Raw genomic sequence first — 144,179 nt, forward strand, 5'->3', positions numbered from 1 at the left:
ATCTTTTTTAAAAAATCATTTGAGCTTTTCTTAGTGTGTATTAATAAAATGTATTACTGGTCAAACAAGTATCCATCATTATTCAACTTCAATTCAACATATTTTATAATCAATTCTTTATTATCATCAGCTTTGGATTGGTTATTATATAATAATGACAAAATAAAATTGATTGATACCGTTGATTGATAAACATAGGATAATAATCTTGTGTGATTTTATTTATAATCAGAGTAAAAAATGAACTTTAAATATTTTGAAATAATTACATCGAACTTAATTGTAGTTGCGTTAAAAAGTTATATTATATATATAATATTATAGGATTATATTGTTTTTTCCGTCCTTAAAGTTTGAGTCAAAATCGTGAGTCAAAACAAGTCACCTGTAACGTTAAATTTTTCATAAGCCATTTCTTGAGACAAAGTTTTAGTTAATCTATATATATGACGATAGGAACAACATTTCTTGATAATCTAAAAAGCTAGAGATTAATCAACTCAGTTAATTTTCCTTTCCTTTTCCTTGTTCCTACGTATTTTCCATGTATATTTTTGTGTATGTACTCGAAAAAACATGCACACTAATCAATTTGATATGATTAAAAACAAGACCTCAAGCAACATTCTATAATGTTTTGTAACTCGTTTCTTGTTACATTAACACGGGTTATTCTCGTCTGCAATTGTTGTATCTTCTCTTGAATATGATTGACTTTATCATTATTTGATATATTTCTTTAAATGATTGATAAAATATATTGTATTTATATAGTCCTTCCGGTATAATTAGTTTTCATTGTATTGCAGAATAATATATTTGACGATATTACATAATTATTTGAGAATGTTATTTATACATAATATTGCAGTAGATAAATTGTTACCTTGTATGGTATAATTTCAAACATTTTTATACCCTCGATACTGGAAGATTTTTAAAGTATTTACCTTATGACATTAAAATTATTAATATTTTAAAATATAATTATACTTTATATCCAATATGTTTTTATAAGAATTAAAAAAATTTTTTTTTAAAGTTTTATTTTCTTACTTTTATTTTTATTGATTAATTATTTATTTAATTATGAGAAGAAACAAAAACCTTAAACAACTATTTATAATATTCTAAAATTTTGTTAAGAGTAAAGTGGTTGGTTTTTTACTTATAAAAAATTAAATATTATTAATATAAATATTAAATATTATTAAATTAAAGAATTATTCTTTTGAATAGAAGATATGTTGCTTAATTTAAATATAAAAATATTATTTCATTTTGTAAATAAATGGCATATATTTAGGTCTAAACTTGTTTTTATGCTTTACTATAGTATCATAATAAAATCTCGCGATAGGTAGAGTAGTGCCGACTCCAAGATATTTCGATAAAAAAGAATAGTCTATATACCCACGTCACGCGCCGATATCGATCATTTAGATTAGGATTTATCGTCCTAAATTTGATAAATTAGGATTTATCCTCCTAAAAACCACGCACCTTTTCAGCGCGCGCAGACTGCTTCCTCGCGTTTCTCATTTTCCTCTTTATCTTTCCATTATTAATTTTTTGTCCCCTTACTTTTACAACTATGTGTCTATCCATACATCCATCCACCCATCTATTCTATTTGTATATATATCTATCTTCTTTTCAACTGTCCTCTATTGACTCGCCAATTCGTAATGTATATACGTGTAAAGACATCTGTGATATCTCACAGTTATGTAATTAAGAAAGTCAATGGAGAGGAAACTAAAAGATAAATGCTGAATTTCGTAGACTTGACGGCTACCACGGCTCAAACCCAAAAACGATTCTGGCTTTTGGAAAACAGCAATATCTATCCAACGTTTTGAACACTTTCTCTTAGGTTCAACTTACTCGCCCGTCCAAAACTATTGTGAAGTGTTATACTTTTGAATAATCTGGTTCTCGATAAACTAAACCACATATGCAAAAGTTACTTTCAATATTTTTGTAGACTGTAATAAAAACAGAGAAACTCTGAATATGTCAAGTAGCCTCGACCTGTTCTGTGTTGAACCTTCCACCATTCCGGGTGCTCCGTGTGGATGAATTGTTTTACCATCCCGAATGCTCTGTGTAGATGATTAGTTTCACCATTTCTGATGCTTTGTGTGTATGAATTAACTGTGGGTGTCGTCTGGCACTTTCTTGATTTGTAGGAGATAGTGTCAACTCCTTTATCTTGCAGCACAGGAGAATAGATGCGAGAATAGATTCCTTCCTCTGTGGCCTTACCTTGACAGGGTATGGTGAATATCTTGCTGGTTGACTGGTACGACTGATTAGCCTACTGGCTGAGTAATTATAAGCGTCGTCTCGTGGTATCCTCGTTTTAAATATCCACGCGGCAGCTTACTTAGCAGGCAACAATGCATGGGTGTTACTATGCGGAAAACATTGCAGAACGTTCAAGTCTAACGCTTTTAACTGAAAGCAAAGCTTTTAAAGGTAGAAGAATTCCAACCGACATTAATATGCGGAGGCCAGATAAACATTGTAGGACGCTCGAAGGCAAAGCTTTGGAATATTCGAGAATTCTCGGAGTCAACTGTTTGCAATATTCGAGAGCTAGAAAGTTTATACATTTCCGAGAACCAAAGTTGAAAGAAAATGCTCCAATTCCGACCATAGAATAAATAATTAAATTATAATATTGGCTGTTTTATATTATTTTGTTTATATTTGTTATCATTTTTAATTTAATAACAGTCTCTTATTATTACTTTATTTTAAACTGCAATTTCACTCATTTTTATCGCTTGTAGATCATTGGAAAGCGAAGGCTGACCATTAGAATCGAAAGCTCTTTGATCAGAAATCTGTAGATCAAGAAATTAGAAAAAACTATGAAAAGTCATTCTGAGTTATAACAGATAAAAATAAGCAGTTATCTGTATAAATTAACATTTTCGAAATCCAAATTTCGCATCAAAAACTATTACAAATATTTGTTGATTGTTCCGTCATATATAGCATTTTGTCAAGTGTAAATTAATTTTATTATTTTAATACATACAAATACTTTTTGAATAAAAAATTATTTTAAACTAATTAATTTTTTATAATAGTAGAGTAATTTTCAAAGTATTCACTTACAACAAATTTTTAACACAATGTAATAAGTCTTGTATAAAAACAGCAAATGATATATGAATGCATCAATAATTATGTAATTTTTATATTGTTTTTAACTGCAATATAATTAATATCAAAAAATACTTCTGCCATAGAAAATTTGTTCAATAAAATATTTTATTTAAAACAATTATTGATAACTGAAAGCAAAATTAATTCCTTCACCATAGATTTATTAAAAATATTAATTAATACATCTAATTACAATTTCATGACATAATATATAATTATTTAAAATATCAACTATAAATAATTGAAATTAAATATCTTTCATTTACTATAATTTTACTATATTTATACTATATACTATATACTATTATTTACTACAGTTATTTCAATAATAATTATGAATAAACCATCTGAATAATAGTCCGTTTATATTTACAACATTTTTAATGAATGTATTGTATGGAAAGATCATTTCTATATAATTTAGTAAATATTTATTGCATAATAGTTGTATGAATTTTGATTAAAATATTAAAATAGGTCGAATAAAAAATCACGGTTATATTCAGTATTTTTGAGGACATTCATTTTTATGAAATTTATGGTAAAACTTTACTCTCTGCTGAACTGATATTCTTCTACTTACCTCACTAAATTCATCACTGAATGTCGATGCAATAGAATGATCATGTACTGATAAAAATAGTCGATAAGTTTTTTATAATTTAATTTTGAGATCTAGCTGTATTTAAATTCCATAATAATAATTGCCTGTTCGATCAGAGGTCGAAGTGAAGCTCGAAAAGCAATCATTCAATTTAGTTTAATACATACATTTAGAGGAAGTGTTATAATGTGTTGATAATTATTTAAACTTCTATGAAGTCACAATGAGATAGTAGAAAACTAATGGTGCACCAAACAATTTGTTCGATGCACTATAATGTTTATACCGTAATTACTATAATAAATGCAATATAATAAAGCAGATATTTTATTACCACATAATTCTATGAAATTCTTTTACATATCCGCTGGTGTAACGAAACCCAGCATGTATTTTTTCGCCGGTAATTCTCATGAGGAATTATGATGGGTGCCCAATTCGTTTGTCAATAACATCCTTACCATTCCTTCTTCGTATTAACAGGCCGTATTGTTCTTATATTTTGTATATATTATGAATTTAAATTGAAATATTGTTTGGATAATAGTTAAACAAAAATATTCTGGTTAATTTTCGGTAAGAATTTATTTTCTTTATATTAAATAAAAAAATTTTCATATAATCATATAACAAATAGTTGTGATAACTCTTAAGTGCTTTAATTAATATTGAAAAATTAATGATATTTTTTCATTGTAGAAATATTTATATATATGATTAGTGTCTTAAAGTCGTATGTCAAGATTTCTTATTCATCTGCAAATATTTATCATTCAGACACAATTAATAATCACTTGAGCTTTCATTGGAATTCATAAATTTATATTTTTAAAACGGAATGATTTCTCATGGTCTAAAGATAAGATTTGTACCGTTATGATTAAAGCGAATATATAGCCTTTTATAAAAATGAAATTATAAGAGGATATACAATACAATAATTATTTATCATAAACATTATAATGTAATATTTATATATTACTAGTTGTATAATATAATACTTTTTTAATTAAAATTATATCAGTATAAAAACTAAATGTTATTGTTTGAAACTTTTATAAATATAGAAGATAAACCAAAATAGAATGTAAAACAGTGTATACATAAATTAATTTTTATTTTTTGATAGGAAAACAATAATATTATAGAAAAAAAAATAAACGCATCAAATATTTTAATACTTTATCCAGTGTTATATATTCTTGTACGAAAGAAGAAAAATATCACACAGTAATTCTTCCTTCTAGATAATTTATATTAGCTTGAAAAAGCAATTACTAATACAGAAATTCTATTAGACTAATATAAAACTTGTAGAATTTTATCTAAAGATTTGTATTTTTTATTTGATTTATCTTTAATCAATCGAAAATATAATAATACCGCGCGTTAATTAATGTAGGAAATATAGAACGTGGCATATCGCATGCTCTGAATATTTAAATATATTGATAAAAAATTAGTCTATGAAAAATTTTGACTTCAGGGATTATCTTTAACTATATAGTTTCTATCATTGTATTGATTATTATAATGCAATTTAATGAATGCATCAAAATAAAAAAAGGGAATAACATCATATATTTAAAAAAAGGAGGGCAAACAACAAAAGTTCCATGAGAGGATTCAGCGCATAATACATTGGCAGCTCATGTATTGTTTCAAACGATTATTTGTTCCCATGTGTTATATTTATTGTTAAGAAAATGGAAAGGGAGAGATGTATCGGAAATTTTCTATGAATAAGCAAAGAGCGCGCGTAACTAAAAAAGAAATCACTGCAGAGAAGAAATCTGCCTATTCGTTGCCTGCCTCCTGACAGTTTTCGTATTTATAATTTTGAATGCTAAACTCCTCCCTATCTATTTTTTTATCCAAATACTTTTTTCTACATGATCATGGACACTAGTGCCTTACAGCATGGCTACAAAATTAAAGCCTGAAATTCATTAGCAGAAATCAGCATTCTTGATGTTACTGCTGTAGTAGTTTTCAGTAAATTTCTCATCAAACTCGATCAATGGATAGACAAATAAATAGATAAGTAAATAAATAACTAGGTAGCAATAACTAACTAACTAAATAACTAGAGAGAGAGAGAGAGAGAGAGAGTGAGTGAGATGAACAGAAAGTTGATAAGGCAAAGCTGGGTCTGCATCAAGCATTCAGTAAATACTCAATAATGTACAACAAGAACATTGTTTTTTAATTCATTTACTCTATCTACTCGTTAAAGATGCCATAATCTATCCTTATAATACGGACTTTACTACATAAAGAGTTTCCGAATGAAAAAAAAAACAAAGAGTAAAATAAGTTATTAATTAATTAATTGCTTTTAAATCTGCGAAAAAGTTGCTAACAATGAAATTAATTGATTAAATATCGCGTTTATTATACGTGTTTAATAAAATAATTTTCTGTATATATTATTAATGCGATATATTAATTCTGAGCATAATTAGTGATAATGATCAATATTTTTAAATTCCTAATTACGTACATATTTGTATTTCAAGTAATGTATGCTGATCCGATACAAGTATAAAATAAATTAAAAAGATGATTTATGATTACTACTTAAATATTTTAATTATAAGAACTAATCACAAGTATGCGTTATTTATGAATAGCTGAAGAAGGCTGTTATTTGTATAATTATTAATTAGTAGGTTATTTTGTCAAATAAGATACCTTTTCCAATGATCTGCAGTTTGTTAATGATGGAAATGCAAGGAAGCTGTGATAAGGTGCAATATTTAAAGAGAGAAATGAAAGTTACGATTTCCATTTATTATTTTTTGTCTATAGTGTTGTGTACCATATCATACAATTGGTAATGCTGATAATAGTTTCGCTCTTTTTATAATAAATAACTAATATACTTGTTCCATCAAATGGCTTCAGTGAACTTTATTTTCTTACATACATGATAAACAGATATATTCCACCTTACGTTAAATATTATCTGCTTAAAGGAAGAAAGATTAAATTGAAGGTATTTTACATTTTGAATTCATAATTTAATTGCAATAGTCGTGAACACTATTTGCGCAAATTATTTTCGAGAGATTTGGAATGAACAGTATCTTTGTCATTATAGCAATTACTTTTTGCAAAATACTGGGATAGTGTAGGTAACTAATAATTAATGAATATTTCTATTAAATGAATAAAATAATATACAAAATGCTTGTAATTAAGCAGATATTGTAAGATGATTGATTATACTGCTGAATTTACGGATTTATTCAATAACTCAGAAATACTGTTTATAATTATTAATACACTATCAATAAAAATTCTTTAAAATAAAAAAATCTTTAAAGATCATTTTCCAATAATTTAATATTAAAAAAAGCCCTTGTTGGCAGTATTCTTCAGTAAATTGTTAAAAAAAGGCGTTTAAAAGAGAAAAGACCTTCCACGGTTCTTACACTGATGCCGATACTACGAATTACAATACTTCTTTCCTTATCTCTTTCAAGTTTTTTATAGAACTCTGGATAATCTTTCTTTGAGACGTATATGATGAGAAAGATAGAGAAAGAATATAAAATAGAAAATTCACAGCACGTTGAAAACAAATGAATCCTAATAAAAGGTAGGCATTATGAATCGTAAATTTTAACATATGTTAAAGGAGCTAGAATTACAGATACTTCGTTGTATAATTTGTTTTCTATATTAATTTTTATTTTTTGCTAAGAAATGGATCTTATTTCATTAATGTAACTTATTGCTTAGTATCGTTACTAAAGTTCCTACATGTAAAATAAAGTTAATTAAAAACTTTGTATAGTAGTTTTGAAACATTTACATCCATCAATAGCATTATCTTATAAATTTTAATGAAAGTTAATTTCTTTGTGCTCAGACATTAGAGAATTATTAATTTAATTTTTTTATTTATTGTCGCACTTTACCGAAAATCTTGGCAGAGCTTTTCGATTAAATATTGAATCAACTACCTTTCATGGACATTTATAATAATTCTATTCTATACCTTGAGTGAGTTTCTTGTTATCAGTTAAAATATCAATCAAATACTGTATTTTTAACAGGATACAGATTGAATACACCTTTATAAACTTTGAGATAATTTTATTCCCAGATGGGTGTTCAGGAATATTTTTAGTATATTTTTACTCTACTTGTATCATAATTATACATGACTTAATAATATCTTATAAATTTTGCAAATAAATTAAATAATTTTTTTGTGTACAATTCATATTTAAAAATAAACAGACACTGCATTTCTATACTTTTTTTATGACATACAGCATTTAAAGAATTGTAGATATTTATTTATAATTGTAAATAAAGTCTCTGATAAAGCTTAAAATCATTGCAGATAAAACCTCTCTTGAATTTATATTTTGTGATGTGGGAAAATTATCATCTTTCGAACATAATTATTAAGTTTGCAATAATAATGTATTTAATCCATCTCTTTTTAATAAAATTAAAAACTAGTATAGCTTTGTCTCATTATTCCATCTTGTTTTCTAATGCATTTTCAAGCATGCTATTTTTCTTTTTATAATATGACTCTTAATTTTTTTAGTTCATTACCAAACTTCGATATATAAGTATCAATATTATTTCATAATTTTTATGAATTAACAAATAACAAATAAATGCTACATAATGAAAACACATAAAATGACACAGTGATATGAATACATGTATATAATAAAATAAAATATTATCTATATATATTATCTATATATTTATTATTTACCTAATATTAAGATTTATTAATATTTACCTCACTGTAATATAGTCGTTGACATAAAAAGTTCCATGATGTAAAAAATTTCGATGATTTTTTCAAACAAATTGCAATAAACCTTTGTTTTATATACTTTCATTTGGGACGCATCGAGTAATTTATCTAAAGTTCTTTAATTATTCTATATTCAAGTCTTTTTTCAAACGATGTTTCAATTTTATATAATACCTAACTATCTAAAAAAAATTGTAAAATCGTTATTTTTAAATTGATATATGTATCTGTACCAATATTCTAATGGAAAGCTATGATGTTGCTCATATTTTTAATATTAGGTATATTCGGTAGAAGTTTCTATTTTGTAATGTATGACTTATATGCACAAGTAATCAACCATAATTTTTGAAAAATCTCAAAATTTAGAGTGCAGCGGGGAAAATCACGAATTGCGTCTACGGTTGGTTTAATTTTTTAATTCTCGTCAATCTTATCGTTTTGTATGCCTTCGCATCTTAATAAATCTTGTATAATAGCACCGGTATTATAAGTGTATTCAGTTTTTCAGCTAATAATCACATAATCAATTATTGATTATTATTCAGAGTATTGTCGTGCAGTATTTTGTTTTTCCAATCAATAAAAGTACAAAATAAAAGTATGAGATTTAATGATTATAAGTATAATTTTACTTTTTCAAAGAATAATAGTTCATTCTTAAGACATTGTTTTATTATTAAAGTTTAAATTTTTTAACAATAAAAATTTTTTTTTCCGATTAAGAGCAGCAAATTAATTTTGTTCGTAGTTATCATAATCATTCTATAAACAGTACTGATCCTTCTCATACTTTATTCTATACCCTATTCTACATTTTAAAAAGTCATATTAATGATATGTAACAGAGCCATTAAACAAATTTGTTACTTAATAGTATTATATTAATTTATTTAAAAGTAGTAAAATTAATTCGATTTCCAGCTCATGATTGGTCATAATTCCTGGTCCGAAAACATAATTTATTGGTCAGAGCCTCATTTCGGTATCTAATCGCCGGACGGGGGCATTTTTATTTTTGTATTATCTTAAATGCCAGTTCATCATTTCATCAAGTAGTGGAATCAAATGCATATACAAGAACCATATTTTATTCTAATTTATGAGAAAAAAGGTTAATAATATAAACAATTCAAAGCAACTGAAACGTGTCTCCTGCAATTTTCATTTAAAATAATTTAAATAAAATTTGCAGTTTAATATATTTTTTTAAATTTAATTATTACTTAATAAAATGTACATCAAATTAATTACATGAAAGGTGTAAAAATTGCTGTTTGTCCCATTGAATCGATTTGAATTATTCTTATGTAAAATTTTTAAGTATACTAATAGTAAATATATAATTAACGAATGATCTATAGTTGAACATCTTATTCGTTGCATATCATTCAACATCTTATTAATTTATAATATTTGATAATAAATAAGTCTTCGTACATCTAGAGTATTTGAACGCTGTTATTTTTTTTAATTTACACATATGTATATTAAACTTCATTCCAGTTGAAGAAGCTATAAATTGGAAATTAATACTTCCGCTTCCATGTCAATATTGATAAAGATAATTGCAACAATATCTAAATAGTAAATGCAACATAAAATGATCAACACTGTAATGTGTAAGCTGTGCTATAGACTAAATAAGCTTAAGCCGAATGATTTTATTGCTTCAATATTTTTACAGTATTTTACATTTTTCAAATTATGTTTTTGTTAGGCTGTGAAAATTCTCTGCGGGCACTCTTCAATTTATGAAGCAAAAATGTATTGCCAGTCAACATAATTGAAATTCGCATGTGGATTGCAATACACCAGTGAATCTGAAAAGTGCATGTCGAGTAGATCGTATAATATAATAATTTAGATCAAAAACAACCTTTTTATCTCCGTTTATAGTAATTTCTGATGGCTACAAGCTGGAGATTAAGCGCATTGGCAGTAGTCAAGACAAATTTTAATGTGATCTGTTTATCCTTCTTTCTGCATATTTATTACTATCTGTCTAATATGTCTGCATGTATCATTCCCATATACAAATATGCACTATTTCTATCCTCAGACCGCTATGACTTCCTTTCGGGAACGTTATCGCGTACTATCTTTGTTACCTGGATCTTACTTTTTTCGACTAATATGCCACGTGGTCACAAGATTCATCAACCCACCTTATCCTTCCATCAAAACTGATTACAAAGCACCATACTTATGAATCCCAGAAATGATAACAAGAAAAATATTGCGACTTAAGTGTCTTATATATGTAGTATCTGTTATTAAAAAATCACTATCTGGTATCACATCAAATTGTAAAAAAAATATTTTCATATAATAGACAACTTGGTGTTGAATAAGAAGTACATTTTTATTTAAATAAATTATAATTGAATTATGCGTTTAATACATTTTTATGATGAGATAATATTGGAAATAGTTTATCAAAGAGAGTATCACAATTTTATATAAAACTGCTTCAGCGTCGAAGCAAATAATGGCCTTAAATATATAAACAGAAAATCAAACGATCGTGAAAAATATACAATAAAGTCGCTGCGATTCGCAAAATCTCAGCAACAATATATACAAATACAAATGTTTCCTTTAGCGTAATTGTTAATTTAAAATAGCGAAAAAACATCTTACAATACTTTCCTTCTTGAAGATATGTTTGCACTCACCATGGTTGCACCTTATTTGAAAGGAATATTCAATTGCCTACTAGACGTGCATATATAAATATATATTTTGTGTGTGTGTGTGTGCTTGTGTGTGTATCCGCATTTCCTAGTTTCCTTATTTTTTCTTAAAATAATGCCGTGTAATCTAATTTGCTTCGTTATTACTTCAAGATATTAATAACCTTTCTTGTTGTCTTATCTCTAGTCTTTTAATTTCAGTTTTTTCATTGATCTATCGTTTCTTCAATAATACATTTTTTTTGTTTACATGATTCGACTTTTTAGTCTTTACATTTGTTGTTGTTGTCTCTATAAGCAGAGCATCTTCACTAATAAAATACGCTAATTTTATTTTATTTTGAATTTTGCTTAATCAAGGTTATTCCAATTATTAAAAACAAAATTATTTTTAATATTTATTTATGGTAAGATTATTATTTTAATACAAATTTATAGTTCAATTATCTTAATGTACGATAAATTTTACTCATATAAACCGTATTTCTGATTCGACGTATGACTAAGAATTGCACTATGTAAATAACTATGTTTCTACATCTATAAATACATAAAATAAAACAACTTAAAACATACTTAATGCTGGTTTCTGTAGCTCATATCTTTAATGAAAAATTTCTTTTTTATATGCACTTAAAGTACAATAATTTCCAATTATTTTATTCCAATTACCATAGATATAAATAAATAAAATGAATAAATCTGTTTCTCATCCGATAAAGCATTCTATTTCTCACCTTCTAGAAGCCCATCTAAAATATCGTCAGAATTTATCGGGAATAGATGTATGAATAATAAGGTGACCTATCTTTTTTGCACTGCCGCCATTTTATCCACGTATTAACTATTTGTAAACGTACTCGACGATGGCGCGTAAAATGAATTTAAAAACATCGCAATTCGTCTTATTACCATCAATTTGAGTGTACTTATCTTTAAAGTCGACTTGAACTTAATAATAACGCGTTTAATTTTAAATAATAATTTTACCGTTGTTGCTTCGTAGTATAAACGTTATGCACATGCAATTTATTAAACGCTCGTATACAATGCGTACAAACTCTTACACAAGTACTCGCTATATAATTAATTTCGTATATTAAGATAATTAATCACAAGTACAATAGTATTAAAGAAATTTTATTCGATAATTATAAAGACACATTCTTTATTGTATTACTAGCTTTATTATCTAATATTACATCTATTAATTTAACTAAGATTCGAGAAAAAGACGTAGTCAAGAAAGAAAAGAAGATATCGAACTATCAAAAATTTGTTTTTATGTAAAAGGTGAATTTAGAAAGTACTGTTTTCATTTATGTCATATTTCATCATGATAAGTAGTTTTCCAATTTATTTAAAGTTGCTTGGCACTTATTCCCAAACTTTTATTTTAAGCATTATCTTTCACTTTAGCAGCGGTTTTTTGCCAGACATTTAACTGTTACTCAAATAATAGATTTCTCCAGAAGAATGAAAATGAGATTTCTAAAAATACATGTAAAATTAAATATAATTTTTAGTGAGTTATGTATTATAATAGAATTTTTTGCAGAGCATACTTTTATTAACAAAAGATGTAAAAATTATAAAATATTCATTATATTTTAATATAAATTAAATATAATAATAAGATTCTAACTAATACATTTGCGGTAAAATGTACAGCACGGTAGGAACAAACAAATTATCATTATACCGGCTATAAAACGTCTCGTATAAGTTTCTTTCTCTGTCTTCTGATTTTTTCTCATTTTATTCCCGATATTTTTTCAGTGGCTTGCTTCCGTCCCTTTTTTCTGACTTTCTTTCATTTTTTCATTTATTCTCTTACCGCATTGTACGAGTTTACACTCATGAAAATTATGTGTATATTCAAAAACACATTATATATTCATACACATGTGTGCGTAGGCACGCCCTTCATTATCTATCAAAATTCGATATTCATTAAGCAAATAATTTGTGTGAATTTAAAATATGTGTATTATATAATGGAATTAAAATAGGAGTGCCGAGTATATTTGCAGTATATAAATAATATGTAAATATAATTATTCTATGTTGCAGGTAAGTTACAAAACAATTATTAACCTTAATCTTCATGGAGTATATGAGTCTAAATATATCAAATTAGTCACCTAAATTAATTTGCAGATTACGTAAGATGTATAATGGAATAATATTTTAATCACTAGAGTTTCGTCTATTAATCGTGATTGCGTATGTATTATGCAAATTATGTAACGAGGGCCAAAAAGCTGAGAAAGACAGAAGTATGAACAAAAGAGAAAAAGAAAGTGGAAGAAAGTAACGAAAAATAGACTGGCACACAATAAAAAGCATTCAGTTATTCTGCTCATATGTATATACAAACGCGTTCGGTTCCACACGAGGGCAATGCTAATGATCATAGTCTTCACTATTATGTCCATTGTCTATGGACACCCAAACCCAAGCACATGCTATAATTTTTCTTAGAGTAAGCTTTTACTATACATAAGCGTAATTGCACTTGCAACATGTTCTGTACCGTTTTTATTCTGCTTCCTATTCTACTCCTTCGTACATATGAACTGTAACAACATCTTTATTATGCACAAATTTTTATGTACTTTGTTTGATTACTATTTTTATATGGCCCAAGGATTAGAAACTCAACTATCTGTACATTTTTTAGTGTTTCTTTAGCTCCTCAAGTTGTAATTTCGAGATGCATATGTTTTTATGGCTTGTTCGGTAAAGCATAGCAGGTATTTAAGGAGGAAGAATATGAATAAAAATGACCAATTTTACAATTTTTTTTTTAATGAGCTCTATGCATTCATTTTTCAATGAGTAATTAATGTACAAAGTTTGGAATTGAAGTTGAAAAAACAAATAATTTAAAATACAAACATAAATATTTATTTTATTGAAATCCGGAACAATGTAAAAAATATTTCAAATATTTAATTCGAATCTCCTTTATGCAGTAATGAATTAAGCATTTAGTTTTTTTTAAGTAACTATATGCATATGTAATATTTGCTTCACGTTACTTGTACTATGTTAACAGATAACATTTCGTCGCTAATATCACATATAAATGTTAAACAATTAAGATTAAATCTTTTTTATGGTTTTAGATTATTTTAAACTAAATTCAAAAATAAATATTATTCTAACAACAGTCCGAATCAATTTTTATAAAAATAATTCAATGCCTACCAAACTTAAGTCAAATAGCAGGTTTCAGCTATAACTTGTTTTACAATACAGCCACAAAAAAATTGTTATGAACCATTATAATTAGCAATTTTCTTCAAGTGATAATCAAAATCAATTTTGTATGTATTATTAACACCAATTTTATAAATAATAGGCTATATTATTAGGTTTTTGGAATTAATTGTGTACTTAGAAAGTCTTACTTTTTCTCGAAATTATATTGGATCAAATCAAAATCAAATTCTAAAATTAATAGCGTACAAAAATGATTGGTTCCTATTTCTTCGTGTCTTAACATTATAGTGTCGTTCTACTTACATATGAAAATTACCTACAGTTTTGCTAATTTTTAATATATTAAGTGTAATTTTATAATAAATGTAAATTAATATAAATATTAAGTATAAATAATATAAATAATTCTTTTGTAGTCATAATATAAATTATTTAATATTAATTATTAAATGATTACATCTTTAAAAGATTGAATCTTGCAACTAATTTTATGTAGTTTTAAATATTTTAAATGCTGTAATGTATGTGTATGTACATATATATGAAGAAGTAACGAACAATTATTATAAATTTTTAAAAAATCAGTTACATTATTTTTCTGGGCTTTAAGGTTTTATTTATTTTATATGTTTGTATAATTAATATCAATTATCCCTTAAAAATCGATTGAAAATTTTTCTTCATTATTTAATAATTTTCATTAAAAAAATTGTATATAATTGTATTCAATTAAATCATTTTCTCAGCATTACACATTTGTTTCACAGATAGAAAAAGATGATGCAAAAGAAGATAAAAGATAAAATCTATAAAATGAAGATAAAATAAATAATGGATAGTGCATGGGGAGTTCATTTCACAAGTTTTTTACAACAAACATTTTTCTTCAAATTGTCGTCAGTTTCCAGGTAGAATTAAAGGCAAAAGTTTTTATGGCATTCGCTACTTTATTCTGTTGTATTCTGTGCCTAAAAGACGAACATCTTTGTTCTACATTATCATTCTTTTTCCAAAGAATCAAATAAGCAATAAACGAAGGAAATAAATATATACAATTTCACAGGATAGTTATTTACTTCTTACTCAATTTACAGTTTTTGTTTTTTTAATTTTGAGAATAACTTACCAAAGACAAAAGGTTTCTTTATTAAAAGTAATTTATAATAGAAATAAAATATTAATGGTTTCTATTTTTCTAAGTTAAATGGAAAGAATTGCAATTTGTTTTTTTTTTTAATAAATATTGTCCATTATTAAATTAAATTCATTAAATTTGATAAATACAAAGTTGTATATTTTAAAATACATTTTATAAATATTTAAAGAAATATATTCATAAAGTTATGAACAATCAATTTTAAGATACTTAAAAATAAATTATAAATCCTATTCTATTAAAAGTAAAATCAAATTTAGTTTTAATCAATAAACTTTACTCTTATTCAAATAAATAAGATTTACATTGTAGATACTGTTTCAAAATATAATTGTAAATCTATTAAAATAAAAAATAATCATAAACAAATTCATAAACTTAGACAATGTTGATTGATATAGTAATAATTATGAACAACTGGGAATGTAGTGATAAATCATCAATGTCATCGATTTTAATTACTAATACGTAAACAAATTATTAGCCCAATTCCAATGAATTCCATTCAATACAAGTAGTTATTATTTAGTTAGTTATTTTTACATTTACATTGAATAAAAGTATATCTAATATATTTTTCATTCTTTTTTAACTTTATAAAAGAATTTATATATCATAAATTCTGCATCATACTCTTACAGAGTACAATATTATATATATTTATATATTTATTTATTTATTATAAATATATTAAAAAATTTAATTTTTATTAATATTATTGGAGCATTTGTAAATGTTACATAATCTTCATCAAATAAAATTTGTACTGTATTTTAATGATTGCAATTTGTTCTGTAGTTTAATGCTATGAATGTAGAACATTTTCGAATAAAAGTTTCTTATTAATTTAGTTTTTGTATACATATTTTACTAAAATACTGACTTCATATCAAAATAATTCTCTATTCTTATTAATATCAGTATAAATATTACCGATATTGTGGGTTGATTATCGATTATATGGTTTAATTACTTACATTAAATTAAAATATAATCGGTAAGTGATACAAATTCAACGAAAGAATAATAAAGGTCAAAAGAATGGATGATTAAAAAAAAATACGAATTCCATTAAGTGCAAAATGGTTGATATAATAAACATTAATAAATATAAAATATTCATTGTATATTGAATTTTAATGAATATTTTATACCTCGTTATTCAGTAAATCGCTATTTCTGTAAGTATTATATAGTAAATGATGTGTTTTATGTATAAGTGACAGTATTAATGCCGTTTTTATCATTTTCTTTTAAAAAATTAAAGGAATTTCATTTTCAAAAAGTAAAATTTGTGCTTTTGATAAGTATATATTAAATGTATATTCGTTTTTGCACAAAGTGATTTAATTAGAATATTTGTAATAAGAAATTATAAATTATATTAAATAAATTTTAATTGTAAAATATATATAAATTTCTGTCTATTATTTTTCTCTGACTATATATAATAGCATTGGTTAATAAAATTACTTTAATCATTATTTAACATGTAAAAAGGATAAATTCATTTGATATTTTATGCTAAATGGTTACAAAATATTTAATAAGTTTTAAAGAAAATTTAACAATCATAATGAAAAATATATTGAATTTTTTACGATATCGTGTTCAAAACAGTTTTTCATTTTATTACATTTGATAATCGACAGTATGAAATGGCTAAGTAGGATTAAAAATGTGAATGTGACATCATATAACTCTAAAGTTCATCAACTAGCATTTTTCCATGCATTTTTTAATTATACTTCGCAGTGTGATAGCGCTTGGCAAATTTTTCGAATTTATCGCTTTCGTTGGAGGGCTTCCTAAGGGACGTACATGATAGTACAACAACGGGCCGAAGCGTCGTCGAGTACACGTTACGAACCCTTCCTCGTGGAACGTGAGGGAATATCGAGCGTACTCTTCCCTTCCCTCTTGTGAGGTACGAATAGAGAATGTCGCATACGACGGAGGCTTTGCTGTATTTCATCTGCCATTCGTTTATTATATTTGATGTATCTCCACCACCAAGTTCAATAGACTAGAGGCTTTCTTTTCTTTATTGATCGTTATGATGCAGGAAACTCGTCGCCGCAGCAACCGTCAAATTACTCTCACTTTCGAGATTATTTATACGTATGGTTGTCATGTTATTTAAAAAAATAGATATGAAATGTTATATTTATATCCGATGCTGTGTTTTTACGCATGTCTCTGATACGTCGATCGAGAAGTCTTTTTTCTTATTTATTCGAAAAAAGTGTCACTCTCATTTCATACTTTTTATAAAATTTATGTTATTAAAACTTAATATTTATCAACTGTCTCTACTAACAAAAATTTTACATATACTTATATAAAAATTCTTTATAAGATTTAATAAATAACGATATTATTGATACTTTATTATAAAGTATAATAGAGCATTAGTGAAATACTGAATTATGTTCGATTTTTAGTGTCTTTAATACATCTAGTGAATTAACGGTTTCAACGAGAGAGCAAGTACAATGCAGTAAAGTGAAATTATAAATTAACAGTAAATCAGATACGACAAACATATTGCCGAACAATTAAATCTAGATTGTCAATGGCAGCGGTAAAACATTATTTGAGAATTTGAGATCACATATGCACGTAAGTCTTTGTATGATATATAAGGGACAGTGCTCATCGACCATATTTCGTTTTGAAAATTGACAAACAGTCCCATATAGCGCCATTTCGCGATCTAACCTCACGTCGGCAATGTCGTAACCCGACGGCATTTTTCATTAGAATATTTAAATATTTTGGGCACTCGATATTATTATCCAATATTACTTACATACCTATCGATTGACTTTCGCTGCTTATTTACTGTTCCAAGAACCAAATTTAAGAGGTAGAGACGATATCGCGTATAATTGCAATCAAGGGCAGAAGGAAGTATAGCCTCCTACCCATTATGCATACTCTTGCGTTTGATTGTGGATTGCTTGAGCGAAACGACAAATGCATTGAACGATACGTCGAAGAATCAAAGCTTATTAATATTACTAATATTACTAATATTACTACTAATATAACTAGTATTACTAATATATCTCGAACTCTGCTTTCAGGCTTTGTCTATATATGTCCTGGGGATGGAGAAGATTGAGATATAATTTTTTTTTTTAATTATTTATTGTAATTTCAATTCATTGCTTTTATATTCAATTTCTATGAATTAACTTTTTCATTATATATTGCATTAGAATGCAATGAAAATAAATTCCCGTATACTTGCTCATGCGGTTTCAACTAGTTACATTCTTTTCTAAAAAAAAATATGAATGTTATATTATTTATTTTTGTAAATTATATTTCTTCAACTCTCACAAGTAGATTTTCAACAAAGTATAATCGTGGATCAAAATAAAAAACTTTTCAAAATGATTAGAATAAATTGTAGACTAAAATAACTGCAGTAGTTTAGGCTATTGAGCCTTTAAAGTAAAGAATCTGCTTGGTGGCATAAAACCATCGCTACACCTTCAAAGTTATAAAATTTTCAAGCTAATATCCGTAGCGTTTTCTGCATCCTGATAAGAATAAAAGATTCTTATCCAATGACTTGAATGCAAAGGAGGAATACTTAGTTACTTCACTTTCTTTATGTGCGACCTATTTGTTCCCATGATAAGCAAATTACTATCCTTAATACTTTTTTCTCTTTCCATTACTCATTTTTATCGCTCTGAAACCTATTTCTATCTCGTTTATTTTCATCGATCGCTGAATTCCCTCAATATATTTTTGTTTAATACTTGGAATTTTGAAAACAAATTGTAGTCGTGATTGATATTCCTATCGTCTTTAATTATTCATCATGTAATAGACAACATTAACGAAGTACATATATTTAAGAAAACAGCACGTCACTCTCTTAATCAATCTAGATATATATTCGTTTATTAAATCGCACGAAATAATAATAAATTCATGTCTAATGATTATCAAGTGATGAATTACAAAAATGAACTAAATATATCACAATTTGTCCTTATTTTATTCATAAATAAGCAAATTATTATATTTTTGAATTAAGAAAGAAACTATTTATATAACTAAGAGTTATTTTTGTGATTAAAACGAAATTTTTTCACAAGTATTTACTTTTAATGTCATTTATGAATAATATACTTCCATAGAAGATTATAGAAAAATTTGTTAATGAAGTTTTGTGCAAGCAGTTGAATTCTCATTAGCGATTATTCGTAATGTACAAGTTACCTCAACGCCGATTTATTTTGTTATAAAATAATGAGTTAGAATAGAATATTTAAATTATAAGTATGGTAAAAGAGATACTTTATAAATGTGTACAAGGCGTATAGATTTATTAATATTATCGAATATCGTAATTATTCAAAAATAATGACAGAAACCCACCGTGTAAAATATGCACTTGTACATGTCACACACAAATACATTTCATTGAAATTTGTTTATGATGAACGTAATGGTAGAAGGTATTCGTTGAGTCATTAGCAAGCCAGATCAGTGATACTCGATAATCGACTGAACCATCATGTTAGTAGAAACAGAAGATTCAACTGTTTTTAATCTATATAACTTCAATGTTCGAAATACCTAACTGTCATAATATCTCTTATAATAAGTATTTATTTATTCATCCGCTTGTTAATATTTTATTAATGTACAAAACTGAATATTTACACTGTTCCAAGGAAATATTTTTTTTATGAAAATTAAACATTCTCTTATAAAAAATAACAATTTCATTCTTTAATTTAATATTACATCAATTTTTGCTTTTGCGAATGCCAGTATTTTATTCAAAATCTTTTAATCTTCAAAGATACTAATACTTTTTATTTATATTTGAACCATATAAAAAATGATACTGTGTAGACATATTATACGTTATTCAATAATTTCTGTTAAATGTAGTAGCATGCTTTAAACAAATATTATCAGTACTTATATAATTTATAAATACTGTATATAAGTACATATAATTTATGTTGTATATAATTAATGAAAGTTATTTATAACTTTATTTGAAGAACATTCATTTGAATTTATTTAATACCATAAAAAATAAATGGAATAAATACTTGACATAAACTTCCTAAATCTAAAAAAATTAGTTAGTATTTGTAGGAAGTAAAATTCATAATACTCATCCATTCAATTTAGACAGATAACTCTACAGAATATGATTAAAATTTAATTTAAGAAAATAAGAATTTTCTATTAATGTAAAATTTGGTTAACGATCTCGATAATAATTTATTTTAATTTATAAAGTAACTAACGTGCTTATTATAAATATATATAATTTTTACAGTTGCTGGCCAATTCTTTCAAAGATTTTGATATTAGAATCTCAACTTATTATCATAATATAATGTCAACTAGTTTGCATTACTTAGCCTTTCTTTTCCCTGATACTTTTTTTATCGGAAACTTTGCGTTTAACAAGATTTTTTTTAAGATCTGTTATTCGAACTCGAAAGCCTGTTGAGGTATGAGAATCATATTTTTTTTTACTAAGATTTCGTATTTATAAAATTAATATTTAAATAAAGTATATTAAACTTTCAAATGTATATTGTACATGGTAATTAGCCTAACTGGCATAATAGACTAGTAACGAAGTTAATGCTTTATTTTTTATCACATTTTAGGATTTTTGCTATTTATTTTTGCATTACTATATGTTTTTTAATTTTATAAAAAACTTGTTTGATTGATGTACCCATCACTTTTACAGTTCTGTTTTACATTATATTATTGATATCTTATAAAATAAGTACCTTATAAAATAAAATAAAATAATTTTTTTCTGTACAAACGATCACAAATACAAATGCCCAATTCTAATTAATATAATTCAAATAATCTCTGTAAATTATTATTTATATGTAACTTTTCCTAAGAATTTTAATACCTTACTTATTTATTTATTAATTTCACCATAAACACTGCACAATTACTCATGGCAAACCTATTTATGGTATTACATAAAAATGTACTTTTTTAGTTTTGCTAGATACTCCTCTTCATTATTTTCACTATTATTCTTTAATTCAATCGTACTCATTTTATTCTGTCTATACTCCATATTACTTACCAAATAATGATTATGAAATATAGTATCAGAAAATTGCATTTGTATTAGCAATGGCGCTTACTGTACCAACCTTTTTAAATGTAGTCGTTATAATATTATATTATATCGAGTATAACATTAAAAAAACAGTATCATTAATCTTCTTGATTAATTTTTATAGCATTAGTTTTTATAATATTATTACTATATACTTGGCTTTCAATATTTAACTATTATTTAAGATTAATTTCATAATTTTCTTTGTTTAAAATTGTCTATTCAAATATAAAGCAAATTAATGTAATTATTAAAAGATAAGTTGTGACACAAATCCAGTATAGATTTGTTGCAATTTATCTACGAGTGACTCACTAAGCATATCACAAAAAGCTAAGTGTTTGTTATTTGTCACATTATGCATGGAATTGCTCAATTATTGTATGCAAATAGTACGTAATGTAGAAAACGCAAATGATGAAAAGATGTAAAGAGAGATAGAGAGAGATTGCACGTTTATGTTTGTAAAAGGGACGTAGTAAGAGAAAATGTAAGAAAGACTGAAGAGAGGGGCAACGTCCTTGTGATGCGCGTTTGAGTTGCTGGGTTCATCAATGAAGTGGCCCCTCCCCGATTATCCTACTCAGAGAGCGGATGTTAAAAGACGTACGTTTCTACTCCGCCTCTGCTTCTACGCTTTTGCTTTCATATCATTATGTAATCGAGCCGCCAAAGAAGTATTTATAAGGATTTTATACCAAAGTACACGTTTCAGTCTTCTCTCCACTTTTGGTTATCACACTACTCTAAAATTTGGGTGGTTATCGATCAACGTGTAGTGATCCTCCTCTTTTCGATCAGCAAGGTGTAGTATATTATATGTAGTACGTTACATGTACCAAGCTCTCGACTTGAATTCATGCAAATTACACCTTCCTGATTGGATTTTAAGTATGAGCTCGCATTTCGAGTAATCTTCTAATTGTCTTTTAATGCTTCTGCTATTTTATTAATTTTGGGATAAGGACGTTACAGCGATCAAATTTCTTTTTAAGTCAAATTTTAATTATTCTGTCAATATGCAAATAAAGAAATAATTCTTGTTAATGTTACTAACTAATGTTAATCAATTTTTTTGCATAAGATCATCATTGCATTTAGTACAATTGATTGATAAAATTAAATATAAACAGAAATTGTTCAATTGCAGAACATTCAATCATACATATAAAGTTAGTAGTTAACATGAGTAAAAATGTGATTTACTAACTACATGTTCTAGGTGACTTTTTTACTTCAGATTTTAAATATGTATAAATACATGTATATTTAAAATATTTTTATAATCACAATTGTTATAAGATTAATTATTTAATCAATAACTAATCAATAACTAATAACTAAATCAATAACTAATTCAAATTAGATACAGACATGATAAAATTTGCCTAACGATAGTGAGACAAACAATATTTTTATATTGTATTATAAATTGTATATATACAAAAAGTTTCATAGTTAATAAAAGTATGAGGATGATCTAGTAAATCTTCATATTTTATGTATTAATATTTATATATATATATATATTTCTTATAATGTTTTATAAATGATTTGTTTATACGTACATTTTGCGTATGTAATAATCTTGCTCAATTATTATTTAACTTCCGAAGTTAGCGAACCTAATCGTAGATCTTTTAAATATTAATTAACGGTTTAAGAATAATAACGTTGAAAGTATCAAAAAAGTATACAAAATATAAATAATTATTTAAATTACCTATGATTTTTCGCAATACGATTTACATGTTGTGGGTGAATATCTTTAATTTGCAATATATATCAAAGACATAACTTCAATTTCATATTTTGAAATTGAATAAACATATGCCCATGATATAAATTTGAGAATAAATATTATTGTAAGCCGTTTAATAATATTCCAAATTATTGGAACTTTACTTCCTAACGGTATATATCAGAAAATTTTTTTTTGGAAATATCACTTGCTTGTCCATACGAGGACTCATCTTTTTCAGTGTAAGCACCAAAGAAGGAGTAGCTATCTACCTGTGTGTGACAAAATAGCACTCAATCATGACTCTATCGTCGAACCTACATGTATGGACGAAACCATACAGACTGCCTACATCATACAGACTGCCTATATCATAGAAACTGCCTACATCATACAGACTGCTGACCTCTAGAAAAAACACAAGAGGCCATTGCAACGCGTTGATTATGGGACACGCGAACGTAGTCTGATGCCCACGCGTACGCAACTCATAGGGGAACCCGTCCACCCACTTTCGGCCTCGGCGAGCGCTTCTGTCCCCAACTCCGTTCCTCTCGACCGCAGGGCCCAACTCCTTTGCCATTTAAAACGCAATGTGCGCATCAGTAAAGAACTCCTCTCCTCTACCTTTTCACTGATTTTCGTTTTCTTCTCGCACCTTGTATCGAAAGAACAAGAGCCTTAAAGAGAGGACAGACGACTTTGTTCAGTCGCCATCCAGTGTCCTTTCGACAACGTGCGTGTCTCCAATCAACGGCCAATACGACCAACTTCCACCGAGTGTCCAATTTTACTTATTTTCTCTTACTTATCCATGTGCAGTGTGTGTCATGTATTTCAATAAAAGTGTTGTTCCGGAAATGTTCTCTCGTTGGGCGACTGTAAAAACGTATCTCTCTTTCTCGAGCTTCTCTATGAAGCGCCAGCATAGTAATCGAATTCGATTCCAACGATCGCCCACCTACAATGTCTCGTACTACTCGTACTCATATGTGAATAAATAATGTCCTATCTAAGCATCATTTGAATTAACAAACGTTCCCTAAAATATAAAGGAACAGATAATATTAAACATGTTATCATGTCGTAGTCATTGTATCTGCCTCGAAAATAAATAGTGACTCGCGAACGAGGAAGTTACAAAAGGGAAACGATTTAATCGCACCATGGCGAGGAAAAAGGAAATGAAACTAATACCGTGTTAGGAATTATAAACTGTCTAATCAACCTTCGTTTTGTCGAAAACACATACGATGAGCGCGCGTGCACCTCTCGAGACGTGTTTTAATCCAGTTATTCTCGAAAGCATCGATGTGCATGTGTGCGTTCGCGTCAGTATTTCACAGCCAGTGTTGCCACACGCGCTATGAGAAATGTCGTGATGTCGGTTAAGTGATTGCGCATGTTCACATCGCTTTAATAGCGGAACTTAGTTGATGGAGAAGGAAACTAGGAGAAGGAAAACTGCAAGCAGAATTGTCTGTTGAGATATAGTCATATGGAATAAGAAGTGAATGCTGTTGACCGGGCGGTCGAGTTTCCTTGTTCAGGTATTTCGACTTCAATCGAATACCAAAGTACAAACTCCTCGCTTTTCTTTAGTTTCCTTAGCTCCAGTTAATATCCATTTGCTATTTTTGATATTCAAGATGGAGGATCATTGATCATTGGCTTTTTCGCGTATAAACTTACGATACAAACAAAAATTGCAGAGAAATGTAAGTGAGAGAGAAGAGGAATAATGAAAAATTATTTTACATAATTGAGCATATTTTTAATACAATAAGTACTTTTCAGATATTTAATTGCCTACTACGATTTTTTATTGCCTTCATTTATTCTTAGTTCATGCAATCATTCAGCATCATATCTATAGTGTTTGTTATCACCTAATTAGTTAGTTTAAGATTATGAAAATCTGTAAAAAAAATTCTCATTTATCCATCTCATATATCTATAATAGACTATACCGTTAATTTTATTATTGAAGTGTTTTCATAACCGAAATAATCATTACTTCCTAATGTTACAGCGATTTTAAGCTTACATGCCGTTGCATACAGGAAAAATACGATTACTTATACTTATTAAGTATTTAGCATATCCTTATAAGTAGTATTCGTTAATGGCTAATATTAAATTGTTATTTCTTGTTTTTACTTATTATATACTACTACTACTACTACTAGTACTACTACTACTACTACTACTACTACTACTGCTACTACTACTTTTACTCAAAATTAATTTTGAGTCTTAAGAATTAAATCAGGAACAATAGAGAAATAATTTATATTTTTAAAGAACTCACGGATATAATGAATATAAAGCGCAACTTAAAAATGAGACTGATTGATCTTAATACCATAATAGCGGATAATCTTTGAAGGATCAGAAAATTGAAGAATGGGGTAGTTGCCAAAAAGTTACGTACTTAATGAAAAATACGGGGACAAATTAATAAATTATTTATTATTCTTTAATTTATTATTAATTTAAATGTAAAAAAATGCACGGTAATTATTAGAAGATATTTATTTTTTAATATAAAATTTATGTATTAGTATATTAATTCTTGATAAATATAAACATATGTATATAAAAAATTTATTTTATATTTAAATAAAAGAAGCTTTATTAGTTTATTTAAGAATATGAAAAAAGTTAAGTATTATATATAAATATTAAATATGATACTAAATTATTATATTTAACTGAAATTTATTTATTAGATAGTATAATTTATTTTTAATTTAATATTCGATAGAAAGAGTTACATAAGTAATGAAAAGTTTGAAATTTAATTAGACGAAGTAAACTTGCGGTAGTTACCATGTATGGAAATGTGGAACGTAAGAGATTGCATATACTGCTTTTAATTGAATAAAAAATTCGTGCATTAAGACTGGGTTAGTTTTTCTTTTCCTTTTTTTCTTTATTTTTTAAATAGAAATTTTAAAACTTATGTAAATTTAATACTCTTAAGTGAATTAGTTTAAAGCTCAAATTAGATTATTATTTATTTACTTAGATTCAACAATTATCATTACAATATAAAAAATAATTTACAAATTAATTTGGTTATTTATATAAATATAATTAATATATAATTGATTATTATGGGAAGTTACATGAGAATAATAATATATGCTAATAAATTAAAACACTTGTGATAATACATAAAATTACTTTTTATTAGCTATAAATGAGCAGTATTAAAATAATATGAAAATATATATTACTGATGTATCAATTAAAATCAGATTTCTGAGTTATAAATCCTAAGTTTCCTAGAGTATCTTTATCTAGTTCTTTATCAGTACCTATCCTAACTTGTATTACAGTATTTTTTTATTTATATAATTTTTAACTAACTGTTGATAATCTATTTTAAAATTTTCTGCACCACTATTAGTAAATTACATTCATTTGCATGAATTACCAAATAAAAATTTAAGTATGGTTAAGTAAATGTTGATTAAAATGTGTACGTAAAGCTTTGTTACCAATAACAAATTTTAATTTGTCATGCAACTTTTTTGTGTAAATTATTGCGATGCAAGATTATCGGCGATTAAATATATATCTCGCGTGTGTAATGATGCAGCGAAAGATGTAAAATTTCTCCGAAGTGCAGAATACTTTGCCCAATGCTGCTAAATATTTGCAGCTGCTTGTAAGCTAGAACCCGATCGGGAATAACGTCGGAACTATGGCGATCACGTGTACATGGCCACCACCCCTACCGCCGGGCAAACGTTTCCTCCAACGACCATCACGGAAGCTCACCGGAGCCTCGACCTATCGGAGCTTTCGAGATCCAGGCCTCGAAGCTTGGATACCGGCGGAACAGCGCCTTGGTGCAGCATGTCACTACGATGATGAGCTGTACGACATCGACGACTTCGGACTTAACAATATTGTGGCCATCGATCCACTTATGCGGTCAGCCATCCATCTATTCAAGAACGCAAACAGCGAATGCGGACGGGCTTTCTACCTCTCGCCGAATCATTTTTTTTTTTTTAGAGAAAATTACATTTTCACAACCTCGTCCTAATTTCGTAGACGTTAGCAGTCGTTGAAAAAAGATTCGACACTACGAGTGTCAAAGCGAGAATTCGGAACTCGAGTTTGAAAAAAAAGAAAAGGCCAATCAGGAAATTTTCCATGATAGTGCGAGCCTTTACCAAAATTGTAACATAGAAATGAACCGTGCCTACGAGGTAGAAAACTCTTTCGTATATTACAATCCTTTTAAAGAGTGCTCATTTATTATGATGATCTCATCTTAAGTACTCATTCGCTAATTACGTAACTATAGTAAAAAAAAAATTGTTTAAATTGTATTATCTCATAATCATACAATAGAAAGTTATTCAAAGTTTGTTCGATTTCTCTTTCATCTTTGCGTTCACAACTAAAAGCAACATTATTTTAAAAAGCAATTTACCTAACACCGCTGGGGTGAAACCTCTCATAGTGAATTGTCACTCACATTTGACGGAATATTAACGTTTAACTATTTGGCAGAACGATTTCGTCGGATGACAATAACTAGCGTATTTCTAAAATGCACTTTGATATGCACGCGTCTAACTAAACGCACTCATCTAATAAAGGACCGGTAGCAGAGTAGCAATGAGCGAACGTAGCAGCATGTACTATTCTGCTAGCACTTTATTGAGCCCCCCGCGGATGACTCCTGATGCTGTCAGCGGACCAAAAGTCAGCCTATTTCGCAGCAAATCAGAGGGAAACCTGGTTGGGAAGAAGCAGCGCCAACAGCACCAGAAACTCGGCAATCTCATCGTCATGCCTCTCGATCGCTGCATCCGAGCAATTTACGGAAGCTGGCGTAATCTCAAGCAGCGTAAGTTCTCTCTCTCTCTCTCTCTCTCTCTCTCTCTCTCCTTATATATACCTATATATCTATCTATCTATTTGGATTGAATTGCAAAACTTTGGGTATACACCTTTCCATTTCACAATATGTGACGTAACACATTGGTAATAATACCAAGAATGAAGTTGCATTAATAAATCCTTACTATTTTAACGGGTCCTCGCCATGATTTTCCTAAGGTAAGAGATTCTGCGCTTGGCCTACTTATCAGCCACTGCGCACATCATTGTACAATTCGATTGTTTCGGCAAGGATTGTATGTTGATCTTCAAGTACAGCAATATGAGTACTTTAATAAAAAATTAATAATAACATGACACTCTTATCAGGTGAATACGCTTTTAATCTTGAAGTAATAGTCATTGTTTCAACATTGACCGCTTAATATTAAAAGAATGTTAAAAATAATTTTATATTATTTATTTTCCATAATTAATACCAACTAATTAATCTATATTATGTCATTAATAATGCAGGTGTAAATTATGTATATTCTAAACAAATTATTTAATTTTTGTTAAATTATTAAAATTGCAATATTATTTTGGAGCTGATACAAAATATTTATTACATAGTTTGTAATAGTTATATAAATTCCACCATCACAGTCAAATAGCTCCATCTCCTTATATTTCCGTTACCATTACAGATAAATAATAATCAAGAACTTGATGAAAAGAAAATGAAAATTATTTGCATATAAATTTCTGAAAAAATCAATTTGTCAAATTGAAGTTCACAAGTTTGTCACTATAAATTGCTTTTAAAACTTAAATATGTGACTCGCATATGTTTCTAATTAAAAAATAATTAAAGAAATATGGATTCTGCAATGAAGCCGTATTAACTAAGTCGGATAAGCATTACCGAACGAATAATTACTACATCGTTGATTAAAACATCAACAGTTGCATTTTTAGTCGCACATGTGTAAAATAATTTTTATTATGCACTTCGCCGTTTTTTTTTTATAAAAGGAGATACGTCTTCGTTACGATATTGTATTATACCTAATGATAGACTAGCCTCGATTCACTCATGAAAACCTCTTTTTCTTACTCAGAGGGAGAATGGCGTTTTACTGTTAAATCCTTTGCATATTAATTCGCTGCATTATACTAACTACTTGACAGCAAAATTCCAATTGTAGATTGCCCAAATTCATCGTGTTTAGCACAAGATTCTTTCCTTCCGTTGTTCATACCCCGCCGGTTACGTTTTTTCAGTTTTTTTTATCCAATACTGATCAAAATTAACCGGGACCTTCTCATTCAATCAGTCAACCGTGAGTCAATCGAGGTCGAACATGAGTAATGATATGAGTACTCGCGAGTACCTTTACTGTATGTGGACGACGTCTGCTAAGCGCTGGAGCTAGCACTCGAAATTGGATGCAACTTAACAAAACAAGGTAAAAAATCTCAACGTGAAAAGAAAACTGATCGAAGAGACTCCCTGAAAATAGCCTGAAAATACCAAATTTAGTTTTATTTTTTTCTAAATTTAGCTTTATTTTCTTTTATTAGTATTATTATAGTCTATTATTATTCTTTTCTCACAGTACCGACAATTATTACACACTGCATTTTGAATCTATTCGTCTCTCCCTTACAAACTTGCATATATCCTTATCCCACTTAGACTTCCTATTTTAGTTATTTTTAACCGCACTATGTTATGTATGGAAAAGAAAGTTAATAAAATTCTTTTTTTTATATCAGAGATTATCAAGTTCCCTATAACAGTACCATTAGAAAGCGAAGCGTTTCGCGGTTGCTCGTAAGTGCTCTGAAACGGACGTATTGCACTTTTATACTTGAAAAAAATTAACAATATTGTGTTACAAATGCAATAAGAACGCATTCATCAACAAAGTTGTAATTATTTTGCATACAAGATTAATCATTCGTTTTTCAATATAAATACACTTCTCAATATTTGATAAAATTCTTGATATAATTATTTAATGTATATGCTACATCATAAAGCATTAGATACCTTAATGATGATGCTCTTCCAAATAAATTGATAGAAATTTTTTTATAAAAGAAATGCTGTTAATTTATTCTTAGCATAGTAACCGAAAGAAGACTTAAGTCTATAATATCGATTTATCTTTTATATCCGATCTTCGTAACCTACATTATACAACTCGTCTGACTCACGAACAGTGTCAATCATTTTTACATTCATACTGTAATACATATATAATGTGTGATTCATAAAGAATTCATTACCATTTTTTTAATAGCAAATGCGTATTAAATTTTTATATTTTGAATAACCATAATTGCAAATGTATTATTATATAAACACTTATAACAGTGTGTAAAGTAAAACACAGGAATTTTAATTTAGGTATCTGAAATTGACAGAGTTCTTTTCCCTCAATTTTTAGTAGTTACTCGATACATTATCAAAAGAAATTGTAAAATCATAAGATCATTAAATAAAAAAAATCTATCACTTAATGATTAATATGAAAATATTTGAATACTTTTTTTGATGATAGTATAATCGATCAAAATTCATATATATTATAGAGATATTTGTTTGTTTCAAAAGCATTAACAAGTAAAATATACAAATCAATTATTTAATTAAATATATGAATATTATATTGATTATTATGAAACAAATGCCACATTTATTATGTATTCTATGAATTATTATTTATTACGTAAAATTATTTACAACTGTAAGCAGCTTTAAAAATTTAATGAATATGGACTAAAATTTAATTACTATTTCTATTTTTGTTTTAGGTAAGTTTACAAATTTCAATACTTTTTACGCAAACATAGAAACTAGGTAAGTGCTGCTCAATTATACATTTATTCATTTAATTTTTTTCATTTCATATACATTAATATTAACGATAAAATAAATAGTACATAAATGTATATATGTTATAAAAAAAATAGTAAGCAAATTACTTAAATTTTTCTTAGACCAATAAAAATTAATAGTCTGTTATACTTTTAAGGTAAAATGAAAAAAGAAATTTCAGTTATTATATGTCTATTTCAATTTTCTTTTAGCAATTATATTAAATTAAAAATAAACATGTAGATTTTTAATATTATAATACTACACTTTTAATAATAGATAAAATGAGAATGCATTAAAACAATATTTTAATAGAATTTAATAGAATCATTATGCCTTTTTGTGAAATAAATTTTCAAAATAAAATTTTTATTAAAATTCTATTTCTGTTTTCATAATAAAATATATTCAAAAATTGACTTGAAAAATGTTCAGAATTCATAGTTAAATATTATATAATAAATACTAAACTACCACATGTACTACGAAAATCTGAGGATTTCTTCTTCATATTCGCTTTATTATACAAAAAATGTAAATAAAATTGATATAACAATTGGGAACTTACATATCCATAGATAAAAAAAATAACCAAATCAATTAAATAAAAAAAATCTTTATTTGTTCTATTAAGTATGTAACTTTATATAGAGAGAAACTGTATAATATGGAATATTATATTATAATAGCACATACAAATATAATAAATAACACATATAAATAATAAAACATACAACACATCTATAATAAAGAAAAAATAATATACAGCACGTTATTCATATGAAAGCTTTAATAGTAGGGAATAGATTAATTTACTCCAATCTTATTATCTTTTCATCAATTATTATAATTTTAAAAAACCAAAATTTTGTCCCCATGCGTAGTTGTATTTAATTAGTTGAAATATATTAAATAGTGAACTTGAACTAAATGATAAAAATATGTTTTTATCATTGTCTAAATGTAAAAAAAGCGTGTGGAAGTCGTGAAAACACGTATACGCAATATAAATTTAATTTAATAATATTTAAAATTTTCATAAAATAATTTAAATATTTTTTGGTACACGGTCGCTGGATAAAAATCATATTCTTAGGGAATGCGAGCGGCTGTTCTAGCCAGAGAAGGGCTGACGTGTCATTACGATCATATACAAAAGGGAACAAAGCAATGGAAATAAAGAAAGAACGGACCAACAAGGTAGAGATAAAGAGACTGATGCGAGAAAGATTCTGGCAGAAAGAGAGAGAGAGAGAGAGAGCGAAAGAGGGGGGGGGAGAACGGAGAAATAGGTAAAAAAGGCATAAAGTGCTCGTACCGGTTTCATGCTCTGTACATAGGAGGGGATTGGAGAGTATATACATGTTCGTACGTGTATCCGTGTATCCAAACATGAGGTAGAACGACGACAAGATGTCCGTAAAGGACGGTGGAATGACCGATCGATCGGGAGAGGAGATGAACGAACGAACCAAGTTGCACTTTCCTACCTAGACTTGCCTGGCCGTCCTCTTTCTCGAGTACATCGTATCGGTCTCTTTCCTTCCTCCCTCTCTCTTTTTTTTCTATCTCAACGACCTGCTCTCTACCCTAAGCGTTGCTTCGAATAAGGCGTTTTTCTTTGCAAAATGAGAGAGCGCACGAAGAAAGATAGAGTGGAACCATAACGGTGTCCTGACGATCGACGCGCTATCATCGTAGATCTCGACTGATTCAATATGAATACTACCTGGATTATGTATCCGGGTGGTGTAGCTGTGACGAGAACGCTGAAGCGATCGACGTTTATGAAACGAGTATTTTAAGAAAGGAGTGGCTAGATTAAATTGGGTGTGAGTTCCTTCGATTTATTGATTTTACGGAAACTCCTGAGGCTCGTATCACAACCCTCTCTTTACTATCGAAAGATTTACTCCATTTGAGAATACCAACCTCGAAGACTGCTATTTGCTTTGCTAGGATGTTTGATAAAAAAGAAAAACGGAAAGATTCATATGAGAGTAATAAGAATTTTAACCAGGGAATCGTTCAAATATTCTTAAAGTTCGACAGAACTTTGTCTATATACATTTTGTACATTATTTTATTATTACATTTGCATTTGGATAGTATCAATATACACAAACAAATTAAAATGCCTGTCGGCTAATGCTGAATGCTTACATTTTATTAAAAATTCAATCGCTCGCTAAAATCATCATGTACTTGCGCTCATACAGCTATTAACTAAAATCTAAAAATAACTAAAATCTATTTAAACAAACAATGAAAGACAGTCCGTTCTTTGAAACATCGCCAAACAATATTCTGCAGTTCCAATTAATCAAGTCAATGAAAGCTATACCCGAGCTTTCATAAGTTCGTGACTGTAATAATAGGCGTTATTTTGCATTTGTGAGATTTCGTTTTGTTAGGTTCATAAACCAATCCTAAAGTGCTGCTCTTTTGCAGTATCCTCGCCTTAAGTTTGTAAAGCTTCTGGTCAACCTCTACCGTTTTATATTGCAGTCGATTATTGTTGATCAAAATACAATGCTCGGATTCTCAATACTCAATTTAATGAATAATTTTTTACTGTTTAATGGTTTTTGCAATTAATTTCTATTAATTCTTTATTAAATACAACTACTCAAATGGTTTTTTTATTATTTCGTTATCTATAAAAAAATTATAGTAATGTGAAAAATTATATTGAATGAAAATATTTATTTTCTTACAAAACATGAAAAAAACGTTCGTATCTGCTTATATTATTGTATTGTAACACAGCATTCAAATGTCCATGTTTAGTCTATATTACCAACATATTTTTTATTCTCATTTCATTGTGATATATTCCCTTTTTATACGAATTTCCCATTTTCCTATTTTAATCATAAAATTGCAATATATATTCAACACAGTTGTTCAGGATTGGAGCAATCGTAAGAAATCTAATTTTCCTAAAATTTGTAATCGTTATAGATCGCAAGATCGTAAACATTGACTGTAATGTTTATCCAGTTTCCGCATAGCAACGTTGTTTGAATTCTACATAATTTGTAGAGCCTTGTTTTCCTACAATTCTCGAACGTTCTCAGAGCTTGGACTCTGACGTCATGCAAAACTTTCGGCATAGCAACACATATGCATTGTTGCCAGCTAAGTAATCTTCCGTGCGCATATTTAAAGAATGCACGCGACAAGCTCCCTCTCTTAGTGAAATTCTCTCAGTGAAGACGCCATGGCACGGATGGCCTTAGCAGGTCTTAGATGGTCTGCCTTAGCAGGACCGCCATAGAATAGTTGATATATCTCAACAGAACCATCACGGAACGACTAAGCCTTCAGTTTCATGCGCGTATTCAACAGGTTTGTTGGCTCACTTCAGTTAATTTTGCAATATATACGCACAAAAGTCTGCCAGACTCTGCAACAATAAGCTAGTAAGCAAACGGTGAAGCCACAATCATTTATAATCATTTTAGTGCGCCATAGTTAAGCAGTCAAGAGTGCTGATTGCATTACAAGAGTGAATTAAATATGAAGCGCACTACCAAAGCACTCATCACATAATGAGGTAAGACAATGAATTTCTCCGAATTTAATCAAAAGAGAAACCAAACATTGAAAGCACGTACACGCGTCGAAGGCGCGCAGTTAGTTGAGTGAATCAAGAAGAGTCGTGCTAACTACTGTCCTGCCTCTCGGATCTCCAGACGGGACGCTGTTCCTTCGCCATGTGCCTCCTGCAAAACTAGTCTTCCCTTTCATACTCCGGGCGAGGCTCTGTACGCTCGCCATACGCCTCCTGCAATAAGAACCTGTGCATTTCATACTCTGGACAAGGCATTACGTTTTCTGTATGCAATTCTGCAAGTGCCTACTGCAAAGGATCCGCCGAGTGCCCGCTTACTTCCACGCAATTACCAATAAGGAACGGTACGGTCTCAACAAATCTCACTACCAACGGTGAATCGCATTTAAATTTTTATAACACAAACCGAAATAAATGTCAGGAAAAACAATTGTGTTGATTACTGAATTGAAGCATTACTCTCTCACTCATTCAGACTTTGCCACCAGTAAAATGTTGGGTATGGTTTAATGCAATCACCTTCGTCTCTCGACCTCCGGGTGACTGGAATTCCGAACAAGAGTACTCTTCAATATCATCCTACAAATTTCTTTTATTAAAAAAATATATTTAATTTAAAGAAGTCAACGGTATCAATAAAAGTACTTATTACTATTTGAAAGCATAATTGTTTAATTATTTACAAGTTTCTTAATTAAAAAAAATATAGTATCGCTTAGTATTGTAATTAGACGAATCCCGTCGAGACCGAATTCAGTAAAGAAGCTCGTTGCAGATACTTCTAATGATGTGTATGACCTGTTCAACAATAAAGTAGCCCTTGAGGAGTTAATAAATACGATGAGCGTGTATCGCAGCTACTGAGAATCGCCATATAAAAATTACCAAAGTTGTCAACTATCCGCTCAACAGTCTTGGATACAATAATAACATAACCCTGAGGGTAAGAATAAGGATTCTATACCAGGTCTCGTAGATCTAGCGATGCATCAGCAAAAACAGGCCGAATATAACGTTACCAGCTACCTATTCCAGCATAAAATGGGTTCGCAGATCCGGGCAGCTGAAGTCACGTCCTCGTTCGTCAAGAATTCCTGTACTTCGAGACCTATTAGCTTATGCAAAAATTGTCTTTTAGAAGTAAAAGTCTATTTAAGACCAAAAATATGCATTTTGTCGTTTATTTATGATCACGACTAACATGAGTCACGAGAAAGAACAGAATACTCGTAGCTTGTAATTGTGGGGGCAGACGGACTTAAAGAAAAATTAAGCGGTACTCACTTAAACATTGTATAGCCGAGCTCTTTTTTCTAGCCTCTTCCGCTTTATAAAATTAAACTAATTATATTATATCTCATCTGATTCCCAAATGTTACGTTTAATTTCATCCTTTCCTTATTTTGGATTTATTTGCTGATCTAAATTATACGATAATTTTAGATACAATAGAAATTGATTCATGAAAATACTATTAGAAAAAATATAATGTACGATATAACATTTTTCATAATACGTATATACATAGAAAAAACAGAATTTCAAAAACGAAATAATACATCCATGAAAAATGATTTAAAAATAATTGATTTATACAACTAGTATAATTGCAGTATATATAACATGGAACTCACAATTGAAGGTTATATGTTTAATGTTTTAAGAATGAATTCAAAAGTACATCACTTTATATTTTATATGCATATCAGAATGGTACATAAATTGATAATTAGAATCGATAACTTTAAGGGAAAAAATGTATGAATTTCCCGTGAATTTATACATTCAAGTAAATTTTATAAAAATGAAATAATTAAAATATAAAAGATTTCTTATTTTAAAAATGTATAACCACACTTTTAAATACTTACAAGGAAATTTCAACGCTGTTCCTTAATAGAAAAATTATTAATTTTAATATATTTTATTTATTAATAAGCATTATTGTATTAATTATAAATTAATTTTTTTATATGATTTTTAGAAAAATATGGATTTTCTTAAATTTTATATCAATTATTTTATTTATTTATTATATTATACTTATTTTAATTTATTCTATTGTACCGTGTTTTTAATTAAAAAAAAGTAACTAGATTAAAATTCAATCTATATATAATAATTTTCATAGCTCATTCAAGATCTATTTACAACAAAAATAATAAGACTAATAGTGTTATTATTATCGTAAAACCATACTTATTTAACTTTCAAATAAATTACATTGTGTAAGAAATAAGGAAAAATCCAATAAAGAAAGAAAAAAGTATATTACTCAATGCAGATATTTTTTACATTATAAATTCATTTCTAGCTTCATATTTTATTATGTATAATAACTCTTTCTATAGTATTTTTGTGGAATTTGCAATTTTGCAATAAGAATATCTAAAACCGACCACTAAAACAGAATTTCTTTTGACAAAAAGTAACGAAGAAAAGGAATGTGCAGAATAAAAAGATAGAATGGTGAAAATACTTGGATAAAGGGATCATCAAGTCAAGAATAAATTCATCTGATGGCACCTTTAACACATCGTGTCACCCCGAATAAACGTATTTTTTTTCTTCATCCATTCGGCTTTTGGCATTTACAGATGTTCCTGTGCACATTTCTTGCAATGAGCACAAACATTGATTCTCTAATAAACTAAGCCCTTCTCTTTTATTTCGAGACCGACTAGGCGGTCCTATTCCTCTAAGAATTAATCGCCAAACTGAAAATATCTGGAACTTGAGTATAAACTGGCAGATGCTCCGATGCATGACATGTAGGTTAGTCACAAAATTGCTTCCACTTTTCAAACAAATTCAAAACTTCATGAAAAACGAAAATTCATTGCTCTTTATCTTCGATTTTACGATTCATTCGCAATTGCATTTTCTGAATTAAAGTGTGTTTTACAAATTCCATTAATATTATTGCATAATACTGACCATTAACTATTTCATTAAAAAGCATTTGAATCGGTTTAACGATCATTTTAAATAAGTGTAATAATCTCGTCTATAAATGATAAAAAGTCGTACAGAGAATAACAATAATACTAAATTGTAGAACATATAAATTGAAAGCAATAAGAATAACTAATTAACTGTATAATCATGTAAGTATGATGTAATTCAGTTATTATTGTCATACATTATTATTGTAAAGAGCAAAATCTATGAAATACTCGCTAATGTCTCTGTATTTATAACCCACTTAACGTTGATATCAGTTAATAAAAAATGCTATCACAAAACGTATTTGAAAATTTATTGGGCTTACTCTTATCTTCGCATGCACTGCGTGTGTGATTAAAAAATACTCTTTAAAATCTTAAAAATTGATAATAAAAAAAAGAGTACGGCTTATAAGCGATTATACGTAAATCGTACATATAAATTTTTCACATGTATCCTCTTTCGGATTATTATTGGTCACTTTGTTCTCCAGTCATCTGATTTCTTTCTACTTCGGACTAATTGAATGAAGTTGTGAACAATAATTTTATTCCCCTACCCCTCTCTTTTCTCTTCTCCCTTTAACACTTGCTTTCGACTCTGTTTAATTGAACTGTCAATGAAACATCACAAACTTACTACTCCCCCTCCCCGTCATTTATTCTCTACACATTTTTATAAGTGATTATTATTACAAAAGCCAGTGCTTGTCATGAGGTGATGGAACAAACATTTATATTGCGTCAATGTGGGTCGCCATGGCGCCAACGCAATCTACAAATACTTAATGCTAGGGTACGTATATAACGAATATTAAGAAGGATCGAGAGACTCCCCATCCCCATCAACTTTAAATGTTCTATACTCCTCTCTGGACTTGGTGTCATCCATATGTATCGTTCCTAGATTATTTTACTTAACTTTTAAATCATTGCAAATCATTGCATTAAATAGTAAAGCTGATGGCGACTTTTGGAACGTGCGTTATGAGTTCCCTGTTCAAACGAAACAGTATTTTACAATACGATTAAACTCACTGACGTTAGTCAGATTTAACGTGTGTTACGTTTCATATACCTTTATATATGGATGGAATGTTTGTATTTTAAAATGAATGGTTAATTATAAGTCTAATTTTTAATTTTGTAACTATATTTTAAGATTAAAAATTTTTGTAATTTAACTGTAAGATTCTCGTTTTATTTGAATTATAAGAGACTATAATAAAGTGTTAGTATATTAAACAACTACTAATGTACAATTTTTAAAATAAATTATTTCATCATTTCTATTTTAATTTTATTTTTGACTTAAAAACTTACATTTTCACAGTCATGTATTAATATATATTATAAAATATAATACTGATATAATACTTTTATCAAAATTAACTACAAATCAGCTTATCGGATATGGTACAAATGTCAATGTGTATAGAGAAATAATTTTCGAAAGTTAACCCTTTTTGAGAAGATAGCTTATCTAATAGTATAAATATATAATTGATAGTGTCTAACTGTTTAAATTGTATAATTAACGAAATGTAAGTTAAGATAAACAAATTTTCGTTTAAAATTTTAAAAATATTATTCAACTTTACTGCATTCAATCTTGTAACTTAAATATAAATCTATGTTCGTTATGACATCAACATAAATATTCTTTAGGCAATAAGAATTCTTTAAGCAAACGTCGGCAATCGTATTTCAAATATTCACTTGAGAAACTACCAATAATTGTAATCAATATATATAATTTATTAATGAAAATATTTATACAATAAATGTGAAACTAAAATCAATAAATAACTTAATTATTACATTTTAATTACCTATATGGGTTTCTATGATATTGTCATATTTCAAAAGAGTGGTATCATCAGTGTGATCAGTTCATTATTATATGACATAAAATTAAATATTAAGAATACTATTAATTCTAATGTCATTTAAAAGATATAAAAATACACTTTATATAGCAAACAAATAATATAATAATAAGCATTATTCGATATTGAATTATTTTTCACTATAAATCTGAATAAAATCAACTGTAAGATATTAAACCGCAAGTTCAATATATCGTAAATTAATGATATTTTGTAGAAATACTTTAATATTTAATCTCATTAATCTGGTAGTTGTGATTTAACAAATACTTCAATATTAATTAAAACAATTTGCCAATAAGACATTGTATTAGCCAAAATAAATATTCTCATATAAATGGATAATAGAAATTAATGATACAAGATTATATAAATAACATTCATATAAATAACAAAATCTTAAGAATTTAAATGAATAATAATTTTAGTAAAATACATATAAAATGGGTAATAAATCAGTACCTAATTTTATTTTAATTAAAAATATCACCTAATACAGATTTTGTGGATCTGATAAGTTGTTACATTTGATATTATAATAATAACATTGTAATTGGAAGTGCAAACGTCTTTATGTATAAAATTACATTATTTCATTCTCTTATTGTAACAAAATGAATTTACTATAAAAAGTGTTGATTTTAAAATTATAAAATACTAATTTATACAAAACTTAGAAAACGATTAAAAATCGATGGTAGTAACGCATACATGATTTTTAGTTCTAAGAAAAAAATCAATACTAAAAAAACAAATATCTTAAAATCAAATACATTTAATCATAAGAAAATACAAAAACTACCTTAAGGAATTCAAAAATTATTAATAATACTAAAGTGAATAAGTTAAATTACTTTGAATTTCTATGAAGTAATAATATAAAAAACTAATTATTATTATTTATTCTTTTATTTTAAGAACAAAATATTTTATATTAAAACTTTTAGATTTATTATTTGTAGAAAAAAAATTCGATAAATAAATTTGCAGCATAGTTATTTATTTTGATTATTTAATTAAAAAATTTACATTTAAATTATATATATTTTAAATTATAGTTTTACGTTATAACAATTCTATAAATATTTAAAAATAGACCAGCGGTAATACACATATTTTATCAGTAAATACAGTGAGTCTTGAATATTAAAAAATTTCAAATTTTACTATGCCTAACAATATTTTACTAATACATTTTAATATTAAACCTTATTGTTTTATGTACTTATATATCATAACATTATAATAGTAATAATAATATGTATTATACCTTTAATATTTATTTTATTTAACTTTGATTATTGATCATATGTATATAATTTTAATATAAACTTTATATAATTAAAAATATAATGATAAAAAGAATTTTTGTAATTCAAATGGAATGGTTCATTATTTAATATAAATAATTCAAGAATACAAACATATATACAAACAAGAATAAATACACAATTAATATTAGATTATTAAATAAATCAGTTTTAACATTAGTCCTTAAAAAAAAAGTTCTCTAATAATCACAGTTCAATAAAGTATATTAATTTTTGCAAATTTATTCAAATTCATTTAACTCTAAACTTATATTACTAACACTGTAATGAATTAAATAAAACTAACGTTTAATCATCTTTAATTCTGTATTTAAATATTAGAACATAATGAATTTTTACAATAATTTTAGTAAATTCAGGACATTATAATTTATCCTAGTGCTATCAACATATTTTTTTAATTATCAATATTAATGTTTTAACCAAAATGATTTATGTGTTGAATATAAGATTAATGACTCTGGTAACATTTTATATCTTTCATGGAGCTTCCAATAGTTGCAGCGATACGTACCAATGTACACACAAGAGTTGTCCCATTAGTAAAATTATAAATCACGTTAAAAATTTCAACAGTATAATATGTAAAAATGAATCACAAAAGATTACGTGAATGTTCGGAATAAATGTTTCCCATATGAAGCAATTACTTATCTTCCAGATAAATTATTAGATCACAAACGATAACAATATTAAGGAAAGTCTCACGCTTCAATATTTTAGGATTCATTCAAAATTCATTTATTAACATTGATAAGATAAATTAATAAACAATTTAATAAACTAAGCTGCACTATTTTTTTAATGCCTCAAGTTCAATGTTGCTATTTCTACATATGAGCATTAATGCAACTTTAATAAATAAATAGAAATATTATAGAATAAAAAAATATGTGTGTCAGCGAAAGTGAAAATGATTAAAAGTAATGTTATAAAATCCGCTGTTTAAGTAATGAAACAAAAGGGTGTAGCTCAAAAAGAGTGACTTAAAAAACATATTTTTAGCGCCTCCCATTTTTAAAGCAGTTAATAGAAATTTGATAAATTTGGCCATCTATTTCAAAATCTCTTGCGTCAATACGAATTATAAAAATATGAGAATTACCATACTAACGGCGCTGTAGGTTACGGAAGAGGATCCAGGTTGATGCTTCCAATGGAAAGTACGAGCATTTAAGGATGGGCGACCGTAAAAATCCAAAGAATATCAACGGCAATATTCCATTTCCTTATAGAATCTTTGTTAACCTGTGCAATCATCACTCCGTATGTACTCTTCTTAACTGCACATGTACCTTGTTGGAATTGTACGATAACATTATTTAGCTGTCGTTCTATAAAATAACAACACATTATTTGATATTATTTGTGTCTTTATTATACCACTAATTTATAACATTTATCGTAACTGTTAGCAAGGTCCTTAAGTATAGTAATAATTAAGTTTTTGTGTCATTTTGCATGGCAGCAACGAATTCAACTATTTGATTGATCAATAAAAAATTATTAAAAATTTTGCTCTCCTATAACAAGTGACGATATTTTTATTACAAATTTTATATATCAATGTTAATAAATCGTGTATTTTAAATATATACATGAACTGAAGATGAAGAAAAGGATAAGGAACCTGATAATCTAACAATGCTAATGAAGTTCTTAAACTATGTAAAAAAGACAAAGAATATAAAGAGCCTGAAATAAATAAGAGTTTTATCAGATTACAAAACAAATGAAAAAAAAATTTTTTAAAGTTCTTACAAATTAAGCTATCCTCGCTTATAGTGCAATTCAGTCTTGATACAAAATGGAATTATATTTTTTTCATTTTTCTGTAAGAAAAATAATCCTTGGCGGATTATAAAGCTAGAACATGACTAACGATATTCATTCCTAGAATGAGTAGCGTGACGTATGCACGTACTCATTATTAATAAACCATAATCTGTAAGTTGCTAGCGCGCGCTTTCATTGATCCCTTAATTTCACTCTCTCTCTATCTCTCTCTCTCTCTCTCTCTCTCTCTATATATATATATATATATATATATATATATATTAGATTTGATCGATATTAACGCCTACATTCATATTCCAAATTATAATCTTAATACTATTCTGCATTTTAAAATGTATCACAAGTAACGAAAGGTAAATGCTAGAAAGGGAGAAAGATGAATATATATATATATATATATATATATATATATATATATAAGTATATATATTACTTGTGATACATTTTAAAATACAGAATAGTATTAAGATTATAATTTGGAATGTGAATGTAGGCGTTAATATCGACCAAATCTAATAAACATAAGATACTTTTATTTAAAAATTTTACGCAATTAGTTTGTATCTAAGATGTTTAATCTATTTTAAAAATATAAATATTTAAATGAAGAAAATATATTCATCAGACATTATTGTGTTTTAAGAATGAAAATAAAATAGTCAATAAAATATTACAAATAAAAAATTAAGAATTAACATTTTTTCTGAAAGTTGATAAGCATGTCATATATTGAAACTAATATGATTGTAAAGTCAGTTTCTGATTATCATGACCGTAGCTTTCGAGCAATGTAATAAGAATACACTTACCATATGTATCTGCTATTCTTATATTTTCAATTATTTATCAATGATGTAATACAATTTAATGTGGAAAATACTTTATCTCTTATTTACTAACGAAGCTACAGCGAGCAATGACAATAAATAGACGAGTAAATAATACGATGTGGTCATCAATGTATTCGAAACTCATATGACTTCACCTAAGATGATAATGTTTGTTCGCCAGTTAATCAAATCATTTTTTATTTTGTTCCTTTAAAACAGATTTGAAATATTACCAGCATACTTTAATTCTATGGATTTTTGTTCATTTGTTATTATTGGTATTAATTTAATTAATAATCAACGAGCGTAAATTTATTTGATGCTCATGTTTTTCGAGCTATTATTTTTAGATCCACAATAATCAATAGTATACTATCTTCCATTTATATCTGCAATATTAAAAAATAATATTTATTGAAACTTATAAAAGGAATTTTTGAGAAATATGACCTGCGATGCCCTAATTTTAGCTTAGAGGGCGAGTATGTGATTGCAGCTTACAATAAACAGATAAAAATAATAAACTTGGCTTGATTTTCAAAAGAATATAAATATTTATTATTAACTTCAAATATTAAATAAATTAAGTATTAATTCTTTTATGAATTACAAAGTATCATTTTTTGTGTCTCGACGAATAACACTTTGCAATACAACAGCAAGTCTGTAATTAAAAGCAAATAAGTATCTTTAACTCTCGATTCTCATTTGTCATTTGTTAAAAAGTGGTTTCACGATTCCTCCTTCTTTACTAGAATGTTTTCGTTATTATAATCGTGAGTGTATTGTAAAATTGAATTATCTAAGATGCGCCTGTACAATATGCAATGTTCAATAGCAATTCTCATCTGATCCATATAGGCATTTTAATCTGAAAGTTTGTCTAAAAGACTTGTAATCTATCAATAATTTATGTGACTTTCGAAGATTCCTGTACGCCCCTTACAGCACTGTTTTTCATTAACATCGAAAGTCAAGAGAAAGCGCTAATAATTACTTTTAATTGTCCCTTGGCTTGTCATCGTTTCCATTACCTACAGTTGATATTTATGCACACCTATCAAACAAATTTTTTTCCTGACCGAGAGATAATTTATGTCTAGGCTTTGTAAATTCTCCATAGCTTCAAGCCTCATAAGCGATTTCATAGCATCCAATATAAGCAGCGTAGCCTCAGGGGTACTGCATATAAACACTTCAATATAATTTGACCTTGTCCCCGTCACATTTAAACTCGAAATTTTTATTCTACACGGCTTATTCATACGCGCTTTATGTCCAATTATTGTTTAAATTATTTCCAACATAGCTATCACTTTTGAAAGTTACCCTTTACAATATTTTATATACATAATACCTACTTAAAAGTATTTTATGATTTTCATATATAATTGAATAATACTATAAACTTATGAAAATCTGTTAATAATTAAAAAGCTTTGAAGGAACATTCTATAAATTTTTTATATAATATTTATACATTATGTTCATTATTGAAATTGAATTATTACCAGATAATTTCATATTGGGGCAAACATTGAAATTGAGATTTCATAGATGAGAAAATAACATACATATTCATTTATAATAACAAATCAATCGTACTTCATTATCATTAAATTAATTTAATTCGTTTCGATATAATTATATTATTCACATGCATCTTATCTATAAATTTATTATACGATCTAAATTATATATTTTATGCTTACCTAAAGGTAACATTAAATACATACAATTAGTGTATTATTATTTGTAAATTTATAATAAGAACATGAATATATATTTATCTATATAAAATTTGGTACATCGTATTGGTGATTTCATATCATAACATATTTTATAATTTTTTTATTTTTAACCCTTTAGATGATAGTTTATATTTTCTAAAGTATGCCATCATATGCTTCTAATAAAGAAAAAACTAAAATTAATGTTTGGTTTATTTTCCAACATTAATTCAATATAATTCTTTTGAGACATAATGATTTACACAATACTTCAGTAAAGTATACGAGTTTTAGAGATATCAATATATGATAAATAATAAAATATAATAAATAATGAAAAAATTTCACACCATGAAAAAAGAATAATCCGCCGTTATATGTAAAAATTATGATAAAATTGATAGCCTTTACCCTCAACATAAAAAGTAGCTGTTTTATTTTATCTCTCTATATTTTCTTGATTAATACAATATTTACATTAAAATCATTAACTCTTTCCTTTTTGACATTTTAATTTTCTTATACTGATTGCTTTAAGAAATTATCTCCTCACTAAAATAATTACAACCTTCACCATAAACCAACATTGTTATACATTTTTTTTAAGTCTTTTTTTATAAGTCTTTTTATATTTTTTTATTTATATTTTTTAATTTAATTTTTTTTAATTATTTTATTTTTATTTTATATATATATATATATATATATATATAACAATAAAATAAAAATAATACAAAAAATATATATAAAAAATTAATTTAATTAAATATATTTAAATTTTATAAGTCTTCCTATTTATAACAAAAACTTCATCCACAAAATTTTTAAATAATAACTGAAGATCCGCTTTCGTATGTCACATACTGTTCGGGAATCGGAGCAATTTTCACGAATTTTAAATTGGGAAAAGTACAAGCTCCCGGGCGCTCATATGTGTAAACACGATTCACCGAATTACGACAATATTTCCGCATAGCAACGACGATGAAACTTCTAGAACCTGTCAAGGCTGTATCCTTCGATACTTCTAGAATATTCCAGAGCTTCGTTATCTGACGTCACTAAGATTTTCGGCATAGCAACAAGCATCAGTTTATCAAATAGTCGACTATAACTACATTGTATCAAGTCCTTCCGCACTTGAAGGTTTATCATTATTGTTCATGCGTGTGACAAGCTCTCTAATACTCCCTACTCCCCTTTGGGTATGGTCGATTTACATGACAACTACCACAGAGACTTAGTATTCTCTCCTGATAAGCACTACCCATTTTTCCTATGCTCACCTCATGAGCATGGTCGACTGCTCATGCTGATTTTTACAACATCAGCATAGACCCAATATTCAACATCCTTACCAATATCCATAACATCAACGACATCGCCACCATCACGAAGAAGCAACCTCACCACAGCAATAGAATTATTCCCTCTCTCTCACCTTAAGCAATCATAAAACTGCAATACTGTAATTATTAATAAACCAGAATAAACGATGTCTTAATTCAAGAATATACATTGTACATATTTTCAACCCTTTCACTTGTATTTTTTTTCCTACTAATCTCTATGGTAAGAGGCTAATTCATTGAACTATTGAATTAGCAGTCCGAGCCACAAAACAAGCATCAATTTTCAAAGACATACCTTTTCGACTTAATGTTCATCTACAGAAATTTGACTGTTATTGTCTGATCAACTATCGAGTGATTGACCTTATTTGCCTAGCGGCTTATTAAAAGCGAAATTCAACCACCTGGAAAAAAATAATATATTGAACGCTTTTCTAGAGCATTTACAAAATACACAGAAGAGATTAGATATGTGATAAATTGTTGATAGTATTTTGCTCTCAGACTTATATGTATTTATTTTAAGGGATTAGAACGAAAACGAATTCCCTCTTATTTTTGCATATTTAGGAATGGCATGAGTCTACATTTAGAATTGCCCACTAGCCCTCGAAAGTTCAGCGATCGCTATTACATATCTGCTTGCGTATCCTGTCAATTACTATTAATGATACAAATGTAATTCAGCTTTGAAGAAATTACAAGATTTCTTAGAATTGGAATGCGATAGTTGTAATTTACTTTCGTTGTAGTATCTATATTTATGTAGCTTCTATTTACAATTTATAAAAGCAATTGTAGTAGAATATTGGAGCGAATATTCAAGCTATTAAATTTGTAATTATTTAAATATATCAATATATCTAAATCAAACTATTTATAATCTAAAATCTATTAAATCTTTTAACTATATAAAACGGCTTCGCTTGCTAAGTATTATTTTTTTTATTTCTGAATTAAAAGTTTACAAATAATACACTGTCTTGGAATCGTACAAATTTCGAATATTAAGAATATGTCATTTTATTTTTTCCTTTTTTTATTTTGAATTATTCGTATTTTATTTAAAAATATTGTCAAACTAAATAGTTTCAGTATAAATACATGTATTTAAATGTGATAAATAAAAAACAATGCTATCATAAATTATAAAAAATTAAACCTATTGTTGTTAGGTTACCTTAACCTAGTGTTGAGTTAGGATTGCAAATATATACTAATAAAACATGATGAATTACATAATCAACTTTGTTTGTTGTACATTGATAGTAACAATCTTATTATAGATTCTTCAAAATTGTTGATAAATGAAGAATTTTTTAATATTGGTAAAATGATTAATAGAAAAGTTAGATTTAAATTAGTCTTACATAAATGTTTATATGAAAAAAGATATATATAATTATCATGAATTTGAAGCAGTGTGAAATTAACAAATATTATTTTGTTGCAAACAAAAATTAAGTATCATAGTATTTATTACATAATTGATCGATTAGAAATATAGGCAATGTACAAGAACAATTTATATTACTTTAATAATTGTTAACTTATGAAATTATTAAGTGAAAACGAGAAATTTTAAAACAAAGAAATATTCGTCTAAAAAGTTATTGAGACAAGAAATCATCGGTTAAATTTCTAATTATAAACAGAATAACCGTTTCGATTAAAAATTGAGAAATTTTTTATTGTATATATTATCTATTACTTAGCATTAGAATTGAATTGATTCTTATATGACATAAGACTAAGAGCTGTGTAAGAGCTGTGATGATAAATCTCATGGAAAGATAGTTTTGTATTTCTTCTTGATACGAACAAGAGTTTTTTTTATACTTTATTGTCTCGTATATCTTTATTATTTTCTTTTAACGGAATTTCAGGAAATTAACAATTTAATTTTTTTTACCTGAATAAACATATAGGGATCTATGTATAAAAACGATAGAACTTTGAAGTTTCAAGTTTTATTAATAATTCTATTTCTTATTAAACTGAACTAAAATTAATTATATCTAAAAATATATAGTATATATTTTATATAGTATATATTATATATATATATATATATATATATATATATATATATATATACATATAATCAGTTTCAGAATGTCATACATTGATATTATATTGATAAATTATATCCGTATTATTAAAGTTTTTTGTTGCAGAAATTAACTATAATTGATTAATCGCAATTTATAATTCATATTATGATTTTATAATTATTGTTAACATGTTCGATAATGCGTTAATAAGTTGTTTTGATATATTTATATGCTTTTCACAAAGAAATTAAAATAATATATAATTTTGAAATTAACGAATATTCAATAACTCTTAGTAGTTTTAATAGTTATAAATAGGTAAATAAAGTTTATTTATAAAAGAAATTATTTTTATAGTAACTGACAAAAAATAGTGATTTATTTATCTGTAGATACTTTTATTATAAAATAGTTATTTTTCTTATAAATTCCTTAGATTTTTCCTTAAAGCTGGTATTTAAGAAAAATAATTTATTTAAATCACAATGACAGACATATTTAAATCAAATATTAAAATAAAATATCACTTACGTAATGTACGTTACGTAATGTATGTTACGTAAGGTAGGCTATAGTAATGTAAGAGCGAATGCGAGGCCTTTATAGGACGACAGAAATTATTTTTCGAAGCCATCCAAAGAAAATTGGTCCGCTTTTAAATTTAGTAGAACCTGATTTCCCCTGCTCTTCTCATTTAAATATTCGGGCATATGCGCGAATATATTTTTTAAAACCTCTCTTCATACTCTATCGCACTCGTATTTATTTTTCTTCGGTCCCCTCATCCTTTTCATCTTGCTTATCTTTCTTGAAAAATATTTTGTGTGAACTTTCGTCAGACGTCTATCTTTTTTCTGCATCTACAGTTATTCTATTTGAATTCAAAAACTTATTATTTTTTTTGTATACCTCTTTACTTTTCTCATTCCTTTTTAGTTTTCCTTTTAGTTGTAGCCTTTATGTCCTCGATTTTTTTCACACATGCGTTCGAAAAATATCGCTACTAGTTACCATCATTACCTTGCCACACAACTGACTGCCCCATGAGCATTCTATCATTTTCAGGAGAATAGAAGATATAAAATCATAAATAATTTATTTTATGATTTTGTATATGCTCAATTTATCGCTATTCGATATCAGAGAAAAAATATGTGCATATTATTACTCTAACATTATAGATCCAGAAAAATTTAAGTTAGACTATAATGTTATTCGTGAGCACTTGCAGGGCATAATATTCTTATAAGAAACGAATAATATGTTAAGTTAATTTTATAATTATATGAAATGGACAGATTAAATGGATGTTTTATTAAGAAAGCATATATTAACATTGTTAAAGTATTCCTCGTGATATCGCCTTATTACAAATTTGAATTAGAACATTAGAGTACTGAAACATATTATGATGATGATTTTTATATTAAAATCGTAGATATATGTATACACGTAAGAAGTGAAGTAAGCTCATATTATGGACAAGTATATTAGATTTCGTACGTTAATAAATTAATCGAATTGGCATATTATAATTTTTTTAATGTGTCGTTGACCATCAACCTTTTCTAGGCGAGTCGTTATATCGATTATGCATACATTTTAAAAAAAGTTTTAAAAATTTTCAAAGATTAAACACTATTACCACCACATTGATATGATTTATCATTACACAAAGTGATAAATAAACATTAGTGAGTCTACATTTAGAAGCGTCCAAATGAGCCCTTAAACTTTTTTATAATGAAAGAGTTATGAGAGGACGAATATTGGACTATACCAAAATATATTTTATAAATTATGCGGTTACTTTTTTATATCGTGTTTTAAAAGATACACCGATCTAGAACGAGATGAAAATTTCATTTGACCCAGGTTGTAATGACGAGTAGGCGGTATTTAAGTTTAAGCATCTCGCTGAATTTGTATACGTTAGTTAATAAAAAGTTAATAATTATAAAAAGTATGTGCGGGCTAATAAATGGATCTGTGGACATGAAAAAAAAAATATATAAAAAAGAAATAACAATTGAAAATGTGCGGTTTTTACTGATTTCTAGTCGGCGGCATGAGTCGACCGTCGAAAGCAGTAACCCAGGTGAAGAAGGTGGCGCCACCCTCGGTCCCCAATGACTTCCGGCATTCGGGAGCGTCCTTCGGGTCAGCCGGTTACGCCAGCAGCGAGGATGACTGGTCGCATTGTCGAACAACGGAGGAGCAGGTGGAAGTCTGAACATGACCGGAGGGGGTAATCCTGGTGGACCCAACGGTGATGACGGCTCCTATGGAATGCCTGCGGGTAAAAGCCCCGGTCCCATTTTCACGCATCCAGGCTTCTCCTTCCCGCCAATGGTCGGCAAGTACGCCCATGCCGAGGATCAAGGTATGTAGTCACGATTGTAAGCACGACCCCCTTTTCATCTCCTCATCCTCCGATTTCATCTGGCCCCCACCCCTTTGATTAGCACAATAGCTTCTCGAATAGATGGTTAAAGATAGCAAGCGCTGAGACAAAGTGCAAACCCTTGCAAGAATTCCCAGTTCCCAGAATATTGCTCGAATGATCACTGCACGTTTGCATGAGAAAAGTCTGCTAAGTCAACTTCCTCTAGCGTAAGCAAATCTTGTTATATTTATTTTATTTTTACTCATTTGATGCTCGCTGCGTCTATTCAACTTATTCGTAAATATTTTAAATTAAAAAATTAGATCTATTTGTTAAATCTTTTAATGTTACGTGGCTTTCATTACAAATTACTAACACGAGTAGTGGTATATACAATCCTGATATGAGGTTATTTTTCAACCAACCAATGCACATTTTATCTTCTATCGTTTTGAAGCTATTTATATTCTATTTTAGAATCTTATTATCTGAAACTTATGTTATAAAAACTATTGTATTAAAAATAATGTCAAATCTGCACGTGCGCCCATATATATATATATATATATATTTTTTTTTTTTCAATCAAATCAAATATACAGGTATCGTGTAAGGGAAGCATAATTTACAAAATTCGATATTACAGGAATTTACTTTAAAGGTGTTTGATTAATCTAAACCTGTGTATTTAAATAGAATATAAAATTATTAAGAGCGAAATTATGCATTAGATAAGAAGTTTAAAGAATAATTAAATGCATTTTTGTACAATGCAGGATGGAAGACTTTCTCGTGAATTAAGAACAATGAAATTTAAGCCATTTTTCAGTACTGATAAATGACAGAAAAATATGAAAAATATAGGAGATAAATGGTCTAATTAAAAACGTTGCCATTTCATTGATTATTAATTATTTGGCTTACTAACATCGAAGATACAAGTTAAAATTCATATTACATTATTGTCCTGTATAATTCATACCATGATTTACCAACATCCTTTTGGCTTACTTTTGAAATCACAATTAAGTTTGCAAACTATTTAAGGGCATAATTTAAGGAACTTACTTTAAGAAATCACATTTCTCAAAGTTTCGGTAGCATTAGATCTAATACAAAATAAATAAAATATGTACTTAAATCTGGAAGTTCATCGTATAAATCAATATTTTCAATAAGCATACTAAATTCATTTCGTCGTACTAAACAACTTTCATCCAATACCTTAATTAGATTAGTAAAGTAGTTCTATATAATGATGTTTCAAGTTCTGCAAAATTGCAAAAATGCATTGTTGACGTAAAAATATTATAATACGATCTAAATATAACCGAAGGCACAAGTCTGTAAAAGATTATCATGAAATTAAATCTAAGTTAGGAGTATCTCTTGTGTCGTGAAACAAAATAAAAAGAGCTCGCTTGTCCAGGAATCGACATGACTCAGAGTCCAGGCAGGGATAGTCCCGGCAGTTCAGGCTCCGGCTCAGGTTCACGACACTCAACGGCTTCGTTGGACTCAGGACGCGCTTCGGGCTATCACTTGGGGCCACGCAGCGCAGGAGCCCTTACTTCCTCGCCGAGATGTTCGATCAGCTCGTTGGGCAGCCATCCAGACAGACCGAGCGACCTCGACGGTGTTCACGCCTGGTTGACCGAACTCCAATTCGACGAGTACTTTCCATTATTCGCCTCTGCCGGTTACGACCTCGCTACCATCACCCGCATGACCCCAGAAGATCTCACAGCTATTGGTAAGCTACAAGGATCTCACATTTTATTACACACTACACTCCTCAACCATGTGTTTAAATGTAATTTCATACTCTGTATAGTTTTACCCGTTTTCCGTGGCTCTTCAATAATTTTCACTTTTTTCTATTTACTTTATTATCTCTATTTTCATCACAAATAATTTACGTCGTTTATAGGTTTATAACGTGCTCTTAAAAATTCTTCGTTACTGTTGCTAATTCCAACTTTCTTAAGATTAGTCAGCTGTAATATATGATCGTTATATGCTTACCAAACACTTGACGATTAAGTCTGCACTAATCAATCAAATTGATCATCATACCTTATTGACTAACCAATTAGCAATTAAATTAAAAATATCATTAAGCCTCAAGCTAACGAGTTAAATAATTATCTTTGAACCTCATTTATTTATATAATTATTTACTAATAAATATACTACTACTATTATAGACTTTTTAAATGCATTAGTTTACATCTGTAAATTTGCTGACAAAAGTAGTAAATTCTTTGTATAATTGATAAATACGTATAAAATTTATAATGTTTTTTGTCAATCAAGTTTTTGAATGATATAATAAATATAAAATAAAAAAATCTATTATTTTACTAAGTGTAAAAACATGTAAAAATTTATTATTCACGCTTAGCGTAAAAAATCTATTATAAATAATATTTGGTACAAGATATTGTAAATAAAATTTATTGTAATTAAACTATTTTAATTAAATATTTATTAATATATATTAATATATTTAATATATATGTAAATTGAAATACAGTCATAACTGTATATTTAATATATCTGTATACAATATTTCTCAAATAATATCAATTTATCTATATTACTGGAAAGTTTACAGTTATTTTTCCTTTGATATCCCAATACTTTCTTTTTAATTATTCATATATCATCAACTTGTGGATATTTGCATTATGATAAATTCTCATAATGATTTAAATTTTTAAATGATTTTTAAAAAACTTTTGTTTTCATTAAGTATTTGCGCTAGTAAATATTCAATTTCTCCGTTGCAATTATATTCTTACAATAAAATATACAATATTATACAGTTTATTTTTATACATTTTAAAAAGAGAATTTTAATAGTGTCTGAACTATTATAACAATTTTAATCTTAAGTGTAGTTTTTTGTAACGTTAGATTTTTTATCAACATAAAATAAGAGGAATACTAGTTACTTTTAACTTTTTTTTAATTTGCATTAAAAACAAATTTATTAAAAAATCGGGTCAAGGGAATCCGTTGTCTTTTAACGAAGTATGAACTCGCGTAAATAATTTGACATGTAAGATTGGTTCGTCTATTTTTCGTGAAAATGAGAGTCTGTCAATCGCTGCACGCAGGTATAAAAAAGCCGAACCATAGAAAGCGACTAAAGACCGAGATCGACAACCTGAATGTGGGTGACGGGCTTCCGGAGCATGTGCCCGGTTCCCTCGAAGAGTGGCTTAGGCTGCTTAGGCTCGAGGAGTACCTTGGTGCCCTGCACCAGCAAGGCATGCGCTGTGTTGAAGACGTCACGATCCTTACTTGGGAGGATCTTGAGGATATTGGAATCGTGAGGCTAGGTCATCAAAAGAAACTGCTCCTTGCAATTAAGCGGGTCAAAGACATCAAAGCCGGCAAACGAATACAGCCTCTGGACCTAGCAAGACTTCCGCCCCATCCTGGACACACGCAGGTAAGTAATGACTACTCTTATTGCAGAAGCTCGAATACAATAAGATAAAAATTAAGTGCGTTTCCATAAATTTCATCGGTTTCTACAATAAACATTATTATAAAGGATTGATTTTGTAATACTTACATAAATAAGCAAAATTGTCAGTGCGAGTTTTATTGTAATAATTTGTCCATATTTATTTTTACAACAAGAACATGGATCTATTTTACATATTTTCATAATTTATAATTCCAATATTTCATAATTTCATAATTTATAATTCCAATATAAATGAATGGGATTAGTAAGTCAACAAATCGATTAATAGTTATGTAAGAGTGAATAATGAAGAGGTTGCTAAGTTTTACATGCATAATTGATATTTTGATAAGATATTTCTATACATAAATTTATTGATTATATATGTAGATATGCCAGTACACAAAAATATTTTTCTTTGTTTATAAACGGTATGCCCCGTTATTTATTATTACGTACATAGGTCTCCTATTAGTTTAAAAACGTAATACAACAGATCTATTAAAAATTACCTCATATTCGATCATGCACGACAATAAAAATTTATCTTCTCTGATAATTCATCGATGAACGATTTATATTATTAATATCGTTTAAAATATAATGAGGCATAGCTATGTGGCAATCGATTTATCGCGAAATCTAGTGATTCCTTGACATAGTTTCCGTGACATAAATATAAAGCAATAACTAATTCCGTAATTTTTTCAGGACGTGGTAATTCAGCGTGGTGGTCATGATTTACCGTCTCCCGACGAAGACTGCTCCTCGCCGATCCTCAGATCATTCCAGCGTCCGGTGGACAATATGAGTAGTGGGAACGGTGCATCTGTGGCAGGATGGCGCAGCATGTACGCGGCCCTGCCTGGAAGCCTTGACTACGCTACTGTCGGCCGAGGTGGTTCTATTTGTGGCAATAGCGGCAATAGCGGTGGCTATTCACGTGGCAAATCCTTAGAGAGTCTTGAAGATGTACCCTTGGGTTATCCACCCTCACCCGCACCCCAGTCCCATCAGCCTCAGATTCTCGACTGGCGGCCGCGCAGCTACGACGACGGTGACCTTACACCCACCAACGACCATACACTCGTTATCGAGAACATTGGTGGTGGAACCTTGCCGAGGCCACGACACTGCCTCGTACGACCTCGACCTATTGCCAAGGTAAGCAAAGACATCTCTGCAGTTCCCGAACTTCGATTCGCTCATGTTTTTATACGAAATTTATGTATGGGAGGAGGAGGAGCTATAAATACTCCAGAGAGCCCGGAAGTTTAGCTTGCCAATTACAGTTTTTGAAATTGCAATCTAACGAACAATGTTAAATGACCAACATTTTTTACGTCATTTCCATGCTTTTTGTCTTACCGTTACCATTTCTATTTCATTTCGAGTGCTTTCAACCAATAGTTATAATAGCAATATTATACAATACCATAATACGATTACTCATATTATATAAAAAATGTAATTTGTGTTTTGATGTGTAAAAACTATTTCACATTCGGCTCATTTTTACTTAAACATGTATCATTAGTACGTCAATTTTGTTAAAAAGACTATTGTTATTTGATCTACTGGATTTATTTAGGGGCCGTATTTCGCAATTGGTCATCTGCCTACAAAGAAAGTATAACATCTCAGAAACTCGCATTATCACTTTAGATGTATATATTTTTTAGATATATTCACAAGAGTAGACTTTCTTTTCTCAGATTCAGGCAACGTCCGGCCAGTTCAAATCGTTGCCTCGCGACTTCGATAACAAGTACCAGTTAACATATGGACTGGACAGCAGTCCGAGCCTCTTAAAGCGGCGGCCTCCCTCGCCACCACGGCGCCAGAGCTCCCGTGAACTTGGCTCTGCCTCCTCGGTGAGCAGTGTCTGTAGTGGTAACGGGGATATAGTCATCGACTGCAGCGGTCCTGTACCCACAACCACGTGCGAGGAACATCACCAGCGGCTCATGCAACAACACCACCACCATCATCTGCAGCACGTATTATCAGGGTCACCGGCGTCCCAAGCACCAAATGTTAGCCCGACGCCCTCACAGCTTGTTCGACCGCCATCCTCTATGTCGCGCAGTTGGGGCAGCGTGAGCGCTAACGTCAACGAGGAACACGAACCCATAGCCACTCTTGCCTTGCAGCATCGCAACGGCTCCGATGCTAGCTTTAAGGTGCAAATACCTACAGTCATCCTTCCCTTGAAGCACCAAACTTATTATATATTATTTTATTTTTGCATTTAACAAAATACACTATTCTTTTAAATCATTTGAACATACGTGCATTACTAGTTCCTGTATCATAGTTATATACAGTAGGGACAACGATACACATAAGTATACTATAACACTTTTTTTTTCTTATATCTCTTTCTCTTATCTTATCGTATTGATCAACAAAGATAACCGTGAATTTATGCAAATTTCAGTTGATTTTGAAGTATGAGAATATTGCTTAATACATATTTAGTTAGAATAATCACTTTTAAAACTCTCGAAGATTTCGAATACTATACGAATAATAAGATTACGAATAATGGTATACGGTAAATTATAAAACAATCAATCAGTATTTTAATTTAAAGATGTGCTAGATTTTAATTTATATATTTCATATAATATTCAATTACTTATTTCAGAACAAATTACAACTACCATTGGTATAATGCATAACAATTGAATAAAACTTGAATAATAGTAAAAACGTAATGATTTTATGGTGCAAAATTAATAATATAAGACGCATAAACAGCAACATAAATTGTTTTTTTATAAGTTCTTTTTTTATAAGTTCATTCGATTTTTGAAATTTCGAAAATACTGTAATCAATAACGGTGATAAACTGATATACTTATTTAAAACATATATCAATGACATTCAATCTTTTTTAAAATAACAAGTAGTCCATGATTTCCAACAATAGAAAGATAATTAAAATTTCCCAATCTAGGTACTATATTGTTTTTTAAAATAAAAATATAAATTTAATATAGACAAATGAGGTTTTAGTTTTATTGGAAGTAGAAATTAATATAAAATTTACTTACTATGTTTGATTGCTTGTATTTTTTATTTAATACGAAATACCAAAAAAAAAAAATGAAATAACATTTCAAGTATAAACATTCAAAATGTAGTAGGTGATAGTAATTTCAATCAGATCCGCAGAGTAAATTAGTCATTATGACGGTCGTATTATATAAGACGTAGGTCTGCTGCAGGAAAAGAGCAATGAGTACGGTAAAAATAATTCACATTCGTATTTTAACTAACGGAATTCATTTATGTTTCAGTCAAATTCCAGCACAGAGTCTGATTCACTGCCCTTTGCCAACGAGAATGCCGGAACGATAAAGCAGCGCGCAGCACGCGTGGCCCAAGAGTACGCCAACAGTCCCAACCACATGATGTCCCAGCATCAACACCAACACCAGCATCACTCGAGCAGCGAACCTGCAGACGTGCTGAACGACATCGGTAACATGTTGACTAATCTTACGAACGAGCTCGATGCAATGCTAGAGGAAGAAAAGCGCCAGGGCCTCAATCCATAATAACCATAGCACACATCGCTGCCGTTGTTACCGTAACCATCTCCGCCACCACTACCAACGCCGTTATTGCCATATAAAATAAAGGACGCAGACGTCCCAGCTATTTTAACACGCAGAATCGAAGACGATTTGCAGATTGTCAGTTTCCTATTGAGCGACTCTGCAAATTGACGATATTGTAGCTTGTTGCGTGAGAATTACTATATACTAACATAAACAATAATTAAGATTTGAAAGTGGCTCCGGACTACAATACTGTTGATTCTAATGATATTTATCTCATTTCTTATAATGAGTTTTCAAAGAAAAATTATTCAATGGCTCTTTAGACAGATTAGTACTATAGTTAGACAATTTTTAGCTACGTTATTATAAATTGTTTCTTAAATGAAAGCTGCATTATTTAATTTTCTTATGTCTTCAGTATGTGTGTATTATTTTATAAAAAGTTGACGTGTGCTTGATTTTTGTTGAAACAACTCATTATTTGTAAAAAAATTATAGAATACGTAATTGAATCGCAATAAAGATTGATCCCTATATGTTTTAATAATACATATATATTCTAATAAATATTAACTTATTTATGAATTTGATCAAGCTAATATGATTTGTTATATTTTTTAATTTGATTATAAATTTAGTATAAATGATCTTTCTTTTGTTTGCATGATTATTGCTATTAATGGTATTTATTAGATATTAACAATTTTTCAAAGGGCAAAATGAATATTTATTGGAATATTATCATAAGTATTCTATTTTGTATTTGATCTGTTGTGCATTTCACGAAGGCATAAAACGATTAATGCAATTAAATCTTGTATATTTTCAAACTAAAAGTTTATATTGTCATTAAAAAATTATACTTACAATTTAAGAGAGTTAGAGATTGGAATCTTATATTATCTATGCTTTTTGAAAATCATATTGTCTATTATAAGTAATTGCTGGATTTTAATATTATAAACTTCATTATTCAATTACCTACATATAACTTATATAATTTTTCAACTATATTTTATGGAGTTTAGAATGTACTGAATATTTGAGAGTATTTTTTCAATGATCATTTGTATCGAGCAAATATGATATTTTAATACGCCTTTATACAAGATAGTACATTCCAAAATGTATTTGATTTTCCTGCTTCCGTCCTTTTTGATCCATTGTCAGTTTATATTATAATATCATTTATGTTTTATCCATATTTATATTCCTATTTATGAAGCTCATCGATCTGTTTTAAATCAAATAATAAATTTTATAAGAAAACGAAATGTACTCGTAATAAAATTGTGGTCCGTAACCATTCTTAACATCTTTCCATGTCAATTTTTCTAAGCAACCTAGTTACACTTAACATAATGACAACAAAAAATAGAAGCCAAGTATTGAATGCCAATCATTTTTATATTTATTATAGTAGAAGAATGTAATCTTAATAAATGTATAAAAGAACTGCGTGTTTTAAATATACTCCTAAAATATAGTTTATTAAAAGTAAAACGAAACTTAATTAATTTTAAAAGAATTGATTTTTATGAATAATCAGCCTTGAAAATTTATTTAGAATAACTACTAATAATATTTTAAAACCCATACAGTAACTGTATATTTTCAAATTAACTTATTTTATATAAAATGAAAAAGCAAATCCTTTAAAACTTTAAAGTCTACATAACTTTTTCAGTATATTGTAAATAATGATAATGTTGATGGATTACATGATTCATTCTTAATTAATTGGATAAAACTGAGCTCCACTTTAGATGAGAAGCAACATTTAATATTGTAATTCTGCATAAATTATATAATGTTAGTATGATGGAGAATTTGTAAATATACTTTTTAAAATTTATTTAACAAAGTTGACGTCATATGTAATGACTAGAGTCGTCAGACTCTTAACAGCTCGTGAATTTTTTTATTAACTTTGATTACCGTAGAATCTTTACATCCTTTTACATAATTCAACGTAACGCATTAATAAATAATGAATATAAGAATCATTTTAAATTGTTTTATTGTAATAACAAAATTGATTATAATTTATATTTACTATTTTGAATTGGAGCGATTTCTTTAATGCTTATAAAAAGTATTGTCGAACAATAAATTTGAATATATCGGGATTACCAATTTACTTACATTTCACACATATGTAGGAGTTTGCACGTTTCCATGAGGATATTTCACATATTACATATTCGAAATTCATTCCCTTCTTCAATCTAAATTAAAGGAGCTACGTTATACAAAAATAAAAAATAGAAGTCGATGAAACTATTTCTCGGCGTTCCGTGTGCCTCGACGTAATTGCAAAAATGCGGGGCGCCTCAAAAAACGAATTATTACGTGCAAGTGCGAGAGGCAACTTAAAATTTAAGAGCGCAAAGAATAAAATAAAATAGATATTACAGAAGATTAACTTTAAGTCCGTTTAATCGATTAGATTGAACATAAAGTAAAAAAACTTTGTACCTGTCGTGTATCAGGCTACAGACTTATCTTGTTAACTATTGTAGGTGTATAGTTATATATAGTGTGTGTGTGTGCATGCGCGCGCTTGCGCGCGTATATGTATATTTAAAAAAATACCATTGGTGAACACTGATTTCGGGAGATCTCGATTTTCTAAACTTTTTGAGAATATAAATAAAAAGAAAAGTTAAAGAAAGGCAAGAAAATCAAATTTAAAATCATAAAAGCGAATAAGTAATTTTTACAATATACCTATATATATGATAGATATATTAAATTGCCTACTTTCATAATATGCAGCATTTATTGCGATATAATAAATAAAAATGATTAAATAGAATGAAAAATAAGAAATATAAATAAATAATACACGATTAACAAAAGCCGTGCCGAAATTATTTTGTAAGGCTATTACATAATCTCCATTTTTGTATGTAAAGCACAATGTGTAATCAACATTTTCATATAAATTAAATACAGAATTTATATGTACGTCACATTTTTTAAACTAATACTCGAAATCACTGTTTCCTACATGGTTCACAAAATATACATAAATAAATTTAAAAAAATAATAAATAAATATATATATATATATATATATATATATATATATATTATAATAGTTTTAATTTTTGTAAAAAGGTCTGCGACTGGAACGACTTTGCTTATACAGCGAAATTGTTTGGATGCTTACCTAGGAAGCCGCATTGTACGCCATCCCCATACTTCCTTTTCACGTTGGTTTTAAATTGCGAATTTATTGTACTAATATCTTTTTTTTCAACTTAATTGACATTACTATGCGATAAAATATATTGACGATGAGTAAAAAATCAAATGAAGCGACTTAATCTGAACCGTATTTCTTCTTTCATATTACGTATCTCTGCGACATATTTTTGTACATTTATATTCTGTTAAAGTGTCTTATTTTCTGTAGTTTAATTTAAATTGATAAAGAGCAAAGCATTCATCTCATTTCATATGATTTTTGTGCACGTAAAATCGGACTTATAAACAAAAGACATTTTAAAATAGAGACTCTCCTCTGCATTATGTATATAATCGAAATTTTTATTAATGTTTAGTTAATATATAATTAAGTACTTCTTAATTTTACTTTTGTATTGCGGGCAAAAAATGATAAAATCATGTAATCATTTAAAATAATATGATAAAATATACGTACAATAATAGTATTAACATAAAATGAATATTGTAAAACAACATATATTCAATGTTTGCCCGCTCTACAAGACTGATTAATGAATCACAATTAAAACACTACTACGTACCATCAATAATCGAAGATCTATTTCGATAAAATAATTATCTACTTTGTAAGAAATTAAATTATGCTAACTGTTACAATCAACCTACACTTATGAAAATCTTTAATTATATCAACTTATTTTAATTTTAAAATACACACGGAGTGTAAAATTGTTAATAATTAAAAAATGATTTTACTTTACAATTTAAATGAACTCATCATTTATAACAGATATGTTATTTATTATGTGAGTATAATACTAACTTTACAATAATAAAAAATTATATCAAAACATTAAAGAGTCTTTAATTACCTTATGAAATATTCTTTACATATCGAATATTAAGAATAATTATAAATAATAAATATGTCCACAATATTTTATGCGATTTGGTTGATGTTCCCAATAGATTATATATTTTTATTATAAATTACTTACTGGCATATTAAAAATCTTTTATTACATCGAATTATTAACAAAATTAAAATATTTAATGTTGTAAATTAATATTTTTAAATTGTAACTTGTATATGATCCGTTATTGTGTAATTGTTTAAGAGTCATGAAAATATCAATTTACTTAGATAATATATTAAATATCAATTTACTTAGAAATTATTAAGTAAATTCTGTGTAATAATGGTCACTAAATTTATGAGACTAATAGCAAAAATTTTTTAAAAGACTTTAGATAAATTCAAGAAAAGTATTTTGGAAAATACAATATATTTAAATTTCACATTTTAAATTGATTAAAGAGTTAACATTCTATTAATTATAATTCATAATAAATTCTCATAATGATTCTCGGTTGATTCCAAATTATTTTCAAGGATGATCATAGTTTAAAATATTTAATTTATTACAAATAAACATCATTAATATCAATTTGACATTTTCACAATTTTAAATGTGTGCATAACATTATGTGCTCAACTTAAATAATTGGTAATATAGTGTTTATTAGAATTTTTAATAATCCTATAATTATTAACCGTTTAGTATAGAAAACTAATTTATATCTTATTACGTATGTCGCATACAATGTTACTTTACCTCTTGAAGTGACTATACGTAGGACAACGAAAAAACATTGAATAATTCATTTGTCTCGCAATCATCATATAGCTTTTTGACGAGTTGAGTAAGCAGATTGTCATTGAAAAATTTATCTTCTATAATTCTAACGACCACACGATTAAATGAATATCAATAACATAGTGCAATTCTTATTTTTTTTCCCGATCGCGTATAGATGCAGGTGTGTTGATGGATAGCTATAGTACACTAATGCGCCTGCTATATATGAATATAGTTTTCACGATAGGAGCTAATTCTAAGAATTCATTATAAAGATTCACTTCTAAATTATCGAATTTGCTTAATTATTCAACGTACGTGAATATTCATCGATTTACATGTTAGATGCTAATAATACTACAACGACCGTGAACAAAAAATTCTTTACAGTGCTATCATACCTTTGAATCTTATAAACTTCAAGCAAATAAATATTGTATTAGCGTTTTTAAACTATGAATCGTCTAAGTTTAATGATTAATAAAAGAAACTTAATGTTACAAATAATTTCACAAGAAAATTTATGAAATGTTTAATTTCAGAAAAAATGTTTAAGAATTGATCTTAAATATTATTAATTAAGAAATATTCAGAAAAAATTTAAGAAAATATTAAACATTAGGGGGATAAATTATATTGCATGAGTATAATTTTAGTTAAAGAAATTATTAAGTGAATGTTATTATTTATTGAAATTATCTATAACCCACTACTTCAAATTTTAAAATAATTCGAAAAATATTTCTTTAACAATTTCATTAGCACGTTATTAAATTTTAAAATAATTAATCACTGGGAAATCAACTAATAAAGTGACGACTTTACCAATTTAATAATATTATTCATTATATGTATAATAACTTAAACAATAAATAATAAGGAAGATATATGCTATTAGTTAAAATGTATACAAGATCAAACCAAAACTAATTTTCTATTATATACAATGTAAATTAATGTAACAGGAAAAAGTTTCATCCCGACAATTCGCATAAATTATAAATATTGACATTTAAATAATTTTAATTATAAAAACTATTAATCATTTTTAAATAAATATAATACTTTCAATTCTAATTTTTTATTTAAAAATTATGTAAAAAACAGTCTTATGAATAAATGTACCTATGCAAATTAATTTGTACTTTTATTTATTTTTGTGTAATTTATTAAATATTAGGCGCTGATTAATAACTTATAATTGACAAATAAATAATGTTGTTTAATTATTATTATACGTATTATTAAATTAATTTATTGAAATTACTATCTTAATTAAAATTAATCATCCTATATTTTTAAAAAGAAAAAAAATATATAATTAATTTATTAAACTGTAAATTTAAATAAATTATTATACTAATTAGATTATTAATATTGAATAATAAATGCAAACAAATCATTAATGTATTTTTAAAAAATTGAAAATAGAATAGACAAAAGAAAAGATCGAAGACAAACTATTTTTATTTGAATATATATATTAAATCATCCTCATTTATTTCCGTATTGTATGAGCAAGATTTGAAAAAATATTTAAAGAACTTTACACTACATTCCTTATTGGATACACGACAAACTTAAAATTACTTTATATTATACTCTACAGAATTAACAAATTTGAATACTGTAGTATTTCTACTTCATAATTAAGTATTTAGATGCTTCTCTTGATAATAATGGATCTTTGTTAAATATATTGCGTCTGTTCAAAAAAGTATGTCACATGTAAATATCACATGCTCGTTGCTATATAGTGTCAATTTTTTTCTATTTAAGAATTTTTACTGTCTTACGATTCAGAAAATGTCACCGTGCTCTCAGCCATGGCATTCTTATTAAAATTATAAATTTTAATTTATTGTTAATTCTTTTATTCTCAAGATGGAATTACAATAAAAATAAAAAGTATCTAAATGATTATTTTATTTTAGCACGAATAATATTGCCAATCGAAGTTATACATATATATGCTTCAATTTTAATAACTATAAAATACAGTTTCTGCTCTTCACTATTTGAATTTTAATGTTTGGTAACTTTTCAAATAATTTTAATCAATTATAAAAAACTGCTCGTCTGAAATTCACCCTTTCGAAATATAAAAATACTTAGATGACGTTTGTGCTTTCATGTACCTTCATAAAATCGTCGCGATACAATAACTTTAGATAAAAGATATGCTTGAAGAAAAATGGATTAATTATTTTAAAAGCTACCTAATAAAAATAAACGCCTACACTAAACATATCGCATTTGTATACTTATGCAATATTCTTCTATTTTGCGAATAAGTGATTAATAGTATATCTAAAAAAATTTCATAAACAAATTAATCAAACATGTAATCTATGAAAATTCTTTGAATATTAAATTATTTTTAATATACAAGATATATAATAATGATATTATTTTTTATTATCAAATAAATATATTATAAAAAAATTAATTAGTTAAATTTTTTTTTTATTAGTGATTTTGAAAATATTAATATATACATACGAAGATTTAAAATATACTTATGACATTTTTAAATATATTTGAATATATTCATTATATTCGAAATACGATTTAGAATAACATGAAAAAAAGTTTTTATAAAGAAATATCACAAATACATAATAATCTAATACTTTTTTAGTAATTCAATTCTATTATTGTTTTAAATTTTGGTATTTTGTTTATTAAATCTATTTTTTTTATTTTTATTTTATTATTTTTTATATACTTGACTGATTTATTCTATGTTGTTCATTAGCTTGAAATTAATTTTTTACAAATTGCAGACCTATTATTTAATGTCTTGTAATTAATTTCATTATTAATTTTTAATTATTTTAATATATATAAATAGATAATATATCAAATTACAAAATCTTGCTAATATTACAAGATCATATTCTTAAAATCCTTAAATTAATTAGTTTATTCTATTTTTATTTCATTGGAATTATTCGTTCTCGTATATAAGATCTGATACATTTTTAAATATATAATTTGGGTAATAGCAAAAGAAAATAAAAATTACCATAAAAACCACAAAATACCAATAAAAATCTATTTAAATTTTAAATTAGTAGTTAAAATAAAAATTGTACTTATTTGCTTTGAACTGTGCTTTGAAGAAAGTTCTATTGAGATTTGAAAAATTTTAATAATATAAAATGAATTTACGTAGAAAAATTATCCTAACATTACAAATAAATCCAATAACATTTAAATAATATCTTATAATAATAAATAATTCAAAATCATTACTAATAAAATATATTAACTCCATAGAATTTTATACAGAAAAATATTAGTATAATATTGATTAAAAAATAAATTCATATCAGAATAAATGTATTGCTTGCCATTTATTAATATTTGATAAAATTAAATGAATGAAATTGAGAGCAATAGATTAGAAAATATATGTACATATAACTGATTCATATGATGATAAGGGCTTTGTTAGAAAATCGTATTCACTTTGAGCATGTCCTTTATAACTTATTCTTCTTATCTGTTGAATAGTTACAGCATTGTCAAAATTAATAGAATTGAAATAATCTTTTAATCGAAAGAGTACATGCTATTTTTGTACTTGAAAAAATTAATTTCATATACATAGATAGATTAGATAGATAGATAGATTGATAGATATACATCTTTTACTTTCAGAAATTTTTGTAAGTTGATGAAATATTTTACAAGTATTTTTGTTTGTTATAAGATATCAATTGTAAACGAAAATAAATATAATAAAAATAAGAATTAAAACACTTTATTTTCTTTGTTGTTCGATATTAACAAACTAAAAATATCTTTATGTTTCATTTTATTATTATAAATTTCCTGTATTAAATAATCTTTATAAATATAATGATATTAATAATAAATTTTTTTTAATTGCCGTTTAAAATGAAAATTACTCATACAGAATTCAGTTATGTTCAATATCAATTAAAATATTTTAGTGAAATAGTCATAATATTTATGAAATATACATATATATTCATGATTAATAAATAATTTAAGAGTCCTCTTAAAAAATTTAAATATAAATGAAATTTAATTAATATAAACAGGAAACTATTATCAGAATTTTTCGATTGCTTTATGATTAGTTAAACTTTGATATTATATAGAATCATATAATATTTGTAATAAATATTGGTCAAAACATATTTTATAGATTATCCAATAATTACTTAATATTACATTATATTTTATATATTACTCACATGTTTAAAAAAATTAATTCGAAATAATTAGTTAATTATATATTATGTTATTCATTTTTATTTTAGAAGCTTTAACATATTAAATAATTAATCAATTTCTAAGTTTTATAATAATTTATGGACGCTTATGGGCACTTATAGGCACACATAATATAATAATTTAAAATTATGGGCTTTATACATGCAATGTTTGAAAATATTCTATATTCTCGGAATAATGTTTATTTAGATTTTCTGATGTATAGACTTATTTTCTAGAATTTTCTTTAAAATGCTTGGATAAATTATATATTCTATTAGTTGAAAAATTATACATTTTTATTTTTTGCATTGAGTCAAATATTTTTCAAATATTCAAATAAAAGTTTTTATTTTAAAATGTTAAATATATTATTTTGTTTGAGATTGCGAGAACATTTTTCTTGCTATAAAATGCCCATTGTCGTTGGAGGCTCGAGGTCAGTATATCTGGAAAACATTCGTGAATAGTTATTTTATTTATTCTCGCATTTCAAACGCTCATGGTTTTTCGTTGCGGTTAAACGATCTTGTTGTTTACTGCCAAGAAAGCGGCGATGCTGTAAGAGTAACAGATGTACGTAAACTATCAAGTATAACAATATATCCAAAATATTCATTGCAACCTAAAACCCTGACATGCGACAACGGGCAATCTTAGGCACGTGCGCACATCGAGCTACGATACACACTCTCGCACGAGCTAAGCAACGACGCTTAACCAAAAACCCCCTACGTCGCTAAGTCCAAGAGAGGGGCAAGCCTACCCCTTGTAAGTCCTGCTGCCGAAGACACTTTTTCGGTGTTATATCGCAAAGTGAAACCCACTGTCAGTAATGTATTTAAGAGAGACAACTTCGAGATTAATCACTCTCGATAAAGTACTTATTCAAATAAGAAGTGGAAGTCCCTTTTAACGTAGTTCAAAACAACTGTCGTTACAAGTCCTAAAGGAAAGATGTAGAAAATCCCCTTGTCAGAGTCCGAAGACAAGTGCCCAGTGGAAGTCCTCATCAAGAAGGAAAGTCCCTCTACTGAGTCTACTATTAGTCTTCGTAAGTTATTGAGGCCCTCTAGGAGAGACAGTGCGGAATAATACCACTCGTCGCCAAGTTCACGCCAGCTGATGCGAGTTTGCCGGCCTACCCTCACCTTAGCTCAAATCTGACGCTTATAAATCTACTCAGCGCGCCATTAAACGCTCATAGCAGACGCAACACGTAGCAGCTTTCTTCACGAGGTAAGAGCCTTACAAACTCTTACTTCCCAAGGAACAAATATTACAGTACCCAATACCAGGACTAAGGTACGCTTGCTACGACCCGGGTATATTCTCAACTAACAACAGTTGCGTATGTCGCGCTTCATTATAAACCATAACCTCAACTACGCATGGGCTCTCACGAACAGCGCGAGTGTCGACGAATCAAACTTCGCGCCATTTTACGCTCATATTCGAATCATCACGCTGCATTAGATGAATGTACGTTTGCCACAGCAAACGCAATAATCCACCAAGAGTTCAATAATTGATAATAGTAATACTAGTCAACGTTCTGTAATCGGACAATAACAGAATAAACAGCATATACAACAAATATATTTACATTGAATTATTATAATATCCCTTCCACTTTGACCTTACATCACGATCACACAACATCCCGTGGTCTCTGAGTTGTCAACGGCATCAATTTGTATCCCTCGAACCGATCTTGGTAAAACAAGCCGGAACGGCGAGTACATTTTGTACATTTTTGATCCTTCAAGCTGGATAGCCAGAGAGAACGGCTCATCAGACGTTTCTTGTCCTCTGAGCTGAATAAGTGGAAGTTGTTATATAAATCAGTATTTATACAGAAAGAACTGTTTTAAAGGAAGACTTAATAATTACAGTAAAATATCAAAAGAATACTCTTGAATCTCTAGGATACAGCAAGTACTCATCAATAACCTTTATTTTCTAACGTTATATTATTACAGGAAAAAATGTCAGACCAAGATAAAAGTTAATCCAAGGAAACAAATGTTAACATATTCATCACTCAATATAAAGAACCACGTGTAACTAGCAGTAGTGTTACAGACAGACATCCATCAGAGTTCAACGTTAAGACCAGAGCTCAAAGCTTTCGAATAGATTCATTAAAGGATTTAGCATGATGTGTCCCTGCAACTCATTCCAACACATCATTAGAGGAAACAATGGGTCTAAATGGAATACTAGATGAACTACACAAAAGATTTGTTCAGGAACAAATCTATCTTGAGTTTACATGGTTGATAACAATGGATTCACATGAGTATTTTGTAAATAATGTCCAACAAGAAGAATTCAATCTATATGTAGATGTAAGTTCAAATTTAAACAACTTGATATCCAAGCTGAAAGAAGCAAAGGAATCAACACAGTGCGAAAGGTCACCCGGAATTAAAACAGAAATGGACATGAGCTGCTTACCAGATATCCCCATTTCCAAATTCACAGGTGGCTACTAAGAATGGCTGATGTTCCAGGACTTATTTGCCTCAACAGTTACTAACAACAAGAAACATAGCGATGTATAAAAACTTTATTATCTAAGAAGATCACTGATGGGTGAGCCTGCCAAGACTACATCACGCTTTCGATTAGAAAACGATTCATTCCACCTGTCATGGCAAGCCCTGTCAGAAAAGATTGAAGACCCATATCAGTGAATTCTACTCTGACTTTTCTCCATTAAAAGATGATGCATGCGACTTGGAAGATGCTCGCAGTGACTGTAGCGACATGCTAAAGAAGCTACGACAACTCCAAATCGATACTGATCCATGAGATTTACTCAGTATACTAGGGGCCAATAGGAGAGTTCAATAGGTGATACATCCAAGTATCCCACATTCAAACAACTCAATTCCTTCTTAAAGACCAGAATACAAGACTTGGAACACAGTATGCCATCACCAACTAGTAGTCGACTACAGAATCTCAAAACCATAAAAAGGAAGCCAGTATAAAGCCCTATCAGTCTACCATACAGGCTGAAGAATCTAGCCCACCAAAAGTTTCAGACCGCACCACAACATGCATGTGCTGTCAAGGTAATCACGCACTGCCATCATGCAAAAAATTCATCGGTTACAAAAAGAAAGGCCTTTGTAACCGAGAACAAGCTATGTATCAACTGCCTGCGCCATCATCCAAGGAATTGGTGCAATGGCAACAACATACTTATTACCATATATTATAATTAATCGTGTATTATTAATTATATTGTATTATTAAAGGTGTTTTTAGTAAAGGTGTTTTTCACATATAAAACAATGTAAATATAGTTTATAATATATAATCACATACTGTAATACAATATAAATAGATGAAATATATCATTATTAAATTATTCAAGTTTACATTTAAATTAATTTTTGTAACAATTGTTTTTGTAAACAGTTAAATAATTTCTGATTAATAACTTTTAAAAATGTAAATCAATCTTCCTAAATGATAAATAATGTAAATAAATATAAAATTTATTTATCATAAAACTGAAATATGATAATGCATTTATTTATTATGTGTAAATTCATATATATATACATATATATTATAAGAACATTATTTTGCATAGTTGAGTAGATTTGTTTCGCTTATCTATTTATAATTTTAAATCAAATTGTTATTGAATTTATAAAAAAAATAATTCATTTATATATTAAGAGTTATAGAATCAACTTTATAAATATATACATATATAAATAAGCACTTGTGTAATACAAAAAAATGATGTTTACTACGATTTTGATGTATTATTATTTTCATAATGATTATTATAAATTTAATTTTCATTTATACCAAAATATGTGTAATAATAAATATTTTTAGTAAATATGAGTGGTGTGAATAAATACATTTAATAATAATAATATAATAATACAAATACTAGTATTAATGAATCTCTTTGTCATAAAAAATATACAAAAATATTTTTAAGAGATGATGAGGAAGTAGCCCACTTAGGAAATGACATCGTCTATATTTCTATTATGTTCATGTAAATCGTATTTATTAATACTTTATTAATAAAACATGTTTTATTTGTACATGTAATTTAACATGTTTTTTCAAAATAGGTGTTTTTATAATTCATTATTGTAATCATCTTTTTATTGTAACTATCGTTCTTAGAAAGAAAATGTACATATTTTGAAAATCATATTTATGTTATTATTGCAATATTAGTTTAGTTAAAAAAATAGAGTTTGGAATGTAATGTTTTATAATGCTATAATTTTTCTAAATTATTTTTATAATTTGGACTTGTTTACATATAGATTTATGAGAATAACATATTTAATTGTGTCGATTATAATTTTACTCAAAATGAACAACTAAATTTCATATAATTTAATGTCTTCTGTATTGTGTAAAAACGTTTCAATTTATTTATTGAAATTTATTTATTATGGTTTTAAGAACAATAATCTCAAGTATGGCTTTTTTGAGTAACGTATATAACATTGCAAACGCGAATGAAAATCTTATTAACAACGTGCAATAAAAATAGCAGAGATGTTACAAATTCACTGAAATTGAAACTGAGAAAAACATAGGATGCGTTTTACATTATAGATATTTTAGTTTCATTTATTGTTACTTCTACTTGTGTTTTGTAAATAATCATGTTATATTGATGTTATATAATATTATGTTATATTTTCTTTACGTCGTTAAAATTACAAACATAGATAGTCTATGAAAAATATTCGATATTAATAGAAATAATTTAAAAATCAGTGATTTAAAATATTGTTGTAATTATGTTTATTTTCTCTTAATACACTTGTATTGCTTTAACATTTTCAAATATATTGATTTTTCCATACTTATTTCTATTTTCAATTAAGTTTTTTATAGTTAAAAAATTAGAATTAAAAAAAATAACTTTCAAATAATCATATTACCAAGCATTGATTCCAACAATTTATATAACTGTTTTATTTATTAATTGACCGAATCTTACAATATCAATTTTTAAGAAAAAAATTTTAATTATTTTGAAATTTTTATAACTATTAGTGTATAAATTAATATCACTGAAAGTTTGCATAAATAAACGGAATTATTTTTTTTTACTTTGTACTGGGATAGTTTTTTTTTTAAGAACCTATGCTTCAATAAAAATATTAAAGATAATCAAAAATTAAATTGAAAAAACTATCTAAATTAATTATTCAAATTACAATTATTGAATTATTCTTATAATTTTTGTTTTTCTGTGAATATTTTTTTTGTATGGACAATAAACTATAGAATATTTTACTTATATTTAATTCCGTCACACTTTATTAATTATTATACTTGGAAAATATAATTATTTTAAAACATTATCTTAAATTTTCTTGTACTTCATTATTACACATACAAATTATTATCAATTTAGTCGCTTTTTACTTATTGTTAAGAAAGATAAATAAATTTTTACGTTCTATTTAGTTTAAAACTTATTTTAAATATTCAATATTTTAGTAAAACATTATTTATTCATTTATAATTTAATTATTTTGATGCGTAATTAAATTACTATGATTTTTTAAACAATATTAAAAACAAGTGAATAACAACTTGCATTGTTAAAATTGCGTTATATTTGGAATATATGATTTGAATTGAATCTAAATAATACTGTTGATAGATACTATATCAGAATTGTTGTTAAATATCGGGAAGTATTGATTTTTCAAAACATAAGTATCAATGAATTATACAAAATATTTTATTAATCCATCCCAAATATTATTTGCATAGTTTATAAATATCACTTTATATAAATTTCATAAGATAAATATAATTATAGTATAAATTATAGTAAGATATAACTTAAAAACCATTGTTTGTTGTATCTACATATTAAGTTGTTTTAATTTATATTTGTTAAGATGAGAAGAATAATAAAAAATAGTTAACATAAATGACAATATAAAAATATCAATTTTCACATTTAAATAATAATAATAGTCGTATTTCTGCATGTATTTTATTTAGGAACAGTACTTATTTCACTAATAGTGTACTAGAATTAAATAAAAAATTTAATTTAATTTATTGCATTGTGAGAAGTAATTATATAATGCAAACAGGATACAGGATTACAAAATTCAATACAGCACTCAGAAGTACTCATATAACATTCAAACGGTTGAAAAGACAATTCATTCAATTTCAATGCGATTGTTCCCATTTCTCCGCATCCTCAATGAGCGCTTTTTAAAATACAAGAATGCTATGACATCTTCCGGGATCTCCTTAGAGTAACGGAAAGCACGATTAGCCAAGTCTAAGGACGAAAATGTAATTATTAAAACGAGAGGAAGGAAATTGCGCTTTAAGTTGGAATTCGACAACTAAGTGTGTCAACTATCTCTCAGTCTTTGCGAACTGGATTGGAGAAAATTATCTAAGAATAATCACATGGTTACTGATTGTCAAAATGTTAAAGAAAATTGCTACTGTAATCGATTGATTTTTATCGCTGCGTTCAATTTTTATTGTAGATTCGATTTTCATCGTGCTTAAAAAATTGCTGCGAAGGACACTAATTAAATGTTCCATTAATATATTACAAAATCTCTACTGAAAAATATCATCCAGCATATTATTACTAAACAATATTATTAATATCACACCTCGTTTACAAAAAAAATTTCTTTTGACGATTCATTAATTTTGATGAAGAATGTGAACTTTTAAAAATCATACGAACTTTCTTATAAATATTGAGTTTAATATTGTTTTTGTAGTGCCCCAAAATTTCCTAATCATATTTGCTTTCTACAAGCAAATTACATATTTTTCTTTAAAATAAATAGTAAGCGAGGCTCAAACGAAAAGATTATATCATTAAACTGTAAGTTTATTTATTTTTATTTATTGTTAACATTACATAATAACTATTAAAATAAAATCATCTAACAGTTTAAAGTAGAAAAGAAATTATTTTCTTCATAATAATTAATATAAATAAATATTATATCTAATTGCATAATGAAAAATCGTAATAGAATAGTTTGTATTTCATATTTCTTATTAAGAATGATGAAATTAGGTTTTTTAATTATTAATCCTAATAAGATACAACGAATGATGATTTTTTAAAACCATTTTTATTTCTTTATTTATTAAAAAAAAATTAAACTGCGTCATACAAAAGCAATCAATGCAATAAATTTCAATATATTTTATTATGTACAAATTGATGGGATTCTATTTTCATTATTTTTTTATAATTTTCTTCTTACAAATTCAAATTAATACAAAGTAAATATGAATAAATATAATTATTTTTTGGGGATCTTCAACTTTTTAAACTAGAAACCTTTGTTAAAATGTAAAATTGTAGATATCTATTGTTATAAAAATTACATATGTACTTTCTTATAGATATAATCAATAGAATTAAAGTAATCGTGATATTAGATCTCCCGAAATTCCGAAAGTAACTATAATATTTTAAAGATTATGAATTTAATATTATGAGTTATACTATTATTATATAATTTTTCAGTATATACATGATTCTGAATTACAATTATTTAGTAATTAATTGTTGCATTTCTTGTAAGTTACTTTGTCAAATTTAGCTCATAGTGGTAAAATGAATTCTTACGCATAAGAGGTTTCATAGAGTTCATAATGCGGAAGAAAATTGGAAATTTGTTTTCAGAGCTCTTAAGCTTTTCAAACAAGACAAGGAAGGCATAATAAATTGTCAAATGTTAATAAGACGTTACGATGTTTCTGACATTGTCATTAGATTTGTGGAGTAATGAAAGACGATAAAAGCAAAATAAAGTGACGAATGGTTTTAAAGCGAGAATGTTGCTCGTCTTGTGCATATATATCCTGTGAAAGTTAACCGCCAAGTGCAGATTAGAAAATGGCGATGGTGGAGGCGTATCGAATAATCGTTTGTACGAAAGAACAGTAATTGAAGCTGTTTAATCCGATAGAAATAAATGGAGAGTTAAAAGTAGCTTCCTCGGCTGATCACATGCAAGTCAACCCAGTCTCTATCATGGAGGTGATTTGATCGAAAGTATACAACACCCACCGATCCGATCTTTGACTACTATATGAATGGTTGTTCTCTCTTGAATGACCATTTCTGTACCCTACGTCACGCGATAACACTTTTCTCGATAATGCCAGGTGGGGATGAATCGACCTCGTCACCACGCGCACGCTGGCTAACGGCGTCACGGCCGACCTCCTGGGGTCGGCGAAGGAATCAATGAGGCGATTTGAAATGGCCGAAGGCCGCCTCCACCCGCCGTGACGCAAGCCCCGAAAAGAGTCGTAATCACCGCCGCCGCCACTATCGCTGCCACCGCAACGGAGGCTCGATGCTCGTTAACCGTTAGAGAACGCGCCGCCGACGTTCGAGGAGGGGCCGCGTGCGCATGCGTTCAGATTCTCCCGTCACTCGGCACTCGGTCCTCGAATGGCTGCCGCGATTCTCGACAGCTTTCAATGTTCCCAGTTGACCGACGACGTCGCGCTTCGTTCGATTCTTGGTTCGATGGTGTTTGTGATAGAGATTCAACTTGTGCTTGCTACCCTTCGCCAGTGAGCACACGAGCGCGCGCATGTGTTTTACCAAGGTGTAAGTGTGTGCGGGCACTGAGGAGCGTCCCGTCGCGTTGCGTCAATAAAGGTGAACGGAATAGACAAGTCCAAGGGATCGCCAATCAGGACCCTTTGGGTCCGCTCTGCCAGGCAACCCAAAGCATCCAGTCGTTCAAGAGTAAGTACTCGGAGAGTGCGGTAGCTCCGAGCCGCATATCCGATTGCCCTACACCTGGCACCTTACCCTAGCCCCTTCATCCGCCACCACCACCACCACCAGCACTACCACCACCACCACCACCACCACTACCACCACCATCACCACCACCACCACCACCACCACCATCACCACCACCACCACCACCATCACCACCACCACCATCACCACCATCACCACCATCACCACCACTACCGTTGTAATCTCCTGTTCTCGAGTGTTGTCTGTCTAACTAGATGGGCCGAGGTGGCTGCCGAGGTTAAGACTGTAAATATATCTTTTCTCTTTGTCAGTTATATAGATTCCTTCGATTCTTTTCTATTTGCGTATACCGTACACCATAAGAATTTGTCTTAATACTTATTTACTTGTACATAATAATAAATTTGTATAAAACTTAAACCTTTTAATCGGATAAAATTGTACTGGCTATACAGTTTTATTAAAATATTGTATCTTTCCGTGAATAACATTTCACCACTAAGAATTTACAACTAAATGATCAAACAATCAAACAGTCTTGTGAATTTTTACTCGTTTCGTTATACACCGTTAATTGTAAAAATTACATCATTTCATCACTGTATATGCAATCGCCTGTTACTACTTCCAATTAATAATATCTGCATACAATATCACATTTGTATTGTGCCCTTGTGACGATTTTCATAAACAACAGCCTTTCCTTCTCAATTTGTAATCGACAATTACAGAAAAACGAAAGACATTTTTATTCATTAATAATATAGTACTATAAGTACTCGCGAAGAGTGGTAGTTTATTTTACTAATAAGACTTAAGATTAAAATTAAACTATATTCGATGTTAGTTTGGAAAACAATTTCTTAAATAGTATTTGTAAATCGTTTAAATAAATTTTAAGTGAAAACGACTATCCGTATGTTACAACCTTGTAATATCTCTTGACTTTTTTATTTAATTTTTTATATAACTCACAATTGAGAAGAGCTAGCGATAAATTAATAAAACTTAACCTAGTATTTTGATGGAAAACTAATGTAATAATTACTCCATTTACCTAAAATTAATATTTTTAAGTAGAAAAGTGTAAATAAAATGAATGTTCATAATCAATTGTTATTTGTCGCTTTAAGTGTTATTCTTGTAGCTTTGCGTTAAAAAAATTTTGCCAAAATATTCTCACAATCCTAGTTTGCACAAGTAGGTTATTGATAGTGCATGTTCTCGAAATTTTATTTGCAGCCTTAGATTACGTGACAATAAATATTACCAAATTATTTTGTCTTAATAAGTTTACTGAATTGTCATCTGGTACCGTTAATAACGAAATTTTCATACGTTATATTAACGCGATGCACAAAATCGAGACGGTTAAGTTATTATTGTAATAAACATGATTTATGAAACAAAGCGATGATGTAGAAAAGTAAACTGTACCATACTCAAAACATGAACAATTTAGTATATACTTATTAGTATAATTAAAAATATTATATTTAAATTTGATGAATAGGTAATGAAAATAAAATAATTTACAGTGCAAGTGTAATTTTGGCAATATAATGGAATTATAAATGCATTAATAAATCCAGAACAGTTTCACAGCTACCGCAAAAGGAAACCAACTATGAAATACATTTCATGGAAATTGAACATTATGTTTGAGTAAAAATATAAATTATACGAATGGATGCGCGATGTGAGCAATGGGGACTAGCAAACTAAATAAGGACACGATGATCTGGGTTTCTGATTAGTCCTACGAAGGCCTCGCACTAATGAGCCGATGAAAATTCGCCTGTACCAATTAAGATAGAGGCAAAATGGAGGTACAAGTATGGTAGTACCTACTTTAGCGAAAAATTTTTAACAAACTTTTACGGAGGAGTAATCGGACAAGTATCGGCTTAAGATAATAATTTCACCGATGGAGCCCGAATATCGCATTAATTCACGCGGTTTTTACTCGTACGCTCGATGGTGTTATAACTTTGTTTTTGCCACGAATGTCGGCGTGAGAGAGAGACTCGCGGTCGTCGAGGCCACTGCTCTCCCCTCCCCGTTCCCTTTCCCAGCCTTTCCTACTCCATTCTCTTTCTCCCTGGCTGCGGAGGTATTTGTTATACGTACGAATGAAATGCTGGCAGTGGAGACTGCGAGTGAAAGTCGACCGGGCGCTTTTCGTTAGCTGATCAGACGAGAAAAGGAAAAAGAGCGGACCTATTTACCGTTTACTTTTTCGTCTCTCTGTCGTTGAAAATGCATGATGAATCAAAGGAAAAAGCAGCAAGTCAACACTTTTGAACGGCCAAGCGTATTCAGAGCTTTTGTTCCGCACGTCCAGCTGAAATCCGAAATCATTTTCTAAAGCGTCTTGTACCCCCTGGATTTATTTGGTCTACGGTTGCTACAATTAACCATGTTAATGAAGATGTTGTATTGCTTAGCCGATCTAAGCAATCACACACGAGTCAGATTTTTTTCAGCAATACACGTTTTCTTGCTGTATTAAAGTCGCGCGATCACTTTGGCCCCCCGTCGACACTCGTCCTGATTCGACCTGCTTTCCCGTTGCGCGCTCCTTTTTCTTTTCTGCTTTGTAAAACTGGGGTATAATGAGGTATTACAAGCAAGCCTTCGAGAAAATGACTAGATCGTTGTTATCTTCTATTTATTATTATCTTCTATTTCGTGGTAAGCCTACCAATTACGATACCGTCAGTAATTTTTCGATTTCGTGGTAAGCCTACCAATTACGATACCGTCAGTAATTTTTATGTATTAAGTTCTGATTTTTGAGCCACAATAATGGATTACTTTGCTTCATTATATACCATTATAGATATGGTAATAAGTTTTGTCATTGTTTAAGAAAAATTAATCTTGTTCGCAATATAACTTATAATTAAAACACAGTAAAGTTGCAAGCGAATATGAAAAATAAATTATATTAATTTAATAAATCTAATATTATTAATATATCAAAATAATATGTCTAGTAAATATGGCCACCAATTTTTACATTGATTAATTGTACATTCGTAACTAGCTAATCTCGTCCCATTTTTCACCTGCTGTATTTCGTAACATGCTTAGAACCTAAAATTATTATGTTAATGTAGTAGTGGTAAGTGGTATTAATAGCAGTACAATTCTACCTTTTAATTTCAATTGATATCCAAGAATCATACATTTAGTTATTAAAATGAAATAAAATGTTCAGCTTGTACATCATATACATCGGTACACATCGATACACATTATACACATATTACATTGAGTACTCTCATTTTTTTTTTATTTATTCAATTAGTCCGAAAAATAATGCAAAAGTGACGTGCCATCAAATTGTGAGAATTCTGCTCAAAGTTGGTTCACAAATTACTTAATCTAAAAAGATAAAATATAAATTACATATATATACACAAACATGCTTTTACGAATTATTGCTTAACATAATCATTTTGGTTTAAATAACTTTGCTATTAAATACAACTGCAGTTAAATATTGAACAATACATACATTTATAGAATATATAACAAGATATACAATATATACAAATTGAAACAAATATGATAAATAACATTTTTTATTATAAGTTAAACTACAAAACAAAGAAAAAATTAAAATTATATTAATTAGAATTCAAATATTAATATATCAACTTTATTACATTAAAGCAAATATTTTTTATAAATGAAAAGCACATAAGTTATATTTTTTTCATGTTTCGATAACATTTCGTTGTATTCATAAATAACGAATCAGCTGAATGGCTATTATCGGTGTTATAAGTTATAATTGGTATTATCAGATATAATTAATTGCTTATATCTCATAATTTGATAGCTAATCTACTTCACTAAACTACTTAGCTATCTTCTACTCCATACCTATGTTTAAACGAATTTTCAAGAAATTGTCGATATCTTTTGATTGTTTTAATTGAAAGCACTATTTATGAATAATAGATACAATAAATCAACTTTTTAAATTATTTTAAATGAACAAATTTTTGTAATAGAAATTGTCAGCAATAAGCAAGCAATGATATTTATCAAGCATCAATTACATATATCTGGATAAGGATTAGAATACAATAATATATGAAAAATATACTATTTTTTAATGTTAGATATGCATATTTTCATGTAATATATTGTTTCTATTATTATTGTTGTTCATGATACTGATGATGTCTACAATGTTATTATACATATGATTTTAAACTTAAAAAATTATTTCAATTACATCACATTTCGAATTTTTTAAACATTTTTGAAACATGAAAACTCTAATGTCTGTGTATTAAAGAGAAGAGACTTTTCTCTATATTTTCTCTAGGATTAAAAGAACTATAAAACGCAGCTCACTAAAAAATGTTTGTTTCAAAATAAATGTTGAACTCATGAATTTCAAAAACATAAATCAATGTTAAAGAAATTACGTATAAAAAAAAAATGAATTATCAAACAAAATCGCATCAACTTCGATTTAATAACATGTTTATTTTTTATTTTATTATTTATGATTTTTACAGTGGAAAATTTAATCTTGACTGACAAAAAGTCAAAATTTGAACATGCACATTGATAATCATGACCCATTTTGCACTGATACACTAAAACAAATACACAAACAAAATGGCTTATTGACGATGCTGCTTTATAATGGTATACAGTAGGGCTTTAGGCAATATAATAACAGATTATGAGCCAGGCTTACTGTATATAAGGAGTATTTTCATAAATATCCACCTTCATAAAACATATTGTAGTAATAAAACAAAATTGTACATGTATAGTTATAAGAATTAACAAATAATGTAGGCACTCAAAATAAACGTTTTTCACAATTTACTTGTTACCAATTAATTTCAATTATTTCAAATAGCTGTATTAAGTATTTAAATGTTTCAATCACATCAATTAATTACATTAAAATTATAAATAATTTAAGCATTTACACAAGCATTTTGATCCGTTTTTATACTTGTAAATATTATATGTTTAAAATACTGCATTATACTCTTTATACTCATTGTTCTATAATCTGCTAATATTTAATGCACGTTATAATTTAATAACATTTAAGCGTAAACTGCTTATAAAATTATTTGCCCGTGTCAGATGTTATTTTCCAGAAATCAAATTTTACTAAACAAGTGCAATAAAGAATATTTGATTTTATATAAAAGCTGTTTAAAAATTACAAACTAATAATAAAATTAGTTTAAAAATTTACTTTTATTATACTTAAACAGTTATTATGAAGTTAAAATTATATTTTAAATAAGTTACAATTTTTAAATATTTAATCTGATTCCAATTAGAAGATTATTTGTATATTATTACAATAACTATTACAAGAATTTTTAATTGTTAATATTACGAATATTATTAGTAGTAGTCTTTACATTTACTGTACTAATTTATGAAATTATTTTATTGTACTAATATTAATTTTAGTAAATGATATAGATTATATAAAATTATGAAAAATGAATTTAATACCTGGGTAGCGATAAACAACTCTTGCATTTTAAATGAAATTCATAGCACGATGGTATTGTGCGCATTTTGTTAGAATTATAAAATTAAATTCATAAAAGGTATATTAGGTATGCAATTTTTAATTGAACATTCAAGATTGGTATTGAAAATAAGAAAGAATTAAAAATAATTATTGTAAAAAATTTCTTATTAAATGTTATATGAAGAATTTTATAATTTGAGCACAATTCTTGGAGTGCCTTAAGTGATGTAATATTTAAGGTTTCTGTGACATTTTTTTTTATATCTCACATACTTTTTTTAATTGAAAGTATCTTCTAATTCCTATACTTATAATTATAAATGACAAATATAACAAGGAATCTAAATTAAAAATCATAATTTTTGTTTTGGAATATAGTAACAATTCTTCTGAATAATAATAAAAAGAATTAGTGTTGCAACTGATAGATATTCTTGTTGATACCATTTTATAATAGCCTCATCATTTTAAGTTTTTTTTGTAATTTGGTAAGTAGATCTTGTTGTGTAAATTTCACTCACTCAATTATCTGGGCATTAAAAAAATAAAAAGTAGAACAAAGTAGGCCCAAGTTTGGCCTTGATATTTTTATATTCTATGAATTAACTAAAAAGTTTTTTGAATAGCTGAAGCGCTTATTTACAATGTCATGTGTGTGCGACTGTTCGTCGCAATCGTGAAAACTGCAATTTTAAATTTGATCACGTCCACACGGATAACGTAATTATAAATCTTCGCCTCCAGCCTCGGACACCATCATCTAATGAACACAAATAGCTGAGAAAAAGGAAATAATGGTCAATGGTGTCGATTAGCGCTGTACAACTCACGTTCGTTTCACCAGAGTTCGTGGAAATGGTGGGGGTGTTGATGGGGAGTACCGTTTGTCAAAACAGAGGCGACGATAATTTATGACGTAACGCTCGCCATACAGTTATGGGAGCGCGCCAGTCTATGAGATACACAGCCTCCTGTACTATTATCTTACCACTGCGCATATATAAATTTATCTTAAATCTGCTTTTGGAATTGAATTATGTAAATATAGAAGCTGATCGGGATTCATTCTCTTTAGGAAAATACATCGTCATTGCCTTAATTTTTCCATATCCTTGGATATCCCATCCATATATTACCAATTACGATTGCCACAACATTAAAATAAGTTCTAATGTACCGTTATAAGTCATTAAAATTAAATTAAATCAAGGTCATTCGCCTGCCAACGGTTTTCCAGAGATGCACAGAATATAACAGTGTTCTTGTGCATACCGGTGGTCAAGGGAACGTTGGTTAAGAACTAATCAATATTTGTAAAAATCTATCTGAATTAAATTTCTTTTTTTCATAAATTAAAAGCGTTTATACAAATATATTCCAAGCTTAATTGTTATTTCACGAAGTTTTCTACATGCTAGTTTCTATGATAAAAAAAATTATAAAAATAATTTTTTACAATTAATGTATAATTATTGAAGCTGCTGAATAAATTTTCGTAACGGTATTTCATTCTACTTAAAACAATTTTACATTTAAATAATCAGAAATATGTTCAATTATTTCAATAAATGTTTAAAATTACTAATGAAGTTCGAGAATTTTTATACATAATTGTAGAAAAACTATTTTATCCAAATTTTATTTATGTAACTCGAAACATCTGCTTAATTTCTATTAGGAACAATAACATTTGTTCTCTGATGATATAAAAAATACTTGCTATAAAATATTGACAACATTATAGAATTCTTTAAAATTAAAAAATAACTAAATAAATGGCTTCAAAATTTATTATTTATAATTATAGATTTAATGTTAATGAAAAAATTTAAATAAGTAAACTTTTAATAATTAATTAAATTATGAACCTTTTTAATTAAAAATTAAACTTTAATAATTATATAAAAATTTATAATTGACATCAGTTTCAATATTAAAATTATTATTAATGTAATTGAGTTTAAATTTTATATTTTAATTATTGGAAAAAACATAAATATCCAGTAGATTAATCGATGACAAAAGCAAAATTTATGTGGTATTTTTTCTATGTATAAAATTGATTTTAATGTGAAAATCTAGTATTTTAATTAAATGATTCTTATTTGAAATATGCCTAGTTTAATAATGTAATTAATGTTATTTACGTTTAAAAGATTTAAACGATATTATTTTTATTTTTCATAAAAAGTACACGAGTATTATTTCATTACATATCATTTATTTTATTGTATCTTTTACAAAACATACTAGTAAAAACTCTTATATTAACAGATATTAATATAATAGGTGTAAAGTATATTTCTTTACACCTTAGGGGTAAAAGTGTATTTCTTGAATTTTTTACATAAAAGAATTATGATTATGTCAATTTCCATGAAAATACTGAATGTTCGAAAATGTATTTAATTTTCTGGCTCGAACTGCCAAGTTCGATAGTTCACTTTATTTATCGCCCGCCTTAGCGATGCTCAAGTAAGGAATTAAGTAGAAGTGTTGTAAAGATGTACAGTTTGTGTAATCTTCGTTACAACATCGTTTATTTTGATGGTATTGACTATTACACTATTGTTGTTCTGAATTCACTTATGATGGGAGAGTGTGAACTATGTTTTATCACAGCGAGTTAATTACTCCTTGGTGGTGGTGTGAACTATGTTCTATCACAACGAGTTAATTACTCCTACGATGTCGTAGATGATCTTATAAGGATCAGCAATGGATTGTGTATACTTCTGGAAAGGCAATATAGCTTGGTTTTGTGGTCTGTGCTAATGTTGTGAAGGTTATCAGGGATAGCCTATCATACTAATTATGGGAGTATGGAATTATTAGAATGGTAGTTATCCTCAATAGAGACTACTGGTATGTTAAGCCGGAGTCTACAGCCGAGAGCTCGCCACACAATCATGCATTACTTCATTTCAATGATCATATAATAATTATGAGTTTCAAAAAATAAGTTTATTACTAAAGTTTATTATTAAACAAAATTCATTATAAATTTCATAAATATAAAAAAATATATATCAAATTAATTATATTTCGATGATCTAAAAAAGCAGAATATTAAGTTAACTTCAAATTATTAAATGTTATATGTGCCCAATGTAATAAATATATCTTGATTGAAAATAATCATTTAATTTACAAAGTAGAAACTTTAATGCGTGTGGAGTATTTGTTACCTTTTTATTTGAGAAAACAATAATTTGATCCGTAGAAATGGAATTTACCGTCCAAACAAGAACAAGAGAGCAACTTAATATTTTTAATAATAATAGCAGGTTGCATTGATAAACTAAATGTGAGACAAGAAAAAGTGTTGTTCGATATATAAAATAGACTATCACTTACAATGAGATGTAAGAAACTCAGTCAATTAAAAAATTGAGTCGCACCTTCATAATACACCAGCCGTATGTATAAATCCTTCTACTGACTCATACATATCTTAGAAAAATAATCGTTTTGCACGAGCAGTTGGAAGTTGCCGCTGCTATCGCCGTCGCCACTGTTATAAAGACACTTTGGTGTTCTCCTTTATGCATGTTTAAATAATAATCAGGTTTGTTTTTTTTTGCTTGTGCAGCCGCAGATCTGTACCGAAAGAAGAAGGAACTGAAGAATCTGACGATTACGATAATCTCAACAGCTCTATTTCTAGTCGGGGAGCTCCAACAGAAGGCCAATGGTTTGCGTAGGCAGCGCTGGCGATGATCACCATCCGCGCCTCCCGCAAGCGTCGGCGGAAAATTTGAATCGCAGATTACGAAGATACACGGAGATCCACGCGGGAGGATCTAATGAAAAGGCGCATAAAAACTTCAAAAAGGACAGGCATCCTCGAATCGTCCTCGAATAAGCCACTTAGACAATTATCATAGGCAATCAGCCGTAAAGAGGATAAGCCAGAGAAATAGTAGTGAAAAAGTAGCAAAGGACGATAGAAAAGAGTCGAATTTAGATTAAATGTTTTGAAAAAGAAGGTTCCCCTGCAAAGAAGAAAGCGGGAGCGCAGAAGAAGTGAATAAAAAGAGGGTAGGTGAAGAGCAAGTCACAGTGGAAAAGAGTCGGTGACAAACGTCTAGCTCTGAACAAAGGATCGACAAACAACTAGTACTGGAGAACCGGCGTCGAGTAAACGGAAGAGTTTCCTGGCCGTGAGGATCCATGTCCAGTGTCATAATATGGCTGGGGCGCTGTCAGAGAGTGCCCCTAGACCCGTAAGCGTCGTCCGAGTGGACGGTGCGGAGTCGAGCGATCTTGAACAGACGAAGGGGGCACAAGAGTCACCCGCGGTTGAGTCATCGGTGCAGCTGCAGATTACGGGGGAATCGAATACTCATACCAACCCAATAAGCGTTAATGGTCAGCAGTCGGATTGTCAGGTTCGGTCATTCGCCTCGACCGAGGCCCAGACCGATGTCGCACCACAGCTGCTGCAACCTCCGAGCGCACCCTTCAGCAGTCACGCGGAACTGCTTTCCGAGGAGCTCCGTGACGCTAGAAGACGGGAGCGCCGTATGCGCCGACACCATCGACGCGCCATTCAGAGAGTGAATGGGGCCGCAGCCGCTGCAGCTGCGGCTGCGGTTGTCAACGGCGCCTGCGCCAGCTTGCCTCCGACGTATCCTAGCCTCATGGGAACGGCCAGCGGTGGGATCGCAGGTCCATCCTGTGGTGGGGGTACGGCAACGACACCGCAGAACGGTGCCAGCAACGGATTGCCGCTTGTGGGCCCCGGAGGCCCCGTAGGCGGTTTCCTTCATCCTCCACCGCCCCACCTGGGCTTGAGGGGCCTCAGCCTTGGACTACCGTTCCCCGTACCGGCCAGCGTCACCGCCTTCGGCAGGTCAGTTAACTCGATGCGTTGAGCCTCCTCTCTTTTGCTTCCCATTCCAATTTCTTTTAATTATTATAAGTTTTATTATTTGGATTTTCAAGTTCCTATGTATGATTTCTATACTTTCTTTTATCCTTTCAATTATCCAACAGTCTCTGAGAAGTTAGTAATTTAAATCAATATTAGAAAGTTATTTTAATGATTGCAATGAATAATAAGTATTTTTTAATGAATTACTTTAAGAATTATTTTAAAGAAGTACTGCTGGGAGAACCACAAGTTTCATATATGTAGTTTTGTATAAATAATAATGCCTTTCCTATAAGACTATAGGTACGTATGTTATGAACGAAATACTAAAAGTATCATAAACTTTTTAATAATTACAAAAATTATTACTATCATTGCAACTATATAACTAGACTCAGTTCAAAGCTATGATTTTTCAGAATCAATCCAAGAGTTTAATAATAGTAATGTAATATAAACAGCAAAGAAAATAATTAAAAAAAATAGTATTTTTAAATTAATTTCACTCATTCTCTTTACATTGTTACTGTTACAGTATTATATTTATATTATTACGGTATAATGTTGTATTCCACAAAATTTTTATGTTTTAAATATAATCGTGTTCGAATCTGTTTAACTTAATTATAGAAAGAAATATCAATTATAATTATAGTTTATAAAATAAAATGAAAATAAAAATATTATTTTAATTTCAGTTTCCGTAATAGCTTGAATTAATTATATTTTGAAGTCTAAAATTACCAATATTTAATGATTGAAAATGTATTATGTGAATATTTACAAGATCAAATTGTTTTTGATATTATAACTTTATGTAAAAAGTTTTCCATACATTATATTACATTAATTTAGAAGACCAAACATGAAACTGCCGAATACTTTCTTATATATAATTATATTTATCATTAAATGCTTTTATTATCTAACAACTAATTGTTTTATAATTCTCTGATAAACTTATAATTATTGTTGATTTAAAAGCTTTATCATAACTTAACAATCAAGAAACATATACTATTTTCTTAATTTTACACTTAATTCAAATTAAATAATTTTGTTTTTTTTTTAATATTAACAAAATATCACAAAAAGATTTTCTATAATTTTCAAAATTTTTAAATATAAATACTTATTTAACTAACTTCTTAATAAATAAGTTATTTTATTTTCATTTGAAAAATCCAAATATATTATATACTCAATATTATTGAAAGTTAAGGTCATTAGAAAAATTAAATATAATTGTGTATAACCTAAGTAATTTATAATTTTTTAAAGTACTACTGTTGCCTATTACCGTTATATATATAATATGTAATAGTTGCTGTTATTCCTGCATTGTTGCTTCTATAATATGAATGAAATAAATTAGTCACTCTTGAAACGCAGGTGAAAACACTCGTTGAAAATTATTCGGCTGCTTAGAACAATTGAGATATAAATGTAATCAAGACGATTTATCATATTGTTTCATAATAACTGCAGAACATTTCAAATGGACGAAATTTTCTTTGACTTTAAGTGAAGAAGAGGGGTAAAAATTATATCATATTTCCATCACGCAATACTGCAACGATACAATAAGCGCTTTCATCTAATATGTATAGAAAATAAGGCTACACAAGCGTTTGTTTCTATGCTACGCAATTCTTCTTTTTGTCTTCTTTTTTTTCTTTCAATTTCTTTTCGAGGTTCTTATCGCAATAAAAACTGTACATATGTGGGAGTTAATACATGTATGCATCCAGGCATTCAAATGTTTTAATGATTTTCAGTCTTTTATATAAACTAAATACATTGTGTCTGTGCCTAATTTTCTCAAATCTTATTTTGTAGAAAAGTTTACTAATATTTAACCAGTATTAATATGCTGGATAAAAAAATAATTATATAATTTTTTCGTAAAATTTAAATTTACAAAAAGTCTATATTTCATTCACGAAATTTATTATTGTATTAATTATAAGATGATTAGGCATATATTAGGTCATTTGTACATATTTATATCCAATTAAGTATTGAAATATTTTCATTGTCTATCAAAGATTAAAATTATATAAATAAGAAAAATATAACGACCATCGACAAACGTAAAACAATTTTAAAAGTGGATATAGAAACACCAAATTTGCAGCGCAACCTCGAAGAAAATGATGCAGCAAAAGCTTGTTACCAATAATACATAGTTACATGCACTCATACACGGAACTTTATTGAAATCAAATATTATCCTTGATTTTAATCGCGTGTTCAATAATAATAATGTGATTTAAATTAAAATCCTTGGATTTTCCACCGATACATTCAATATAGCGATCTACTACTTTCCAACAGGTACTTTTTCTTACTTGGCTGCATTCGTTTGTCCCATAAGCTTTTTTTTTGTCAGCTCGTACTTGATTATAGATACTCAAAAATAAATGATTATCTCAAATAATATGTCAGATTTAATGACCCACATAATGAGAGCGATTTATGTGTTACGCACGAATATAGACGCGATGCAATTTGTTGTGACGATATGTTCATTTTTATCTCATTTTTTATTTATTGTATCAACCAACTTGCTTGCAGTAAAGTTTATATTTAAACGAAGTGATACATTGTTAAAAACTTTAGATGGTTATTTTTCTTATTTTATATTTAAATTTATATTTAAATGGTAAGATCTTTTTAATATAAGAATATATATTTAAATATATTATTTTAGAATATTATTAATAGAAGCTTATAATTTTATTAATTAATTGCATTTGCCCTATACATTTACGACATATCATAAGTTATATTTTATAAATATTTATTCTTTTTATATTATATACATTAATGTATTTTTATTAAACACTGGTCGCACAAAATATTTAGAAAGAATTATATAAAATAAAATTTGTTATTAATAATCTATTATGACTATTTAAAAATCGCTATAATATAATGTATATAAACAATACGTGAAATTTTCAAAATAAAATGTGTTATTTGATTCGTTAAATTAATTAGAAAGATATATTCTGAATTTTGAAAACTTCAAAGCCCTAACTTCTTTTTATATCAGAGATAAAATTATTTACAGTCGTATGAATAAACATGCACGTGTTTATTTGTAAAAGTATGCTAATTTCCAAAAGAAAATGAAAATATAATATAATAACTAAAATTATATAAAAATTATTTATTTTCAATTTAAAATATTGCAGAATTCAGTATTTATATGTTTCATATAACTATGCAAAACATATCATTTAAAGACAATGAGATAAAAAATCTTAGCACATCATCCATGATAATCAATTAATTAATTTTCATTTTTAGTTGATGTAATTTAAAAAAAAATATTTTTGTGATTTACTTATACGCTATATACAATGCACATATTTTTTTATATATTCGAAAATAAGAAGATTTAATACATAAATGAAAAGAAATATCAGAATTGAAAGTTTTCCTTTATTTAATGATATTATAATATTTAATGATTTATAATAAAACTGGAAAGTACATGTAGTTTTTTTAACAAATATTTTCTTAATTTATATAAACAACAACAAATTTGTTGGTGTGTACATTGATCTGTATGAAAGAAATTTTTTAATTTCTAATTCTAAATTTCTGTAATTATTGATGTATAAAAAAGAAAGCAACTTTGCCTATAATGTTTGTTTCAGGATATCATTTTATTATAATTAGAAATTTCAAGCTAACGTATTATAACATTGATTATTTTTTGATATTTTATAATGATAAATACTGTCGTCTCGTTAATTATTGATCAAATTTCTGTGCCGAATTCTGTAATGTGTCTAAACATTTAAAGCATATAATTTATATATTCCTGAATAAGGTTGTGAATTTCACCAATTCGTTTTCCCATACTCATTTAAATTTTAAATAGTATAACGATATTAATATTACTTCTGCCATTTCGTAAAAAAGAACAATGGTTAAATGAAAAAATGGTAAAATGAAAACAATGGTTTATTCCATTTCATATGGATAATTATAAAAGCGAGTTCATGAAACATTCATGTATAATAACAATTATGTGAGTTTTGCGACACTCCCTATATTACAGTTACTCAAATAATGGCTGTTACTTCTTGTGTTATTAAAAAGAGATAACAATCCGGGATGAGAAAGAAGGTTGAACATACGTAGTCAAATGAAGGCCGTCAAAGGTTCTTTATCTTATGTGATCTGGAGCGTGTGATGGTGAGTTTACGAACCGAATAAAATGAGAAAAAAGAGCTGTTTGACGCCAAACCAAAATGAAATCTCCTTGCCGTATCTGTGCCGCTTCAGGGCATTGCGATGCTGTTAGGATACAAGATATTCGCATTTCGACTCAGGCCACGATCTTCTTGTCTTCGCAACATTCTGGAACAACTCTGCCTCCTATGAAATGATGTTTAAATTGTCAAACAGCGCAACTTGCTTTTCTTCGCTTATATTGAATCAGACGCTAGCAATCGTTTTTATGAGCCACTAACTTCGAAATACCAGCAGCTTTTTCGGTTCCAAAAATTTAAATGACATTATATATCTCACGTCATGTGCATACTTAAATATTATGTTTTTATAAAATAATTACTGGTGAAAGATAAAGCGAATTTGAGACAAGCCAGTCATTCGCAAGTGTGAAAAGCAATAGAGAATTAAATATTGCTTTATTTATAAAAAGAAAGTTATAGCCTCGTTCCATTTAGTTTTTCGTAGTGCCTTGAAACATATATAGTATTCAAAGTGAAGTAAATTTTTATGAAAGAATGAAATAAATAGAAAATAGTATAATCGCATCCCTCTTTCATTATCAATGTTACAAATATTTCGAGGTGCATAATCGTTTGTTCATTTAATATGTGAAATTAGACATTTATAACAGCTTAATTAAAATATTATTGATAAAATATAAATAGAAAATTTTACCATATATCTTTCAATTTTGGGTAATTACTTTAGTAAAGTAATTTTGTTTAAATGAAAATAAACATACTAGATTTTTTCGTGAACTTTGTTTAAATTTAAATAGAATGCATCAATAACGTAATAAATATTCTTTTCATATCTAGCTATTTAATGGTGTTTAACTTTTCTCCATTAATAATTCTTCGTCACCATAATCATTTACATTATCGTTGTACAATTTTTCAAGCTTTTATTACAACTCTATCAATTTAAGTATTGATCATTTCAAAATGGCTTTATTGTTTTTATTTTTTGCTATATGATTTCTTGTTCATGTCGTTAAATTAACTTATCATTTTAGAATAATAATAATATTTATTATAATAATAATAGAAGCTTGTTTTACGTTATTATTATTTACATGTATGCAGGTACCCCGCTTTGATACATGAAAATACTTAATTTTTTTGTTTTGATTTTATTTTCAAAATTCAATACATTTTTGTTGCTCAAGAATTTCACATTTCATTTCGGTTTCAATTTCTTGCATTAAATATGACATTAAATTTCTTAAATTCCATATATCTTTATTTTTCTATATTGTTTCCTTCACTTTTATTTGCGATTTGGAAAAAGTGTTAATTTAGGTTTGATTAAATAGTTTTTATTTAAGTATTTTATTATTATTATTATATTACTATCTTTAGATTGCTTTGGGATACGTATTACAAAAAAATAAAAAAGTTAATTTCCAAACAGTGATAAAAAAATTATTTTTAAAATATGAAAAGGAATTCTATAAATTATTAAATTTCAATATTTATCTTTAAAACTAATAAAGATACAAAATATTTCACTATACACATCTATTATTGAATTTTTATTATAGTTCTATATTAATGTAATGTATGTATATTTAATGTTATTTAATTTAGATTTAATATAGATTTATAACGCTGTAATGGTATTGAAAGAATGTATAAATTTAAATTTTATTAATTAGTTGAGTAAATATTTTACATAATTTAGCAATATTTTCACATTTTCTCGGTAGGAGTAATTAAGGCTAATAATTGAATATCTTCAAATCGAATGCGATAAGTATAGATTAATGTTGTTTTTTTTTTAAATGTATACATAAATTATATAATTCTAATATGGGAAATGATAAATAATATAATGTTCTGCAGTTGGTTAAATATTATTTTTTGTACTATATTATGTTGCTTTTGATTAATAAAATCGCATAAGAGTGTTATGAGGAGAATTCATCAATAGTAACTTTTAACTAATTATAATGTCTATAAGACAAATAAAAATAGAAGCTAAGATCAAAATTATCTTACTTGTATATTTTATAATATATCACAGTTTTAAATGAATAGTGTTGAATTGTTATCAAATGTATTTTTAATGTACCTAATAAATTAAATTTTATATTTTTAGAACTAGCTTATAGATGAGTAGATTTAGAGTAATAAATATGAATCTTTATAATATTTATTAGTAAAAATATTTTATTAATCATACTTCCCATAGACATATTATAATAATTTCATATATTCGTTAAATTTTGTAATTATAGAAGTAAAATATTTTAATATCAATTTTTTATCAAAATCTCCAAGACTTGATAGTAATCTTTATCTATTATGTCATTTATTTAATTTTTTTCATAAAGGGTCAGAAATTTTTATATTTTCTATTTAAGACAGTTGTCATGGCTCACAAAAACATATATTTAAATATACTCCGAATGAGAAGATATTGTATATTCAAAACATATTTTATAAATCTGTTATTGCAATTATTTATACAATTATTATTACATAATTGTATATAAATATTTGAAGATTATTTGAATAATTGATATTTTGAAAGAAGAATTAAAAGTGTTCGTTCATTTGCTTGGAAGGAAATATTTGTAAATTTGTTTTGTGCGATTGTACAAGTAACTAAATTAAGATATTTTAGTGTATTAACATTAAAGAATTTTTTTCTTCTAATGTTAAAGTGGATGATTTGCTTCAAAATTAAAATTACAAAATAAATATGTGAAAAGTAATAATGATTAGGATTAAAAAAATAATCTTGTACAATTTATTTTATGAAAATTATTGATTTATCTTATGACATCTATTAATAAAATTGATTAATTGTATTAAATTCGCAAAGAGATTTTTCAAAAGTGATAATTCATTTTATATTCAGCATTCGAGTTTATAGTGTAACGAAATCTTGTCATTTCTTCAAACGTTATTTGGTTAAGATTTTAGCTATTCAAAACCAAACTCAATTTGTTTTTAAATCATTTATTTTGAAAATTAATTTCTTATGGTTACTTTATTTTTTATATATTATATTGTAATATTTGAAATGAATATCACCTATCTTCTCAATAATTGATTATGTATACGTACAAAAATATAAATGCAATATATAATTTAATTAATAAGTAAGGAATATCCATAAAATAATTATATACTTCCAGTTTCTAGTTATAAGATATAATATTATAAGATAGCGATAACATCAATATAAAAATATTCTTAGCTTTACCTTTTATTTAAATTAGTTTTAATAAAAATAACAAGTAATTTTTTAAATAAATCTGTACAATAATTATTTATTCTTTCACGCTGTAATTTTTTAAAACAAAAAAAAATTAAAATATTTATAATAAATAACAATATTTTCATTAGATAAATTATCTTTCTACAATTACTACTATACTATTATAAAATTTTTAACAATTCATATGGTGCTTTGCGAAAAATTAATCAAAACAAGAAGAATAAAACTATGTATTAATAATTTTAATAAAACCATTACAATGAGTAGTTATTTAGATAAAAATTTATGAAACAATGGTAGTAACGTGATAAATTATAAATTTATTTATCAATATGAATAAATTGTTATTATGTCATTATATAAATGATTACAAATTTACAAATATTTTATAAATTATATTATACATTCAATTCATTATATTATTATAAAGACCATAAAATTGATTTTAAGTGTGAAATTAGTATTTAGTAAAAATCTTCTATTTTTGCAGAAAAATTAATTATTCTTAAATCTAAACCTGTATGTGCACTGTATTAAATTCAGCAATTGCATTCTGTTGTTTATTTAGTAGCATTCGGTTTGGTACTTATAATATACTGAATGAGTTAATAACACTCAAGTATAGATGATTGACTCACGAGGTTTACTTTGGGTTAAACGCAAACGTATATTGTTTTGAAGGAAGGCGTGGCAATTTTCGATCTTCTATTTCGGTTGTTTTCAGTATTTTTTTATGAATTCCAATTTCTCGGTTAATCTTACTACTTATACATTAGTATATTAAATTTCTTTTTAGAAAATTTCTGAGTTAAGCATTTATTAGCGAAATAGTCGAAAAATTTTTTATGTAAGCATACTGAATCAAGTTTAGTAAATTTAAGATCTATCTATTCAATCTATTAATTTAATGAATAGATAATTATTCCTATGCACCTAGTTTGGATTCTTCTAAAGTAATTATTATAAATTAAAGAAAATCATAAAAGACTCGACTAAAGTGGTAATAAATTATGAACATAACATAATAGTTTATAATGGTAGTACCATTTGAATAACAACGCTAATCTCTTAGATATTCAAAATGTAATATAAATAGTGCATCCTTTTTTAAAATTCATAGACTTTAATTGCAACAAAAGAAAACAGTTAATAGGGATTGAGTTTGCTGGAGATAATATATTTTGCAAAAAAAGGACGATGACGTGAAAGATATCTTTAAAGTATCGCTGCAGAAAATTGAAAATTTCACTACAAAACTCACTGTTATACATTAAATTGTTCCTCTTTCTAGGGAAAACCCTGTGTTCGTTTATTGCACAGAATATCTATATATATAGATATAGAAAATATTGATTTTTTACTTCATGTTATATAATGATATTATTAATGGTTTTCCATGGAATAATAGAAAATTAGTTTAATAGATGGTCGCATTTCAAGAATAAACTTTGCTTTAAACCAGAGTCTAAGAAAATTAGTCATAATAAATATTAGTTATCATTATTAACTTACAGAATTTTAATTTCAAAGATTAATTATAACAAATTAATATAAAAAATTAATATGCGTAGAAATATATTTGCGAGTTTAATAATAATAGTTTACAAATTCATTTCAATAGATAGTACATTCATAGTGCTTTTATAATATCAATGCAACTATTATACTGTAAGTATAATACATTAAATAAATTATTTTTGTATAAAATTCTAAAATAAAAATATTATTACACATTTTTCTAGTATATCTCATTTCCAAATTAATCATTTGTAAAGTAGCAATACATATTTCTATACATTTCTATATAAATGATTTTTTTATTATTTTTATTATAAATCGTTATAAACGCTGTCTATTAATACGGGACATGTATAAATAATTATCCATTGAATACAATATATTTACTAAAACGTAAATATATGTATTATTGTCAAATTACTTTTTAATGTAAAGTTAAGCATTTGAAAATTTTTTTCATAAAAATTGACTTGATTTTTTTGTAGAAAAAATATAAGAATTGTTAGAAATAATGGTAATGTATAACATATACACGCCTGTATATATTTATTTATTATTTTTTTTATTTTAGTTTGATGAATAATAATAATTAAATATCTAACTCTACTAGCAATTATTGGTTCGTTGTAAATAACCGAATATAGGAGGAAATGATAAAAAAAATCAAAATTTTTTCCTATTTTTCTATTGATTTAAGAATAATAAATTAATTTATTTTTAATTTTCACTTAGTATTTCGTAATGTTTGTCTTTCCATGTCTTTGTTAAATATCAATATTTATTAAGCAATAGTTGTATTTGTTTCTAAATTAATATATTATTAATTGCCATATAATTTTACATTATATTTCTTTATTTTATGTATAATTACAACATAAAGCACATATATGTAATATGCTAATTGTAGAATAACAATTTCAAAAGAAAAAGTAAATAAATTTTATTAAAATATTCATTAAAATAAAAACATTATAACGTATTATTATATTTTTAATTCATGTTTTGGTAAAATCAATAGTTTTAACAACATTGTAGATGATAAACTTATTAATTAAAATTTTTTTAGAATTGATTAGTTATAATTATAAATGAATTTTAAATAATTAATATAATTTTATATTATAATATTATCGAAAGAAAAATCAGATATTAATAAGTTAGTTTTTCAAAAATAAACGTATTTATAATAAAATAAACTAGCATTATCAATAAACAAAAGCAAAATATATTACAATTTCAATAAGAATAATTGACACGATTGGCGAAGATAAAAAAATGTTGAAATACTTCAGTCTTTACATATGAAATGAGTGTACATATAAGAAAGTACCACCAGCAATAAAATCATGTTTTCGTTTTATTTTTAAATAAAAATGAGGTATAATAATAATAATAGTTCAGTATACGAGTTATAGAGATATTAAATGCAAGTAGAAGTAATGAAAGATAGGGGGGGGGGAGAAAGCACCGCATTTCCTTACCATTCTTCAATTAACGATAAACGGTATCAAATTTGATAATAAAAATGTTCTTTAATAATATACTTTAATAATATAACAAATCATTTATGTAAATATTGTATTTAAATAATATTGTATAATATGAGTATATTATAAAATAAATCGGAAATTGATGTAATAAAAACCTAATTTTCTAAATAGTTTACTGTTATACAATTAACTTTTGAAATGCTATTGTAGTTGAAATATTTTCCTAGTGATTGTTGACTTAGATGCGAAGCTATGATCTTTGACTTCATTTTCACTTAATAAAAACATAGTATCCATCATATTTCTTCGAAGTCTTGAATTTTTCTGTTATTTAGCACATAATGTTGCTTAAGCTTGACTCAATAATTATATAAATCAATAACAGCATTTAATGTGTATATACAACAACTATACATTTGAATTAGAAATATTTTTTTTAGCATATAGTTTCCAGCCTAAATAATACGAATAATATAAACGAATAATATTCCTAAAAATATTATAAAAAATTCATTGAAAAATAAACACTTCCTCTTTATTTTTTTCGTTATTAGATATTCATAAAAGAGAAGTTTATATAAGTTATATAAAATAAATATTTTATATAACTTTCATATAAATTCCCACTGATAATTATGTCAAAAATTACGTGTTAGAGAAAGAGAGTATAGAAAGTGGAATACGGTTGATTTGTTGCTATTTTCAAATTTCCAAAGTCGATTCCACGATAGTTTCTAGATATTCCAAGGCATCTAATTATTTATTTAACAAAATGTATTTGTAATTTTGTATATTTTATTCAAGGACCAATGCATCATACAAGGAATACATATATAAATACATGTGATAACCAATGAACTGGAATTACGAGTTAAAGCAACTCAAGTGGAGTTATTTATAACTGTTAAAATGTACCTATGCCCGCTTTACTCTTGTTCTAACTCATTACTAAGTCAAGACAAATTTTACGAAGAATTCATATTGAATAAAGTATAGGAGTCCGTGTCACTAGAGGTCACAACTTCATAGAACAGGGCCTCGATATTGCTCATCGAGTAGACTCCTGATTTTATGAGAATCAAAACTGTTATTTAGTAGTTTCCCTTCATCTCATTAAAAATGAATGTATGGCATTTATATAAATATTTTGATTGATTCAGGACTCTAAATATATCAGGAAAATATTTAAAAGTTCTTCTTGTATACTTTTTCTTGAAATTTATAATTACCAAAAGTGACGTGATAAATAATTTCCCTATAGATGATCAAAATACGGCAAACTAAACACAAATAAGAGTATAAACAATATGAGACTTCAGAATAACATCGTTATTAATCAATTTTCTTAAATTATAGTAGTTAACAACAACTAAAGTAATCTTTTAATATTACAAATAATTTTTAATCAAAGATTAAAAAATTAATGATTAATTAAAGATTATTAAATATTTATTACATCAAGCATTTATTAGTATATATATATATATATATATATATATATATATATATATATATAAAGTAGCGCTAAAAATTATAAACAAAATCATAAAATTTATTTCAATACTAATAGTATAAACAATTGTACGAAAAGAAAAATATATATCTGTATTAAGAAAAATATTTTTCAATTGGAAAATATCAAGAAACAGTTGCATATACTACTTTGTTATTGCAAAAAATAAATTGAACATTATTTTAATCAATCATATAATTAAATGGTAATTACTATCAATTACTAAATATTATTTATATCACAAATAAAGCATCGAAGTAAATATAAATTATTAAATTTTTTTAATTTAATACCATAAATGTCATTAAAGTTATTTGAGTATCAAATAAATTTATAATAAATGAATATATAATAGAATAATAAAATCCTTATTAAGATTGATCGAATTCAATCAATGATTTTTATGTTTGATATTCTGCAAATACCATTGACCACTAATTAATTTATTAAATATTTGTCGAAGTATTTAACAAGGTATTAATTATCGAACTCACAAATAAAAAATAAAATTATACAAATTACTCTGAATATTTTATACAAAATAGAAGAATAATTATGTGCTTTGCGAAGGAAAATTATTAAAGTGTGTCGTAAAAAATATTTGTGAATTATAAATTAAAATAATATTGTCTTAATATCTTTCAAGATAATTAACTAATTGTTTAAACTTTTGAAAGTTTTTATTAAAAGATTTAAGACTAGCTTAGTTCATTTATCACAATATTTAGGCAATCTCTTTTAATTTCAATGTTCACACAGAACGCTGTTCTTCTGTGCAAGCATATTTAAAACGCTGTTAAATTACTATTACTTAAGAGCATTTATCTAGCAAATTCGTGTAAAAGGAATATGTGTTTGTTTGTTCTTGAAAGGGGCGTGGTGCCAAAACAATGCTGTGGTTTGGGTTCACCACCAGTGCGCTGGTCCATCCTGGGAGTTGGCGTTGTAGGACTTGTTTGCGCCGGCGCCGGAGCTCTACTCGGAGCCCTCCGAGCAACCGGACGAGATCACATTGCTGTTGCTCTTCTTATGATCGGTAAGTTTTACAATTAACAGTAATTTTGATTGAGCCATGAAGCATGAGAGGACTTTTTTGATTGATGTTGAAAAATTGTTGGTTGGACTTAAAATTGGATTTCACTGTAAATATGCTTTACTTTCTCGTGTCAAAATGTAAGTAAAGCGTCATTTATTCACTTTGAATTACAAGAATGAGATGCTTTATTTATCGATTGCTTCAATTGACAGATATATTATCCATGTGCAACTGTAGACTACTTAATGTTGATGCAATTATAAAATTTTAAACAAACTAAACATGTGCAATAATTCCCCAAATTCAATTTCCCTAAAACATTTTCAAATTTATATAATTTAAAAAAATAATAGAGATATTATAACGTAAATAATGACAATTTCATCAATAACTAATAAAATTATAAAATAATGAAACTAAAAGTAATTAAATCTGTAATACTTCGTATAAATGTAATTTCCATGTAATGTTTTTACAAGAACATTCTTCTAATTAATTAATATTAATTAGTCGAAAGTCTAAATTGAAGTCTCTTTTTATTAATGTGGATTTTAATAGGTGTTACGTTCAAATATATTATAGTAATTTATTATTATTTATTTATATATTTATAAATTTATTTATTCTTACAGATTTTTACTTATGTATAATTGCGAAACTTCCATTTAATTTTTACAAATTACTAAAGTAAAATTGTGATAAAAACTATTATTATTTTGGTATATTAACAAAACAGTTTAAATCTGTAGAAAAAAGTGCCAACTTTTTCTTACTGTGTTGAAAAGACACCGCGAAGTGTTGCACATGCAATACGAATATATATACGAATTATAATAAATATTTAATATTAGATGTGAATTAAATATGTATATACAAATAATTTCTAACAGTATATAAATAACAGCTTATATATAAATAATAGCTTATATAAATAAATATTAAATAATACTTACTAAATACTGCTAATATTACGTTATAGTGTTAAAAATGTACAATTTTGTGAACTAAAACTAAATGTGGAAAATATTGAATGTAATAAACATATACGTTATATACATAAGTAATATTCTCGAAGACGTAACTCTGTTTTTTAATATATAAGTACTATTATAATTACTAAAGTAATTTTAATATAAAAGTTAAAGGATTCGAGGGCTAAAGAGAAATGTATCACCTGCTCGTCCTTGATCTTATAGCTTTTATAAAAGTAGGTTATTACACGTGCATATACAGACGTTAGATCCTGCACACAATGAACATTTATCTCCAAAACTTTTCGGGGCTCATCCTTTCGTCGAATATTCGGCACTTGTCTTATAGTTTTACATTATGGTATGCTCCCCGCTATAATTTAATGCATGTTCTGTATTTATTTTGTCTTCGCTTGTCTACGAGTATATTTCACGCGTTTTAATGAAATTTCGCTGTTTAATATACATAATTGAGTTTGATATTTCAATTTTATTAAATATGTAACGAAATTTATTATTATGTATTCCAAAATAAAGGCTCGAAATAAAAAGGCGACAAATAATTTTTAATGAATTTCAATTTAAATTATTGCTATTAATATTGCTACTAATAATCTAATTAATAAATCATACAAATAATAATTTTACCTTATTTATATATACAGATTTATACATACATAGCCCACAAAACATTTACATTATCATTACAAATACTAATATATAATTCATTAAATATACTTTAATTAATTTTAATTCTTGAATAATTAATTCTTAAATAATTTTACTTTTTTTCAATAGTAAAATATTATTTAAAACATTTTTTCAATTTTTATCTGACACGTAAATATCAATTTATACTGATTATTCTTAATTATTAATTCATAATTATAATGTCGCTAAATTTATAATCTTCAAATCTCAGTAGGCTTAGTTAGTAATTTGTTAAAAATATCTTTTTAAAATGTAAAGAATAAATCTATCGATTTATTAATTTTGTCCAATATATTATATTATAAACGGAAACCAATACAAAATAGAAGGAAATCTCCGTGAACTCTCTGGCCTTTTTATTCAAAAAAGTTTTCTAAAAAGTAAAAATTTTTGGTTAATAAAAAGTTGGTTTTGAATTACTATAATTCAAATATAATTAGTATGTAAGCAGTATGTTTTTTTACTCAATTTATTGAGAATATATAGAAAGAATATAGATCATCAAACTATTTAACATCTTATGTAAATTTAAATTTTGTATTTTAAATTTAAAAAGTTTGACAATTGTTGGAAGTTTATAAAAATAATAAGGTATACTTTGGAAATGACGAAAAACTGAATAGAAATTAAATGTGTAGACGTCAAATTAGGTAAAAAGATTAAATTTAATAATGTGTATGCTAAATAGCTTTTATTAAAAAGATTTGTATAGGGATCGATAAATTCATCAGATAATTATTGGTAAATATATAATCGAGAACTTTATATATATATATGTGTGTGTGTGTGTGTGTGTGTGTGCGCGCATTTTATATAATTCGGTAGTATGGGCTATAGAATTTTATAAGGATTTTCATATACACTCAAATTTCACACATCTATATTAGATGTAAATTTTGAGTACCCTGTATACATGAAACCTTATAAAAATGAGAAGAGAAAGAAGTTGCTGGGATGTCAGAAATAAAGAGAGGGTTGGACTAAGAGTTTAGCTGATGGGGTACACTTGTTGCGTGAATACAACACATTTTAAAGGATATGCAAACACTCGCGGATTAGCTATAAGATTATCGTATTGCAGAAAAAAGAAAAGCAGATACCGTCTATAAATGACAGAACAAGAATTATTTCTTACAATATACATGCTTTTTAGTTTTTAATTTCTTTCGGATAACACAATAACTAGATACTGTTGCTGGTTTTAACTTTGTTTCATTTCTTATTTGTTCAAATAATTTGTATAATATAACAGCTATAACTAATTATTTAAATTTCTCAAACATGCAATTTACATTATAAATAACTATTTATACGCATTATAGCAATTGTTTTTAAATATTGCAGTCTAATAAAAAATATCCTTTTAGTAAAATTTGTGCATGTAAAAAAATCACATATATCTATTTAGTCTTTTACTTCTGTAAAATTAAAAATAATTAACAATACATAGTAGGATACATATTCATTCGCATGAATATTCAATAACACTACATTGGTTGATACTATATGGAATCGTTTGTCTTTACAATAAGTAGCATAGAATTGCAACTTCTTACATTTTCTACATCAACTAGTCTTTTCCCTATAATTTCAATTGATATCAATTTTCTAACATGTTTTAATATATATCGCATATATAGCTTCTCTCTCTCTCTCTCTCTCTCTCTCTCTCTCTCTCTCTCGCTTCTTACTACAAAAGGCTCTTACTTGAAGTTTCTCCTGAGTTGTTAATATTGCTACTTCTGCGATATTTTCTTTGATATTAATGAGTATTGAAAGTAGATTATGACTTTTTTCTACATTCCGAAACTTTTTTAGTAGGAATTATATTAATTAGTATTTATTGTGCTATGTTAATAATTATTGTACGTTAAATAACACATAACGATCCTATATTAATTTTATTAGAGAAGTAATTATATTTATTTAAATGATCGAATATATTCATAATTTTTCATATATTAAAAGAATATCCATAAAATGCATGAATTTCTTTAAGTTTGATTTAGAATTTAAAAGTATACTATAGTAATATTTAACTTAGACATTTATATTTTACTCTCTTTAAGTTTTGAGTTTTCTCCTCTAAGGATTTTATATAACCTAACATATAGTTAATTAAATACAAAAGAAAAAGGATACAATTAGGATATTAGGAACGTGTTCTCTAATATCAAAGCCAATATATTTCATATCGAAGTAATGAAAAGTAGAAATAGTAGTAACTTCAATATATTATGCTATTCCCCAATTTAACATTTAAATAGCACACTTGCTTAAAAAGTTTTTAACCTTAACTCTTCTAGTGGTCCCTTACTTATTTGCTACCTACATACTTGTATATTGACAATGGAAACTGGGAATACATACGAATGTACGTACATACTTACGAAAAAAGAGATAGAAATGGGAAAGAGATATATCATATCGATAACCGTTGTTCATTCCTAATTGATACGAACTAAATACTGGCCCTAAAATATTATACTCTGCCCTCTTAGGCGTCCTAGCGAAGCTCTCAAAACCCTGTCACCTACATTTTTATGGATATTCTGGTAACTCTTCTTTTCTTTTACAATTACCAAAAGTAAATATTGTTAAATAAAATTGTTTATTTTCATAAACAAGAGATATTTTGTGCGTGTTGTTCTTCTCAAATAAATCTACAATATGCTCTGGGCAATAATTACTTAATTACTTTCTTGAACATAAACTTTTAATAAGACTTATACATCTGTCAATAGTCCCTTCTTAAAAACCATTAAATGATATATTTTTATTTTATATCTATCATTTCAATATATTATGTAAAGTGTAGATTTGTAACATTATATTTATTTTTTGTTTACTCGCATCATAAATTGAAAATTTTTTTAACGCTCATTTTTCATATTTCATCAAGGTTAAGTGATTAATTACAAATTCTACGTAAAATTTATTACGTAAATCTAATACATAAATTCGTATTTCATTAAGATAAGTATAACTTTACAACCAATTTTAGAAGTTTCTTATTTTGTACTTATTGACATATTCTTTTATTGGTGTTCGAAATTGTAAGAATATTCCCAAGTCATTAGACATCTGGAAAACTAGCTATTAGAGTTCCGAAAAACAAAGTCGTTAAGCAACTGGCAAAAACATGACATTCAAAGTTGTGAAAAAAAGTCATAAAAATATAAGGAAAAACCACGTCGCTTGACACCTGGAAAAGGGTATTACAGGCAACATTGCAACGCATATCCATAACGCATACGCTGTTGTCAAACCCAGCTACATGTGGCTCGGATAGTGAAGCGAAAACGCGCCAAAAAAGTTCCCCTCGTGGTGAGGATGCAAATAAGAAGCGCTCTGATTGGAGCCGCCAATAATGAAAGAATCAATTCGATTGGAGACGCTCAGAAAGAGGCGCTTTGAATGGAAATGCCAAGAAGGAGGCAATTCGTAAACACCACGTGATGGCCGAGAATGCTTTTAAGAAAGACGCCGACAAGGCTTCTTCTCCAAAGGAACGCCAATTAAGGATGTAGACATACATAGTAATGGTCAAGAATTAAGATGCAAAGGCTAGTCATATCCAATTCATAATAAGTGCAAGATAAGTGAAAATAAATCATACACTCGCAGCAGTGCAAGAAAAGTAAAAAGGAACAAGAAAACAGTGGCGCACAGAGCACAACATAATCATAATCTATAAGGAGCCGCTCGAGGCAAGTTCAGCTAACGATACGAGGTATGTATAGCCAGCAAAACACAAAACAGAAACTACAAGCTGTCGCACGAGGCAAAGCCTGCAGACATCACGAGCTGCCATCAGGTGCACAAAATCTGCAGAACCCATAAGGCAAAGAACTGCAGACACATAAAGGACAAGTTTAGTTCCTACAAGATAGACTTACAAGGCGCCATACGCGGGAATATCTGCAGACCAAGATGAAGTGCCACCAAGAGCACACCTGCAGAGCCTACAAGGTAAGCAATAAGCCAATAACAAAGCAAGCTCAAGCTACTGCCACGTGTCACTACACAAGGAAGCGAAGGGGTTTACGACCTCGCACTTCTACGTGTACAATTACAATTACACCACTACGTGCACCACATGAAGAGGGCCAGGGGAGTTACGCTCTCCTACCTAACCATGAAGTGCACGTTACCACCACGTAGCAGCCATAAAGGAACAGGATAAAAACATGGATAAAAATCCATCATCAACACTTAGAATTATTATAGTGTAATTTAACGGGATGATATCAATAAATACCAATAAATAAAAAAAGGATTAATTATTGAATACATGCACTATCCTGTCCACTTGCCCGTAATCCTCCCATCAACCATCTGGGAGTTTCATCTAACTGTATTATTTGGCCCTCCTAGCCTGGTACTCTATTTTTAGACACTTGGTCATACACATTTTTTTTAATTTTTAAACATATTAGTTTATGTTTGCTTATCGCAATCTTCAATAATTTGTATAACATGTTCGTAAGCATTTTTCATTATTAACTATACAATTTTAACAATTCAATATAATTTTTTAAATTGTTGGTTCGAAAACTCACATTTATATTTTACATAAATTTTATTTTTTTATAGCTATTTAAATAATAAATTATAGTTTATGTGAATGCAATTTTCATTAACATTTTGTGTGTGTGTGTGTGTGTGTGTGTGTGTATTATGATTACAAGAAAATGCAAGTTTTTATATATTCTACTAATTATGTTTTCATTTACGAATAATAAAGATTTATATTTTAATATAATTTAACATTGCGGAGTAAATGAGAAAGAAAAAATATTTATTTATATGCCAATTTAATTTAACAGCTTTTTAATGCTGTACACAATTTTTATGTTATAAGATTATATCACATTATAAATATTTTCATTCTTATTAATGCTGAAAAAAAGAATAAGCGAAATATCTAAAAGTTTATTATATAGTATACTTTAATTATCAAATTCATCGTGTATTACTACGTATGTTTATTAATTATTGTACTAATTTACTTAATTAAACCCCGAGTGTTTTTTAAGTATTCATTTTTAAAATATTTAATTTTTCTAAAATAATCTTCTTTTTATGTAATTTTAATTAGCAAATTAAAATGATTACCCAACTCCATTTTATTATTTTTCAAAGTATACTTAATGTTGATGTACGATATTATTACTGAACTATAAAAAAAGATTAGAATAAAATGATATAAATGTGTATTTATTATATAATAAAAGAAATGTATCTCAAAATTATAATAAAAAAGAAATATTTTCAACAAATTTAATAAAGAAGAACTAGAAAGTTTTTAATAACTAAACAGCAATTGTTGGTTGAATTACTTAATAAAATATTTACTTGAACAATTAATTACTCATATAATTACTAGGCAATTGTAATAATACAATTTCAATAAGCAGAGTTTATGTAATTCCATTAGGTAAGTCCATTAGGTTCCATGCGTATTCATTTGTAGTTGACTCGTAATTAACAAAGTTGGTTAATGCAGTACGTGAACTAAAAGCGACTGTACAGGGTCGCTACCATATGTGGAATTAAAACAATTATTATATTAATGAGTAGAAAACTGAGTGAAATGTGGTAATGTTATGCTAATGAATTGTGCAAAATGCTTAGCAACGGAGATAATTTCCTATATGGACATATGTATTATTGTAACTCGTATCTCGCTTGCAGAAATCACTGCCCTTCGGCTCATCCTTGACGTTAGTAGCTAATTATATTATTACGCCTGAGTAGAAGACGAATAAAAACCAATACCGAGTACGTTTTCCTTGGAAAATCGACAGCCGTTCCTTACGTATTTTCATAAGGCACGAGCGATACATAACAAGCAAATAGATTTCTAGTCAAACGATAAAACTTGATAAAATTCGTTAATTATGTACTTATGATGGAAAAAGTATTCCATAACCTATTGATCTTCAATTCATCGTTAAAAATCATGCAAGTAACTATTTACGAATAAGATAATGTACAGAAAGAAAAGAAGCATCAGAGATAATATAAATATTTAATTCTTCCATGTCTTTAATCATCGAAGGATTCATTAAAGCCTCCGTGCACTTTATTACATAAAAAAAAGAGGAGAGAAGATGATGCTCTCGTGTTCCTCCTAAGAGCACCATGGGAAATAATTGGCGGATACAACGTGTGAACAATATCGACTTCAAAGGATTCGCGATGCTAAAATTCTGGCAATAAGCAATGATAATGGCGAGTAGGGATTAGAATATGTATGGAGTAAAGAGGTATCAAACTATCGATCCAGAAAACGCGATCATTTCATTCGTACGCTTTTTCCTTCGGCATCTTGGTAGATTTCCCTTTTTCAGTGTGCTATTTCATTTCAAAAGTCCAAGATACTGATATTTCAGTCTTTCTTTACTTCGATTTGCTGCCCCTTATTATATTTGAGCCGACGATTAAATGTATGAGAAATTATATGTTGGGTTACAATGATGAATTTATAACCAATGGATACGAGTAGATTTCATTGACACTATTAGACAATATTAGATTCGAAACCTTCGGTGCTCACGTAAACCACGTCACTAATTAATTGCATAAATTATAAAAAGAAATGTATCTTTTTAGACTTTTAAAAAATCTTAAACTTTAATATTAAGTCTTATTATTTGTATTTTCTCTTTCAACGTAAGTAAACATTTTTTAATGGTTCTGTAACTGGCTTAATAATAATTTCATTGTGTAAAAATTAAATTAAAAATACATGTATTTTTATACTCTTATGAATTAGAGCATAAAATATTGGTTGCGCACAAATTTCATAATCAAATCCGCCTAATAGTATAACTTTTTAATAATTGATTAAAATATATATTTATAAGAGTGATTTCTTTTCGGCTTAAAACAATGTTAATGACTTATTCGGTTGTTTTAAAACAAATATAATTAGTTTCATTTCCACTAACAAAATATATTAAAACAGCTTTTCTATTACATTATTTTATCATTATGTTCTTATTTTATTAGATCTGGATATATATATTATATAATTTCTATTATATTCTATTCTAACTGAGAATAGTACAATAATACAACCTCATACAACCTATGAGGTTAATCTTCAAATAATACAATAATACGCTTAATTAATACTTTATTAATATTAATTATTAATACTTAATTAGTAATTTATTTATCTTCTGTAAACTTTAAAATCTTCTGTAAAGATATACATCTTTCATTCATCTTTATTTTGATCCACCCACTTTATAACAAAATTTGAGAAGGAAATTTTTTAAATACAATTATCTTTAGTCATACATGCTCTCGATAATAAGATCTAGATCTTATTTTCTGTTTATCTTTTTTAAGATATAATCAGTAATATATATAATATATAATCAGTAAAAATTTATGAATTAAATTTATTTGACTATTATTATTTTCTTATCGAGTTAAATTTTCGTATGTTTTAAAATAAATGTTATAACAATTTACAATTCTGCAATTTTTAATATCGAATGAAAAAGTTTAATTATAAATTTTTTGTAAGAAACATTGAAAAAGAATATTCATCAAAAGTTGACGTTGCTTCAAAGTATACAGAATTCAATACTTAAAGCTTAGTACATTTTTCTAAAGTCCAGTAGATATAAATATACATAATATAAAGCTCGTATAAAATAGGCATTTTATAAATTTTTGCGTGAAATATAAAATATATCGAAGGATGCTTTTTAAAATAAAGAAAAATAAAAGTACTAACATAATTTTAAAGTAACTGTTCTATTTTTATGCAAAAGTTATAATCGAATTGTTATGTTTTTTCTTAATTCGGCAATAAAATTCATTTACTAATATCAAAACCTAGGTTTCGAAATGAATTGATTATCAAGTGATACTGACTGTACATAAATCTTTATATATAAATTAAATATAAAATTATAGATATTATAACAAATTTTTAATTGTAATGCATAAAATCAATGATTTAACCATAAAATTTCATAGTACTACTAAAAATTTATTATTGAAGAAACTAATATAGAGCAGAGGCATATGCTCATATAAATATTTCTTCTGCATGTTATAATATTTAATGAAAAATTTCCGAAGCTTATAAAAAATCTTAACTCAACTTTCCACAATCTAAAAAAGTTAGAAATACATTAAAAATTGTACCCAAGCATAGGCTACATATAAAGTATCAGGTCAAATAATAATCTAGATTTCGATAGCATTTACCTTTGAGAATGAAAAACACTTATGGAAGGAAGAGGCACGCGCAACTTTCATCTCTAATGTATTTTCCCTGATATAGATAATAAAATCAACTGATCAAATTATGAAATCTTGATAGTTCCTTCAATAAATTAAAACAACCGATAAACTCGTAACCCTCTTTAGGCCACTTTCTCTCTCCATTCAGCCTTTAACTAAAGGATCAAGAGAAAGATGTCTAAGATGTCTTAGATTAGAAGAAAAAAATCGCACGTCACTTATTTCTATTGTTTTCTTACACTAATTGTTTTCTTTTTATGGGAGCAGTTTCTGCAATATCTGTCGTATATATCACGATTTTTTACTGTATAGCTGGCCAAATTTTTACTCCTTAAAATCTGTTAGAAAAAGGATAGCGAAGTATACTTGTAAATTGAATTTATTTAAAATTAATCGAGTTCACAACTGCTAATCGTTATTTTTTTTTCCTCCTGATATTTCTTAGTTTTACTAACTTTCCTTCGTACGTAATACTATATTATAAGTGAAGAATCCATAACTTCAAACAGCTTCTACTGCTAACGCAGTATGTTTTAGTTGATATGATCTGCTTATGTAATTATAGATGTCAACGCATTTTTATCTATTTCTATAAATCATATCGGAGGATAGGATTAACGTCAAATTTGTTAATACATTAATATTCTCCCAATAATTTATTTGTTAATATTATATTGTATTGACATTCATCAGTTTTGATTTTCATAGCCGTGAATTAAGAATAATGAATTTAAAAATTACTCGGTGATTTGGAATAATTTGGAACAGCCTATGATATGATGATCAAACCAATGATGACATACATATTATACTCATATAAATTAGTAATAGTTAACATTGATGAATCTATTGTAATGTTCTATTAAAAAACAAATAATAATAATACATAAAATACTGAGAATACATATACAAAATACACATAATACATAAAGTACTGAGCTTTAAGTATTGCATACTATATACTTTGAAGCAACATCAACTTTTAATAAAAATTCTTTTTCATTGCTTCTTACAAAAAATTTATAATTAAACTTTTTCATTCGATTTTAAAAATTACAGAATTGTAAATTGTTATAACATTTATTTTAAAACATACGAAAATTTAACTCAATAAGAAAATAATAATAGTCAAATAAATTTAATTCATAAATTTTTACTGATTAATAATAAATACTTGTAATAATTATATCATAGATATATGTATATATTTATTTATATTGAAATACAATTGATTTCCATTTATGCTACTTATTTCGTATAAACAATATATAATATGTATGGCACAAAATCAACGATTATGCTGTATACATTCAGAAACGGCATATTTACGAATGGAACTTTCCTATAAATGACGATAACAAGATTTTTAATTTATTTCTAACCTTCAAAACCATTTTATAGGATTACTAATACTTAGCTTAGTTTCTAATTAATAATTATAGCTATCAGCAGAAAATTTAATGAATTCAGATAATATTGCGATAAAATTGTATTGGTTACTTTCGCGCTCAGGATTAACTTTGAGAGTTTACGTTGCATGATTTTCCTCTATTCACGTTTGCGTGTGTTTAAGCCTGAATTCGCGCCTTGATAAAGAAATCCAAATCAATAGTTGGAAGAAAAAAAAGAAGCAAAACTGAAAAAGCTATGTCAAGGTAAAAGGGGGAAAGGAGAGAGTATGGGAAGATCGGTCAAGAAGAATAACGCCAAGAAAAATAAAGTAGATTCGAGACAAGGTAGAATTGGTCAGCAACCTCGCACCATCTGCAGCGCACATACGTCCTGAAGCTTGGAATAGTCATGACTAGGAACTCAGCCCGCGCATTCGTCGTTCTTTCACAAACCGAGTTTTCGCTCCCCGTCCTCTGCCGCCATTACCATCCGTCTCCTCGCCCCTCCCGCAATGGCCATTCGACACTCGTTATAAACGAACTTCCTTTTCCACCTCCTCTCTCTCGTCGCTCTCCTTCGGCTTTGTACCTGCATATCCTTTCTTGCGTCTGCTGACGTTGAACGACGACCGATTTTCCCCTCCGCGACCGGAGTTTCTCTGCTAGGCTCGGCGGCTAGGTTAATGCAGCTTCCTTCTCACTCGTTCTTACGTGCCCAGCTGAAGACCTATCGAAGATTTTAAGTCATGCGCGCATCCGCTAAAGACGTACTCGGCGAATTCTATCCTCTTTTCTCGTCTCCGCATCCTCATTCCTCCTTACACACCTCCGCCATACCCCATCCCACCTCACTGTCTAGCGATCATCAACAAAGTTTTCAGCCGCACTCATTCTCCAATTCATGGTAAATCGTGTTTTCAAAATAAAACGTTGAAATACTTGAATAACTGTTACTGCGCATGCGTTTTACTCGTAGACACATACATTGACTCTCTCCTGCAATTATTATTTCTAGTTCTAGATTATTTCTTCTGATCGCCTGTAGTAATTCACGAATGTCGAATGGCACAACCTCTTGCTTTTTAAAAGCATTACTCAAGTACAGCTGATCCTTATGAAATTAATATTATGCCACTGTTTTCTAAATAACATCGTATCTTGTAAATCTTGTTCGTCTCACACTAAATAATCAATTACTAAATAAATTATAAATATGCGTTCGATTAATTAAAAATATGCAAATTATGTTTTAGGGTTTATGTTCTCATTGTATATACGTTCATAATAATGCGATAATTTTTAATAAACTTATTAATACTATAAACAAATATAAAATTTAAAACTCATAATAATTTGAAAAATAAAATTATATTACATTTATTATTCCAAAAATTAATATTTGACTTGGCAGACAGTCGACAAGATAAATATTTTTCTTTTACATTTTACTAATGAAATTTACATTATGCATTATGGAATTAAAAAAGTAGCTTTGTTACAATCACAATATTTTTTGTTTAAATTATAAATTAAAATAAATAGAACTCGAAAATTTTTAAATACAAATGATTTAAATAATAGTTATTTATTATTATATTTATTATTTAAATAATGATTTTAATAAATAGAAAACGAACATTTTTAAATACAAATGATTTAAATAATCAATAACTTATTGTTATGTAGATTATTATATATATATATATATATATATATATATATATATATATATATAGTATACAAATAAAAAATTAGTTAAATTATCGGAGAGGTATTAATTTAAAAATAAATTGAATAATGCTTTTACTGTAAAAGTATTTTTAGAATTTATTTTCATATACTGTGTGAAATGATTCTCACAATTATTTTTAAGGAAAAAAAATTTCAGACTTTATTCTATATGAAAATAAAACTGTCTTTATACTTGTTAATCATGCCCTTACGTCTTTTTTATCGCACATTTCAGCAATTATAGAAGTAAATTAAAGCTTTATATTATTTTCATTAAATGTGTTTAATTAATGTTACTTCATATTTATACAAAGTTACAGTTAGTGACATTTTATTTTTCATTTAAAAAAATTGAAATGGCAAATCAGAGGCTTGAGATCCCGTGTGAACTGTTTAAACAAATTTGTAATCCCAGATAAGCGCGGAAAGTGTGAAATTTTTAAGCATCACTTGGCTTTTCTCAAGATTGGCCGACATTTAATATCGTCGAACAGCGGAAATTCAATATGCATCAAACATACGAAAAATGTGCATACAGTGAAAGCGGAAAGAGCGTATAAGGCATATAATGCATGCACTTAAAATGTTTCAGGAATTGGTGTAGTGTTGGTAACAGTTAGTGCAGTCGCCTGGCGGGTTACCAGTCGAGAAAATTGTGGGGGTTTCTTCGGCCTGACAGGAATCTCGGGCAGGATTCCACCCGCGAGACCAATGCATCCTTACGCTGCAATGATTTATCCCGAGTTCCAGTTCAGGACTCCACCACCGAGTTATCAGGTACATTGCTAGGCACTCATAAGTAAATGTTTACACTGCATCTTCTACCAACATTTTTTCAGTTGCATTCTATTTCCTTACTTTTTCATCTGTATTGTTCTTGATGTATTATCAAAATTTAAATACATTGTAATGCATGCAAAGAAAGAATTACTACTCGTAAATTAGAACACGAATTTGACACTTGTGTTTCCATAAAAAAAAATATAAATTTCATAAAGCCACTCGTTTAATGACGATGATTTTTTAACTTTATCGTTCAAAAAGTAAAAACAGTAATAAATTATATTAATCTAATAATCTTATCGTAATCCAATGAAAATAAAACTAAAAGATCAGTTTGTAACAATTAACAAAAACTTACTAAAACATTAATTTTACACTTATGCATGGATTAAATATAAGATATAATTGATATTAATGAAATTGTATAAATTTATTTAGATGTTAGTAGTATTATTACAAATACAAATAATGTAATGGTATGATTTCTTAATATTAGCCTCAACTATAAAAATTCTTTAAAAAATCACTTTAGAAGAATTATTGATTATTACATTAAGTTTTCTTTAACGTTCTTTTAATTGTTAATATTATAACATGTTAAATTTTTAGTTTACTAGCTGATTAAATCTAAGCGATTTCTAATTAAATAATATTTATCATTAAATTAAGTATATTTTTTTATAAACATTGGTTAAAAAGGAAACAATTTTCCTACATGTAATATTTTTATTACCCAAATTTACTATATATATAATTTATTATGTCAAAAAATAACTGCCGCAAAAGACAAATGTTTTGTCTTTATACTAGTTGCAATTAAAGTTCATAACGGTAAATTATTAGTATAAATTTTTTTCATTATAACACAGATTTACAATTAAAATTTATTTAATTAATTTTGGGTTTTTCATAAAGCAAAATTAAAATAATTAAAATATCTGGAATCCAGTAAAATTTTAATTTTTAACAATTTATTAATATGCTTTAATAACTTATATTAGGAGGAAATTCTATATGAGTGACATTATTTGAGAATTAATAATTACATTATGCAAATTTTGATCAGAGCATGTATTTACACTTATTTCTAGTCATTATAGATATTATTATTATCTTTTCATAATATTAATTATTTGATTAAAAATTACTTTTTTCTATTAATTGTTCAATGGAGTATTTTCCATTGCAATATTTCATTTTCATGAAAATTTGTTTTTTTAAATAAGTGAAGCGAGAACCTCAAATTATTGCCACTGACATATTACTGCGAAACTTATTTATAAATATAAATGTTTAAACATATAATATTTTACATCTTGCCTTGCATAGCTTGAGAAATCATTTAAAAAATCTATCAATGAATTTGTAATTAGCGAAATTAAAGATCTACTTTTTATCGGAACTATATTTTTCCAGTACTATTTTATTTTTCCAACTAACAATTGCATAAGTTCGTCTGTAAAGTAATCAGTCTTTGTAGATTCATCGATCTCACTATGAGCCTTAGCGCTTCGAATGAATTGTCCCGACTTTGAAAAGTATTACTATCCTTATGATTTAGATATTTCACCCTGTTTATTTTTATTATACCCCATCATCGAGCATATATATTATATATTCAATTATGTAGTTGTGAATTTGCAGTAGATTAGTTAAAGAACTAAAAAAAAAAACGTTTTATATTACGAGTTAATACGAATGATTTCCATCCATGTAATGTTAAAATAAATCTCATTTAATATAAATACCAAAAATCAACATATGCAAAAGCAAACCTAAAGTAAAAATAATAAAATATTAGTCAATTAAAATTTTCAAATTAATATTTTTATTATCTACCATAGTAAAGCTGTGAAATAAATAAAAAGAGCTTTGATTCTTACATTTAATGTTTAGATTATATCATTACAAATGTTTTGTGATAATGTAGATTTTTAATTTTTATTCGAACATATTTAAGAGTGATTAATAATAGTAGTCATTAAAATAGAAAATCTACTTTGCTTACTTTACAATATGTTTTGATAGATAATATAATTAAAGCTATTAGAAATAAAATAAAATTAAAAATAACACCTAAATACAAATTTATTTTATAATATGTAGTTTTTTTATGATTTATCTAAGTTATGAATCCATTTGTTTTTTCGTCACATATCTTAATTAGTATAGAAATGAATGATTATTGTTTGTCAAGATGTATCTTTGAAGTGACATTGAACCAACATTAAAGAATATTCGAAATGTTAATTTTTATGTAGATTATTATATTTGAAAATAAAAATATTATTTTAGGCATTTAATCAGCGCTTAGAAAAATTAATTGTATCATTATTCCTTAAAAATATTTACAATTTAAATTTCCTTTCTAATTTAATTTGTTTAAATAATTCGATCGAAAAAAGACAAAAACGGTAAATTAGTAGAAGACTTTAAACAGATCATACAAATAAAGAAAATTAATAGAAAGTCGAATATTATTACTTTCTTGTAATGGCTGAGAAATTTTCAGATTAAATAAAATACAAAAATTTATTTAATAGTTATGCACTTTGGCACAATGAGATTTATTTTAAATGCCATATACTACTAGTATAGGCTGTATATTCCTTTCAAAAGGCTTTTTTGCTGAATGTAAGTGAATGGAATACATAGAATATGTAATACTTGTAAAGAAATTTAAAAACTATATACTCTTATGTTAGTTATTTACTTTAGTTATGTTAGTTTATGTTCTATATCGTAGATAGTATAAATAATATATTATAAAGTCGCGTTGAGTTGTTGAGTTGGTATTAAGTGTACAACTGTCTGAATATTTTTTGTGATATCGACTCGTAATTATTTTACATGGCTCCCTTAGAATTCACTTCCTTTGAAAATACACTTTCGAGAGCACTTTTATCATAGCAGTTATTGCATACTCGACATATTCAGCCAATGCAAAGTGATTGTCTCTTTTATAACGTGCTTCGTATCTGCTTTCAGGCAAGCATGCAGGAGTATAGGCTAAGATTGTTGCTGCTGGATCGGCTGCAGCCGACCTCGTCACCGCCACCAACCTATAGGTCGAATACCGGTAGTTGCGTGGCCACGGGCAGAGTAAGCAACGGGGCACCGACAACGACTGCCGGGGCCCTCCAGGTCACTGGCCCTAGAGAGAATCAGCCGCCGAATTACTGCGGTCACCGGGTCACCAATACTAGCCAAGCCCACCAGAGCTGTTCACTCGTCGTACCCTCGAAAAAAGATGCAAACTTAGTTCGCATCGTCCAGACGGAAAGCGAGCCGGTAATCCTTAGCGGGGATCAGACGCCGCCTGTTACTGCCGTCGAGGTCCTCGCCCATCTTTAGTCATGATCCATTCACATGTCCCTCTATCCTGTGACCCTCTGTATAATGCTCTATCATAGAAGATACTTGTATGCCACATCATGTGGTGTGCCCGATTTTTGTCTCTCCAGGTGAAAGTGTCTTCGCTGCACTTCTCCTGAAACCTAACTGTGTAATGTACAGGAACGAAAGTTGCCGGATTCCACATCGGGATTCACACCAAGTCCCAACTGCAATTAACAAAACTTTATTCAATTACAATGCGTGCTTCTAACTAGTACAATTAATAAATTTCATTTAGTTTACGCTTCAAAGCATTTTGTTAAATTATATAAGCATGCTATTGTTTAACATTATTACGAAGTTATGTTTAACACAATTTTTAGTTAAATTTTCTTCAGTCGCACTGCATCCTATTAAATCAATGTAATAAATAGAAATTTTTAGAAAATCGTCTCTTATTTGAATTTTTGTCGCTTTGAACATTTATATTACATTATCAAATACACTAATTTATCCAATCAAATCAATGATATTTGGTAAAGTTGTAAATAGCATTATCATTTTTAATACAAATTGTATAATTAGGTTTATATAATTAGGTTTCGTATAATTATAATATTTTTAAAATATATTTAACTTCTGAAATTAAATATATAAAGTATGCAAAAGTAATTTATTCTTTTCCTTTTCAACTTAATCTTCACTTTATGTTCAAAGTTCCATATATACAGCAATAGATTAAAAAATATAAAGTATAGATTTAAAAACTGTAGTATACTGCATTATCATGATATTGATAATTAATTAATAAACTACCATATTTCGTATTTAAGTAAGTTGATTTTAAATTAAAAAAATCACAAAAAGCAGAGTAAAAAACAAAAAATCATTAATTTTGTTATAGAATATTATAAATAAAACATATTATTTATTTTATTTTTCATGTTATGTACCAAACCGAAATTTTTAAAAATGTTTAAATCGATTCTGTTTTGATTAAATTGATTTATATGTATATCATTTAATTATATATATATATATATATATATATATATATATATATATATATATATATATATATATTTGTTATATTCAATACGATTAAATGAAATACATATAATTATTAATATTATAGCAGAAGGAAAATTGTTTGAAAATTATTAAAATACAATTCGTTCATTAAAAATTACAAATAAAAAATAATTGCGGAATGAAAATACAGTTAGAAACACTTACATTGAATTGTACTATGGTTAATTGCTCAAAATAATCATTTGAATATTTTCATTATTAATAATTTATTTCAATTATTTTTGAAAATGTTTTATAATCGTAAATGTAATATATAGTATTACTAATAAATATTGATTTATAATTAATGAATCTGGAAATGAACGATTTATTTTATTTTTGGAGAGACAAAAATTCCTGGCAGATACAACAGACCAAAGCGATGTATTGTTTCGCAACACAAAAAATTGATTTTCAAATGTATATTTGAATTTGATTTATAATGTATATTTTCCAATTAAATAAATTAAATTAATCAAAAGTAGTACTGACTACCATTTATTCTAATGATTTGATTTAAAATTTCATATTATCATTAACATAAATAGGTCTCTGTCACAGCTTAAATAAGTAAAAGGGAAGTTTATCAACTTAGATGTATTAGAAAAGTTAGTTATAAACAAAATAAAATTCTACGTGCGAATTTAATATTTTTTCGTTAAAATGATTAGACATTGTAACATAAAGTTATATATAAACAGTATGTAACTTAATTATAAATTAACAATAATGTCATAGATTTATGTTGATATTACATAAAGTTCCAAAGTAATTAAATGTGCACCTAAACAGAAACAAATACTTAATGAAAACATCTAAAAATAAGATGCAACTATTTTTCTTATAGCTCATGTATAAAGTTTTTAACTCGTGAAGATCTCAATAATTTGTTCTATAATGTGATTTAATATGCATACGGGGAAAATTAAATATTTATAAACAATATATTAATTAAAAAAGTACTTTAAAATAATTTTAACAGATAGAAAAATTTGGACGTTATTAAAATGGAATTTTTTGCTTATTTAAAAAGAAGCGGGATAAATTGAGATGTGAATAAATGATAATAGAATAGACAATATTTAAACCAAATTCTTCGATTAACGTTTGTTCAATCAGATCGGTTTAACTGTTTTATATTTAATAAAGATAATAAACACGAAATACAAATATGACGCCATACAGCTTTGGCTATTTTCTATATTTGAAAATGAACAAATGTGTTTTTTGAAATGAGCTTGTATAATTTACTCCAAACATAATTTTGAATTAGCAAATTTTTATTTTTTGAACCACTTCATTCTTGAATTTTAATTTTAGTATTTATTATAATTCACTGTAATTTAAACTAATACTCTAATACATATTATACTTGTTCGTAAATTATTATTTTCAAAAATTTAACGATATTGCCTAATTTTTAATTTAAAAATGAAAACATGTACATATATTTCATGCTATTGATTTTAATTTATAATGGAGATGAGGTTCAAAGGAAAAATTTGTTTATGAAAAAAATTAAATGTATCAGAAAATTGTTGCAATTCATTAGATAAACTATGATGAGCAGTTATCCTGAGATACGTAAGCTTTATACAAAAGCTTACGGGTATTATGTAATTCGATATATACATTCGCAATATTTTTTTATGTATGCAAAGAAAACTAGAAGGATGTGTGTGTATTTTTGTGTGAGATAAAGACAATGATATGATGCGCGAGTTTTTCGTACTTGTTGTCAAAGCTTGACGTAAAGAAAAAATAATTATAAAAAAGTGCTTATTATGCTCAAAACCAAACTCGCAATGATTCGTGATATGTATAAGAGCGATAAGGCGATTCAATTGTCAATCGAATTAGTAGTTCCTTAATATATTGTAGGCGAATTTGTATATTAAATAAATAAAATATATATTTATCTGACTATTTAAAACGAGTCTAATTTTCAATTGATATGCTTTACTTCTATTTACTAATCAAATTTCTCTTAAAAAATGATTGGACTAATAGCTTTAATAACCATATGCACTATTATAGTTTAGTAATTCATGATAGTGGTAAGTTTGTATTAATTATTAATATTTATGTTAAAGTTACTAAAAAAAGTAATATCCTATATATTATATATAATTATTTTAACTATTAAAATTTTATAAACTTATTAAAATATTTATAATTTAAATTCAAGTTATATTAAATTATATTTTGATAGCAATAAATAATTCGTACGTCTTTAAAAATCTATGTCTGTTGAAGTTGAAATTTATTAAAAAGAGTTTGATTCAAAATAACATTTGATTTAATAATAGTAAAGATATATTGTAATTATAAATAATCATTTGTAAATAGTATATGTATGAATTGAAATTTCGTCGTATTTTTTTATTCACATCTTAATAAAAATTTTGTAATTAAAATATAAAGTTTTATATGTATAATTAATAATTCCCTACTTATCAAATATTCTTTTATATAAATGTAATCTTATCATAATAATATTTGTGCTAATATGTTATTTTTGGCAATAGTTTTTTAAAACCTGTAATCAAATATATCTATATAATATAAAAATTAATTACTATAAAAACATTTAAACAAATTAAAGTTTAAAATACATCTCGATATAAAATAATGCTATATTAAATATAATTTTTTTAAGTATATGAGCATTTTTTATATGTTTTACATTTATATGTTATACATATGTTTTAATACATTGATTAAATAACAAAATTAATAATTTGATAAAAAAACAATTAAATTTTTGATATATTAAAATTAAGGTAGTAAATAGCGAGTGTCATCAATTTAAAAATTATAAGACAGTAACCGAAAATATAATTAATTAAACAATATTAGAAAATATTTTTTTAATCAATGTAAATATTTTTAGTTTATACATTAGGGTTCAAAATATACAGACATTTTCTAATAAAAAAAGCCAGTTTTTATGTACTTTTATGATTGAATAAAATTAATTATTTAAAATAGTTATTTATGAAGTGAATTAAAACATTTATAGACCATTTTATTCTTGTATTAAAAAATATCTTTATCATATGGTTAAATATTCTTATTTGATAATCTAATATACTAGATATTCTAATACGTATTTTTGTCGATATTTTAAACGAATAAAAATGTCTGTATATAAATCAAAATACTAATCTGTCTATAATTAACTCTAGAGCTTATATTTATATTAGAAACATATATTTATATGATATTTAACTTATTTTAATTTAAACTTTCAAATATATTTTTATTACTAATATTTAGAACAAAGTAAAGTTTAATTTATAAGAGTATCTATAATTTATTATTATTTTTCATTTATAATAAAATTTTATTTATTTAGTAAAATAATTTTAAATATTATAATAATATAAAGATTTATCGCATTAACCTTGTGAAAGCTTTAATTATATCTATAGCTTGTTCATTTTCTTTTATCAATAATTTATTAGTAGGAATCATTTTGTATGTAAATACTTTTAAAAATTATATTAACAAATTTTTTAACTATCTCTTTTGTTAATTAAATTTAAAAAAAGGAAGTTTATTTTCTAATAATCTAAAAACGTATGAAAAAAATTATTTAATTAAAAGCAACCTAATATATTCATAGGAAATTTTAAAATATTAATATTACAGCAAATTGTTTTTAATTAATTTTTACTACTTTATAAATTTAATATACATAAATGTAATTCCGCAAATACAGAAAAATTAAGTAGTGTACAAATTTATAATTTTTACGTTATCAATCACTTTCCATGTAGATCAGTACTAAAACAATCGACAATGTTAAAATCATTATTTTATTTAATTATCATTATATGATAGCATAAATTGCACCTTAATCTTCAGATTAAAAATAAATTAATATTTACTAAATTCTAATTTATTATATAAAATTATATGAAAGTTTTTTCTTTGGATAAATAAAACTGTATAAAAAGTTGATGCTAGATGTTAAAAAAATTTAATTTAATGTTATTCATTATCAAAAAGGAGTTTAAAAAAACAATGTTTAAATATATTTCTTAGTTTATTAGTATATGCGATAGTCTTAAGTAGTTCTATAAATTCAACAGGTAGATTACATATGTCAAAACTTTGGAATAAAAAATATTTTTTGTAATATCTTTTATATAAAAATGTTGTTAGAAATTATTGTATATTTTATTAAACAATAGTGAATAGAAGAATAGTAAATTATAAGACAGCAAAGTAAAAAAAAAATAATTAATTAAGCAAAATAGCAAATTGATAAATAAATATAAATTAAAATTTTCATGTACTAACCTTTTCACGTAACCTTATCCGAAATAATTAGTACACGTGTATACTTGTTCCTTACATTTAAGAAAGTTAAAAACTTTGAATTCTTCAAATTTTTTTCTAAATATGTGTGGCATATTTTGTTCTATTAACTGTATAAAAAACAATAAAAAACGTTTTAATAAGAATGAACAATCTGAGGTAATTGAATAATATTTTTTAATATTAAAAGTATATTTAAGTTTTACTGAAGTATAAAATAAAATGAAGTTGTTATTTTCATTAACAGTGGGAGTTATGCAAGCATGTAATAAAAGCAAGAGGACCAGATAATCTGGACAGTTTAAAAAAAGAGTTATCAGAACATTGGTATGGTCAGTTCTGTGCAAGCATATTATGGCTGCAAGGATTACAACCAATTTCACAACCTCTTATGGACACAGATTGTAATATACTTCTTTGGAATGGAGATGTTTTTTCTGGTAATATGGTACGTTTATGAATTTTTATAAGGATAAGGATGAAAATTTTTATATTTTTAATTTCTTCTATAAATATTAATACAAAATTAAAAAATTTTTAGTTCAAGGAGAATATTTGTGACAGTAAAGTTATTTTATTATCACTGAAAAATTCATTTAATATACCAGATACTTTAAAAGAAATCAACGGACCGTTTAGTTTTATTTATTATAAGAAATCTTCAAAACAATTATATTTTGCAAGAGATAGATTCGGAAGGCATAGTTTATTATTTAAAATAAGTAAAAATTTTAAGTCATTACTTTTAACATCTGTAGCTGTTAAAGCTATACAAAATATTATGGAATTGCCAGCTATTGGAATATTTATTGCAAATTTAAATTTTAAAGAAATACAGTTAAGTTGTATTCCATGGTATGAACCAAATGAACGATTTATTAATATTTTAACTGACATTAAAGCTCAATTTAATATTAATATTAATATTATTGAATCAAAATATTTGCCAAAAATAGAAAAATTATATTTAAATATACTACCTACTTCTAAAATGGGTTTCTTAAAGTTCATTGAAATTATGAATATCAATAATTATGATGAAATAATGGATTATATATTGAAGGATGTTAATATTGATCAGATTGTAAATAATTTACTAGTTTTATTAAATGAATCCGTAAAAAGAAGAGTTACAATTATGCCTAATTTTTGTAAAAATTGTACATATTTGAATATTTCATTTTGCCAACATGTGAAAGTTGGTATCTTATTTTCAGGTGGACTAGATTCAGCTATTTTGGCTGCATTAACACATAATCATATTAATATTAATGAAACAATAGATTTAATTAATGTTGGATTTGAAAAGAAAATTAACTGTAATTATGAAGTGCCAGATAGAATAACTGGAAGAAAAACACTTAATGAACTATTAGAAATATGTCTAGGAAGGACATTTAATTTTATTCAAGTATTAATTTTTAACTAGATGCTTTACAAATTTTAAAATAAATTATTGAAATATAATTTATAATTATTTTAGGTTGATGTTTCACAAGAAGAACTGGAAAAATATAGATCAACTTCAATTTCAAATTTAGTTTATCCACATGCAACAGTTTTGGATGATAGTTTGGCTTCTGCTGTTTGGTTTGCTAGTAGAGCAGAAGGAACAATTTATCCAACAAAACAATCTTACAAGTCAACCTGTAGAGTACTTTTACTTGGAATGGGAGCTGATGAACAATTTGGCGGGTATATGAGACACAGAACAATTTTAAGACGTAAAGGTTGGAATGCTCTTGCTGGAGAATTAAGACTTGAATTTGATAGAATTGCAGAAAGAAATTTAGGAAGAGATGATAGAATGGTTGCTGATCATGGAAGACAATCAAGATTACCTTATTTAGATGAAGATTTTGTTAATTTTGTACAACAACTTCCAGTTTGGGAAAGGTGCTTTTTTTATTATGATAATTATAAAATTTTTTTTATTTGTCAAGAAAATAATTGTTTTAATTAAATTTATCTACTTAATTTAATTTAATTTATTTTTTTTTTTGTAAAAAATGAATTATTAAACAATTCTTTCAATACATATTGTTAATTAATTAATCTTATACATTTAGTTTAATGTGATAGTTAATACATTCTATATTTTTTTTGTAAATTCTTTAATGATGACTTTTACATATTAAAAAAAATTAACTATAATTATGAAGTGCCTGATTAAATTACTGGTAAACAAATGTTTAATAAACTATTGGGAATACATCTCAGTAGGGCATTTAATTTTATTCAAATATTCATTTTTAAATGGAGCCTTTATTAAATTTTTAAGAAATTATTAAAAATAATTTTAAAAACTATTGTAAGTTGCTGTTTCATGAAAATAAAAATTAATTTTTAAAGTTTATTTTTTTGTTTTAAAGTATTCAGAATTTGATAAACTATTAAATTCAGTTATCTATTTATATATAAAATTTTATTTACAAAATAATTTTTAAATAATTATAATTAAACATGCGTCATTATTGATTCAAAAACAGTAAATTTTCTTTCGAGCAGGTGTTGCCCAGTAGATAAATTTCCACCAGGTTTAGGTGATAAACTTTTATTACGTTTATTGGCGCGAAAAATTAAATTACACGAAGCAGCAAAATTTCCCAAACGCGCATTTCAATTTGGATCACGAATTGCGAATGGAAAAGAGAATGCCAAGAATATATCAAAATATTTGTAGCTATAATGTTTGTCTTAATTACTGTAAAGCATTGCCTAAACTTATCAATCTCGTCTTATCTGTCATTATCATTAGTAATAAAGATAATTTGTACATTTCTTAATATTTTTCTTTTATAATACAATGAGTGAAAATAAAAAAGAATATTTAAATGTTTATTTGAGTCCAGTACCAGTTGGACTTGAACAAGAATTTCATACTTTATTAACACCTGAAGCAATACAATTTTTAATTGATCTTAACCTTCATTTTCGAAATAAAATTGAAGATTTATACCTTACAAGATTAGAAAGAAAGTTTATTCAAAAGAAAACTCATAGAATACCAAAATTTCTTAAGTCTGATTATATTAAAGATGATTGGAAAGTAGCACCAGTCAGTAAGTTCAATAATTTTTTTAAACTTTTCAGTGTTCATTTTGAAAATAATAAATTTATATTTCTATAAATTTAATAAATATATATTTATTTTAGATCATAGACTTCAAAATCGACATTTAGATGTTGGAGATGTTAGTCCGTGTAATTATACACGATTTATTTCATCTTTAAATAAAAATGTTCAAGGAATTCAGGTTGATTTTGATGATGGCCATTGCCCAACATGGAGAAATCAAATAATTGGACTCTATAATATTTATCGAGTTGTTCATAATAAGATTTTAAATATTCCTAAAATATCAGATGCACCAATACTCATGTTCCGTCCAAGAGCTTGGAACATGATAGAACACAATATGAGTATTAATGGCAGAGAAATTCCTGGGTCTTTGTTTGATTTTGGTTTATTAATATTTCATAATGGGTATATTCTTTCTCAGTGTGATTCTGGACCATTTTTCTATTTATCCAAATTAGAAGGAGCAGCAGAAGCAAAACTCTGGAATGAAATTTTTATATGGAGTCAATTAAGATTACGTATACCTTATGGAACAATAAAAGCATGTGTCCTTATTGAAAATATTTTATCTGTATTTGAAATGGACCAAATTTTATATGAATTGAAAGATCATTCATTAGGTTTAAATTGTGGTATTTGGGATTATGCTGCATCAATTATTTCTAAATTTGGTGATGATTTATCTTTTGTACTTCCAGATAGAAATAAATATGTAAATATGAACAGACCCTTTTTGAAAAAATATATGGACTTAGTAATTAAAATCTGTCATAATAGGAATACATTTGCTACAGGAGGAATGATAGCTAAACTTTTACCATCTAAACAATCTAAAGATTTTGATAAGGTTCTACAAAATATAATTGAAGATAAACTGATAGAAATACAAGCAGGAGTGGATGGATTTCTAATATATGATTTAGGGTTAATTGAATTCATTACTAATCTTTGGGAAAAGTATGGAGGATCCTTTCCAAGTCAAATTAATTATTCTGGAACATCTAATATAATAACAGAAACTGATTTATTAATATTGCCAACAGGAGGAGTAACTGAAAAAGGATTAAAACATAATATTTCAGTTACAATACTCTTTATATATCATTGGTTATGTGGTGAAGGTGTATTTAAATTTAAAGAAACTATTGAAGATTCTGCAACAGCTGAAATTTCTAGAGCACAAATTTGGCAATGGATTAGACATGCTGCTTCGATTGAAAATAAAAATTATGTTGTTACAAGAAATTTAGTTTTTACTGAAGCTTCCAGCATTTTAAAATGCTTAACAAAAAATTATGGAAATAATAACTCTGCAAGAGTAAAACTTGCTATTGCATTTAATATATTCTTAGAAGTTGTAAATTGTAGAAATTTCCCAGAGTTTCTTACAACATACTTAAATGATGAGTGTATTTTGAGAAAAGTACAAACTAATTTGTAAATTTTTTTAATATCTAATAAAATGATCATTAATAATTTCTGTGTATGTTTAATTTTCTTATTTTATATGTTAAGTAAAAATTAATTACCATGGAAAAACATAAATTTATAAATAATTATAATTTTTCATTATATAACTCATTTTGTTATAACATTAAAATCTCAAAAAATTATATAATATGTACAATAAATTTGTAGTGTATGATATTATAGTATTAACAGTAATAAAGTTTATGATATATAAGTAGAGCAAGATTACATAACCTGTTAATTATAATAGTGTTCCAGCAACTACTAGTCTAAAATAAGATTCAGATTGTATAGTTCATTTGAATGTAATATTTCAAGTAGCTTGTAAATATAACAATGATATAGTGAAAAAATATATAATTGTATCTATATTTTTTTTATTTATTTATATAAAATGATAGAACGAATTGAAATATGTAAGTGAAAATATGATTTAAAATATAACTTAAACTTTCCAAATACGTAATATTTTCAAAGATAATTTTAATCATCAATATATATTATATAAATTTTTAGTTTTCATTATTTAAATTTAAACATAGAAAATTAAAAATTTGTTATAAGGTTATTGATAAATGAACTACTTAGATAATTAATAATAAATATAAAAAGATTTAAATCTATTTATTTATTATTATTCTTTTTAATATTATATAATTTTGTCTGTAATAAATATAATCAATATAATTTAATATTTTATAATTATATCAAATAAAATTTTCAGCTGTAATTCCTCAAGATTTAAGACACGAAGAAACAATTGTACAAATTGCAGAAGCATTGGATAATTTAGATTTTGCAGTTTCTCATATTTTTAATTCCATAAATGAACGAATTTCATTACATACAAAAAGGTGAACGTTTTTTACCTAAAATCCGATTTACAACTAAAGTAATGAGTAAAAGAGTTTAATATAAAGTATTGATACTTTGTTATTATAGACTTGGAGTTATTCGAACTAGGGCTACAAAACTTCAAGAGCAATTAGAGTATCTTCAAAATAATTTAAATTTAAAAGCTATAAAATTATATTCTGCAGCAAAATATCCAGCAAATCATACATATAATGAATATACATTGGTCATACAACCGAAATCAAGAATTGAAATTCCAGATAATAAAATTTACAGAAGTTCAGTTCCAATTTCAGATAAATCTGATTCAGTACTAACTAGTAACAGTAAGATGGAAAATAGACAATATACAAGTAATTTAAATTTGCAAGAAAAGTTACAATTTTATTATGTTAAATCTAAACCATATAAAAAAACAAAAACTTATATCGAGAAGAATCATGCAAAGGAAAATATTTCCTCTATTGATTCACTCTTACTATTTAACATAAAAGACTCTCAAACTTCTGTTAATTTAGAATTAGCTCAAAATGAAAAAAAAAATCAGATTCAAGATGCTCCCAATTCTATTTTACAACCATGGCACACTTCTGAAATTGAATACCCATCAACTTATTTATATGCTCCAACATTGGGAGAGGTATTATAATTTTAAATTATATATATTTATATTGAATATATTGTTGACATTATTAATAAAAGAAACAAGCAATAAGCATTTTTATTTTAAAACTTTAGCACTCAATTTTTATTTAAAAACTTAACAAATATATTTTTAAAAATATATATTAAATTTCGAATTTATATAAATTTTGCTTTATATTGTTTTTAAATGTGTATAGATTTATTAAGAAAAGTGTAAGAAAGAGTTTAATTAACTGAATATCTGAACTATCAATTACATCTTTAATTTATTTTAAAATCCATTAATGTTATTGTTACGTAAATTATTTAAATTTAATAACAATATTATTATTGCTGCTTGAGATATTTTATACCACCTTTCAAACAATTTTTTACTTGTATTGTTTATATATATAGTATATATAATGTAAGTAGTAAATATTTTGGTTCTATATTAAACTGAAAAATTAACTAAATCTAAAATCACATTACATTATTTTTAACGAAATTTTGATTTTAATGGTATATATATTATTTATTATACGTGCATATTTTATATATTAAATAAATGATAGGGTATTTATCCATTCTCTTATAATTGAAATGAAATTATCTTCTTTATATGTATCGTTGAAGTGATAAAAATTGTATTAAAAGTTTTAAAGTTATAATGATAAACTTTAATAAATTTTAGGTACCACAAATGAATGTACCACTCATGCTACCTCATTTACCTGGAATAGTCGATGACGAACGTTTTTCACTTGATCTAAATTCGCAAAGTCCTATAGCTCCTTCTTCAATGGCTGCTACACCAACAATTCGTCATGATCCCTCAATTTCGGAAATTTCAGAAATTTCAGAACAGTATAATAAAAAGTCAGAAACCAGTAACAAAGTATTTTCTAATGTTAACATTAGATCAAATACTTCTTTATCTTTAGCTTATGAGGCTAAGAGCGTTAGTGAGCAATTACTAGAAGAAACCCCGTTAAAAGCAAGTAGCAATGTTCCCGTTGTGACTAGTCAATCACCAACAGTTGTATCACCATCAACACCACCACCACCGACACCACCACCACCACCACCACCACCACCACCACCACCACCACCGTCACCCCCGCCATCACTACCGCCACTTCCACCGTCGCTACCTCTCGAATATAAAGAAGAATTAAAGCCGATTAAAATAATAAAGAATTCGACTGTATTGAATGCAAATGCAACCGATGATCGAAGCAATCTTATGGCTGCCATTCGTGACGCTGGCGGACTTGGACGAGCCAAATTGAAGCATGCGGTACTTGCAGACAAAACCAAAGATCGATGGTCCTCGGCTTCGGTCGGTGGTGATCTTATGGCCGATCTACACGCTACATTATCTCTCAGAAGGAAAGGTATTGCTGGCTCAGCTATTAACGCCCTCGTAAGAATGTCAAGTATGATTCCACCACCACCTAAGCCAAATGAATCATCTACTTCAGACAGAAATTCGGCAACAAGTGAATGCGAGTCTCAAGATGATGATGGATGGGAAGAATAAAATTGCCGATTTTATAAGAAAATCTGTTTGATAAAATCAATTTATTTTTCTTGTTAAAACATTGCTCACATACTATTCCCAGAGAAATCTATGTACAATTCATCTGTACAATTTTATTCTAATAACATAACAAATAATATCTTTCTTTGTCATGCAAATATCAAGTTTGATATTTACAATCAATATGCATATAATAAAATGTGTCATTACAAATTATTAATTAAGAAATTTGTTAAGAAAAATTTGTTGCAAAAATGTGTTACTATTATTTTATTATGATTATTATTAATAATTTATAAGATATATAGTCATTATAAGTAATCATTTAACTATTATTTATTTATAAAAATAATTTTAAAAATTAGATATATTTTATAAATTATGCTTTAAACAATTGTATACAAAATAATACAATATGTATTATTTTTATGTTTGTATATGCACAAATTGGTGATATATACTTGATGTACATTTGTAATTATAATTTTTTAATACAATTGCCCTTATTTTTTTTTGCTATAATTCAATACTTTACATGTGTATAAGAAACATCTATAAAACTATTGACTGTATTATACTAATAGTATAATATACTTAATTTCATGTGTATGATGTATATATTAAAATATTTATTTTTATATACTTTCATCATTTTATTTGTATATTTTATTATTAGAATAAACTTTCATTTAGATTTCTATCAATTAAATTACAACTACTAATACAAAAAGTTTATAAAAAATATTCTAATTGTATTATATGTAATAGTCACATAAGTATCAAATTTGTAATAACAAAAATACAATTCTGTTTTACAAATATTAACATATTTTTGCATTCAAAATATCAATGAAGTACTTAATTATACAGAATAATATTAGTATTCTTTTATCCTACTATAGGCAACTGTAAATACTATTGATAATTCTATTAATAGTGAATTTTAATCTATTACTTGATGCAAGGAAAATGTAATCGTTTGTAAACTCAAACTTAATAAATTACTAAATGTTTCATTAAAACATTCATAAATTTGGTAACAACCAATCTAAAAAATTTTTTGCTACTTCAAAACCTAAAAAACAAGCTGCATTTGCTGGGAAAGCTCTAAGCATTACTGGTACAACACCTTTATAAAGTGCTATTGGTCCTTCTGTATTCATAAGAGCCATAAAAACTTCTCTAACTCCTCTTTTATACATCCCTTCTGGTGCTGTAAATAAAACCAACTTTAACATACTTATATTAAAAAATAAAATATTACATTGATTTAACTTTTTATTTTTATTAATATAAATTTATTAATATTTATACAAAAAACAGTTTCTAAACTTTCCCTTTTGTAAATAAATTTTAGTATAACTATAAAATTTTTCAATAAAAAAAATAATATAATTTTTCTTGTAATTTAAATTATTTAATACATTTATAAGACAACTTTTTTTATAAATATTTCTAAAAACAGTGAAAAATTGTATTTCTTGATAATAAAATCTTATTATTTATTATATTGTATAAATTCTTTTATAAAATATATTACAATATTATAAAAATTTAATTTTTATATAATGTCCTTTAAAAAAAAAAAACAACTTGCTGTAAACACTATTCATTAACAATGTCTGATCAAATTAAATAAATTTTTTATTTTTGAATATGTTTATTCGTACCAGTCTGAAGACGGGATTTTAAAACGTCTGGTGGCATTCCTACAATCCAGTTAGCAATACCAGCACAACCACCAGCAGTTATTGTTGATAGAAGTCCAAAAGTTCCATCTTCAGATTTCATTGCTCTTTGTAAAATTTCATACGTTGTAAAATAAAATCCACTAGCCGGTATATCTATAAAAAAAGAATTTTGTAAATAAAATTAAAAATTTTTATATAAAATTTAACATATCATTAATTGTGTGGGTTGAGTAGATAATAGACATCCTGTATGATAGGAAATACGGGAGACAAGCAGATAAGAGACGATGAAATTCAGTTCCACTTGGTCCAATTGAATGAACCAAGGTTTATTATATTGTTAAAATTATTATTATTAAAATTCTATGGATTTGCAATGAATTTCATATCTTTTTTTTTTATTACCCTGTTCTTGGTACACTAAATTATAATTATTAAAATATCCATTTCATTGAGCTTTTATTTATATTTTTATGTAATAAAATAAAAATTAATTTATAAAATTATTTAGGATCAGTATACAGCAAACATTATTGATATTAGTGGTGTTTGGGAAATCAAATGCCCACCTGAATGTTCCTGTGAATTTCTTCGATATGCAGATCTACCATTACATCAATGGATCAATTCTACTAATGATTTCAAAGTATAAATATTCGTATTTAAATAAACTGTTTATAAAATAAATATAGAAGGATTTTTATATAATAAAAACAGAATACACAATACAATAAAATGTAACAAATACTTTCATTAAAATAAAATTTTTGATAATGCAATCAATACTACTTTTATATAAGAAAAATTTAATGTATATTTAGACTTTTAAAATCTTCTGTGTATAATTTTTATAAATAACATACATAATAATTTTATTTTAATTTAATAATATAAATTTTATAAAAAATTATAAGTTGGAATACATAATATAAGAATTATAAGGCAATTATAGTTATATAATAATTATATTAATTATTATTAAATACAATTTTTTAATTTTACATTAAGTTTATTAATAAACATAGTATATAATAAAAACAACAATGTGAAATGAAGACTAATCAAAATAGCTGCAATATCTAGAACTTAATTTAATATTTGAATACAGGATAATTATAGAATTTAAATGATTATAAAAAATAAATAAGGAGAAACTTGCCTTTGTAATTATTACGTTATAGTAATTATAAATCAGTTATATATATTTGAATATAAAATAAAAAATATTCCATTTAAAAATTCTTTAATGTTTAACCAATTTAGATTTATAAACGATGATCTATATATTTATATATGTAGAAATTTTTTTAAACATACTAAATAGGTAATTGTGTAAATATAATTTTCAGAGTACTTCATTCGGTCATAACAATGATGAACATTCAATAGCTAATGAACTTTTAAAAGTTGCAACATGCATAGTTTCAGAAAATCCAAAAAATTTATTGTCCATATTACCCAGAGACTTACAAGTACAATTTAATTACTTTTTTGTACAACACATATAATATATAATCTATACATAGAAAAAATAAAATTTTTTTTTATTTTTGGATAATTTTAATCGTTTTTCAGATTTTTACTATTTTAGAATCTGGATCTGGAAATACAGAAATAGTTTTGCAATCAAGTGATATGCAACATTTCACAGAATTAATATCATTAGATATTCAAGGAATAGAAAACAGAGATCCCTTAAAAATTAACCATATTGCAAGAAATAAAAGTAATAGAATAGGAATCATTTTATCAGCAGACACACTTCTTCCACTTGCAACAACATTACTTTACTTAAATCTGGAACGTGTAACATTAACTAGATTAAGTACCACAGATAAAAGTAAAGCAAATCTTATTGTTAAGCCTATAAATCCACCAAAGAATGAATTCGATATAAATAATAGAAATCAAACTGGCCATAGATTAATTTTTTTGAGTCAACAAGTGAACAGTAATAATGATGATAAGGAAATTTTACCATATGATATTTATAAACAAGAGATGGAAGGTTATCGAGAATCTACAAGTTTATTTACTGGTTTAAAAGTTTTAACTCATCTTAGAGTATACGATTGTGCCTTGAAGGAAATTTCTTGGCATATGTTTGATGGACTTAATCGTTTGCAGTATTTATCTTTACAAAAAAACGATTTGAAATTTATTCCTGAATTTTGTTTTTATGGAACTCCAAATTTAAAACTCTTGTCATTGGCCAAAAATCAATTGTTGACTTTAACAAGCATAGATCTAGCTGGATTGTTACTTCTTGAGAAGATTGATTTGAGTGGCAATAATTTGACTTTCTTATCCGAATTATCATTTCCTCCATTTCCAGCACTTTTATCAGCTGACTTTCGTGAAAATCCTTTAGATACAATTTTTCCAAGGTATCTTGTTGACATTATTCAAATAATAAATTATTAAATACTTTCTTTTTTATAATTCTATACTTTTTATATAGAAAAAAAACGAAATGCACTATATTTCTTATATATTGTAGAATTATTATAGATATAGATATATATTATAGAATAGACATATTATGTAAAAATACATTATGTATAATATAAAAATAATTTAACATCGATATAAATAAAATGGAATAGAATTACAACAAAGATCCAATAAATACTTCTATATCATCTTTGAAAATGCAGATATTTATATATAAAAAGAATAATTAATATTTCAATTAAAAAATCTATAATAACATATAGTCATCAATAGACTAAATAATAAAATAATTATAATGTTATTATAAATAATAATTATAAAAAAACATTGTTACAATAGTATTCAATTATTTATTTTAATACTTTAAATAATGTATTTATTCAAACTTGATGTGAACTTTGATTTCCATTAATTTTCAATAAATTCTGTAAAAGTAAAAACTTACATATTTCAATATTATTATTTAAAATAATATATTTATTAAAATTTAATATTAAATTTATTATATAACAAATTTAAATTTTACTAAATAAAGTTAATACTTAAATCGATATTAATATTATCACTATAATTCGTATTTTTCAGTACATTCGAGATAATGAATAAAACTATTCGATTAGATCTAGGTGGTAATGGTGAAAAATTAAAATTAGAAGAAAATGCATTTTTGGGACTAAAAAATTTAGAAGTACTTCACATTTATAATATAGAAATTCCAATTTTACGACGATTTATTTTTCAAGGAATACCGTCATTAATCAAATTGAAATTAAGAGGAAATATATCTAGTATTGAATTTGATGCATTTATTGATCTTAATAATATTATTGACTTAGATTTAGGTCATTGTCGTATTTCAAGGATATCAATGGATGCTTTCTATGGACTACAAAATGTTAAACGTATTGATCTTTCTTATAACGATTTGGACTATATCCCGTCAGGATTATTTTCAGTACAACAGCAAAAAAAGCTCAAAGAAATAATTCTCAGTAAAAATAAACTATTGAAGTTGCCGCCAGATTTTTTCCAAAGTTTACGCTTACCAAACAAACAGTTTGAGGTACAAAATATAAGATTAGATGGAAATCCTTGGGACTGTAACTGTGATATGACAATATGGAATCCTCATTTGGTACACTAATATTTCTATTTGAGTAGTTATAATTTGTAATTTACTATTTGTGTAGTTATAATAAACAACAAAACATTTTATTTTCAAATAGGTAAATAGAGTCAAAGAAATTACACCACGATGTTTTACTCCTAAATATTTAAGAAATTGGGGTGTATTTTATGTACTTCGTAAAGGTGGTTTGAAATGCAAATGGCCAAAACACAGACTTCGAAAAAAACATACTACAATTGAAATTAGAGATGATAACAACATAATCAGTTAGCTAAAATAAATTTTCATATTGAAATGATATGATATTGAATATCATATTGAATAATAAACTTATTGTAACTTATAAGCATACATGATTTCAAATAAAGACAGTCGATTTGTTTACCTCTTAATAATGTTGCACAAGATCCTTTAAACACACTCTTCAATCCACCTTCTGCATACAGTTTTTTAACACAATCAATCGAACCTTTATATTTTGGTATTGTATCTACATGCTGTATTTGTAAAAGACATTTAATTCGTTCTCCTGGAGCCATAATAATTGTTGTAAATATGCCACTAAAAGCACCTGCATAAAATAGCTGCAACTCTGAAAGCTTCTCATTAGGATCATTTTGTTGCAATCGTTTTCCTATTCCAAATCCTAGAAAGCTCATCGCAAATATTGGAGCAACACCAACAAGTGGAGCACCCATCCCTATATAAAATAAAAGAAAATCAATAAATAATATAATAATATTTATATGATAATAAATTCGATTAATAATAATAATACCATAAAATAATCTGTAAAATAAATAAAAAATCACCTTTGTAAAAACCTCGGAATCCTTCTTTTGAAACAGTTTTTTTTGCACAGTCCCATGTGCCAGCATACAATGGTATTTCATTAAATCCAACAAAGGGCATAGTCTGAAGTCGAACCTACGAATAAAATATTTAAAAATAATAAATAGTGTATCACTCAATTACTACTGAAACGGACTGTATATGCATATATATATATATATATATATATGATAAGCATGTCAACAAAATTTAATAAATAAAAAATATCATAACCTTACTTTTATTGTATCAAGAGGGTGTCCAGCAAGAATGGTGCAAACACCCCCGAAGCCACCGCTCAAAAAATATTTAATAGGACTCACGTTTTCTGACATTTTTTTAAATTAATGACAATCAAAAAATATAATTAACCAAAAATGTAGTTGAGTAAAGAAACAATTTAGACCACGCGAATGATGCACAAATATTGCATTCGACATTATCTTTACTTATTGAAAATGAAATTGTCCCTTTTTAAAAGGGCAATCATCTTAATCGATTCTGAGGCCAAACAAATTAAATGTGGTTAACTTTTATTGGCTTAACTATAACGTTATTTTATTAAAAATTATTGATGACTTGAATATATACGTTAATTTTCTTTGCCATTTGGTTTGCTGTAATTTTATTTTTTATACAGCTATATCAATTATTATGTATTTACAAAGATTAATTCGTGAATTTACTAATTATTAGCTGTAAGCTTTGATATTATCGATGTTATTACAGTTGTCTATTTTATAACGTATCAAAAAATAAAAAAATTAATTTATTTGCATTAAACAGTTATTTAACAAATATATAATAATTATAATTCAAATATAATAAATAATCTTAATGTTATTAAGAATAAATTTAATAAAAAGAACTTTAAAAATCAGTTAATTTAAAGAGCAATTTTTGACAATAAAATCAAGCAAAAATAATGCTATGAATAGTATTTTTCTAGTAGAATATTTCTACAAATACAAAAATGTGAAAAAATTGAAAGCTTTAAACTAACATTTTTACAAAATTTTAAAAAAAGATATCGTAAACGGTTCAAATATATTTGTAGTAACAGTAATAAATTTAATAGTTTAGTTTTGTTGTAACTAAAACATTATATTTTAATTTTTTATATTAATAAATGAATATATTCAATTGAAGGAAAACAAATAACTAAAATTGAAAAATCTTATTTTTTCTATTTAATTAATACTAAGTTTATAAACACATATAGGATATATAGTACATATAGGATGTTTTATTTATGAATAAATTTTCTTTTTCCTAATATTGTTTTTATTATTGCTATTTGTCTATTCCATTTTATTCCATGAAATGACTAAAAAATGTTAAATTTTACACCTAGAAAAACTATAACAGTAATAATTTACATTTTTATATTTCTCTTCTAATTTATATTGCATTCTAATTTATATTTATATTGCATTTATGCATATTATAAAAATATACAAGAGTAACATAACAATATTTTTAACATACTTATTTCAAGGTAATATTATACTATTTTGCAAAAGCATTTTATATAAATATATATAAAATTAAAATGGGTAAATTGACTAAAAAATAAAGAAATATAATACAAAAAAAATATAAATTTCATATTTCAAAATGTTTGTATAAATGTTCTTGAAAAGAGCTGATATGTTGTTTTCTATAATTAAGTTTTCTTTTCAGTTTTCTTAAAAAAAAATAGCTTAAATATTAGATGGCACTTCATTCGAAATGATAGTTGCTTCGAAAAGAAATTTTTTTAATTCTCGTCGCCGTTAATAACAAATAAATGACAAATAATTCTAGTCTTCTTATCAAACAACATTTTTCATTAATTCAAATATTTTAGTAACCACGAATTCTAACTGTGGTTAATTATTTTATAATAATTTTTTATAATCAATTTTCGTTATTATATGCATTTATTTTTTATTATATGTTGACATTTCATATTATTTTCGATAATTAGAAAATAAGTTAATTTATAATCAATGCACAGAATCTTCTTTTAATACTTATTGAATTATGATTCAAACAACAGTGACAAACAATAATTATTAAAAGAAAGCGATAATGAATATAGCTATAATAAAGAGACACGGCAAACACAAATTATAAAAATTCTGATTTAGAATTCATTTTTTGCTATTGTAATATTATTAATTTATTTATTACAATTATCTAAATCGTTGCTATATATAAAAGTACAGGATCAATTTTAATTGCTTAAAGAAACGTTAAAGAAAAAATCAATCAGTTCTAAAATATATATTTGCTGTGAAAATCATTAATTTAAATTTGCTAAAATTATATAAGAAAAGTTGACTTGATAAGTAAATCGGTATACAAAATATTTATCGTACATTAAATGAAATTCAAGAATTTAATATTTTCTAATCGTTGTTTTTCTAATTTTTCTAATTTTCTAATCTAAAAAATTATTTTTTGTTATGCTTCTGTACAGTTTATATTTGCACTAAAGACTAAATTTGAATGAAATTTTGCTTTAGAATACAATTTTGCGATTACAATTTTTTCATAAATATATTAAAATTTACATATTTAAAAACTTTTTTATTATTACTTATTTCAATTATCATCATTCAATTATTTAATTGTAAAAATTGTATTTTTAAAATTATTTTCAATACAAATTAATTAATATAAATAAAATGAAAGTGTTTTTTTTTAAATAGTTTTTAATGTAAGACTCCAACTTTAATAATAATTACAAGTTATTTTCTGGAAAGTAATAAAAATGAAAAAATGTTAAATATCACAGATACTGTCATAATAAATATTATTGATTAAGTTTAAACTACACTATATTTCCTGAGATTAGTAATTTGCAAATAAAAATATTCCTATAAAATTAAATGATAGATGAATTTGAAATGTAATGCTATTCAATATTGCTTGAAGACTATTTTTTAATTAGTGTAAATATTATTGTACAGTTTGTAACTATTTTAATCTTTTATATTATTTTATTCATTAATAATCTGAAGTTTACTTAAATAGATATAATTTTAATTAATGTATTGTTTTTATTATAAACATAATATAAATTTTTGCATTCTATTTAAAATTTAAAAATATTTAATGTCTTTTGAACTGAATGACATATTTTAGTAATTTACAGTTTTAATACATTTTTTGATTTTTAAGCTTTCTAAAAATTTTAATTTAAATTTTATATTTATTAAAATCAGAAAATATTTTAAAAACATTTAAATCTAAATAAAATATAAAAATTTAATTAAAGACTAAATTATAATGCAATAATGTTCTTCTTATTTATTATCCTTTTCCTCTTTTTTTCTTTTTTTTTTGAATACAAAAAAATTTAAGTGATTAAAATAATCACTAAATAGAGAAATATTTAAAATATACAATTTTTATGCACTCAATAAAGTACGAGCAAATTATATGTTAATTTATAAAGTACCTATTTTTTAATATCCCAAATAAAATAATGAATGAATAACTTTTACAGTCATATTTAAATAAAAATATGTATTTATAAGCTAATGAATAATGCTTAAATCATTTATTAATCATAAATTAATCAAATGGATAAACAGTAAACCATAATTTAGAAGTGTTATTTAAGCCAACTAAAATACATAAATAAACTAAATAAAACAAAGATTGCACACCAATTTTTAATATTTCTATACAAATATTGCATATAGAAATGTTTCAGCATCAGCTGACTTTTCTATTGCAAATTTGACATTTATTATCATTGATTATAATATTAACGACAATATATGTATGTTATTTTTCCACTTATGAACATGTCACTTTTCAAATTCTTCGTGCACATTAAGAAAAAGTTTTTTGAATCTTACATTTGTTGCTAGTCTAATGTTATTACGTTACCACTTGTCTTCAAACTAATTCACATTAAAATAATAAATACAATTTTATAATTTATAAAATATTAATTTATAAGTAAAAATTTCTATTAAATTTAAAATGCTTAAAAAATTTTTAACTGTATAATTTTGTAAGATAATTTGTTAAATATAAAATCTTATAATCAATGAACTTTAATATATATTTCATATACTTTAATTGATTCTTTTAATTTAAATAAGATGCTTTTATTACTTTATATAATAAATTGTTATCAATGTTTTATGAAATATAATAAAAACAAATAAAAAATAAAGATCAACAATTATGAAAATAATAGCTTTAACTGCAATACTAAATATTATTGTCCTCTTGACTTAAAGTGCTGTAAGTTTGGACCATGTTATATTTCCATGCATAAAATTTGATTTTTTATATCCTTAGTCAATAACTCCTTATTAAAATTAGGTATATACACTTATATTTATTGAGCTCATAATATAAGTAGAAATATTAAAACAAAATCTTGCTACTTGGCTTCCTACACAAGTTTAAAATTGAATTTTATACATATTATTCTTTAAACTATTTGTTGATTCATCGTTAATCTGCTAATTGTTCAAAATCAGAGCAGCTTTTTACTTCCAGAGCTAAAACATTCTAAAAATAGAATAAAAATGAAAAACAGATCGCCAATAGTTAAACACTTCTAAATTTAATATAAAATCAAAAAATACCTCAGAATTTGATGAAGAAACTATATATAAATACATTATCACTTTGTAATTATGAATTCAAACCAAATTCAATACAAATATTACTTTCATTATCATGTACACATGCATGTGCAAATGCATTCTTATACTATACTATAAGCTCATAATGAAAATCAAAATTTGTTATTGATTAATTTTGTATTTAATTACTACTGGAGAATTTATTAATAAAAAACTTTATAAAACTAGTATAAATTAAAAGTAATAACTTTTAAATTTTTAATAAAATACGTTCAATAATATATGTGGTTGTATTTACAATGTGTGTTAATTGCAGGTTTTAAAATAACAAAATAATATTTTTATTATTTTCTCATTGTAGCGAGACAGATTTAAGGTATTAAGTATGAAGGAAAAATTTATTTTAGTTACCCGCTTAATTTCCTTGCACTGAATAAATTGTATTGTCAACATTATCAATAGGTACTAGTGATTCATTCCAGTTTAATTTTGGAAGAAAAATATTATCAATATATTGGTTGTTAAGCTGTGATATAATTATCTTCTAATTTATTTTATTTAATTGCACTAGATTTTTTAAATGAACAATTTTTACAGGATAATTTTCTTGATAGAATCATTATTTGAAAATAATTATTGAATTTTTCTATTAATGCATTTTCTTTAGAATTAAAGTAATAATTATAATAATTTTAATGATTCATATTTTTAATGTTCAAAATAAAATTCTATGTATTTCAAGTCATTAAAATATATTAAAATTCTTAATATATTGAAAATATAAATATTTAAAAATTAATTTGATTTATTTTCAGGTTGCATTTTGAAAATTTCAATTTTAATTCCAAAACAGCTTGGGAAACTGAATAAATTAAATTTATTAAATTTATTAAAAAGCTATAAATTCTTAAATCTTGTATATTAATTTTAATTTTTACGAAATGTTAGCATAGTTTAATTTTAATAATATATTAATATAAACAGTCTTACTAAGCATTGTGTAACTAACAAAATTTATAAAAATATTTTGATGTGGTGTGCATTAATACAATTATAATATAATTTACTACGCTATCGACATTAATGTTTATACCAGATCAACACCTGTACAACTGTAAAACAATATTTACTCAAACGTAAAATGTAACTAAAAAACCAAAAATTCCATTATAAAACTTTAATAAAGAGCTGTTTAATGATTTTGAATTGTTTTTATAATTTCTAGCACTAAAACAACGTTTGGTTGGTCCTTTACGACATTATTATGTAGAAGAAATATAGAAGAATAATAGATTTACTTTGCTATTTTCCAATTTCCAATTTTATGTTTCTTATTGTTTATAAATAAATTAACACTTAGTTTTCATAATAAAAATTCAATTTAATAAAATTTCATCAAGTATAATAAGATAAAAATAAATGATAAGCAATACTTTATATTAAGCATTTTTTTATATATTTCATATTTGCCAAATTATAGACTTTTATATATATTAATAATTATAATTCATTATCATTAATTTTTATTTATTTGTTATAATTGTTGTCATTGTTTTCAAAATCAGTTAATGAAAAAATAAAAATATATATATGATATTACGATCAAGAAAAATATAAAATAAAAAATATGTTCGAAGAAACTATTTTAATATTTATAAACCGATAGCTGCGTATTGCAATTATTAAAAGTATGAAATTTTAGTAAAAACAATTTTTCAAATTTTACCCTATATATAATTAATTTCTCTGTCTCTCTCTCTCTCTCTCTCTTTCTCCTTTCCCTCTTCTAATTGGTCAAGGTGTAAAAGAAATAACCTACACGCTTAACTTCTAAAATCGATCGCCCGAGGGAGACTCTTTCAACTATTGACTCGTGGTAAGTTATATAATTGTACTGTACATGAAAAAGTAATCGTTGTAATCCTTCAATTAAACTTTTTTAACATATTAAATATTAAACAATAATGATTGTTTAATTTTTACACTTCATGTTTGATTGAATAGTTTTTATAGAATTTAAGTTTACAAGTCTATTACAAGTTTTTATTATAACATGTTGACATCTACAGTGATGGACTTTTAAACTTTTCTTTTCTTCTTTTTTCTTTTAAATATTTCTTTTAACATATATTCTTAATATTTTAAACTTGCTTGTCTTACATTTTCTTAATTATCTGTTATTCAATTGTGCGATTAGTACTCATCAAAATATTTTTAATAATACGCATAACCAATAACTATATGCACATTTTGACGACAATAACAAATTTTTTAATTAATTAAAATGATATTTGCAGATGTCGGATAACAACCCTAAGACTACGCCAACAAAGGTACCTACTCCTAAAGTAGCTGCCGCACCTAAGGTAGCTGCAACAGCCAAAGCAACTGCTGCAGCTAAAACAGCTAGTGCACCTATTCCAAAAGTAGCTGCTGCTCTTAAGAAAGTTAATCTTAAAGAGAAAAAGAAAAGATTAAATAAGCCAAGAAATTATGATTTGGGAAATGGAATATACAGGTTTAGTCGGAGTCGTATGTACCATAAAAAAGCTATTTATAAATTCATTAACAAGAAAACACCTAAGAAGGTAAATTATGATATACACATTTAAAATAATTTTTTACTTTTATTTATATATAATTTTTAACTAAGTTGGGCAAATTAAATTTTTACAGGAAGCTCCTAAAAGTCCTGTAACTATTGTAAAGAACATAGATGGAGACAAAAATGGAAAAACTAGAACCGTTTTGTTAAAAAAAAGAAGGGCAAACTATCCTACTATAAATCGTATAAAACCTCGTCCAGCTAAAAAATGTTTTAAAGATCACACTAGATATTTAAGACCAACATTAAAACCAGGAACAGTTCTTATCATTTTAGCTGGTCCTCATAAGGGCAAGCGTGTTGTTCTGTTAAAGCAATTGAAAAGTGGTTTACTTCTCATCACAGGTATAATAAATAAAATTAATAAAATTTTTAATAAAAATTTATACAAAAATTTTTTTTACATTTAACTTATATGATTCAATGTTATTAAAATTAAACACATTCCATTCTATTATAATGAATATCTAGTATAATACACAATATAATTAGTAAATGAATTTGCAAATAAGTTTTCATTTTATTTTATAGAAACTTTAAACATCAAAAAATTACAAATGCATGTCCATAGTAATTTATATGAAAATCAGTATCAATTTTCCAATAACTTATTAAATTCACATAAATTTAAATATTAAATATTTATTAGTTGCTTATAATTTTCTGAAATATAGATATTAATTGTTTATATATTACTTATATTTATTTTAAATATTTTTCCATAAGGACCCTTCCTTATCAATGCTTGTCCATTAAGAAGAATCAATCAGATTTATGTTATTGCTACGTCCACAAAAATTAATTTAAATTTGATACTGCCAAAACACATCAATGATAAATACTTTAAAAGGAAACGTGACAAACGTGCTAAGAAAGAAGAAGGTGACATCTTTGCTGTAAAGAAGGGAGAATACAAGCCAAGTGATCAAAGAAAAATTGATCAGAAAGTTGTTGATAAACTTGTTATTGATGCTATCAAGAAAAGCAAGGATAGAAAAATGCTCTTTGCATATCTTGCAACTATGTTTGGATTACGAAGCAGTCAATACCCACATAGGATGAAATTCTAAATTTAATAAATTTTATAATTTTATCTGTAAGATCAAAAGAATCAATAAAAATATGTTTACAGTATAATTTTGTTGGTTTTT

At 26.5% G+C, this 144,179-nt stretch overlaps 7 protein-coding genes and 1 long non-coding RNA gene across 9 annotated transcripts; 7 read left to right on the forward strand and 1 right to left on the reverse strand.

The window, feature by feature from the left end:
• The first annotated feature begins 28,058 nt into the window (after window positions 1-28,058).
• LOC105359000 (CRK like proto-oncogene, adaptor protein) lies at window positions 28,059-58,639 on the forward strand. Its single transcript, XM_011495512.1, has 8 exons — window positions 28,059-28,415; window positions 50,843-50,975; window positions 51,011-51,165; window positions 52,598-52,921; window positions 54,291-54,628; window positions 55,361-55,813; window positions 56,365-56,832; window positions 57,955-58,639. The coding sequence occupies exons 1-8, from the start codon at window positions 28,184-28,186 to the stop codon at window positions 58,213-58,215; spliced, it is 2,364 nt and encodes a 787-aa protein (XP_011493814.1). The 5' UTR covers window positions 28,059-28,183; the 3' UTR covers window positions 58,216-58,639.
• A 17,292-nt stretch (window positions 58,640-75,931) lies between these two features.
• LOC105359105 (uncharacterized) lies at window positions 75,932-85,567 on the forward strand. Its single transcript, XR_912759.1, has 2 exons — window positions 75,932-76,086; window positions 85,236-85,567. It is a non-coding gene; the product is annotated as an uncharacterized LOC105359105 (long non-coding RNA).
• A 5-nt stretch (window positions 85,568-85,572) lies between these two features.
• Window positions 85,573-116,787, forward strand: LOC105359329 (uncharacterized). Its single transcript, XM_011495943.1, has 4 exons — window positions 85,573-86,498; window positions 99,392-99,555; window positions 113,223-113,407; window positions 116,402-116,787. Exons 1-4 carry the CDS (start codon window positions 85,834-85,836, stop codon window positions 116,765-116,767), a joined length of 1,380 nt encoding a protein of 459 aa, XP_011494245.1. The 5' UTR covers window positions 85,573-85,833; the 3' UTR covers window positions 116,768-116,787.
• A 5,359-nt stretch (window positions 116,788-122,146) lies between these two features.
• Window positions 122,147-124,905, forward strand: LOC105359243 (asparagine synthetase domain-containing protein 1). Its single transcript, XM_011495819.1, has 5 exons — window positions 122,147-122,305; window positions 122,394-122,594; window positions 122,688-123,557; window positions 123,630-124,042; window positions 124,655-124,905. Exons 1-5 carry the CDS (start codon window positions 122,231-122,233, stop codon window positions 124,827-124,829), a joined length of 1,734 nt encoding a protein of 577 aa, XP_011494121.1. The 5' UTR covers window positions 122,147-122,230; the 3' UTR covers window positions 124,830-124,905.
• On the forward strand, window positions 124,876-126,704 carry LOC105359157 (malate synthase-like). Its single transcript, XM_011495699.1, has 2 exons — window positions 124,876-125,208; window positions 125,303-126,704. Exons 1-2 carry the CDS (start codon window positions 124,953-124,955, stop codon window positions 126,667-126,669), a joined length of 1,623 nt encoding a protein of 540 aa, XP_011494001.1. The 5' UTR covers window positions 124,876-124,952; the 3' UTR covers window positions 126,670-126,704.
• Window positions 126,705-127,092: 388 nt separating this feature from the next.
• On the forward strand, window positions 127,093-129,931 carry LOC105359413 (WAS protein family homolog 1). Its single transcript, XM_011496059.1, has 4 exons — window positions 127,093-127,114; window positions 127,423-127,552; window positions 127,641-128,193; window positions 128,872-129,931. The coding sequence occupies exons 1-4, from the start codon at window positions 127,093-127,095 to the stop codon at window positions 129,718-129,720; spliced, it is 1,554 nt and encodes a 517-aa protein (XP_011494361.1). The 3' UTR covers window positions 129,721-129,931.
• A 724-nt stretch (window positions 129,932-130,655) lies between these two features.
• On the reverse strand, window positions 130,656-136,453 carry colt (carnitine/acylcarnitine carrier protein colt, mitochondrial). Of its 2 annotated transcripts, none has more exons than XM_011496170.1 (5): window positions 136,065-136,453; window positions 135,807-135,921; window positions 135,380-135,694; window positions 131,391-131,564; window positions 130,656-130,933 (listed from the first exon to the last, which is right to left on the reverse strand). In XM_011496170.1, the coding sequence occupies exons 1-5, from the start codon at window positions 136,158-136,160 to the stop codon at window positions 130,746-130,748; spliced, it is 888 nt and encodes a 295-aa protein (XP_011494472.1). In that variant the 5' UTR covers window positions 136,161-136,453; the 3' UTR covers window positions 130,656-130,745. The 2 variants fall into 2 exon arrangements, with proteins under 2 accessions (XP_011494472.1, XP_011494548.1); XM_011496246.1 differs by having other exon boundaries at window positions 130,811-130,950.
• Window positions 136,454-142,691: 6,238 nt separating this feature from the next.
• Window positions 142,692-144,153, forward strand: RpL6 (ribosomal protein L6). Its single transcript, XM_011496361.1, has 3 exons — window positions 142,692-143,011; window positions 143,100-143,373; window positions 143,755-144,153. The coding sequence occupies exons 1-3, from the start codon at window positions 142,721-142,723 to the stop codon at window positions 144,096-144,098; spliced, it is 909 nt and encodes a 302-aa protein (XP_011494663.1). The 5' UTR covers window positions 142,692-142,720; the 3' UTR covers window positions 144,099-144,153.
• The last annotated feature ends 26 nt before the right edge of the window (window positions 144,154-144,179 follow it).

The sequence above is a fragment of the Ceratosolen solmsi genome, unplaced genomic scaffold, assembly GCF_000503995.2.
Source record: "Ceratosolen solmsi marchali unplaced genomic scaffold, CerSol_1.0 scaffold10, whole genome shotgun sequence".
Lineage (NCBI taxonomy): Eukaryota > Metazoa > Arthropoda > Insecta > Hymenoptera > Agaonidae > Ceratosolen > Ceratosolen solmsi.

What these genes read in the sequence shown, in the direction of transcription:
- LOC105359243 (XM_011495819.1), top strand. Translation starts at nt 122,231, where the DNA reads ATGTGTGGCATATTTTGTTCTATTAACTGTATAAAAAACAATAAAAAA. An exon ending in ATAAGAATGAACAATCTGAG is followed by an intron (nt 122,306 to 122,393) that starts GTAATTGAATAA and finishes TTTCATTAACAG; the next exon opens with TGGGAGTTATGCAAGCATGT. An exon ending in CAACTTCCAGTTTGGGAAAG is followed by an intron (nt 124,043 to 124,654) that starts GTGCTTTTTTTA and finishes TCTTTCGAGCAG; the next exon opens with GTGTTGCCCAGTAGATAAAT.
- LOC105359329 (XM_011495943.1), top strand. Translation starts at nt 85,834, where the DNA reads ATGGCTGGGGCGCTGTCAGAGAGTGCCCCTAGACCCGTAAGCGTCGTC. An exon ending in TGTTGCTCTTCTTATGATCG is followed by an intron (nt 99,556 to 113,222) that starts GTAAGTTTTACA and finishes AAAATGTTTCAG; the next exon opens with GAATTGGTGTAGTGTTGGTA. An exon ending in CTCCACCACCGAGTTATCAG is followed by an intron (nt 113,408 to 116,401) that starts GTACATTGCTAG and finishes ATCTGCTTTCAG; the next exon opens with GCAAGCATGCAGGAGTATAG.
- RpL6 (XM_011496361.1), top strand. Translation starts at nt 142,721, where the DNA reads ATGTCGGATAACAACCCTAAGACTACGCCAACAAAGGTACCTACTCCT. An exon ending in ACAAGAAAACACCTAAGAAG is followed by an intron (nt 143,012 to 143,099) that starts GTAAATTATGAT and finishes AAATTTTTACAG; the next exon opens with GAAGCTCCTAAAAGTCCTGT. An exon ending in TGGTTTACTTCTCATCACAG is followed by an intron (nt 143,374 to 143,754) that starts GTATAATAAATA and finishes TTTTTCCATAAG; the next exon opens with GACCCTTCCTTATCAATGCT.
- LOC105359157 (XM_011495699.1), top strand. Translation starts at nt 124,953, where the DNA reads ATGAGTGAAAATAAAAAAGAATATTTAAATGTTTATTTGAGTCCAGTA. An exon ending in TTGGAAAGTAGCACCAGTCA is followed by an intron (nt 125,209 to 125,302) that starts GTAAGTTCAATA and finishes TATTTATTTTAG; the next exon opens with ATCATAGACTTCAAAATCGA.
- LOC105359413 (XM_011496059.1), top strand. Translation starts at nt 127,093, where the DNA reads ATGATAGAACGAATTGAAATAT. An exon ending in GATAGAACGAATTGAAATAT is followed by an intron (nt 127,115 to 127,422) that starts GTAAGTGAAAAT and finishes TAAAATTTTCAG; the next exon opens with CTGTAATTCCTCAAGATTTA. An exon ending in ATTTCATTACATACAAAAAG is followed by an intron (nt 127,553 to 127,640) that starts GTGAACGTTTTT and finishes TTGTTATTATAG; the next exon opens with ACTTGGAGTTATTCGAACTA.
- colt (XM_011496170.1), bottom strand. Translation starts at nt 136,160, where the DNA reads ATGTCAGAAAACGTGAGTCCTATTAAATATTTTTTGAGCGGTGGCTTC. An exon ending in TTGTGCAACATTATTAAGAG is followed by an intron (nt 131,565 to 135,379) that starts GTAAACAAATCG and finishes CTTTTTTTATAG; the next exon opens with ATATACCGGCTAGTGGATTT. An exon ending in AAAATCCCGTCTTCAGACTG is followed by an intron (nt 130,934 to 131,390) that starts GTACGAATAAAC and finishes TTTTATTTACAG; the next exon opens with CACCAGAAGGGATGTATAAA.
- LOC105359000 (XM_011495512.1), top strand. Translation starts at nt 28,184, where the DNA reads ATGAGCGAACGTAGCAGCATGTACTATTCTGCTAGCACTTTATTGAGC. An exon ending in CTGGCGTAATCTCAAGCAGC is followed by an intron (nt 28,416 to 50,842) that starts GTAAGTTCTCTC and finishes ACTGATTTCTAG; the next exon opens with TCGGCGGCATGAGTCGACCG. An exon ending in CGCCCATGCCGAGGATCAAG is followed by an intron (nt 51,166 to 52,597) that starts GTATGTAGTCAC and finishes TCGCTTGTCCAG; the next exon opens with GAATCGACATGACTCAGAGT.